Source organism: Phaethon aethereus (assembly GCF_964289735.1).
Source record: "Phaethon aethereus genome assembly, chromosome: 1".
Taxonomy (NCBI): domain Eukaryota; kingdom Metazoa; phylum Chordata; class Aves; order Phaethontiformes; family Phaethontidae; genus Phaethon; species Phaethon aethereus.
In genome coordinates, this window is record NC_138575.1 from 198,027,626 (window position 1) to 198,133,702 (window position 106,077).

General features: G+C 39.5%; 1 protein-coding gene across 1 annotated transcript; it reads right to left on the reverse strand.

Annotated features, from left to right (window-relative positions):
• Positions 1–13,538: 13,538 nt before the first annotated feature.
• B3GLCT (beta 3-glucosyltransferase) lies at positions 13,539–84,810 on the reverse strand (the record flags this gene model as incomplete). The annotated part of the gene is made up of 15 exons (XM_081998150.1): positions 13,539–13,706; positions 17,041–17,185; positions 19,494–19,613; positions 20,591–20,690; positions 22,660–22,773; positions 27,435–27,504; positions 29,064–29,195; positions 34,037–34,100; positions 35,463–35,599; positions 42,084–42,195; positions 45,544–45,620; positions 64,366–64,475; positions 73,505–73,544; positions 76,258–76,319; positions 84,723–84,810. 15 exons carry the CDS (start codon positions 84,808–84,810, stop codon positions 13,539–13,541), a joined length of 1,539 nt encoding a protein of 512 aa, XP_081854276.1.
• Positions 84,811–106,077: the final 21,267 nt, after the last annotated feature.

Below are 106,077 nucleotides of genomic sequence, written 5' to 3' on the forward strand. Positions count from 1 at the left end.
CTGCCTCATCTGTGGGAGCAAAATGTAGTAAAATATGCCGCTATCTGAGGGCATAGAAAAGAACGGCAAAAATGGCAAGCAGGAGGAGCAGGAGAATAAATCTGAGGTGCTCGGGGGCATTTTCTACTTCACAGGTAGCCTTGGTTTAAACAAGGTGGCTGTGCTGAACTCAAGGGTACACAAGCCTAGTTGGGATGAGGGGGATGACTGAATTCCCCTCAGCCTCCCTTCTAAATCTCTGTTTGGATGGTTGTAGGCTCATTAGGCAAAAAAAGCCCCAAGCTGTAGGGGGGAAGAAAAGCACTGAGAAAGAAAGGAAGAAATAGAGAAGACTATTTTGGCAGGGAAGTCAAATTTAAGACTGCATGAAAAAGAATTTCTAAGAGTCTTATATGCCATGGGATTTGTTAAGCAATACTGGTTCTGGGAGCCAAGTGATGTGAAAGTTTGAAGTGTTTTAGGAGGATCCAACAGACTGGCAATTATCCTGCAGGACTGATGAAATGTCTAGAGCTTTGCAGCACGCCTGTGAAGAAATCCCACCAGGTTAATCCACCTCTGTTGTTTTTACAGAGCATTTCCCCATGCCTGTCTGACAGGGCTGATCTACAACCCCTGACAAATAATTAGAGAAATAAAAAATTATTATGTTCTTCAGCCTGTGAGTAAATGTCCTTTTTATCTCCCTTATTGATAAAGAAAATGATTGAGATACTAGCCCAGCAAAGATTATAATATTCGTTATTCAATAGATTATTGTTTAAAATTCCTGCTTCCCACTGCTAGGAGAAACAAACTGCCATAATCTTCTATTCAATAACCTCTTCTAGTAAGAAAAAACCCTGGTTTTGTCTGAAATCAGTCCAGGGTTTTAGAGCAGCCGTGGACTAGCGCTGCCCAGGAAGGATGCTGCTGCTCGGAAATGGAGGCTTGGTCGTGCAATGCTTGGTCTAGAAAGGGGTGCTGCGGGCAGGGCGCACCGGGGAGTCAAGGTGTCTTGCTATGAGCATCAGTGATCTCGGGGGCAATTCTGCTCCCAGAGAAGCCAACAAAGTGAGCTCTCACTGGTTTCTGTGAGGGCAGCGATATAGCGTTGACTAACAAAGGGTCCAGGGATTATGGTATGATTTTGTCTGGGGGCTCTACATGCCTGTGAGCACGTAGTGTGTAGCAGTATGCTGAGTTATGCATGGATGTTTTATACTGGCTTTGACCCTATCTTGAAAATAATTAGAAGTTCATAAAGATACTTTAAACTATTTGTCTCCTCCTTAATACATTTTTAAAGGTATTTGATAATTTCAGTAGTAAGAGAGCTCTTATGCAACACTTGGATGTGTACTTCTTGAATAATTAATTGTACCCTGAAGGGGGTGACTCAGGCAACTCAAACGTGCTTTGTATTTGTCTAACACGCACTATTTCTGTTTGTGCAATGGTTATTCCATGAGACATATTACAAAGACTGCATTTAAAAATGAATTCTAAAAAGACAGAGTTGAGATAGTCTTGCAGCATTACTCACAGTGCCTGAGATGTAAAAGCCCAATATCCACTAACAAGCACCACATTTATTTCTTTACTTCTCTTTTCTTTACTGTAAGAGGGGATGTAAATGATCCTCTGCTGCAGAGAGATGCTTTATGTCCACAGCGATACAGCCAGAACTTTTCTAAACGTTTCTCAGTAGGAAAGCTGGGTAACTGCAGCCTTGTCACCTGCGTGTGCACCTCATGCCTGCCTTTGCCTCAACAGATCCAGCAGCTCTTCAGCCAGTAGAGAGGCAGACCTGGGATCTATATACAGCTCCTCTGGGTGTATAAATGTTCTACAAAAAATAGAACGTCTTCAACAGCAACCTGTCCACCACTGCTGCTCCATCTAGTCCAGTGGCTCCAGGCAGCACAGAGGGTGTCTGCTTAAAGCTTAGAGGTGGGTGTTCAGGCTCCTTCTCAAAGGACTACCCATCTTGTAGTCACCATGCTGTCACCACCATGTGCTTGGGTAATCTCAAGCTTTGTGTTCTGGATGGCATAAACATATCTTACCACCACCAGTTGGTGCAGAAGCATCATGTCTTTAACACCGGGGAGGGCCAAAAGTCTTAACACTGCTGCGCCATCATGACCAAGTATGTTCCGTCTGTTCTTACTAATGGGTACTTAATGGCATCTGAAGAGTTTAGACAAAAATAGTTGCAGTTGTGGAGTGTAAAGGCTTGAACTTTAATGCTTGGTTCCCTTTGGGGTATTTCAGCCCAGGTGAAGAGGGTACTTCAGAAAGGGATTTGGCCAACAAAGGCATTAGGAATATCTGAAAAAATTACACAGGACAGTATAAATCATTAACTGTATGCCCCCCTAAACTGTATCATTATTTCCCAGTCCAATGATAGTGAGATGTAAACACAGGATCTTAATTGTGGTGATTATGTAAAGTCAATTCCTCAGAGCTACTGAACACTGAGGTTTGACAGAACTACGGGTCTTTGAAATAGGTGTTACAAATGTACATATGTAAAGTAGAAGTACATAGATCTATAAATTCTCTTTGGGTACATGCTCCACAGAGATTGCTACTGAAATTTGGGGGTTTATCTATTTGCGGATGGGAGAGGTTGTTATATTGTGATTACTAATTTTTCACTATTCAGGCGTGCTCTAGTGGAGGACACTTTTTTGAGGGTCAGGGATACCACAGAAAACATTATTCATATCTCGCAAATTTAACCAGCTTAAGACTGTCTTCTCTAAGCTGTCACCCATAGGTCAGGTCCCTGAGAGCTGACTAAAAACCATAGTTACATTGCCTCTTTAAATTATCCCAGTGAAAAACTGCTCTGCTCAGCCCAGCCTGCAAATGCCTCCGCCTTGCGCCCTTGCAGCAATTCCTCAGCAATTCCTCTGCAGGCTGACACAGAGCCACGCGGAGCCAATGCCAACGGCGGCTCCGTGCAAGAGGGCAGCAACCCCCAGCCCGCCGGTCCTGGTGCGCTCCGCGCTTAGCGGTGGGGCTGCCGTCCAGATACTCGCCTGCTCCTGGAGAGCTCTGAAGATATAAACTGGTTCTGCAGTCCTGTTGGGGCAATCACTGCAGAAAGAGATTTATTTTTTTTTACTATGGAAGCAATTTCTTGTGAACATGAAGAACTATCATGAACCAACACGACAACTATGTGAACTATCTGCCTGCACCAACCCCTTAGGTGCTTTGAACCCTCTGCTCAGCCTCAGCAGCAAACACTTTTCTTCCGTTCTTTGCGGAGGAAGAGACGCCCCAAGGCGGAGAAGCCTGGGTCCGACCCACAAAACAACCAACACAACGAAGGACGCGCTGCTACGAGCGGATCGCCTGTGTGCTGGCGGGAGGAGGGCGCTTCCACACCGCGGTGTCAGGGAAGCCACAGAGCAAGCGGGGAGATGGAGGAAATCACCGACCCCTTCCCAGGCACCTCCAGCGCGACTGCGCCCGCCGTCCGAGCAATGCAACCTCTGGCTGAGGTAAACCCTCATGCCGGGTACCAGTAATGAGCCCTGCACGGGGGCAAAGTGTTAATTGGAAACAGACTCTCCTTCACAAGCGAAGGATTTAAAACCTGCAGATCACGGCGGTACGTGGCCAATTAATGTCCAGCAGGATGAGGACAGCAGGAGGAACGCGCCGCATGGCTCCTGGCCGGTACGGGGGGACTGATGTGCAGATCTGGAGAGCTAGGTATGGTGACAGGGTGGCTGGGGGTGAAACCAAGCGGGGAAGTGAGGTAATAGGAGAGGCTGGCTGAGCAGTGACGCGAGGTAAGTGATGCAGACAGCCTGAGCAAGTTCCTACCGGGGCGTGAGCTGCGGATAACCCTTCCAGCAGCAAGGTGCCACGTGCGGGATGCCGGGGCACCGAGGGGCTCCCGGGGCTCTCCAGCTCCCAGCGCTGCCGGCACCGGCCTCGCAGGGAAGAGAAATGGAGCTCGGGCTGGGAGACTTGCTCTGCGCAGCTGTGTAGGTGGGGTGGATCCTGGGGGCTGGGGACCCGCAGAGGTTTTGAGCTGCCGCTGACAGAACTTTTAAAAAGCAGTAGCATTTTGTGTAAGTGTTACATTTGAATCTCTTTGACATTTTCCCCTTGGTGCTAATTATTCCCAGCAGCTTCTCACCGTGCAGCAAATGCCTGGCACTGTGACAGCTGTTAAAAAGCTGTAAACAGGCTCTGGAGGAAAGTGCCTGGAGTCACCTTGCCAGGTTAAAGAGAACCTGACAAATAAGTAAAAATAAATTGGATTTGAACCCCTGTTAGGCAGCTTCATAGACTCCTCAGAGGCAGAGGCTCAGGGAGGATCTTATCAATAAGCATCTGATGGGAGGGTGTAGATGAGACAAAGCCAAAGTCTTCTCAGTGGAGTGGAGCCCAGTGACAGGAGAGGAGGCAATGGGCACAAACTGAATCACAGGGAAGTCCAGTTAAACATAAGAAAACCCTTTTACACTGCGAGGATGGTCAAACACTGGCACAGGTTGCCCAGGGAGGCGGTGGGGTCTCCATCCTTGTAGGTATTCAAAAGCCGCCTGGACATAGTCCTGGGCAGCCTGCTGCAGGGAGTCCTGCTTGACCAGGGGTTGGACCCAAGCTTGAGCCTGAGGTTGGACCAGGTGACCTCCAGAGGCACCTGGGCTAGTCTGTGATTGTGAGTTTCTGTGCCAATGTGCTGCTCTCTTGAGAAACAGCTCTGGTTTTATTTTTATATATATACACACGCACACACACACACATATATATATATATATGTTATAGACAAGACCAAGAAATGACCCTGCTTGGAGCTTCAGCTTTCAAGCAGCAAGTCCCCGAGAGCAGGGTTTGGATGATGGTGGCACTGAACTGGTTCAAGGCCGTGTTTCCACACAGCTACTTCCCTCATCTCTCTGTCGGTTTGCTGTGGTTTTAGTAATAAATTACTAATTTTAGGGCCAAGTTGCAGCAGGAATTGCAATGTATCAGAGGACACCACAAACCCCAGGGGGAAGATATCAATTCTGAATTACTGGAGGTGTCTGAATGATAATTTATGTATAAGTTCAGGTCTTATGGGTCTGTGTGCTGTCTAGACCAGGAGCTGGTGCAAGTATTGCTCCATGGGTTATCTGTAGTATGTGCACAGGTCCCCCAAACACTGTATATTCTAGACCTGTGCTGAGGTTGCTGTTTTCATAAAGGTGTTTAAGAACATTTGGTCTCAGTGTAGTCTCAAGTGTGCCCTGTGCTCATTCCTTTTAACCTGCCAAGTCAGAAAATCATGGTGTAGCAAAGCACAGGGAAGACAGATAGCCTAGCAGGGCTATCAAACTGACTGCTGGAGTATGACCAAGAGGTTTGGCCCTGTGGATCAAAAAGGACAGAGCTTTCTTGGGATCCAGGGCACCCAGGATCTCAGTCTTGATGGTGCGATGTAAAGGGAAACAAAACAGGTCATCTGAAGGACAGTGTCATAAGCACAGGAAAAGCTTCAGATAGCTGAAGGGGCATTCTATTGATGAAGAAGTTTGCTAAGGGTGATCTGCCATAATTTGTAATATATGCCCAGCAGAAGCAGTGGCTACCGGGAGGTCACCCTCACGAATAGCTGCGGCAGTAAGACATCCAGAAATTCAAACCAGTCTGCTGTGACAGATGTCAGCACTGCTGAGGTGCAGCATCCTTCTGGAAAAACCTTAACTAAGGCCCACAAAAACCCATGAGAACTGCGTGATGTAAAAATCTTTAAACAGGCTTTACTGGAAGGTGATCTGTGGAAGTTATCCACAAAGAACTAAGTTCCTCACCTCTAGCAGACAGCACAAAATAATGGAGGTGAAAGTCCCATAAAGGAGACCTGGACTTGCTGAGCAGTGGAAAGAGGAGACAGTCTGTTAGGCAGCCATGGGTGGCCACCAGGACACTGACAGCTGCTTGATGAAGAGAAACATATTTCACTCAGCACCTCAGCTCTGCAGGAGGACAGGTTTGGATAGCAGGTTCTCCCTCAGTGCTCTGTCAGCAACTTTGGCGGGAGGGAAGGGGCTTTGGGTATTTCCCTGCACCATTAGAAGGTTGGGAACAGAACTGTTTTGTCCAGGTTGGAGGCATGATGAGTTATGGTGATCAGTCTGAGTCCTGAAAGTCAGCCAAACAAGGGAGAGGTATAAATTACTGCTCTGAAACACAAGATTTGGAAAGAACCCAGATTGGGCCTTGCCTTCCACAGAATAACTGGCATTTCTAGTTAGACTTTGGAGTAGATTGACCTCAAATCACTTTGTCCTCAAATACGATCCCTATGAGACAAAACCCTAACTCCCATTTGTAATGCAGGGCTAGGAAATGTCTGAGACCACCTCCCAAAGTGATCAGCCCTCCTGGTAAGGAGGCTACTGACATATGGGTCTGATGGTGTTGACACATCAGCACCAAAGCTTGTTCACTTCCCAATAAGAAAAGTAGCTCAGTTTCTCTGGGATCCTAAAACCATTTTCAGCAAAGACAGCTTGGCTGGCTGCCCTGCAGAGTCCAAGCTTTGAGGTCTTGGTCTTTGGCATGTTTTTCGGACCACAAGTTGTGGTGAACCAACACTTAAATTTGAATGTATGTGTGACCCATTGCACAAGCCTTGACAACCACTTTCTTGTCTGGGGTCCTCAGACATTGTCACGGTAGAGGAAAGCAGAGGTTTAACAGATCCTCTGTTTTGATCCACTAGCTCTGAGGTTGCTCTGGACTTGTACAACCACAAGATGCTCTGATACTCTATAGGCACAGGAACTGAAGCACTAGCCCATAACCATGATTGGTAGAGACCAAACACCCCAAGCCTTCCCTTTGAACTGAACTTCACGCACACCAGTATTACACAGGAAGAGCTGTACTGAGTCAGGGCTCAGTGTACCTGCCCAGTGTCAGGTCGTAGTAATTCAGAGACTTAGCTTGAAGATGTTTCTTAAAAACCATTGTGTTTTTTAGCCATTTATGGACCTTTCTGCTGTGATTTTGTACAATTCCTTTTTAAGTCCTTTTGTACTTTCCAGCCTCTGCACCGGCTGTGCCGTCAGGTTCTGCAGTTCAGCCGTGTGCTGCAGAAACACGCTTGCCTGGTATTCAAACTACCCTGCCAAGTTTGGTGTGTACCTCTCAGAACCTCGGTTACGAGAGGGTGAAAAATCACTCCCTGTTCACCTTTTCCGTACCATTCATGATTAGATGAACTTCTGTCCCACTCGTGGCTTTTCAAATGGGTACTTCTAGCCTATTTAGTCTTTCACCAAACAAAAACTGCTCCCTGTTTTTACAGATCCTTGTCACCCTTCTCATTGCTCCTCACTATCTTTAGAAATAAAATGGAGCAAGCTCTGGAATATGTTGGGTTTTAATCTGAAAGGAAGATACTTCCTGCTTAAATGGGTGCTGACAAGGAAACAACCCAAGGGGCTGTAAGAATCTGACTCACCTCACTGCGTTTAATGTTTCTGTTCAATGTCTTTTCACATGTGATACAGGCAATGACAATGCAATGAGCCAGGCCACGTTATCGCTTCTTGGGATCTATTCAGTCCCACAGCTGGATTCTTCTGCAGTACAGTCTTGCCTTTTTCAGTGTGTGGAGAGTTGTTGTGCTTGAACAGAGCTTTCCAAGAAGAGCAGATCTTTTATTATGTTTACCCATGGAGCCATAAGCCGCCTTTGCTGTGTTGTTTAAACTGGCTATAATTTATTTCACCTATTTGGGGATCTTGCCTGTGGGCAGCAGGTGGATGTAAAGGTGGGAGTTAACCCACTCAGAACCTGATTTCTGCAGAGGCTGGAGAACAACATCAAATTTACGGAATGAGGAACCAAAGCAATGACTTACAGCATGAGCTTGTCCATCGCTAATGTAATTCCACAATCCTTTGTCCTAGCAGTGGCAAGTATGACAAAAACTTCTCAGAAAGGTTTGCTAAGACTGACTCCAATGTGGAGATCAGTATCTAAATCTATGAGCATATGGCTGCACACACTAATGTGAGGGACCTAAAAGCTGCATAGACTTCGGTACATTTTTACAGTTTCACTTCAGTATTTCTTTCCTTTCCTGTCTGCATTTCTACAAACTCTACCCTCTTCACTATAACCTGCCCAACCGTCCAGGACATTTATTCAAGAAACCAGAAAGATTTTAAGAATGAAGTGGCTGAATTGTTAACAAAGGTCATGAAAACACGCGTTATAAGCTGCACTTATGAGGATGCTGGAAGCGCAGCAAATATTTTGTCAGTTTTTGAAAGACTGGCAGGACAATTACGGCTTCTAAAGCAAGCATTTGTTGAAGTGTTAATTATACTACTTAGGTGAACAAGTGGCAAGCCATGATAGAGGTACACCAGCTCTTGTAAAACAAAATCATGTCTTAGTCTGATACGACTTTTAATCTTCTTCAGACATTCAAACTGCGCTTGTCAGAGCTCCTCACAAGAAGATAATAACTTAGTAATTAGAGGATGATTATCTCCATTAAAGTTAAAACTTTCACTGTTTATTAAGTGTAAAGTCATTCCGGAACTAGCATTTGTAAGATCAGAAGCATTTTTGTTAACATACAATCCATCAACAGGAAAGTTCCAGTGTGAACAAACCGTACTGGAAAGAGAAAGAACTAATAATTAACTTGGTGTGTTGGGACAAGAGAGAGACTGAGAGCTTCTCAGCAGAGCTTCATGAATGGGAAGAATGAGGCCAAGGGACTGCAGTGTAGTCTGAATCAAAGCTCCATGCCTGGAGCAGAGCTCCTGATCTACTCTGTGTGAAGGGATCCCTCAAAGAAATATCCCTGATGAACACAGCCATGCTCGTTTTCATATGGAATTAAAGGGAGTTTGCAAACAGAACATTAGTGAGATGAGTAGTCTTAAGAAGTCTTTGGAAAGAATGCCTGGTGAATTGGCCAACATCGCCCATCAGCACCTGTGACTGACTGTACTCAATAAGCACAGAGCTACTAATGCCTCCTGAGCTATAACTGAGCTTGCCCTGGCACGGGCTGTTATTTCCCGTGTCCACCCAGTGTTGCATTCTGTATCACTTCTGCTAGCTTGCCAGCTAGGGAACAGTTAACTAACTTGAAGCAGGACTAGTGAGAGCTCTCCTAAAGACAATCAAGAACATTACCAGGTCATCAGTCATAAAATGTCTCCCTTCTTCCTGAGGGATTTATGCTGTGTTTCTTGCCATTCTCTGGGCTTTTGGGGACCTGGTACCAGCCAGTATCACTCAGCACCCTTGTGAAGATGGGCTGGGGTGCAGTGCTTGCCTGGGCTGTAGAACTAGGGCTAACACATGAGTTTCTGCTATGAGGATCTTGATGGGCTTCAATACGAACAGACTGGTAGGCCTTCATCTGGAGGCTGTCTCAGATAGAATCCAATGAAACATCCAAATGCACTGTCCAAAGCTCACATGGCCCATCCCCTTAGTCTTTGACCATGGTCCACAACTGCCACACTTCAAAAGGAATTGTCAAATGGGAAGGATGGCTGAGAACTTGAGTTGTAACATTGGCTTTGTTTGGTGTTGGTTTCTTATTTCTGCATCTTTTCTTCCATTATTGTAGTGCTTTTGAGTTGGATTTGAGGACACAGCGTACATACCAGCCCACTTCATTACTGCTTTCACATGGAGAGAAGGCACCTTAACAGTTTGTCCCATGGCATCAGTGAGCAACAGATGTTCCCACAAAGTCACAGCTGTTTGAAATACATACAAGAGAAGTGAGCACAAATTAATTGATGATGCACAATAATTTTGCAGGCAGAAAATTTTCTTTATTGGCTTTTTGTTATGTCAATTACCAAACTGCTTACACTGCAGATACTTCTTTTGTAAGTCTGTAAACTATTAACAACCTACCGCTTTTTACTTTTTTGGAGTTGTTCTGTGTAAGACCTAGGCTCTTAAGCCTTCAGGGTTCTAAAAACATTGCTTTAAAAATTTATTTCTCACAGAAATAGCTTAGATTTATTTTTTTTAGCTTACAAAAGCAGCATGCCTACAGATTTTTCCATGAAGAATGTTTCATGACATTGATGTAATTTCCTATCACTCCTCTTCACGGCCTGCTTTCCAAAACAGTTTTTCCCTTTGTGAAATGTTTGGTCTCTGTATGCATTTGTATAACGTCTACTTACCTTTCCATCTCTAAGCACATTATTTCTCTTGTGTCTTTTCCCCTAGTGTTCAGAACTAACCAGTCTACAGACACCCCACCAAAGCCGTTTCATTCTTCCCATCCAAATGCAGGTCCTAGTTAATCTCATGAAATGTCTTCTGCTGATTTGGATGGAGGCACTGCTGCTTCCTGAGTAATATGGACACAAATAAACACGTATGAGTCAAGGGACTCGGCAAAAGCAGGTAGATGCAAATAGACAGTTCACCTCTCTCGGCTTCCTCTACTCCCATGGGCCCACAGGTCTCTTCCTGTAAACCACAGGTTGAGATTTGAAAAGCGTAAGGAATTTTCTTCTCAGGACACCAATTTAAATCATGAAGTAGTTAGTTACATGATGGCTACCACTGTAAGACTGTGCGTTAACAAAGCTAGTCTTTATACGTGCACATAACATGAAACAAATTGAAATAGAAAAATTAACTACCTACAAATCAATATTGCATCTATTTTTTGCTGAATGAAATGAGTACTTAAGGATATCAACCTCAGTGTGACTGGGGAGATGAATTTGTCCTGTCCTGACAAGGTAGGTGTGTGCTCCTGGGTAATGGGGAGGGTAAAGCAACCATGCTGCTGTGACCTAGGACCTGAGAGCTAGAGCTGCATCAGGCAGCGTTAATGGCTCTTAGTCTCCTCAGTAAACGTACGATGAGGTGGCATCATCAGGGAGCATTTTGCTCATTGTTCTAATCCTCTCCTGTAGTTTCATATCAATAATAAGCAGAAGCAATTCCATTAAAGCAAACTCAAATATATTTATTATCATGGAGGTCAATGAACTCAGTTTTATGGTGGTGTTAGAAGCAAACCTCTTGCTACTTTTCCATGTTTTTTGGTATGAAGTGGCATTACTGGCTTTGGAGGCAATTCACGGTAGCCTGTTATGGTAGTCCTTACCCGGTGTTGATCTCACTTTCTGCAGTTCTAACGGAATAGTGTCTTGGGCCTCTGGCTGAGACATATTCTAGTTCCAGCCTGATAACAGAAGTCCTAAACCAGGTTTCAGATAGCAACAGCCTTGCTGAGTCTTCTAAAATGAAAGTTAATATAGAAGGCTTCACATCTTGTTTTCAGAAACTGTCTGGGATCCTCTGCTTGAAAAAAACCTTAAATTTCTTAGGTCATGGAATAACAGGTCACTTTTGTCATGCTGCTGATAGGGTTGCGTATCATTAGTTATGTCTCAAAAGTCAGAGTTTTGGGGGCAGAATACTTGAGTAAATTACTGCTTCATTGCTTTCAAAACTACGATGACAGGAATCAGAAGTCTAATGCTTACTATACCTCCAGAATCCTTGCAGTAAAACCCAGAGCTAACATCAAAAGAAAAGATGGACGTTAAGACAGCCACTATTACATTTGTCAGACCAGAAGTAGAAGTCCACGTAAGCAAGCAATGAGTGAGCCGATGGCTCCCAATCTCTAAATAAAACAGAAGCCTAGAAGTGCAACACAGCATGGACCCAAAGCTAATTGTCTTTGCCTGACCTATTCTGCCTCTACAAGGCACAAGGAGATGTGAAATATCACCAGTTTGAAGTTGGAAGTGATGGGACTACATTGCAAGATCTCTGGAGAATTTGATAATGACATAGATTTTGTGATAGCATCAAGATTCCCAGTCACATGAGGTGTCCATTGCAAAAGCATTTTTCATCTGCACAAAACTAAAGACTTGAAAATTAACCTAATCTGGGGAAGCATGTCAGGACAGAATATGGAAAAAAAAAAAAAAGTTTAAGCTGTCTTTTAGTACAACTGACCATAGAGTACTATTTGGGTGATAAAATTATGACATGGGTGCTTAAATACTCCTGTACTTGGTTTGCAATGAGGAAGAAGGCACAAAAAGTTAAAGAAGAATGCTTTTATTCAGCTTTCAGCTCTCACAGTTCTAAACAGTAAACATAATTAACAATTCACCCATGGTACTGGAGAACATAGTCCTGGTATCAGCAAAATGTCTACTGTTTAAGGCACTGATAGTGGGAAGAAAAAAAAGAAAAAAAGACATAACATTGATTGCTCCTATTTAATCAGAATTTGAACCTTTTATGAATATGTGCTTGCTATTCAAATGTTTAAAAACCCACAAGCTACATTCACAAACAAATGTTTATACAACTTCAGTAATTACTGAAACAGGAATCAGTGGCTCCCCTACTTCGACTTAAGAGCAAGTATTGCATTACTTTGGAGTGGAATCAACCTTTAACCTACTAAAAGAAAACAAAACACAAACTACTTCAGCAGTATGGCTTTAAGACCCTGTATTTGGTCACAATATAGCAAGCAAAGTTAAGTAACAGCATACAAGTGCTATATACTGTCATCTTAAAAGGAGTAGTTTTACAGTATAAAAATTAGTTTAGAACATACTAAAGCCAGTTTTTGTACAAATATTTTTACAAAACTGAATTAGTCAAAGAAAAAAAATCAAGAACTTTTTAAATATGAATTACTCTTTACATGCTGTATACAGAAAATTACTTATCTTGATGATAAATTAGGAATACCACAAACTTTTTAAAGCTGGCATCCATATACTATTGAAATGCACACATCAGAAATACTGAAGTGTTAGTTCTGCAAAAATCCTTGAGAGTCACATTTATACTTGCCAAATAGATACACAGTGACTTAGGTTTCTAAAGGAGCCACAGTGACCTCCGGTGGCCACTTAAAAAAATCCCTGCCTTTAACCTTTTTTATTTTAAACGTTACATCTCCTCACAAATGCTAATAAACTTAAGCTCATGCTTGGTTCATCTATCCCAGGAAACTACAATATTACTATCTGAAATGAGAATAAAGGAACGTAGCCTTCACATAATCTAGCTCCTGGTCACTGAAACAAAGTCACCTCTCTGATTTATCAAGAACTTGTTCCAGAACAGTTTAGAGAACTGTCTTCTGTAGGTCGATGAGAGATGATGTTCAATATATGTTCAATACATGTTCAATATTAGGCTCCCAAATACATATCTTCAGCTTTTGAGAGAACAAAGGGAGGAAATGTAAATTGATGCTGTCTGACTTGAAGTCCAAAGCAGAACACAAAGTTGTAGGAGACATTCTAAATGTGTGTCAAGTTCATTGGTTTACAAAGCCCAAAAACATTTTAAAAAGAAACCAAGTGTAACAAAAGAATCCAAAAGTCAATTAGGTGCCTTCATCCATCACTCTGAAGGAATGTAACAAACAGGAACAAAACATTGCCTTCTATGTCAGATGAACGACATGTAGTGACAGTCTATGTAGTGACTGTCTCTCATCTGCAATACATTAATCAACACTTACATTCTTCTACCGCTTATAAATCCTCTCTGTAATACCCAACTTTTTTTCCGTTAAGTAACTCTTCTGTGTTTGGTGCCAGCCACGTAAAATACACCTTCACTGGATCAATATTCCAATGCTTGTGAAATGATACTGGAATTTGGTGAGAAAGGTAGCCTTTTGGGTAGTCCATTGGCCTTGCCTAAGATGGAAGAATAAACCAAAACCAGTAGCACTCAGTGACAAAGAATAATTTCAGAACAAGAAATTCAATGTTCAATGGCCTCGGTATCATAACAAAGCAATGTGGCATTGATAAAATACACAAGATGGTAACAGAGGGGTTTTTACATCATTCTATTAAATCAATTGATAGGCATTAGTTTAGATCTTCAACTTGTGCTGCAGTCATCATGCTATGAAGTACACTGATATTAAATATGCCCTCTTTCTGAGGATGAAATGGTCACCATCTATGAAAGCAAGTGATAAACAGTATAGTTTGTTGTATTGTATCTTTTTTAAATACACAGGTTTGGCTCGATAATGACAAAATGATATTAAGTAATAATTCTCTTGCTTGTCCTCTTACTAAGAGTTGCCAGGCCTGCCAGTGTGATTATAGGATCCTAGTAAGGCCATAAGCAACCGAAATATATGAAATTTTATGATGGGGAAGGGTTACCAAGCACAGAAAATACTGTGGTGCCAGAAAAATGCATTGTTATTCGTTATCAGGTTATATCAAAAGAGACAGAATTACAACACAGCTACATGATGCAGCTGACTTCTTAATGCACCAAGCATGTTTCATTTCCTCTGACAGTTTAATGGCATCTAAGTGCATCATTATATAAAAAAGCCCCACCTGTACTGGTCCGTGGTAAAATAACGAGATTTTGCCATTGTAAATACTTTTTGTATGAAAGGCACACATTTGTTTTCTAATAGGTGCAAAACACATGAAGAAAATCAAGTGATTTGGATATTGAATCACTGATTTGATGCCTAAGCTAGTAACTGATTTAATACCGCACACTTCACCTACTTATGGCAGTATTAATGAATTCTACATGCTGCATTCTTCAGGCAGTTCCATATACACTCCAGTCACAAAATTAGGCAACAGGATTTGACATTAAGAAATCTAAGTACATGGTGGTGGTGTTTTTTTTATTTTGAGATTTAAACCACAGACTGCCTATTTTAAAAAATTCCACTGCAGAAATCAAGAGGGAGCCTATGTCCCTCAAGACTTTTATGAACATTTAGGTTTCAAAAACCTGAAGAATTTACTTTGGATAGAGACAGTTTTTGGATAACTGAGACCAAAGATTTTTGCTGTTTGAAAATCAATCTGCTTTTTATTGAGCTATAGTTTTGATAATTCTAAAAGAATGAGATCTGCTCTAGTAACTACAATTTTTATTACAGTGCTCTCTAAGAATCATACTGCTGTATAGGTGGTTGACCTTAAGATATAAACTCCCTAAATTTCTTCTTCCTTCCATTTTGTGGAATAAGTTATTGCAATCTTTTCTTTTTTTTTTGTGCTAGTATTTGCATTTGGTATTCTACAAAAGCCAAATACGTTGCTCTTGCACAGATTTTGTATTTTAAGACCGCAATCCTGGCTGCTACTAGAAGGTTCCTGCTCTCTTTAAGAGTCTCCTCATGTCAAAAGCCTCTGGAACAGGTTACAGAATACATATCTATAGCATGTAGCAAACAGGAAACCAGTAAGAGCGAGCAAACACTGTTAAATCATAGATGCTCTAAGTATGAAGATACCTTTGCTTCTGTTTCATAATATATACACGGTACAATTTTGTATTCATGTACTTCAAGGAACACTGTACGTTATAATATTCCAGTCAAGTCTTTAAAAAATAATTTTCTGGTTGACAGAAAATCCAATTTTGGTTTTCTCATTTTTAAAATATTTGTTGCATAATAGTGGAATTCATAGAATAAGTACACTCAATTTTTATTCAGTAGTTTTCCCCCCAGGGTTAATTTCTGTTCAAGGTATGTTAAATTAGAATTTGCTATAAGCAACAGTAAAGATCAATTTTGCAATTCAAGTGTAATTGTGTGGAAAATCAAACTGCTAGGATTTCACTTTCCAAGTGATACAGTATCAAACGCACGCCATTAAGGATTGCAAGGAAGTACTTTGCTTTGTTGTATAAGGGCCGTTCCTACAAATCTGTAAAATGAGTTCTGTTCTTTCTGAGTCTCCTTTAATTAGGTGTTGGGGTTTTTTTTAAACACCTGTGCATGACAAACTATACAATAACGCTGCTGATTTTATAAGATGCATTACTTGCTTTCTTTCATACTTATACTGAAAGGAGTAAGCAATGATAAACAAAACAGGAAAGTAAATAAATTGGATTTTTTTTATATGGACAGGGAATTAAAAGATTGAATAGTGTGTTCTCAGTCTTCCCATTTCTCTAAATGGTAAATGTAATCAGAAAGAAAATCCTCAGGTAGGAGAAACTAATAATATAAATAGCAAGCCCCCCCAAACAGCTGCTTTGAATTACATGGCAATTTACTAATTTTCAAGTAGCCTATTATCTTAATCTCAGTTCACATTCAGATTCACAGGTCTTTTCAGTTTTTAAACTAGATTAACACCTGAAAAACATCAAACACTATGCTGATATAAATGCTGATTTTTTTAAAAAAATGCACTGTTTGGGAAAAATCGTAAGTGCTGCTTCTCTTTAATGTCATGGGAGGAAGGTAAAGTGTTTATTTGGTTTACAAGGCAGCAAATCTCGCTGGGACTCAACGCATCATGTTTTCCACTGTGACACTACAGTTAGATTGTTAAATATTCTGGAAGACAGAAACAGTATTCAAATCTATTCCAACTCACTTCTCCCAAACTGCACAACACACTCACAAAAAAATTATGTTTTGTGACCTCTTTTTCCCTTGTGCTAGCATAAAGCAATTTATCATATTTATACCGTTCTTCATAATCCACCACAAAAGCAACAGTTGTAGGAATACTTTTACATTTTATATCTTCACTAATGAGATATTTCAGAATCGTAAACACTGAATCAATAGAAAAATCAGGTAAGTAGAGAAGACAAATTTACTGAAAAATTTCACAGTCAGTGCTCTACTACCTGAAGAAAAAAGTATTGCAGGTGGGCTTTTTCATTTCTTAGAGGACACATCACACATATTCAAAGCATGTGGCTCCTAATTTGATTTGTTTTTCAAAGTTCCCACCTCTGACTGCATTTTTTATAAAATGCGGTCATAGGGTAACTGAGATATCTTACAAACTACTAAAGCATTATAGTAATCCATGCTTTGAGAATATTCCTATTTGCTTGATCAAACTTGTTCTGGAAAGAAATAAGGTATAGCAGCAGTATCTTGGTTTTAGTTATTACACATTGATAGAGCCTGCAACACTTACGAATTTGGAATATTTATGAGTCCTGTTTTACATGTATACTTAAAAGAATAAAACATATTTTAAATACAAGTAAAAATAACTCTCTAACCTGATGGAAAAGTGGACTATGTGTTATAGGGATTCCTAAGCCACTGAAACACATCCCAAGGACCATATCATCAGGCGCGTCCATGCTATAACACCGGCATTTACTGGCAAGTAGTTTCCGCACAGCTATTCTGCTGAAAACCATCCTGAATAAAAAAAAGCAAATGAAACGTATAAGACAATAACTACTTGAGAACCCAAATGACTGTAGTTAATAAATATTGCTAAACGATATAAAACTGCAAGACAAAATGTAGCCCTCTGGTACAAAATATCTGAAATTTCAGAAACTTGTAAAGTCAGTACTGACAAGTAGTGCAAGAGGCATGTTCTGAAAGATAATTACTTTATATAATGAAAACTAATTTTACTAATTATGCCAATTGTTGTTATTCCAACAATTACTTAGCTAGCCACCATTTTTGCTGCAGCTGATAATTCCTCCTAAATTTGTCTGGGACTCTAAAAGGATATTCCCCCCTATCTTTCTCAAATGTATTGTCCACTTAGTTATCATGCAGCGATTAAATGAAAAGAACTCTAAACCTGAACTGTCATTCCTTGAATCCTCTGTTATACAGAGTTGTCTCCATAAGTTAAAAAAACGTTCCTTGAAGCCATTGCAAGGCTCAAAGTTCATCCTAACTTTCTTGCTCATCTAAATACCAGTCAGAGCATGGAGCTGTTAGATCATTATCACTAAAATAAGTCTTCAATGGACCAGAAACACAATGATGTCTTAAATTCAACAGCTGAGGGAATATACTCTTGCCTAGTAGTCCATAGCTGCCTTTTCTGAAGTTGCATCATTCACCCAATCTGATCAGAATACAGGGTACTCTAGCTACTACAAGTTATACTAATAAGAGTCACACTCTGAAATTGCTACATGGTTTCACGAGTTCATTCACTATATGACAATCCTTCGCTTGTCACTGCGACATTGAAAAACTTTTACAGATACTGAATGCTAAGGCAAAAAGACTGACCTAGGAATACTGTCAGATTAAAGTTGTAAAATACTCCATCACTATCATTGCAACTTTGAAGATTGTGTGTATCATAAAAAGAAAAAAAGGAGAGCACAATAGGAAGTCGTATCCCAGTACTCAGATCAAATAGAGAAGAAATAATAAGCTAGAGCCTTGAAAAAAATGAAAAAAAAAAAAACAAAAAAAGAGTTGGGACTTGTGAGCAGCATGTGTTGCTACACAGAAGGTGTGACGTAAATTGCACACATTTGGGGAATATACTTGCTAGCTGATGATGTGGACAGTGTTCTTTCAGTTATATAGAATTCTTCACTTACAACGAATCTTCTCAATATTAGGATATGGAACAAGGTGGTTATCTGCTTAAACCTGAGAATGAAACTAACCCCCAAACTTCCACATCTAGATGACAGGACAGAAACGAAAAGATAAACACTAAAAAGATATAGAAGTATAGGACTGGTAACCAGCAAAAATACCAGCACCAATAAAAGGTTTGTTTCTTAGCTCAAGCATAAAACCTACTTAAGGGAAATTTTATGCAACTATGCAAAACAATGAGAAAGCCAGTCAATTGATTTTTACTTATTCATGGATTACTTTTCACAGAGAAAGACACTAAGGACATTCAGACGTCCATACTACTTGCTTTAGACACATAAGATGGACAGATCAGAGTCTTAAGGTCATTCTTACTGCAGTATAAGCCAACCTGAAAGTTCATATACATATTAATTTAAACCAAATTTTGCATACAATCATGGGAACCCTGGTGCCTCATGCATGAGATCAACCCAGAATGATCTCTTTCTATGAGAAACTCTTTTCCAGGACATAAACATCAAACCCCTTCCTCAGCCACCTCTCCATAAAACATTGCATGAAGTTGAAAAACAGAAGGAGAAACATGATCATTTTTCTCCACGCTTGAACAAAGAGTGAGAATGGGAAGGAATATTTTCATTGCAGCAATTTGTATCACTAGGTGTGCTGCTTTAGATTCTTCTGCAAACTCCACAACAGTTCAGATCACAAGTGTATTTTTTTAAGCAACTATCCCAAGTGTCTCTAGTTACTCACTTTGAATCACATTGTAAGACTGTCTCTGAGTATGCAGAATGAATTCTATCAGATGAAACAAGGATGTATGATATGCACCAGGAGAACGTGTGGTGCAGGTAATTGGTAATAGGCACTCAGTTCACAGGACCAGTCAAGCCAAAATGACGCCCCTGAAATATGCATGATCCTTAGCACCAACTGCTTTGCTCTACAAATCTGTTCCCAATGGGCCACACAACTCCTTACTAGTTTGGACATTTGGGTCTTTGAGCATTATTACATTTTAATCATACTACAAAACATCACTGTTTCTGTTGAAATTCATTTGTGTTGTAATTCTAAACACTTGCATTCAAAGCAGGGACTGATGTAGATCTCAGTAGGAGTTTAAATAAATTACCCTCCTCCACCAGTGATATAACTATATCCTCCTGTTCCCAAGCCGTAGCCGTAACGCTCTCCAAGAAATACTGGTTCATTTGGGTCATAGCAGCTGAGCAATTTTCGGAGTCTGAAGATACTGTAATGTGAAAATCCATTTAAAAAAAAAAATTATGTAGACATTCATTTTGAAACAGACATCGCTAGCCTAAATGGCATTCTAGTAAGTAGCACAAAAATGATAGAAATTCAGAAATTCTACAAAAAACAGAGATACAAACTTTTAAACAGAAATTTATGATGGGTTATTTACTATGTGATATGATGGCTGAATTTGGTCAAATGATGAATCAATAGCTTAAAACATTTTTCTGAAGAAGCAGGCAAAGTTTCTCAGCAAAACTGAGTCTCATCTCAGAGAAAACACATAATTATTTTTGCCAAACAATGCTTAAGATCTTTGCAAATGATCTTTTCTCCCCAGGAACTGAAAACAGAAAGGTAGATTCAGTTATACGAGTATTGCGTTATCTACAATTACAACCTCTTCCAAAGTCGCCTTCTGTCACATGACTGAATGTAAAGGATTGTCTTGAACCACTTATTCTCATGTTCATGACCATGTGATCCCGCTGGCTGATCACTGTGCCGTATTTCACTTATACTGCAGTGTCACTTTTCATGGGAATGGGATCTAATTTTCTAACAAAGGCAAACCCCTGGACTCAGCTCTGTGTGGCTCTGACAAACTGACCCTAGCTTACAGAACCTTTCTTCTGGCACATTTATGTGAGGAATGCACCTTAGAAAGTGTATTAGCAAATGACTAAAACCAATCAGCTCAGACAGCAAAGAATCACAACGTGTAATCATATTCAGACTATATGATTACATAATAACACTAATACGTGTAGTTTTTATCAAGTTAAAAGATTTAATTGTTTTTAATATCAGTCAAGGAATGCTGAAGGGAAAGTAACGATTTTTTTCCTTAAAGGAATATAAAGCTACATAACTAATACAACAGCTGTATCTCTTAAAGACAGAAAAGATGAGTATTGCTAAAACTCCTATCAATATGAACAGTGGTAACTCCTGAAGTATTGCAATGTATACCTTATCAGCGTGTCATCATCCACTATGACTAACCAAGGAGTTCTGGGATAACTATTATTCAAAAACCTTTCCAAAATGGCAAAAGTTTTCCCACAGTGACCTAAAGGAAGAGAAATAACAGAATATATACATTTAAATAAAATGAGATTTTGTAATAAACAGTTATTCATGAATTAAATAAATATTTTTCCGCACTACACAAAACATGTTGGAAATGACTGGCAAAATATTTGAGATGCAAGTTTAAATTAGATCCTTCATTGTGCTGAATGGTATTTGTACAAATTGTTCCAACACGATTATTTCTTTCTATGCAAGGAACATATTTTTGAAGGATGCTGAAGTATGGAAACTCTTTGAATCACGGAAACCTGAAAAATAAGCTATATTCCAGCTATACTGTTAAGCTGTTGGATAATACCACGCAAACTGCTACTTTTAATTTCCAAAACCATAAAATGAGGAGACTATGATAGAAACATGTTCTGCAAACCACACCAAGATACTTTCATAGTATTTCATGATGCACCAGGCAGGTTCATTGCTTTTATATAAATATTTCATTCTACAGTAATCTACTGTACTCATCACCAGCAACTCAGGTCCTGATAGTTCCCTCTGAGGAAAGGTCTTAACATTTATCACAAGACTATAATGAAGTTGAGATGTAAAACACCCTTGTTCAGAATGAGCAGGACAAGAGAAAAAAGAATAGAAAGAATTTTCAGACTTCTACTGAATCTTTTTTAGATCTCGGAAAAAACTAATTGCAAACAGTCTTTACCCATCTAGATCAGAGTCAACTCATTATCAGTATTACAATTACTAAAAAAGCATTAAAAAAATAAGGATAGGATACTATATTTGAAGCTACTTCCAGTTAAAATATTTTTTTGAGAAAACGCAGTAACTCTCTGCTTAAGAAATGGAGTCCTGGCTTTGCAGATTTTGTGAAAACCATGAACTTAATGCAGACTAATATACGAACACGCACAAAATTCAAACCAAGATTTCTGTATTATATTCCATCATGAAAGACGGACAAAAATAGTATTAGAGCAAACTCAGCACAATTTATTTAGTTTAGAACGCCAGGAGCCCACAGGTCCCACTGATCCCCACAGCAACGCTGTGGTCGAACGTGGAAGATCCCTTCCTCCTGGCGTGACTAGAACTACTAGGCACGGCTTCTACAGACGGTCCACGCATGCCCAGCAGGTCTGCTGCCTCCTGAAAACTCAGGTCGCACATGCACACTGCACCTCTGCAAATGGAAATCCCTGCCTATTTCTCTCTGCCTCTAATAAACCCTCTGGAGGACAAAAAAAAAAAAAGGGCAGCTGGAAATAATCCAGAGATCAGAACAACGGACCTAGTGAGCCAGATAGAGCTAATAGGCCACAGCTTGGACACCTCTAATTCAGAAGGTAATAGCCTGTAGCAGAGACTATACACCCAGGAACAATAGATCAAATAGAAAAAAAGCCCTAAAATTAATAAACTCAGGGAAGCCATCATATCCATAGCCTTTTTTCTATTCAAACACAAAGTAAATTACAGTAAAACCACATTATTTGTCATAAAAAGATCCTCCAATCACAACATTTAGGTTTTGCGCTTAAATCAAGGAATACTAGGTACAATCACATAATATTTGAATACCATATGGTAGGCAGTTTATGCTTAGTAACCAGTTGGCACTGTCTGAGGTCTTTCGACATAAATCTATGACTTCTGCTACTTACTCAAGATTGTCAGTAACTCAAGAGTTCTTCCTCCTACCCACAGTAATAACACCAATTTTTGTCTCTTGGAGTGTACCATGCTTTCATACTCACAGTATTTAGGTTTCTACTTACAAGAACATTCCACCTACATAGGTGAACTGTACTCTCCATCCATTTCCTGGACGGCAAAAGCATTCTTTTAGTTTAGGCTGCACAAGCGTGCTACAGAAATACAGAACTCCTGAATTATATACTATACATGAATTATACATACCACCCATAAAACTTACCATCTTTAGATGGTTATTTGCACAAAACTGACAACAACAGTGAATAGCTCACCTCTGTCAGTATTAGGTATGCCTAAATCTATAGTAGGAATGGAGATATCTGCGTAATCACTGTAGTATTCAATAAGGGCAGCTTCTCGTTCCCAAGTCTGCTTTACAACTGGTACTGCAAAACAATTGTTGACATTGAAATATAAGTAACTTGATTAAAATAAGTACCCAGTCAAAACATTGATGCACCTTGCTGACTGACATATCCCTTAGCATGGTAATGAAAATGCTGTTTCAAGCACAGCATCATTGTTTTAAATGTTCATTTTTTTCCTACAATATTTAGAGAGAAACAATTTTACGTTTTTATGAAAGCCACTCAGGGCAGTTTTATTTATATAGTAATAAATTTCCTTTTAAAATATGACTATAGTTTCATTCATATTACATTGAAAACTGTGATGTTTACATTTATGCTAAGCAAAGTATGGAATTCATTACTTTTACACTTGCTGGGGTAGACTTTATAGCACACATCAGCACGAACACTATCAGGGATCAATCATTCTTCAAGTATTGAAACTGTCACATTTTAAAACCAGCACATCCAACTGTACAGCATGTAAAATATTCTGAATCAGAAACAGACCAAATACACCTTTTGAAATACTACACTTGTGTTATATACATCATATCTGACAGCAACGTCATGTTAATGCTCAAAAGCACCTGTCTCTGGAGATACACTCAGAAGGACATTTATAAATATCATACAACCAATTTTTATCCCATGGAGTTTCTTCTCAAAGGAGGACTGCTTAATGCTTCTCTGCAAGAGCAATCCTTTTCTTATCAGTTTGTCATTTGATGTAAACATTTAAAATTTATAGCATCATTATTAGAATTTTGTATGATCAATGTTTAAATTATATGCAGACGTGAGTAAATTATGGGTAACACAAAAAAAGCTGAACACCTGCAGGGTGTTTGGAAGAGAATGATCAGATTATAATGAATGATTTTTTTCCATTTTAAAAATTAAATGGTCAGGACTTAGATGAACAACTACTCTGAAACATTGTGCATTCTGCTATCATTGTTTGTCTGCTTTATGTTCTTTGACACCATCCAGTTGGTATCATTAGTAGTAGCTAGCTCTTTAAATGGAGGAATTATTTACATAACTTCCCATTACAGAATCACAGAATCATTAAGGTTGGAAAAGACCTTTAAGATCATCAAGTCCAACCATCAACCCTACACCACCATGCCCACCCACTAAACCATGTCCTCAAGTGCCGCATCCACACGTTTTTTGAACACTTCCAGTGATGGTGACTCCACCACCTCCCTGGGCAGCCTGTTCTAATGTTTGACCACTCTCTCAGTGAAGAAATTTTTCCTAACGTCCAATCTAAACCTCCCCTGGCGCAACTTGAGGCCATTTCCTCTCATCCTATCACTAGTTACTTGGGACAAAAGATGAACACCCATGTCACCACACTCCCGTTTCAGGTAGTTGTAGAGAGCGATAAGGTCTCCCCTCAGCCTCCTCTTCTCCAGACTAAACAACCCCAGTTCCCTCAGCCGCTCCTCATAAGACTTGTGCTCCAGACCCCTCACCAGCTTCGTTGCCCTTCTCTGGACACGCTCCAGCACCTCAATGTCCTTCTTGTAGTGAGGGGCCCAAAACTGAACCAACCAACCATTGTTGCTAAATAACTCTGATGCTTGTGAACAACTCATTTTAGCCTCTTTCTGGAATCATCCATCACCTAACTTGATGTTTGTTGCCTACCTACTTGCATGCTTTCCTCTACTCTGATCACAGAGATTTGTAGGATTTATTACTCTTGATTGACCAATAGTCAGTTTCATAAGACTAAAATGAATTGAAAGATGACTGTTAGGATAGAGTAATAAGAACTCATTGCACTAATGGAAAGGCTTTAATACTTGGAAAAAATGTAATTCCACTTCTGTAGCATTGTGCAATGGACAATACTGCTTTTTAGAAGTTTTAGATACCTAAAACTTCTCTCAAATTTTTGCATTAAAAAATCCAAAGGGAATTATGTACAAAAAATATGCTCATACAACATGATAGGGGAATTTTGAAATGCAAAGCCAGGAATTTCACAATACGTTAACTCTACCTCCTATGTACTAATAAGTCACATTACATCATATAACAACTGCATGATCATGCATTAATTGACAGAGAATGAGATGTAAACTTTTTTTTTCCCCAAATAGAATAAAAAACCCAAGTAGGCAGGAAATTATTTTCTTATTTTGTAGAAATGTTCTATTTCAAAAGTGTTTCTCAGAAGAACAAAATCAGAAAGCTTTCAGAAAGGCCCCAATACAGAAATGTCATAGATACACAAAACGCTTCCAACTTTCACCTGGCAGAAGAGACCCTGCTGTAAAGGCTGTTTTACCTTTCTCCAACCAAGGACCTCAACCTAAGCAGGGTGCTTTAACACACAGAACTATTTGCTATTACAGACTGAGCCTCTCAATTTCTTCAGTGGAGTCCCTCTTTTTTGTATAAATGAAAAAAGTTCACTGAAGCCAGGACCTGAGTCTCACCTCAGTTAAGTGGTCTAACAAGGGGGCTACTGGCTAAAGCATCTTTTTCTTTTCCTTGCTTGTTTTGACAGAAGTGTCACCATCCAGACTAATGTCTATCGTAAATTGAATCCTAGAGTACTTTGTAATTTCTAACAACTTGTACGTTCCAAAGAAAGAACAACTGTTGGAAATTTTTGATTAGCTGTTGATGCAAATATTTATCAATATGTATTAATACTTGTGATCACACAGAATTTTTAATACTGCACTACAGAGATACTTATAGAAGGTCAGCTCTAAGCTCTTAATTGTATTTTATTTGTGCTATTTCTATAACCTTGATGCATGTTTGCAGTCTTGAAATGTTCTTATAGAACCATATACGGTATGTGTAAGGAGAGTTGTATCTGAAGTAAATTCTGAAGTAAAATTTAGCTGCTTTTGCACATCGAATTCCAATCCTTAATGTTGCACTTATGTAGTTTTTGGCATACAACAAAAAATGACTTACCAGGTAAAAGGAGCTCTCTGAAGCTGGCATCCATTAATCTTTCAAAATCTTGAGTAAGATTATCCTCAGTTATTGCATAACACTGGAAGCTGTGAGGAAAGTTCAAGAATTTTCCTCAGTCTTCAACAGGTGTTTCTTGAAGGATGTTTACACTACCTTTTTGAAGCCTTATGTTTTTTTCTGACTTTGTAGGTTTGGGGTTTTTTTGTTTTAATTTTGGTGTAAGAAAATGAACATGGATCCAGAAAGGAGAACTCTTCAGTGAACTCCAATTACAGGACAGTCAACTTTGTTTTGTCAAAGGCTACTTTAAAGACAGCTTAATGATTAGGTGATTAAAATACTAGAAATGTGCCTTCATTAAGTGCAGTAACATTAAGAAAAAAATTGCATAAATCTTATTTTGAAGAAAAAACCCAGCAACTGGCAAATAGTCTAAATTTAGAAGTGACAGAACCTACAGTTTTAGATGCCTTAGCAAAGGGGGACTTAGTTAAGGAAAGAGCTTTTATGTTCATCCTGTCCTCTGATGATAGGTGCAGCAACCCGCCCCCCTCCCAAAGTTGGTACAACTACTAGCCGTTATTTCATTTTGAAATTTTTTTTTTCGAATAATAATCACTTTAAATTAAGCTTATGAACAAACTAAGCCTAATGGTGACAATATTATGTACCTGGTGTATTCAAGGACACACAAAATTCAAGTAAATTCCTGGAAATAAATCCATTCCTGAATTTCCTTATTAACAAAATGTCTAGAAGTAAACTGGAACGGACTGGTAGGTGGCATCAAGTAGGTAGTGTCTTCTGTTAAATCAGTGGATTTGGGATTTTTCCTTCCAAGTTTTGTAGACACTGGATCTACGTACCTCAACATAGCTGAGGCTTACTGTGTATTAGCTGAAGCTGAGTGTCCCTCTGTATCTTTATTTTCTGTGCCTGTGAGAAGGAAGTTAATACTCACTGGACGTATCTTGTTGGGCTGTGCTAGGTTTTTTTTTTAGGTGTTGTTTTTACTATAGATATCATGGTCATATTTTCATGGTGACTATCATTACTTGTATAACACTACAATTGCGAGATGAAACACGCTATAGTGTTATACACTTGGGAGGCTCTTGATCTGGGCCATGGCTTGTACAAAGTACTACAGATGACCAGGTTTGTACAAGAGCCAAAATTTCCCATTCCAAGTGTTATAAAACATCTTTGCACATCCAATTGCATAGGGTGACAATAGAAGCAATATGACAGGAGGGGAGGGAGCTTTCAGTTTGTTCGAATTTCTGAATCAGCCACAGCTGCACAGTTGTCACTGCTAGTACAAGGAACAGAACCGAACCAATTATCTGGTGGAAACACACTGAAGGATATTAATAGCGGCTACATTAATTAATACTGCAACAGCTCAAATTTACAACAATATAAGCTAACTTCATGCATATTTTTAATTTAGGTATTCAATTTCAAGGTTTTTGCCAGCCAATCACTAATAATGAAACATCAAATGACCACAACTTTTTGTCTCAAACATTTCACAGACTCCTGAAGAACTTGGAAAAACAAAGAAAATTTCTATCTAAAGAATATGCTGTTTACAGTTCTGAAGCTTTCATGTTTCCCAGTGGATTTTGCAAGCATTTAGTCCCAAAGAGCTACAGAGACAGCATGTATCAGCTTGTTTTTTAAATATTAATTTCATAAACTATATTGCATAGAACTACTACCTTGACTAACCAACAACTTACTTCTGTCTGCATGAAATTTCTGACATGTTTTTACAGCAACAAAGATATCTTCCTTTTTCACCGGCTCTCCCTGTATGAACAGAACAAACAAGAATTTTGTAATTGTGGGTTCAGCCTGTAACATTTTATAGGATATGTATGTCCATGCATATAATAAAACAGAAATACCTTTTCAGTGTTGTGCTGGTTTTGGCTGGGACAGAGTTAATTTTCTTCACAGTAGCTAGTATGGGGCTATGTTTTGGATTTGTGCTGAAAATAGCGTTGATAACACAGGGATGTTTTCATTATTGCTGAGCAGTGCCTACACAGAGCCAAGGCCTTTTCTGCTTCTCACACCCCACCCCACCAGCGAGCAGGCTGGGGGTGTGCAAGAAGTTGGGAGGGGACACAGCTGGGACAGCTGACCACAACTGACAAAAGGGATATTCCATACCATATGACGTCATGCTCAGCATATAAAGCTGGGGGAAGAAGGAGGAAAGGGGGAACATTCAGAATTATGGTGTTTTGTCTTCCCAAGTAACCGTTACACATGATGAAGCCCTGCTTTCCTGGAGATGGCTGAACACCTGCTGCTGACGGGAAGTAGTGAATTCATTCCTTGTTTTCCTTTGCTTGCATGCGCAGCTTCTGCTTTATGTATTAAGCTGTCTTTATCTCAAAGCATGAGTTTTCTCACTTTTACTCTTCTGACTCTCTCCCCCATCCCACTGGTGGGGAGTGAGCGAGCAGCTTAAGTGTGCTGCTTAGTTGCTGGCTGCAGTTAAACCACAACAATTGTATAGAATATCAAGTAGAATAGTGTACCAATAATACAGTAGAAAGTCCATTTTTGCCCCTTGAAAAGTGGTTTAAAATTCATGACATATCATTATTGAAATACTTCTTCCATTGATGTAGTATTCTAACATGAACTAAAACACATATCATTACAGAAGGAGAATGAGTAGTAGAACTTGTTGAACTAAGAATGACTAATCTGAAAAAGAATTTTTTTTTAATTTCTTTGAAATTAATCACTGTGAGAACATGTTGAACTGTATCATACTTGGTAAAAGAAGTTTCAGTGCTACACAGTAGAAATCTGAATTTTCTCAGCTGTAATACAGTCATTTAACCTTTTTTATTTGTTCTTCTTTTTGGCAACTAGAATTTTGCTCTCTTGGAAGCATGGAACACTTTTTGGCCTCTAGCAACAGTTAGCCCATAATATCGCAAATGTATTCTCCTGGAGGTGGAAGAGATGGATTGTACTTTAATGCACCAAATACTATATTGCATTTTATCTTTAACCTCAATGAGTTTTAGGTTTCCATTTGCGAGAAAAGTTTATCTATACTTCAGTACCTCACAGAAATGTATGGAGAAATACTTTATAGATCATGGGCTGCTCAAACATTGTGGTAGAAAGACCCATTAAACCATATGCAATATTTGTTTGCCAGGAAACATCCTGTGCTATGGAAGGCTGAAAGCATATCTAAAAATAGATAAATGCAAATATATTTTTTTTAACTTAGTGAAAAAAATTTTCTTAAGGTGTGAGATTTTCAAAGCCAAGTATTATGCATTTTAGTAAGAGTTGGACCTTTACTGAGCAAGTGGTATTTAAAATACAGTACTTACACAAAGTGGCAGAAAATTACTGAATGTTGTTGCACAATGATCAACCTTATAAGAGTTCACATCATCTGTGCAGAACTCAGGCACTGGAGTAAGAGGTGGTCCTTCCCCTTTCTGCCAAATATACAGGGCAATCTATTAAAATAGAAAACATCTATATCAGTAATGAAACTGGATAAAAATTCTCAGGGCATGCAAAGAAATATTACTACAGGACAAACTTAACAGGAAAACTGAAGAATATGGGATGTTGTAGAGGATTTGTCCCTAGTTGATTAACTAGCTACATACCTTACTTCTTGCTCATTATTCTAGAGCCAGTACATAACTTTTTTGCTATAAAAGAAATTCTAAAGAGAGACAAGTTTTAAAATTTGTTTCGCTGAATTACAATTATTTTCATATACTTAAGCATGTCAAAACAATTCACCTTTAACTGTTATAAGAAATGGTAGAGTGAATATTTACACCTCCTTTTAAAGTAAACAAAAATCCTTATTGTGCTGCTTTTTTAGAATTATTTTGATAATTTGAAATAGCTAGGCCTGTTTCATCCTATGTGACAATTTTCAGCTTTTCAAAACAGATCCATTCTCTGGTAACAATTTAAAATGCTTGAAATCTGTAATGAAACTCTGAGAAGCTGTAAAATACAATGAAGGATAATGTAATAGATATACTACCCTATAACAGACTCTTGTCCATTTAAAATGCAACAACAAAAACAAAGCCAGCCAAAATTTACAGAGGAAAAGGAAGAAGCAAACCAGTGATGTCTGAAGAAGATAAAAACCCCACCTCTTTTTATTTACCTTCAATTCATAATAAAAAAATATTTCAATCTGTACTTCATGACACATCAAGAACACATAGACTTGCCCCAAATTTCTATTGCAGTACTTCTACACTGCTTATAACTTTCCCAGACTAAGTATTCAGGCAGGAAAGTTCTACACTGGGTGCCTACCTCAGACCAATTGAAAGATGCACTTCATTTCATAAAAAACTGTTCTGAAACTTGTAAGAACAAAATTAAGTTCTTAAAAGTCTAAGAGGCAGAAAATAATATCTCAGTATGTGGATCCAGAGCTTCCCAGCTGCACTGCCATACACTCCCGACTCTGAATGCTTAGTGTCTCTTGAGGACAGGCCAAAGATGTGAACGCACCTTTGGACAAGAGCTATTTGAGCATATACTCAAGATGTAGGAGATCCGGGTTCTAGATTTACTTCTGCTTAACTCAGACAGAAGTTACAACTTCCAGTTTTCAAACGGGTGCCTACACCAACAAACCATAGATATTCTGAGATAGATTCTGCTATCTCCTGAAACTGAGTTACTGTGCAAAAAGTAAGATTCATGGAACCAACAAGACAGTATAGAAAAGGGGAGCCTGACTGTACTGCACAGGGGGAATGGGGCTTCTCCAAGGGAGGAAATCAGTCCTGGCTTTTAGTTCCCATTTCCCATGTTATTCATACGTATTCCCAAGGACTCTTGCATGGAAAACAAGTTAAATGCTTCACTGGAACATGGGACAGACCCAGCATGCACCAAAGGCAATGAAAATGAGTCTCCTTTTCGCTGTTTTATGCCTACTTAGGAACTGTTAGCTTTAACACCCCCACCCCAAGCCAGAATTCAGCTCTTCTTTTAGCAAATAATGTGATCATTAAGCTATTATTAAGAGGGCATAATATTTCCTTCTCCCCAGCGTTCAGGAAGAACTCATCGGAAACCAAGAGCATTAAGTATGGTCTGGACAAGCCCAAGTCACCAAACCAGTTACAGGCTTCTAAGTTATAGAGGATTATTTTCCTACCCATCTCACTTAGGCCTCAACATCCTCAGAAAATTCCAACCACCTGCACACAGCCTTTTCTGGAACTTGGAGGGGAGAAAATAGAAAGTGCCAGCTTGTTACAGGCCCTGTTAGGACTGGGCACAGGCTTGAGAGTACAATCATATTTTTGAAACTTAAGCTTCCAGATTTGAAATGTTTTTCGATAGGGTACAGTCACATACTAGAACACAATTAACTGATGATGTTTTAGCAAGTTGCTGATTGTAACTGGGCTGTCATAACTACACATGTGCTCTTAGACCACCTCAACTGCAAAGTAAAAGCATTTAGTTTGCACTGAAAAGAGTTTAAATTACTGGATCTTGCCTTGTGATTGAGCAGATGTAGATGACTGGGAGCTGTGAGTGCAAACACGGTCACTACTACTGCTCAGCTGATAATGACTTGCTAGACCACTGTAACTCAGCTGCAGATTCTTTCAATACAACGAGTTTTGCAGTTTGCAAGTTCTAATTTCTCTTAGCCTCACCATTATGAAGTGGTTTGTGTATTTGCTTGTATTTGTGTGTATTTTGTACACACTTGTGTATTTGTGTATTCGCTTTAGAAATGCTTCTGAAAACACGGACGATCTTAGCATTACAGATGAGTTCAACAAAGTACTAAAGGGAAAGGTCACTCTATAGGGAAGAAAATGCATAAGCATGAGTGGCGGTTAAGACAAATACTGTTGATAGTGCTTGGAGTAGAGGAGGAGTATGGAAATGACACACACTCGTGGTAAGGAGCAGCCAATAAACACACACACATCTCCAAGCTTATCTTTTTGCCTTGTCACTGCATTCACATGATGGGATGTAAATGGTTCTTGACCCTGCCTTGCAGCTGGAAGACTACATAACAGCAAGGGATGGGATTTCTAAAGAGCTTCCAGTACATTTTAAGATTGTATTAGTTCAGAATTCAGCTATTCAGAATTCATGTCTATCACATGAACCAACAAAGAAGCCATGCTTCTGCAGCACAAAGAATTTTTAACAATAGTAACTTAACATGAATTATTTATGAAAGTTCATCATGCACTAAGATTTCCCACTGAATAATGAAATCTTCAACAGAAAGCCTTAGCATGGTGTGAAGCTATCATATTTCAGAAGTGAGGTTAGAGTGCCATTTTGGGTTATAGAACAGGATGACAGACTGTTCCTAAAACAGTGGAAATGGATTTACAATAAAAAGACAAAAAATAGTCTTTGTCCTAGTTCAAATCTAATGTTACATATACAAAAATCCCATTATTCACTTCCAGTTTTGAATAAGCATCAGCGAATATGCTATATATTGTGCAGTTACAAAAAGTCTAAAAAACAATCTACAAATGAGCAGCAGCAGCATGCCAAAAACCCTTTACCATATTTGCAAGGTATGCCTTCCAGATGGAAAGTGATGTAAATGTTATGGATATAAGAAATAGGGACTTGGAAAGTAGTAGGGTCAAAAAAACCTGATACAGAGTCCAATAAAATAGCAAAGACTAGAGGCACATATTATTAGGACTCTATCAAACTAAAACATTTCTTAAAACATTTATCATCCTTCATAAATTTAAATATTATGCACAATCATTTAAGATTACAGATTATATCCTTTGATTTGTTGTCAATCTTGATTCACACAAGAAGGCCATAGAGATAAAAATTATTTAAGAAGGAGAAGATGGTGATTTATAAAATAAATGAGGGGGAATGGAACTGTCTCTAGGGAGACACGACACTGTGCAGAAAGAATAACTACAGGGCTGAAGTAGGTTATCAGTGGCAATAAATTTGAAATGAAACATATGCAAAGAACTCCTAACAGAATAAAAAGTGGATGGAGGTAATTTTTCCCGTCAAGTGATTAATTGTTTTTCATTAAGCAATCTGTTGCACATAAATGAAATGTCTGTTAATGATTTTTTTTTTTAATGACACTATGTTTAGAGGCTTTGTCAGTGCTGAGGTAGACTGGAATGTTGGGAATATACAAATGACTTCGAGGCAACTTACAAAAAAAAGATTAACAGTGTGAAGCCCACGGTCTTGCATTTAGAAAAATTAACAAGAGGAAAGAAACAGTTTGTTGGCTTGTTTCACGTAGCAAAACGAACACTGAGAGGGGTCCAATTGCTTTTGAGAAATATATCAGTCAAGGAGGGGAAACTATGTGAAAGAATAGTGTTGGCACAAAACCAAATTAATTTAAATATGCTACCAATTTATATTCTATAAATACACTGTAGATTTATGTTGGAAATTAGGAGGTTTATAACCATTACAGAATAAAGATCTGGAACAGCACCAGTAGTTTTAAGTAAGGTGGTTTATTTCTGGGCAGGAACCACAATTTATAACTGACTTTCAGGAGTTTTAAAAAATTAAAACTACTTCAGTATCACTCAATTTCAAGCCAAAACCAGCAAGCTTATTCCAGACTCATCCTCCCCTTCCACCCTGGTTCAGGAGTTCACTTTGGTGACAGTACAAAACTTGTGCTGCACAAACATTTTGAAGGCAGAAAAAATAAAAAAGTTTCAGAAAAAGCAGCACTGACATTCTTTCAGATCCCCACACACTTTTCTTCTCACGTTCCTTTCGGTCAACTCACTTATTCTCTGAAAGACCTAGTGGCTACCTTTTAAAATCATTGCAAACCAGAGGCCAAAAAAAATTTCCTGACTTCCATGTTGCAAGTTGCAGAGTTGACTGTTCACACAACAGTTAGGTTCCTCAGACTATTTAATCCAAACTCCACCATATTTAGCTCTTAAGAGTCTGATTTAGAAAGGGAGTGAGGCTGGCTAGTATCTGTGATACTATTCATGTCAGTTTGTGCTTCATGAATTGGAAATCTCTCTCCTTCTTTATGGAGCAAGCCTTAGAAGATATCTTACTGTATACAACCATGTATGTATTCATATATAAATGCAATTTTATTCATGAATTCTTCTATGCTTGAAATACAGTTTTAAAGTATTACAATATTCTAAAGGAAGGGAAAGAAATTAAACATGCTATCGCAGTCAAACTTTTTAGCAACATCTAAGACAAATCTGTTATTTCCATTATCATTTATTACCATTCAAATATACAGATTTTAGACATTTTTTTCTTTCATCACATCACTGCTTACCTCATGCTTTAAATCTATTGTAAAGTCCGACTTGAGTGGTTCACTTTTCAATTTCTTTGCAAGCCTATACAATTAAAGATGATGACATTTACTCAAAAAAACATTTAAAAAAAAATCAATCACTAATGTATGCAGCAAAGTGTGGCTGGTATTACTGACCATCTTATAAGAGGGGGGAAAAAAAAAAATCACAATTCTATATTTATTGCCCCAAGAAACAATTTGTATTTCTTTTTCACATAATTTTTTTTTTCATCTGAGCACAGTGTGATGATGTTAATATTAGTTTTCAGCACACGCATTTTCATACATTCTTCCTGCCCAAGAAGAAAGTTCTAATCTGGAGTAGATGGAGAGACTGGTATAACATTCTCAACAGATTAAAAGCAGCGATGCATTTGAAGTTCAATATTTATCAGCATCTCAGACTTCAGACAATATTCTCTATTTGTGTATTCCAAAGCACAGTATTTAGGCACCTTCAATTTATGAAAGCATCAATTCTTACAATGCAACTAGATGCATTCAACTTCTGAAATCTATAAACTTTTCAAACCTCCTTTAAAAGCTAAGCATCTAATCTGAAATAAACATCTAGGTTATCTCTACAGCATGAGAAAAACTTCCAGAGGGCAATGCAGTCACTCTAGCATCCAGGAATAAAACTGCTGCCCGGGTGAGAATACATTTTTAAAATGACAGGAGATGGTATTGAACTAGTTGAACAACTAGTACTGGACAACTATTAACCAGCTGACGTTAACTTTTAGACAGGCAGAGCGAAGCAAAATAAATCATATGCACAGCAATAATACAGAAATCTATTTCTGTACCCTCGCCTACTAATGAATTCTCAAGTATTCATTTATAATAACTATGCTTGGAATGTGTAGAATAAGGAAGAAATGAAATTTTATCAAAGGAGTATTTTCTGGGTAAGCTTACAGTGGGAGCACAAGTCTCTGTAGCCATACCCAGAGCTAGTTGTACATTACCATGCTGGGTTGAATATCTTGCTACACACCTTAGATCCTCAAACTAAAGTAGACTTATGTGTATAGGCATGGATGCTGATAACACAGGTGGCAGCAGCAAAAGCTCAGTGTAGGCGTGAAAGTCAAACCCACGAGAGGCCAGCCTGCACTGGTTGAGTACATCCCGAGCTGTCTGCCACAGCCAAGCTGCAATCAGCAGCTTCAATTCCAAGACAACTCAATATTAAGATTTGGCTTTGCCTGTCTACATGATCTGCAGTAAGACCATCAATTGTACTTCAGGAACATCTTCATCTTTTATAGAAAACATTAATCCATACGAAATCATAACTCATTAAAATAATATTGATTAGCATCTAGAAAAATTGTATAAATTAAACATTCTTAACTACTATCAATAAACAAGAAATTATTAAAAATTAAATTCTTACTTGTTAACAAGTGGAATGCTAAGCGCCCAACCAGCAGCAAAATCTGGAAATTTAAAGACTGTAGGATTTTCAGCAAAGGCATAATGGTGAATTATTGTAGATTCTTCATCATATAATGCTTTACCTAAAAACCACTCCTGTAAAGGAATATAGGAAACAATTTTGTTCATCTACAGCATCCTTTTAGTGAAGATGATGATTGCATTCATGCTGAATAAAGCAAACCTGAAAACAAAAACAAGGGAAGAGTATTGTTCACAACAATCCAGACAAAAATTGCATTTGGTAAGAAATTAAACTAAAGGCAGTTCTCTGAATTTAAATACACACTGTATTTTCAAACTCCAGCATGTGCCCTGGATTCCACCTTTTCAAAGAACACTGAATCCCAGAATCATAGAAGGGGTGAGGTTGGAAGGGGCCTCTTGAGATCATCTAGTCCAATCCCCCTGCTCAAGCAGGGTCAGCCAGAGCAGGTTGCCCAGGACTTTGTCCAGCCATGTCTTGAATACAGACCACAACCTCTCTGGGCAACCTGTTTCAGTGTTTGACTACCCAAACTGACTACTGACTAGACAAGACACTCAAAAGCATTGCATTCAGGAACTTTATATACATCCATTTTGGATTTGCATCTGTCTAGCCTCTTTTACACTAGGGAACTTAAAAAGCAAATACATTTTGAATACCTTAATCTTCAAAACAGTTAAACGAATAAGGTCCCAAGTGTGCATTTGTAAAGTAAAAAATTTAGTAGTCTTACTATTAGAGTTTTTAACAGTAGTGTTTAAAAGAATTCACTACAGACTCTGCTGCATCTGAAAATAATTTACTTAAATACCACTTCTTTAACATTATTGCCAGGTGTCTTAATCTTTCTGTTTAGAATGGATATATAACAAGTATACCCCCAAATTTTTGCAAAATAAGGACTGTAATGAAGGGAAACAATAATATATTCGTATATACAAAAAAAAATAGAAATGGCTTTTCAGGACTACAAGTACAAACGATGAATCAGAATTCTAAATCACCTTAATGGTTATATTAAATCTTTCAAGTGTGAAGTTCTTTGCATTATGGCAGTAACTCAGGCTTTTCTTTCTCCTGACAATTTACAAGTTGACCACTTAAATAGATTCAAAGTTAGGGCAACTGATTTTTCACAAAAGGTTCTCTTTCTCCATATTCCCTGCTATACTGGGTTTTTCCCCTCCTTTAAAGGGCCAGCTACCAGAAAGAACAAAAAATTCCTTCAAGGCATCAGCACAGTTCACAAACTTCACACAAGATAAATAAATAATTTACACAAAATTCAAGACAAAAGGTAAAATATTCAAGCAAAAGTACTATAGAAACATCCAGCCAAAAAAAACCCAACAGTCTAACCCCAAGAGGATTTCGCTTTGCAGTAGCCACCTTTCTAACTCCAAGTAAAAGTTGCTATATAGACTGAGCTAAATTTTTTAGCTCCCCAGAGCCGATGAGGAGGAATGAGTGAGATTTGGACAGGGCGTGGCTGTCTGCAAACAGCAGAAGAGAAGTCTGCATGTACCAGGAGACACCTCCAGCCAAAACCAACGGGCTGAGCCTGGCAGGAGTATGCAAGCATGGCTGGCCCAGAGGACATTCAGCCTGGCAAGCCCCCGGCTTCCAGCCAGGACCCAACCTGGCTGCCCAGAAGGCAACGGAAGTGCAGTCCCCTGGAGCTACCAGGGACGCTTGTCTTGCCGCACACCCAGAGTCGAAGCTACGGGGTGGTGCCTGCTTCAAGAACCTCTGCAAGGATGGCCAGAACCCATATAAGCAACCTGGAGTCAAAAATATAGGATGCCACCCCCGCCAGGAACCCTGACTGTCCGAGGGACTGGTGGAAGTGTAATAATGTTGGATACGTGTTCACGTACGCGTGTGTGAGGAACCAAGTGCATTTCCCATGAATTCTGCACACTTCTCCCCTCTACTTAGATTCAATTTAGTCTTATTGAGAGCAGCTGATCAATCTTGCACTTGACTACAGCCTTCTTCAGGTAACAAAAATGTTGAAAACTTGTTTGGTCCCACAATCCCCATATACCTGAGGCTGAGAGGTAGGTGTTCAGGAAGCTGTTGATGAAACAGCCAAAATTAAACAGATGCTACCCAATAGATGGAGAAGGTAAGGGTAGAGATTTTTTTTCCACCATTTTTTAACCACCTTCATAGGAGTTGCTACTTGGTACCTACTTACTCAGCCATTGATTTATACCTTCAATCACAACAGACCCTATTTTGTCCTTCGTTTATTGGAAAGATTCGATTGTGTTCACTGGAAGGACTAAAAATCAAACAAAATATTGGGAGGTAAAAGAAAATGGGCAAACATAGTAATTTTTATGCACAAAGATGATTACCTTGAAAGAATAATTCTTTAGAAGCATTTGTACACACCATTTTTTAAACCTTTTTAGGGCCTCCAAGGCTTAAAAATGTTCATAATACAAGCACACTATTCTGTTTCAGAAATAGTTAATATATAGTAACATTTTAATATGACAGTACCATCTGCAGACAATTTTTTTCTGTACCTCCACTTTGTTATGCTACAGAGTGAAAAAAAAATCTGTACTTATCCTAATTTTGCATGCTAATTTTTACACCAAAACAATCTATAGTTTAAAAAAACCCAACCTTACTTTCCTTTCTCTATAAAACATAGAAAATTAAACCCATACATATACCCTCCTCAGGCTTTCACATATTATTGTTTCTGGCAATATTAAGCCACAAATCACAGTGAAGGCATTCCAGGTTACAGCCAATACTCTCCAAGCTTATTTGATCATAAGGTTGTTTATTTACTACACTGATATGTAGGACAAGTCAATCTGTGCAGGCTGGCTTTCAAGGATAAATTAGTTATATGTGACAGAACTTATAAAGTAACTTAAGGAATGATGGTAACCAAACTGCAGAGGCAAAAATGTGGATGTAAAAAATGTGATTTATTGCATTATGGATAACTACCATCCACAGGATCAGTTAATATATTGTGCTTCAAAAATAGCAAAAATCACCTACCTTTAGTTAGAGCACTCCAAAGTCTTTAGAACACTTCAGTAGTTGAAGGAATGTGATGCAACAAACCTCAATACCAGACCGCAGGGAGGGCAGAGGTGACTTCACCTAACTTGCTTATCAAGTTGATTCTACACATTCACTCTTGTATCCACTTACTCACAAATACCAAGACAAGTGCCCTGAATTCATCTCTTCAAGACTTGCGTCTGACACAGCAGACAGAAGATTTCAGCTGTAACACCCTCACTGTATCTTACAATGTCTTACGAGTTCTTATGATTCACAAAGACAAACTATTCCTAAGACAGATCTTTTATACCCTTTAGGCATCAACAGCTACTAAGCCACTCTCCATAATATTTGAAAAGTATGGGCAGTCAGGTGAAGCCCCTGGAGACTGGAAAAAGGGAAACACTGCACCCATTTTTAAAAAAGGTAGCAAGGAGGACTCTTGGAACTACCAACCTGTCAGCCTCACCCCTGTGCCTGGGAAGATCATGGAACAGATCCTCCTGGAAGCTACGCTAAGGCACATAGAGGACAGGGAGATGATTCAAGACAGCCAGCATGGCCTCACCAAGGGTAAGTCCTGCCTGACCAACCTCATGGCTTTTCTATGATGAAGTAACCACATCAGTGGACAAGGGAAAAGCTATGTTTGTCTATCTGGACTTCTGTAAGACCTTTGACATGGTTCCCCACAACATCCTTGTAAATTTGAAAGATACAGATTTGATGGGTGGACTGTCAGGTGGATGAGGAATTGGCTAGATGGTTGCATGCAGAGAGTAGTGGTCAACAGTTCAATGTCTAGACGGAGATAGATGATGAGTGGTGTCCCTCAGGGGTCTGTATTGAGACCAGTACCCTTTAACATCTTCATCAGTGACACAGACAGTGAGATTGAGTGCACCCTCAGCAAGTTTGCAGATGACACCAAGCTGAGTGGTACACTTGACACGCCTGAGGGATGGGATGCCATCCAGAGGCACCTGGAAGAGCTCCAGGAATGGTCCCATGTGAACCTCAGGAGGTTCAACAAGACCAAGGGCAGGGTCCTGCACCTCAGGCAGGGCCCTGCACCTCGGTCAGGGCAACCTCCAATATCCATACAGGCTGGGGGATGAAGGGATTGAGAGCAGCCCTGCTGAGAAGGACTTGGGGATACTGGTGGATGAAACGCTGGACAGGAGCCGGCAATATGCGCTCACAGCCCAGGCGGCCAACCATATCCTGGGTTGCATCCAAAGCAGCGTGGCCAGTACGTCAAGGGAGGTGATTCTGCCCCTCTCCTCCGCCCTGGTGAGACCCCACCTGGAATCCTGCATGCAGTTCTGGAGCCCTCAGCACAGGAAAGACATGGACCTGTTGGAGTGGGTCCAGAGGAGGCCACAAAAATGATCAGAGGGATGGAACACCTCTCCTGTGAGGACAGGCTGAGAGAGTTGGGGTTGTTCAGCCTGGAGACGAGAAGGCTCCAGGGGGGACCTTATTGCAGCCTGCCAGTACTTAAAGGGGGCTTAGAAGAAAGATGGAAACAGACATTTTAGCAGGGCCTGTTACAATAGCACAAGGGGTAAAGGTTTTAAACTAAAGAGGGTAGATTAGGAGAAGATGTAAGAAAGACATTTTTGACAATGAGGGTCGTGAACCACTGGCACAGGTTGGCCAGAGCAGTGGTAGATGCCCCATCCCTGGCACCATTCCAGGTCAGGTTGGACAGGGCTCTGAGCAACCTGATCTAGCTGGGGATGTTCCTGCTCATTGCAGGGGGGTTGGACTACATGACCTTTAAAGGTCCCTTCCAACCCAAACTATTCTATGATTCTAAGTCATTGCTGCCTATCAGCATGGTTTACATTCTGGATATCTTTGTGACTGTAGTCTATCATCCTGTTAGGATGACAGGAAGAGGAGTGGCACATATAATTTGGTTTAGCCTTGCTGCGGTCTTCCATTATGAATGTACAGGTTGAATCAATCTGCTGTTGAAACATAGAATCACAGAGGGGCTGAGGATGGAAGGGACCCCTGGAGATCATCTGGTCTAACTTCCCCTGCTCAAGCAGGGCCTCCTAAAGAGGTTGCCCAGGACCATGAACAGACAGTTTGAGAGTTATCTCCAAGGATGGAGACTCCACAACCTCTTTGGGCAACCTGTTCCAATGCTTGGTCACCCTCACAGTTAAAAAGTGTTTCCTGATGTTCAGACATAATTCACCATCTGAGTGCTTGCCTTGAGGTCTTTATGTAAATCAGATATTCCTCATTGGTTTTTTTAGTTTTACTGCACTCAATAATGTTCTTGGTTATCAATGCAGGTCATTCTCTTTACATTTCTCCACAGGCTCTTATAATACTTTCACACATCTGTTTTCACTCAATATTACATTCATAACAGCCTCAATAGTTCTATTAGTAATCTCTACACATCCAGATTGAAAAGCTGCAGATTCATCAACTATTCACATGCTCCTTGTAGACTTTTTATTGTGATTAATGTATACCAGCTTTTTATTATGCAGACTGCTGACACTGTAAAATGAATAATGAATGAGCTCATTCTAGTCTAACTCATCTTAAATTTTGTGATTGATGGACTACTACTATATACAAGGAATCAGTTATAGACTGTTGCACTAAGATGACAATTAACAGGTACAAAAGCAAACCATTTTATTTTCCTTCTAACACAGGTTGGAACATAATTTTTTATTGTAATAGAATTAACATGTAATGCAAAGGGGAGATTAAAACCGGCATAAGGGCAGCATCTAGAACAAAAAAATTTATGTTTCTATTCCAAGAACATCAATTAGGAGTAGGTGTTTCTGAAACAGAAATAAATGGATATTCCAAAGGCCTGGATATATTTAGTCAGCCATTTTGAAGACAGAGTGTTTAAAAATGTAAGATCTCTGAATTATTATTTTAGAAAAGAATTGTGTGAAAACATGACAAGGCCATGTGCCTGCAAAAGAAGTAAATATGCGAAGTGAGACCTGAAGCAGAGTTCAATACTCAGTCAAGGTAACAATAAAGAGGCAAAACATATTTTGCACAGGAGATTTTGGCTTCTTTTATTCCAGGAAAAGGATGGACATTAAGCTGAATTCTGTCTGATGATAATCAGAACCGGTGACAAGAAAATGGGGAAAGGGGGCCACACAGCAGACTATATTAATCTTTTTACTGATGCTACATCATTTCCAGTCTATCCAGAGAAGGAATCTTTTCTCCACTCAATTTTAACAGTTCCTCAACAGCTAGACAGGCACTCATACTGCTTCATGTTAAATACCTTGCTCACTCTCAGCCAGAGCAACAGAAATCTATCCCCCTATTTTAAGCTGTTTGGACACATCTTTTCCAATGTCTGGAGCTATAAGTCATCCAGGTAGTGTTATAAAATTAAATTCTGGCCCACAGAAACTGTTCTGTAACTAGGAGTTCTAAAATTCTGTAGTTATAATTTTGTACTTAAAATTATATTAAAATTTGTACTAAAAACCCATTCAAGCACATTCAAAAGAAAGTTAAATATCTAAATTTTTATTTCACCTTAGACCCGTCAAATCTTCCAAGTGTTTCTAGCAGCTTTACAACTTGTATTCTTGTATCTTCTTCACAGAAGAAAATCCATGAGGAGTTCCTACCATAGGTAACAGAGAAGCTAACAAAAGAAATTAACATTTTACTAACAAACTGGCTTATGAACAGAATGATAGATTCAACCCACGTTCCCCAAATATAAGTACTCTGCAATCAATTACGCATTTATACAGAAACAGAAACCTTTACTACTAACTTAGAATTACATATCAAAGGACTACAGTGAATGGATAAAGATATTACTTCTGCTGCTATCTATTTATATAGCACCCATTATTCCAGAAAGAAGGGAACAGAGATACATAAAGAACGTCCACTCAGAAATGTATAGGTACTACAGCTGTAACCACCTATGAATTGAGAAGTTTATAGATAGCAGTTTAAGTTACCTTCCCCTCTGTACCTTAACTTTCTTCCAAGGAGCCCCACTGTTGGAATCTAACACCATTGCAACAATCATGAAAATGCCTAATGACAGGTTTTCTCACAGCTATTAGACACTGATCATAATCATCACCCACAACTTAAAAACTTCATTAGCTTTTTCAGTACAGTGAAACTACACAGATTGAAGGGGCTCCCCTACCTTCCTCAAAGCGAACACTAATCTCAATGCAGGATTCCTGACTCCTTCAGAAAATTCTCATTCCGTATTTCTCTACTCCTCCCAGCTTAATTTTTCCATTACTTAACAAATCAAAGCCTTATTAATTCATGATGTTTCCTAATAGAAAAAAACCCAACCTTTACTTGTCCGGTTTTCCTTGCATAGCTTTTATGTTGATTTAATTAAAGAAATCATCTGAGGGATAAGAAAATTGGCACCTATAAACATCACAGACTTCTTCCTCTACAGCATTGTCTACTGACAAAATCAGCAATGAAAATAAACAGCAGAAATGTAAGTCATCAAAAATAAATAAAAAAGAGTGACAGGATCATTTATATTTTAGGGAATGGTATTTGCATTAAAAAAAACCCAAACCCAAAAAACTAAGCCCACTATCTGAGAAATACTTATGCCAGAACATGTGATACCTGCATCTGCAGGTCTTTAAATTACATGCTAAAAGCACCAGACGGTTGCCAGGTGCTAAACTAGTTCAGTCTTCTTGCACCTGGGACAAGCTATTTTCCTATAAACCTACCTTGCCTCTTTGTCTTGCAATGGTATTTGATTATTTGCTGCTTTCTGCTTGTGATACTTAATGTGGTAAACTGTAATTTCATTCATCTTTTTAGTTCATGAAGCATATACTTGTTGCTGACACAACACTGAAATCTGGGCTTCATTCAGGCAAGCAAACAGGATACAATCACCTGGGAAAGACACTTCCTAGTTGTTCCTTCTAAAGCTTGCCAAACAAGTACAGAAAGAATATCAGATACCCTCATGTTTTTAAAAATGGACAGTATTCAATGCCCTGTGAAGACTGAAGGCTTTTCTCTCACACTTCAGTGCTCAGCTAGAACTTTAGGAGAGCAATACCTGGATTTACACAAAAGCAGGTGGGTGAGGGGCAAGGAGAAAAACACTAGAATGATCCCCACAAAAAGAATTATCTGTTCATCTAGCTATTGCTGGACAAACAGAATGATTTTGAAGACTAAGTATTTCAAGGCTTGCAGAGAATCTTATGTAGACCTCATTGCACAGAAATTTGGAGTTCAGACTGCAAGGAGCCATTGGAGATACTCAGGTAAGATCCAGTTTCAGGGTAATAATTTAAAAAAGGGATTTCTTGTCTGCTTAATAAATGTGGTTACTGAGAAGAAATGCAGTGGGCATTCTGGAGACAGTGAGGGTACTGTGTCATAATACATCCATTGATGTCTTATGATTACATACTCCGAAATTAAGTATTTTGTCCAAGTTAACCTGTGCCCAAGAACTAAAAATTAAGAATTATCATAACTGTTTAGAGGCCTACTTAAAAATGCTGACAACCACAGAGCTGAGGGAACCCATTCTTCTGAAAGCAGTTTTCAGATAAGAATGCATCTTGTATCACAATTCCTAGCATCATCAGCTGCTGTAGAATGGGCTGATCCCTTAACCTCTCTTCATGGTAAGTGGTAAGTGAAACGGTAGACACAAGGAACTTCATATTCCAGAATTCTCTTCAAGATGGAAACCCTCTGCTTAAGACTCCTCTTCTGGTTTCTGAGGAATTTTCTTCTGCTTTATCACACAAACTAGCATTTGTATTTTTGCTTCAAAGTTTTGCTATCTTGTAAGAGCTGTATTCGTAAACCCTGTCACCGAGAAACAAATAATTCAGAAGAGGAATGACTAGGTCATTAAAAAAGGAGCTAAAAAGGCAAAAAAAGATGACTGATAGTTGGAACATCATCTTCCAGTTTTTCAATTTACTTCAATTCTCCTTTTGCTTCTTTTCACAGTTTACATATACCTCGAAAATAGCTGCTATACAAGCACTCTTTTCATGTTTCTACACACACAGAAAGCAATGGAAAGCAGAAGAGAGAAAAGTAACCTGTCCTGTAACCAGTCTGATGCAAAAACCTCAAACCAAAACAAAAACATCCTTTTGAGTAACTCTAATAAACTATATGAACTAAATTAAATCTCAAGAGGCTGCAGAGCCTCTGGAATCAATTTCAAATGAAAGTTTTGGGCAAAAGGACAACCTTCAGTACTATGGAGCTTTAGGACTTTCTGAAACAGGAACCATTGCTTCCTAACAGTTTGCAACATACTACTGTGAAAATGCAGCAGTATTCCTTGGAGCCATCTGCATAAGGTAAGAAGAAAAGATATTTGAGATTACCTGTCTTCTCTGACCATACTAAGATGAAAACTAGCCATACAAGCTCTTAAAAAAATGTCAAAACATACATTTTTTCACTAGAGAGGCACACCACCTCTTAAAAACACTGTCAGCAATAAAAGGTAGAAACTCCAATACCAAACAGGTGTTACTACCTATTTTTAAAAAAATTATTTATCCACTTCATTTCTATCATATTTTTATCATTGGATCATATTTATCCACTTCAGACAAATAATCTGAACAGTCAAAAGTTCTGAAATACCTCACACCTTACACTGTGAGAAATAGGGACCAAATAGGAAAATACACATTTAAAATTGTATTTCTTTTGACTAGTTCACTTCCTTAATAATTTTAAAACAATGATTTGAAGAAGGTAATTGCTCAGTTACATTATATTATCATTCTTTTATTTAAAATAGCTTTCTTTGATTCAATTAAATTTAATAGAAAATTGCTTCGGAAAACTGAAAAACAAGAGAAAGAAAGTGAAAAGATAAGGTTGTAACTCTCATTCAAAAACTTCTGCTTCTGAAAAAAGAGTTTTAAATAATTAATATTTATATGCTTGGTTGCAAAAAATTCTGAAAGTAACTTGCATTCATTACACTTACTCTCTCATTAACGGTAATATTGTCCATGCACCTTCACGCCCATCCATCTGATGAATAAGCAGAACCGTAGGTAATTCCTTGAAGAAAAATAAAAATATTCCCATTAAACTTGAATAATACGCATTTTTTTTTTCCTAAATGATATCTAATCTTATGACTACTTAGCTCTTCATTGTTTTTTACTGGCAAGTAGCCCTATAAAATAGATGACTTGGGATGGTACAAAACAAGGTGACCCGCAATTTAGGAAAAATACTTCTTCCAACTCATCATTTCTTCATTCTCTATTAGATATAAAGCTAATACACTTCAAGTGAAATGTTTTGTACGGGTCCCATGTAATCAATTAAGCAATATATCGCACTCATTTTTTCGCCGTATCACAAAATCCCATACTGTAAAGAAAGACTTACAAATAACATAGGGTATTCTACAAAGGCTTCCATTGACAATCATGTTACACAGGGCTTATGTGAGAGTTCTAACACCTTGTTTTGCTGAGTTCAGCTTTGACCTGTCACACTAACATCATGACAAAAACCAAAATGAGGAGTTAGCACCTTATCTTACTGAAAAATCAAAGCAGCTTTCTACACAGCAAAATCTTTCTACAAATTTCTGTTCTCCTTTACTACTTGAAATCTCTCTGGTGTGGCAGATTCAGATGTTTAGCAGACAAGCTATCATTCTGCAGAAGTCCCCAAGAAAACACCCTTTAAACATGGCCCTCTACTAAACCAAACTGCATAATTTATTCACTATTTCATACATGTAAAAAGTGAGAGAGATGCATATATCCCATAATATATAGGCAGTACCTTACTCCATTGATTAACTAGCTATTAATTTACAAGTACGATTCTCTATTGCAGCATCATTAGGGTCTCAACCGCCTCACAAATATCTAAATCCTTTGGGTTAGGTAATGGCACTAGTACTGAAGCAAAAATCTTCCTGCCAGAAAAGCCTAACCTCCCAAACAGTTTACTTCTCCACCATCTAAGTATAGCCCATTACAACAATTGACCTCATAAAGCACCGGTAATGTTAATGCATTTCAATACAAATTACTTACTACTAGCAGGCAAATGATCCCACCTTTTCATTATACAAACTGTTAGGTTAGGTGGTTAAAGGCTCACCTCCATAAACACAAAGAAGCACAGAGGAACAACAACAGGGGAGGAACCCTGTCATTGGAGAAAAATGAACACCCTGACCCAGCTCCTCCCAGCCTGGAAGCTCCCCATCAGCCTGTCCAGGTGTGACACCCACAGCCGAAGAGAAAGGAGAGGCTCCCTGCTCACCTTACAGTCCAACAGGGCATTATGTCTACAGGGGTATGGGACTGTGGTAGACCGACGCGCGGACTTTGTCTTAAACATTTTCTTGGTGCGGAGGCCTGCTAGACCGGTTTCAGAGCACAAAGGTGAGATGCAGGGAGTTGTGAATCGACTCAGCTTCATCTCACCTTGGCAGATCCTTATCTATGCAGAGATGACTTGGAGGGAGCTGCAAAAAACAGCTCAGCCCGGGGTTGCCTGAATGATGCACCATGATAAGAACCGAAACCTGAACAGGCACTTGACAAGGGCACCCGACAACCAGTGACACCCCTGCCCCCCCAAGCATGCGAGACACAACGTCGCATGGGCGCGGGCAACTGGAGCGAAAAAGGAGGGACTGAAAAGTGTAAAAGGCGGTGTTCACAGTGACTGGGGGGGACCCCCACCACCAAGGAACAAGAAGACTCAAGAGGACCAACAGGATGCCGCTGGATCCACAGGTGGTGATACCTTCTTTGTTTCTGTCTCTCTCTTCTCTTTGTCAAATTGTGAAAGATGTGTTGCACAGGACTTGTTGGTCTAGCTGGATCGTTTAGTTAGAGTAGTTGCCATTAAGCTATTCCATGGAACCTCATGCCTTGCATTTTTGTACTCTTAAATTGTTAAACTGGTTGGCTGGTGTCATTTCACCTTAATTCAGTCCAGGGGGATCATGAACCTAGTTGTTGGTCCCAAGGGGAGGGTGGTCATCCTAAACGGCTCCTTTTGGGCCGTGACAGGAAGGTATTACGGGATTCAAGGGAAAAGCATTTTGAGATGACACAAAACTTACTATAAGATGCTTAGGGGAAGATGAAAGGCCAGGAAAAGAGGATCAGTGTGGTTTGAGGAGTAGCAACAATTGATAAATACATGGGAAAAAAGGGGTTGGTCGCTTGAAACAGATTGCTGGCAGGATGCTTGTCTGGTCATGCCCTGCCCCGATCACTGCAGTCTGTCCTGTCTCCTCTGTAAATTCCATTTCTAACTCCCAGGCAGGAGGATCTGTGTGTCTGTGTATTTGGAGGTCCGAGTGCCTGCCATTGGAGAGGGGACCATGAGTCACAGGGGTGCACACATCTGTGCTGCCAGAATCTGGGAAGAGTGGGGTGCATACATGTTGTATGTGGGGATGTCAATGTGTGTAACTGCTCACAAGCATCAAGCTGGCCCCAGAGTAGAAAAAGCTTGAGAGCGCAGTATCAGAGCAGCCACAAGCCTGGGGTAGACACTGGAGAGACCAAGGGGCCTTGACAGTTGGTTACTAGAGGAGCCAGGAGGTCACCGCCCCAGGACAACCTCTGGGTTGCAAGGGTCAGTTAATGGGAGGGTATGAGTCTGCACCAGCTACCAGAAAGACCCATTTGCACGTGCGTGCCTGGGCATGAGGCAACAGGGAGGCCGGGGTCAACTACTGGATACACTGAGTGTCTGTGGATACTGGGAGGATCCATAATGCTCAGCCTCGCTACTGGCCGGACCTGGGGCCACGGAGCTGCAGCAGCCTTGCCTCTGTCAGACGAGGGGCTTCGGCAGCTCCTACAACAAACCGTCTTGATCTCTCAAGGGTCTAATTCCTTTCCACTTACACCATGCATATGCCAAACATTTTTGTTTGATGAATGTTCCTCATTAATATAAGCCAATTCGATTAACATAAAATTCACATTTAAACACAGGAATAATTTATTCTCTAAGAAAGGCTGTAAGATAAAATTCACACTGCTTGCTGACTCTGTCAAGTTTTCTTTAAATTCTTTTTAAGGGCAGTTAGGCATAGCACCTAGAAATACATAAAACCTGCAAATTTCATACACTAAAGAAAACATCTCTATCACTCTGAAGAATAACTGTTTTCTCAGGAGTGCATTAACTACCAAAAATTGATGATCTACTGCTTTTAAAAATATTTATGCTGTTATGAATGACTCAAATTGAAAAGAAAGAGTGCCAAAACTCTAATTTGGAACAGGATATTCACCTGCATTTAAAATATCAGCTGTTTTGAATTATGGTTCTAGTTCAAGACAATCTATCAAATATGTTCCTTGCTAGTTTCAATTTTTTGCAAAACCAAAGAAGTCCAGAGGTTTTTCATGGAAGTGGCAAATCTTAGCAACAGTATGCTCAACATCTGGTATTTCAGTAAAATGTAACCACTTCATGGTAAAACTGTAAAAATATGTTTGCTTATGGGATTTGCAGACAGGAAGATAAAAGGACAAACCTCTGTCTTTACAAGAACATTTGTTTTTACAAGCATACAAACCCTGCAGTTACGCTAGTATTTGTGTGTGGCCATATATTTCAGGTACAATAGGAGCTAGACAGATGTATAAGGAGTTAATAATAATATATTCACTGCCTGTATCACACTAAAGGCTGAAGTTGTATTCATTTTAGATAAAAACAAAATTTTTCCATGCAAAATGTACAAAGTAAATTACATAATAGACGTAGCTGTACCATATACTCAGGTATCTCCTCTAACAAAAAGAACTCCCAACTCTTTCCTTTGTTTGAATCAAAGGAGTGATGATAAAGAAAAAGCACTTTTTTTTCAGCTAATCTGATGCTTTTGCAAGTTATCTTTTCTTTTTGACATTCTCATAAGCCTGCTCTCTTTCCTCTATGCAACTTCCTCTAAAACATGAAAATACATATCTTGCATATACCCTTCCTTCCATTCATCTCTAGCAATGCATCAATTCTGGTTTAATAAAGGAGACGCTTAAAAAAAAAAAACCTGTGCAGGTAGAATAGCCTCTTCCAAAAACACAGGAGGATCTCTGTTGCTTTTCCTTTCTCATTTTATGTATTTTCACTCTGAACCTAGTGGAACTGGGCTGACCTGTTCATTTTATTTATTCTACCTTCAGTACAAAGTTATCTTATCTTGAAACTATTGTTTCCACAGTTACAGAACCCATATGGTTTTGCACAGATTAACACTTTACATGTGGCTCAAATCAAATTTAATCTAAATAAAATAATTTAATGACTTTTGAAGACCAAGAAACTACCCTCCCCCTTTCACAACTGAGATGACTGTAAAAGGGCAAATCAAAAAAAATAGAATCACTCGTGGTCTCTGTGGAGTAATCGATGAGGGGCAATTTGGAAATTTACACTCTAAGAACAGCATTGAAACAGGGTGGAACGTAGCTAGTGTACAATGAGTCTGTACCATGGCAATTCCCTAAGCAACCCTAGATGTTGGCAACGTCAGGGGAACTTGGTTTGTTGACCCTGGGAGAAATTGCATGGAGGGTGGAGCGGAGTGGAGGCGTCGCAGCCACGCTCTGTGAACAGGGGAATCTAAAGGTACACAGTGTGTACATTAATAAGCTGCACATTCAATGCCCTGGGTCAGTGACCTGTCAACTTTGATGAAATGCTGTACTTGGAGTGAACTTTGCTTATTATAATATCATTATAATACTAAAACACACACCCCTCTCAAAAGTTACCTACCTCCCAAGGTGCAACCACTCCTCAATGAGCTTGCGCACTGAATTTTCCCTAGTCTGTACCTTTAAACGCGAAGCGAGAGAATTTTGAACCAATCCTGATAAAGGTATGTATGACTAGAGTCACTCAAGCTCCACCTGCCAAGTAAAACACTATAAAATAGTGTGAAAAGAGCTGGATGTCAGGGAAGATACCATCACTCCTGACTTTTAGGATCCGCCGACGGGCTGACCCTCTCTTCCCCCCCATTGGGACACCTTTGGGTAAGATTTGAACACTCAGCTATCCCAAGTGGATCCGCAGGAGTTTTAGGAATCTCTAGAGTTTTTTCATCACCCCATGCGTGTGTAACCCGACCATAATTAATTTAGTGCACTTGCATCGCAGACAGTGAATTTACCACCGGCAATCCAAAGAACTTGCGCATCTGTTGCTTCAATAAATCGCACTATTGATTGACTCAGCCGTGTGTGTGTTGTCCCTGAACACAACCGTACCTCTGAGTGCGGCCGTGTGAGTTCAGGAGGTGTCCGGCTGAGCAGGTAGTGTGATGTTAGTAGCGCATCTGGACCCGTGAGAGTCCAACGAAAGGGGTTGGGCGTGACCGGACTACTAACGCTGACTTTGGGCATCTGCCTCTTCATCCAACAGTCTCAAATATAGTATAAGACATTTTTGCCCCAAATACCACCTGCTGTATCAGCGCAGTGAGAGCATTCATACCTGCCACAGATTATGACTGCAAATTATACACAAACAAAAAACCTAAGTGTGAATGAAGGTGTTAGATCCACATCTTCAATTCAAAAGACATTGACACAGCCTCATATGTACCTTTAAAATAATTTGGTATTATTTATGCAAGTTGAACTAGAAAGATGCTAGTGACATGCTCCATTTCACAGCAAATCATCAACAGAACTGAAATAAAACTCTAAAAATTAAAAGTCCTCTTCATTAACACATGAAAAACCTTGAAGGAATAGCATATCCAGTGAGGAAAAGATCTTTCAGAATAAAATAATTTTTAAGAAATAATTAAGAGAACTGCTAACCTGAAACAAATACCTGACATAACTCTGTACTACATGCAATTTCATACTAATCTTCTAAAGCCTATAAGAGAAATGCATAATTTATAGAGAACAAAACAGTATGGTGTAAAAACAATGAAAAGGGCCAAGATTTCATAGACTACAAGGTCAAAAGGGACGTCTGTAAGGACCCAGGATGGCAGAAATCATCCCCAGCTAAAATGAGAATTCCAGAGCCACAGCTAGGTCACATCCTCCAAGACCCCCTTAGCAGACCTGCACTTACTTTAGTTTCCTGTAGAACAGAGTCCACTGAATTTCATCTAAACATAACTAAACCTTGCCCTAAATGTATGGTTTAGTGAGAACCTACTTTTTAGAACATGATTCAAACTGGATGTTGTTCACCAGTATTTATTATATGCCCTATATGACATAATATTGCAAGTACTACATCTAAACAGATATGGAGCTGCAGTGAAATGCAAAACATGACATGGTTGTTTTACTGAGTAACCTGATCAGAGCAATTAGCAAACATGTAACACCTTGAGAAAAATATAAGTGTATAGGAATCTTCTCTTAACGAATCCAGTATACAAGTACCTGCAGGTGTCTTGCATATATCCTTTTGTTTTGTAAGTTTATTAAACTGCCTCATGAAACCCAAAACCGGGGAGCAGGTGGGGGGGATCCTAAACCCTAGGCACTGTTACTGAATCGCACAGTTCCAGAGTTAGAAATGTTTGCCTAGTTTGCGCTCCACAAGCACTGAACAACATTTTCCCTACTCTCCTGTCTTCTTTTCAGGAATTAATCCCCAAAACACATTCAGAGCTATCATATATGTCCTCCTCTCAGCCCCTCCCATTGGGAGGTTAAATAAGCCAAGCTCTTCCAGTCATTCATTATGCCAACTTTAACAAAGGGAGAGTTGTGGAATACACACTGAAGTCCCTCTACACGTTTATTTTCAAAATAAAATCCTTCTGTAGACACCCTGAAGGATTTCTAAAATGACAGAAAGTAAGAGCAAATCTCCTACCACTAAGCCCAGCAGGTCAATCAATTTGCTAGGAATTGTCACCATCAAATACTACACTGTACACTCAATTTCCTCCATATACTAATGATTCTCTAAAATTCAATACACATTTCAAATATCCAAATATTCAAATTTTTTTTATGTTTTAAAGACATAAGTATCAATGTTTATCAGAGCGTAAGTCCAAGAATCCAGGGTAAAACATTATTTCAATATACCCCTTCAAATAAAATCCTTAAATTATTTAAAGTATTATTTTACAATACAGCTGTAACAAAAGTACTTTGCTTCTGTTTAACAAGTTAGTTATTTGGGAGCTTCTCCAAGATGGTCATGATCTTTTTAATCTTTGCTCTATTTCTCCCTTTAAGCTGTTTTAAAAAAAACACATTGCAAATGAAGCATACTATCCAAAAAATAGACTTTTTGTAGTCTTTTGCTCCTCAGGAAGCCTAAAGTAATAATCTACTGTTTTCCACTAGAGAGAATCTCTACTTCTGTTCTACTCTCAGGTGGCTGGTTATAATTTTAAAAAAGAACCGAGTTTTCTTAATATATTATGTACAGTTTCAAAGGGTTCAGGGAAAGGCCACAGCAGTACCCTGCTTTCATAAATCAAGAGCAAGATGCTGTGTGTAAGTCCGTTGTCAACCAATCTTACATTAAAGAAAAGATGGAAGCATGTGCCCAATTACATGGAGGTAATAACTGCAACTTAAGAAAGTGATTTGAAGTGTTCCTGACTATAACTTCAGATAAAGGGGGGGGGGGGGGAAGAAAACAAAAGAAGAGTTTTAATGAAGAGGAAGTAATTTTATTCCTTTTTCCTACTGAACATTATATTGACATCCTCAGAACACAACTTAGCTGCCAGAAAATATACTTGAACACATAACCAAAGCGCCAGCCCAAGTGCTTGCACATTAGATCCAACAGCTCATTGTCTGGGAAAAAAGCTACAATAAGTACTTGTATCTGAAGGGACTTTTTAGGCAGTTAGTTTATTACATAAGGATTAATATCCCAGCTATTTCATCATCAAAAAGAAAGCTTTCTACTACAATATATTTCTGTCTGAAAAACCTATAATTATCACTGATGTAACTTTTTCATGTAGGAAAGATACTGGTAGCCACTGATTTTTTTTATTTTACTGGGCTGTTCTTCAACAACAGTGGGAGTAAATTTCAGCATGCATATTACAGTGATGCTGTGCTAACATGATGCCTAGAGTTCCCACAATCAGAAAATCAGTAAAATATCCAGTAAGGTTTTTGTGGTGCAGAAATAATTCACCTATGGTCAGCAGTATCAGTGTTAATTTGGTTGGCATTATGTTGATGTGACACCACAAGATTTTCCTCAACTACTGGTACAAACAAGTGTCTTGCAGCAAACTGAAAAACAGTCATACAAAGAATTTATAAATGTGCCTATGTTTTCATCTTTTTATGTTTATCAGGAGCAGAAAATGTGTCAACATCAACACAATTGCCTCCAATCTTGTACGTGAAAACCTGAATAGATCATAATTCAGATGACCAGAACATGAGAAAACTCAAGAAACCACTAAATTGAAGGAAAAAAAAAAAAAGAAAATTTTTCAAAATATATGTTCAGCAACAAATGAATAATACATTCCCCCCCTCCCCCCTCCCAGTAAAAAACATAAAATACTTCTAATTTCATCTGTTTTAATCTAGACTGGGCTACATGTTTCAAAGATCAAAATGAAGTCTGGAGTCTTCGATTAGTGCTTGCTGATAGAGTTGCCTACTTCTGACTTTTCAAACTAAACAATATAAAAAACTAACTTCATTCTTTTAATAACGAAGATGTGAACAACATTCAGAGGTACTGACCGATTTCAAAATTATCATCGGGAATCTTAATACCTAGAAAAAAAAGACTGATCTACTAAATAGAATTCACACATAATTGCAAGACTGAGACCTAGACCAAAAGCAGCTCCAACTGCTCCTAACACCGCCTCATACATTCAGTTTAGTTTAGTCCATTTTTGTGCATTTTTTCCTACTCACCGCACTATTTTGCATCATGGAGTGCACAAACTGTATTCCTTTGGAATAAAACTAAACCAAAGGATGTGCTGCAACTGCTAATGAACCTCCAGCTCATACAACTGAATCAGAACTAGTCCAAAGTAAAACCCTTTGAAACCTCATGTAACACCAGTGCTAGCTACTCGGCAACAACTGCATTGCTCTGCATGTTTGCTCCTATTGCACCACACTACTTGCTAATGTGGAAATGGTCCAAATAAGCAGTATGGCATGACTGTTATACTTTCAGTTAACCAGGATTTAATAAAATAATTACATGGATTTTAAGTCAGTCTAGCATTTAGTTTGAGCAGCAGCCTAAATTTTGAGAACTAAGACTTTGAACTTGCTAATTAAAAAGTGTAGCTTTGGAATAAGAAACTTAATCAATATAAGAGTTCTCACCAATTTATTCTGCATTTAGTTTTCATTTTCCTCCCCTAAAATCCCCTATCTTCCCTGTTCTGTTCTTCTGAGAGTTAGTGATCACCAACATCCCAAAGTCAGTCTTATTTTGTAACAAAACAAAAGAGATGTGGAAAAATCTGGAAAAGTTTGTAATGCTTATTGTAACAAATGCTACCAGAGATGCATATAATGAGACAGTAGCCTAGAATGACAACAATATATTGCAGTGAAGTGCCATTTGTTTGCTTATCACTTGTGTGGATAAAAAAGCAGTGAGGAATACTGTCTCCACGGCTCACAGTTTACAAGAATTCTAAATAAAAGCAATCATACAGCAGACAGACATGTGGTATACAGTACACAGCTATTATTCATGAAAGTAAGTATTAATGGTGAACCACAATAATTATGTTGCCAACTGATCCGAATAAGATTCTTTATTTAGACTGTGTTTAAGATAGGATTTTAGTATGGTGGCTGATTAATACTAGTGTGTAAGGTGAGTTTTTACTTAAAAGCAAAATCTTTCTCAATCTGAACTAACACATAAAAACATTTCAAACAACAAAATTAAGCTATTTATGGGGTTCTGTTGACGCTTTTATTATTATCAAATTGTCCTTTCAAAATCTATAAAGTCTATTCTAACATTGGATGGTTTGCAAATTCCATGTGTTATACACACAAATGGACAATGGTTTACTTTTGTTTTCTGCTCTCCTCTCCCTTTAGTCTATGGAAACAATACAAGCTCATTAACCTTCAGCTTTTTATTGCAGTATCTACTGAAATTCTTAGCCTCACAGAATGTTTTAGTTTCCATTTCTGAGTAGATTTTTATATTCACAGACAAATAAGTCTGGAGCATCTTTCACTGACAGCAAGTTTGAGGCAGTCATCTCCCTAGCTAACTTAATGGGGTACACGGGGCAGCAGGTCCCTTCCCCCCTACAGTCTCTTACCAAGTAAACCTAAAATATGTTTCTAACCAAGGAAGAAGAAAGGAAGAAGAGAAGGAACAGGAACAGCAAAGCAGAAAGAAGCTTCCACAAGGCAAGATATTTGGTAAATGTATTTCAAGTACTCGTATAGATGCTCAGGAGAACTTAGAAGAAGAAAACTGTCAACAGGTACTGATTTCAAGAGTTTAAGTCTGATGATTCAGTAATTCTAGTCTCCTGTATACTTGAAAGCAGTGAATATGGCACTCTATTCTAAGGTGACCGAGCAATTTTAACATAGCAGACAGCAGCCATAGTGGAAGAGGAAATTTTAGATCAATCTCTTATTCTTTACTAATAGCGATATACCTTAATGAAATGGTTTTGTTCAAATCCTATTATGTATGCAGAGATTGCTGCAGAAGAGGCTGAGAGGCACCTTTGCCTAAAGCACTTCAAAATTGCCAATTTCATGTATATATTTTGCCCTGACATGAGAAGTCATTTCTGTGAGATGACAGGTCCTATTTTCTGCATTAAAAAGCCAATGCAGTTACCACATATTTGACTTGGAAAAGCAGCTATATAAAAACAGTGTATGATGTGTAAGGCAGGGATCAGAGGAGCCCGTGTGTCACCACTAAAACATTTAAAAGATCTCATTAGTGCAGAATTACTCAACTTCTACAAGTTCTTTCAGATCTACTGAATAGCTATTATGGGAAGATGATCATATTCACCTTCTAGCATTATGGTGTAGGTAACTCTTACAGTTTCAATAGTTAACGGGCTAGACATTGATTTTGCTGATAATAAAGCCTAGTAATTATCAAAAGGATTCTGGTACCTTTGCAGAATGAGAAGCAAGGGCATATCAGAAAGTCAGAGATCAAACAATTAAAACAAAAAGCCAAGAGAAAACAGTTGGGGGAAAGCAAACATAAAACACAAGTCAGTCAAATCTGTAAAGTCCTGCAAGATGACCTTGAAGAAAAGAGATTCAAGACAACTCTGGAATACATTTTCAAAACAAAATACTGTACACTTTTCCTGAAACACTTTCAAAAGGTTTGATTTTTCAGGACTTAGCGGCACCTCAGCCTTCAACAGATGACAGTTTAGAAGCATTTCAGAAGTTGAGTACCCAAATATTGAGGCCCCAAAATGAGCAGCTGCATTTTAAAATGCAAATCCTAAAAGAAATTAAGCATTATGAAGACAAACTATGGACTCAACAGGAAAGAAAATGACCAAGAACATGCTGATATCAGACAATGTATGTAAGCAGAATAAGTAATACATCAGAAAACAAACAAATGCAGATGTTAATATTGATAAGGAACAGGGAATCTGAACTTCATCCACTAACCGCTTAAATGCACTCACTTATTAGAGACAAGGTTTTTATACTGCAAGCTTTACCCACATTAATAGAAGTAAAGTTTTATAGACAGATTAGGAAGATAAGTATAAACATGAAAGTTTTGGATTATGTTACAAATAGAAGTCAGGAAAAACAAAAGCAAAAAGAGAGAAAAGAAAGGTTGGATAAAATAAAAGTCCAACTAAACTTTATAGAGGAATCTGAAAGTGAGGGCAATTAATCCATTAATTTGTTTTCTGTCTTTTAAACAAGAAATCCAAATTACGCAAGGTACTAGTATGCAAGTTCAGGAGAAAATTCAACTAGTATGCCAATATTTAGGTGTTTGTTCTCTAAATGCAAAATATTGTCTGAAGTGGGGTGCAGGGGGAAGAAAAGGACAAAGAAATCCTGTTTCCAGAATTTTCTATTCATAAATTAGCGATGATCCAGGGTTTTTAGTAGTCACTGTTACTACCACCTGACTCAAGCAATACAGACAGAAAAAAGCATCACAACAGCAACATGTACCGTGTACTCCGATACTCAAAACTTTTGGACGAGGATTTGTGTGGTTTCAGGAGGCCACCGACAATGGCTGGAACTTCTTCCTCTCTTTCACTGCAGTACCATGTTCCCTAATTACTCTAGTTATTTGAGTCCATGAAGAACCCCCTGCAAGGACTTTGCTTCTTTGAGAAAGTAAGAATGCCAGATGCTCCCGGTACCCCATCAGCATCTCTGCCCTCACCACAGAGAAGTGCAGGACTTGTTATCTCAGCAAGACACCTTCACACAGTCTGTTGCCAGTCATGTGCCAGATTCATCATTTTGCTGTGGAAAGAGTCTTGCTGATCAAAGACTAGCAAGACCTGGGCCAAGTCGAGTGGCGTACAAGATTAATATCACAGACAACGTAATAGTATTTTCCCCAACAGCTCTGCTATAGACTGGCATCTGATCTTTGTTCTACAGAGGGAAATCAATGGAAAGGTAATGGAGAAGGTATGCCAAAGAGCCTTGTTTTTCATAAATAAAGTCAACAAAAACTGTCTACTGCCTGGCAAGATAAACTCTTTCATCTTAAGAAATAAGCATTTTAAGAACAAAGGTGACAAGCACATTTCATGAGCCTGCAGGATTTGACATGAATAAATCACTGCACAAGAGAAAGAAAGCTGTTGCTAGGAAGAAAACAGATTGCACACTAACATTTTACAAAGAAAAGGACACTAGATCTAGTAACACTGGGAAAAATAATAAAGTTATGTATAAAACATACCTGTTCTTATTAAAAAATTGGGTTGATATTATGGAAAACCTAGCTATAAGATGAACTGTTGTAGACATGGAGATGCAAGGGCAGGACAGAATCTAGCCCAACACTTAAATACAATCAGTTAAACTTTGTTAAAACTGCAAGATCCAAAAATGAATCATCTGATCAGTCTCAGCTGAAAGCAGCTTCTGTGGTGCTGGAAGCAGTTTCTGTGGCATGGGAAGCCATTAGAGAAGGGAAAGGAGGAAACAAGGTTTTTTAACTAGAATCTAGAATTTGAACAAGAAATCTGTAAGTTGAAGCAGCAGCTATATTATGGATTGCTTTCATTTATGGTATTCATTTTGAAAAGTCTCCAGCAAACTAAGTCTATTAATAGCTTTTCTAAATATACAGATCAGTTTAAACAACTCTGCTGCAGTGAATGAGAAAATCCTTCCACTAGATTTTATAACCACAGAATTATTAACATGCATGTGAGCTTTACAGTAAGGGTAAAATGCAGAACAGTTCAGACCTACTCCAAGACTCACAACCGCTGGGAAATTTTAGCTATACAGCTAGTTGTAGATCTGGAAGATGAATGTATACCTGTTCATTTGTGGAAGACATCTAACAAGGAAAAAAATAAGACAACTAGTGCTACAGACCAAGAAAAATCTAGCCAAATTTTCAGAGTTGTTTCCATCATAGCCTGATAGTATTTCAGGATCTCTTTCAGGTGAGATATAGAAGTTAGGATTCATTGTGGGAACAGTACAAACAATAACAGAGGAATATTTAAGGAGGCTTTTGGACAACAGAACTTCAGCTGACTTCACTGCAGCATCTGAAATCAGATGTGGAAGTAGAGCTAGGAAGAACTTCAGAGAACATTAATTCACATAGAAAAGGAATTTATGACCTACTGGCAAATTACACACACACAAAAAAAAATTATACAGAAGAAACAGCCTACAAATTCCCTGAAAGTAGTCTCTCACAGATGGCCAAAACATGAGCAGGAACAATTTGGAGACAGCTGAATTTCAGACAGGAATACAGTGATGGCTTAAGATATATACATTAAAATTCAAGCAAGTTAATTATACTTTTTTTCCCCCTCTCCAACACTTTAACAAAGAAATCTTCCATATTACTGAAATAGTGCAGCGCTGCCACCAGTACAGCCTAGGCAATTAAAAATAACAGATTTTTAAAGCACACATGGCACACTCAACAACAACTGGCACTTCGGCAACACATATTGTGGCCATGACCGAATTTCTGAGGCACAGACCAGAGGCACAGACCAGCTGGGTTTCTGATCATTTTTGCTTCTGCTGCGCTGCAGGAAACAGGATTTTGCAAAATTGTTTTAAACAAAAAAGAACACAACTATAGAATGCTCCTAATATTTGTCACCCATTTTCACGTTAGCCAAACTGGAAATTGGGAGACTGACACAGAAACAATATTATGAAAATTTAATGAAGACGTTAAGTAAATTTTTACTCAAGCAACATAATATGGAGGTTTTCTATGTACAGTTCCATACTTCTGACTGTACTTATTTATCTTAAATTGGTATTAATAGTCACTACAGTAATAGTGCTCAAACTAAAAACCAAGCAATATACCCCTTTATATACAGGGATAGTTTAAATCTGTCAAACTTAATTTCTATGAGATGGTACAAAAGACGGGATTTTGCTCAAAGCAAAGTAAGCCTAATAGTAAAAATTCTGCAAATTATAATTGCAGTGCTTTGTATCAGGTTTGAGTGGCAAGGTTTTGATAGCGGGGGGCTGCAGAGGTGGCTTCTGTGAGAAGCTGCTAGAAGCTTCCCCTGGGTCCAACAGAGGCAATGCCAGCCGGCTACAAGACTGACCTGCCAATGGCCAAGGCTGAGCCCATCAGCAACGGTGGTAGCACCTCTGGGGGAACAGAAGGGGAAAAAAACCTGCACAACTGCAGCCAGAGAGAGGAGTGAGAACATGTCAGAGAAACAACCCTGCAGACCCCCAGGCCAGAGCAGCAGGAGGGGCAGGAGGGGCTCCAGGCACCGGAGCAGAGGTTCCCCAGCAGCCCCTGGGGAAGCCCCTGGTGAGGCTGGCTGTGCCCCTGCAGCCATGGAGCTCCATGGGGGAGCAGATCTCCACCTACAGCCCAGGGAGGGACCCACGCCGGAGCAGGGGGATGCCCGAAGGAGGCCGTGACCCCATGGGAAGCCCACACTGGAGCAGGCTCCTGGCAGGACCTGTGGTCCTATGGAGAGAGGAGCCCAGGCTGGAGCAGGTTTGCTGGCAGGACTTGTGACCCTGAGGGGACCCAGGCTGGAGCAGCCTGTTCCTGAAGGACGGCACCCATGGCTGGGACCCAGGCTGGAGCAGTTCGTGAAGAACTGCAGCCTGTGGGAAGAACTCACATTGAAGAAGCTCATGGAGAACTGCCTCCCATGGGAGGGCCCCCACGCTGGATCAGGGGAAGAGTGTGAGGAGTCCTCCCCCTGAGGAGGAAGAAGCAGCAGAGAAAACATGTGATGAACTGACGGCAACCCCCATTCCCTGTCACTCTGCGCCACTTGTGGGGAGGAGGTAGAGAAGATCAGGAGAAGTTGAGCCTGGGAAGAAGGGAGGGGTGTTTTAAGATTTGGTTTTAGTTCTTATCATTAAGAATCAAATCAGAGTAGAGATAAATTCAATTTTTTTTTTTTTTCAAAGTCAAGTCTCTTTTGCCTGTGACAGTAATTGGTGAGTGACCTCTCCCTGTCCTTATGTCAACCTACAAGCTTTTCATTGTACTTTCTATCCCCTGTCCAGCTGAGGAGGGGAGTGATAGAGTGGCTTTGGTGGGCATCTGGTGTCCAGACAGGGTCAACCCACCACATTCTTCTATAAAACAGAGGTCATACTTCACATCATCTATTATTCATATGGAAGTATGTGACGCATTTTCATTTTCCAGTACTCCATGGTATCAGTCTTTCAAATCTCATTCTTAGATTCTTCACTGGAAGGGTTGTCAAGCATTGGAACAGGCTGCCCAGGGAGGCGGTTGAGTTACTCTCCCTGGTGCCTACATGTCTTCTAAATACTAGGAGACATGTAGACTTGCTTAGGTACATGGTTTAGTGGTGGACTTGGCAGTGTTATTATTACAATTGGACTTGATGATCTTAAGGGTCTTTTCCAGCCTAAATTGTTCCATGATTCTATGACTGGTTTGTGTTGTGGGTTTTTTTAAATTCCATAATGAATACTATTAATTTGATATATTTATTCCGGTTAATATACATAGGATACCATTTAATCTCTAAGCTTTTCAGGAAAAATAAGTTTTTTGGACATAATGAATAGGCTGAGGGTGTTCAATATATGAACCCTCAGGGCAGGGCCAGGGGAAGGTTCTACTAGACTAGTTTTCATAAAGAAATACACAGATCTTTGTCTTCAAAACAATGTCACAATCCCAGGCAATTAAATAGCATTAACTGCACCTAAACCAGTATTTCAGACAAAATCTATCATTTTTCAAAAACCATATTTTACCTGTTTTCTAGTCTAAAACATAAAAAATTGAAAACTTTTTTGGCTATTAAGAAGCTAGAAAGAGAACAGTCTCAAATATAAATTTCACACTCTGACAGTTTCCTTATTCTTACCTGGCATTTCTTAGGAAGGCCTAGTTTACAGAGCTTCTTAAATGCAGAAATCTTAGAAAATTAAGAAAATTGGTAAAGATCTTAAGGAATTTCCTTCACTGCTATGTTCTAGCCATTGTTTAATATACTTAAGAGTTTTGGTTAAGACTCAATAAATCACTATGGAATATGCTTTTAAGTATGAAGTCAAAAATGACATCTACTAGTGACCAGAATTAGATTAGTTTCACATGAAAAAAATATTTTCACAGTGAAAGAAAATAAATGGACAAATTACTTGTAAAGATGAATATAAAGTAAATATGAATGTGAGTGATTTAATTCATTTTAAAGCAATGCAGGTATTCTAGTTTCATTAAATAATATAAATCTAGTAGCTGGCTTCCACTTCTCTTTTTAAAACAGAAAATAACAACTAATGAATCCTTATGGACTAAATATCTATCATTTGGTCCTGTGACAACAGGCAAGTAAACCTCATGATTCAGTTGATCCAGTCCTTTGTTTCTATACAGCAGTTTTCCTTTAAAATGCAAGGATTTAACTTCCTTTGCCTGAAAGTAAAGTCATGTGCATTCTTTTTAATGAAAAATGTGAACTTCAAATGTTGATGAGCAGAATCTTGTTGACTAAAGCAATCAAGACATGCCAAGTACATGTTGACTATGCTCATTTTTTTTCCTGTAGATTGATGGCTTTCCTCTTTTCCCACATTTCAGGTATGAGATTTTTGGTGTGATGTATTTCCATCACTGCTTCTCTAAGATGCCATGAATGCTGTTTAACAGGTACCTCAATACTGGAAATATTAAGGAATAGGAAAAGGAATATCTCTTAATGGAAAAGCATTACCATTTCAGCATTCCTGTAAAGGAATCTCCTATAATTAGACAAAGAAGTTTTTTAAAAGCCAGTTCAGTTTGCTCAAGGCAGAAGTACTCACAGGTACAACTCTGATTACAAAAACGATTTTACCTCTCTCCCATAAAACATTCCTATATTCCTGCCTCACTGAAATTATTTATACTTCTTCTTATTGATCTTTTCATCATTCATATTCTGCAACATCAATTACAGAACTAAATTATAAGTCCTTGTTTTTAACAACGGAAGCCATAATCCTCTCCACACATTGCACCTGAACACTTGCACCAATCCCAAAGAGGACTCTGAAAGAGCAGAACTCTGCAGAACAAAGGCTGTTCAGATGACTGATTTCATTAAGAGATTAAAAATTGCATTTATAATGGATTTAATTACAACAGGTTTGATAAGCTTGGATAAATGAAAACTAAAATGTCCGGGAACCTGATGCAAGCACTACAAGGCCAAGATTCATAAGACAATTTAAATCAGACTTTTTTTTCCTATACAACAAAGAACCTGGAATTGAAAAATAGGTCAAATAACCTCACAGCAAGCTATTTCATATATAGGGGATGTATGCTGCTTAATTTGTTCTTATCTTCATTAAAGACAGAGAAAATAAAGCATTGTTTATGTACACTTAACTTTCAGCGTAAGTCTCCTTAAAAATCTCTCCTCTCTAGGCTAAAGCTTTACGAGTAAAATTTCGTATTAGATTATTAAGTCAAAACCAGACTTGTACAACCTGCAGCTCCCAGGCCAGCATGGCTCACCAGCAGGTGAGAGGCTGAGTGCTCAGTCCCCAGTGGGGTGCAGAGGAACAAGGAGTCGTTAATAAACCAGGGAGGGAGCTAATACCAATGTGGGCAAGAGAGTTGTGGAAGACTATTGCTGTAGGAAGTAGGGAATCCTGTGCTAGGATTTTAATGTCAATGTATACTGCTGCTCTACAGCCATAATGCTACAGTTGCGCAACAAAATTCAGACAAAATCTACATTACAGCGTCTTCATTGGCTCTAACAAAATACTCGCCTAAAAATTATTCTAAGTAGTGCTTTAAATGACTATGGTTTTCACTTCATACAGAAAGCATCTGACTTTTTCTTAAACACACACTACAAATCTTTCTTGCTATCACTTTTACATCAAATGCCATCCAAACAAAAACAATTACACAAAAAGGTAGATAGTTGAAATTAAAATTATTTGGTGATACGTCACGGCATACAATCAGTAAACACCCACTGAAATAGTTCTCTCATAAGCACACAGAAGACAATTAATAAAATGGATCCAGAAAAGGCACAACAGAAAACTATATTTTTAGCAAAATGCAGTAAACCCATATATAACAAGGTGCAATCTATATTATCTAAACATACCTTTCCAAGATCTGCAGCCTGTTTTAAAATATCTCTTTTTAGATCTTCTGCTCTCTTGGAATGAAAAGAATTACTTTGACTCTGGATGATAAATACAATTTCTTTTAATTCTGTGAACCAGAAAATAAGAAGGTTTAAAGACAAAAGAAGTTATTTTCAGTTTTGCTCCAAAGCTACTGAGAATCAGGGGGGAAGGGGGGACAGGGGAATCTATTGCATAGCAAGCTATTTCTTTAGTTATATAAACATTTCATGAAATAATAAAAAGGCATAATTTAACAGACAAAAAAAAAAAATCCAAGCCAGTCTTTTTAAGGATTAACACATAAAAAGTATGACATGACTAGGAGATCTGCAGCAACAAAGAAACTTATGCCCGCAGTTAACAGTAAGCACATTCATGAAGTTCTTCCTTCTCCAATATATCAGCACTCGTTATTACCAGAGTTAAAAGGTGTTACTCATAAACCAGAATCTCCCCTTCACTAGGCAATGGATGAAAACGAAATGGAAAAGATGCTTTCTCATTAAAGAGCTTAAAACCCTACCCAGAAACAAACATCACATGGAGAGAAATGCACGCGAGAACAATGAGGTAATACTTTTATCTGATAGGACAGCATCAACACCTCAAATGTGTGTTCACAGTGTTTAAAGGCACCACAGTTAAGAACTTACAACGGAAGATGAGACTCCCAGAAATTTAAAAGAAAGTAGCTTTGCAAACATTTATGGATAGGAAAAATAACACTTATTAAAAAATACAAATAGGCTGATATAGGCTTCATACAAATGAAGGCTGATACCATGGAGAAGCTGAAGATAGCCAAATTTTCTTGGTGATAGTAGACAGAATAATCTCTCAGCACTTTGAAAGCTAAGAAAAATAGGCAGATTTGATCCCATTCAGAAGCAGAACGCAACAGAGGATGAGAAGGTGAAAGGAGGAGGAAAGGACAGATGCGCCTTCCAAAATTCTCAACAAGTTTGACCTATGCTGTATAACCCACCCAAGACCATAACTAAGTAGCAATGTGTAAGATGAGACACTATATTGCAGCTTCTGTTTAGTTTGCCAGAAAAGGCTGCACTTCATAAATATGCAGAAAGTGTGCAGATGCGGAAATTCAGGGTATAAAAACTTAAGAGGTACAAGTAAGTGACTGACCGATTACTGCCTAAGGAACAAAAAAGACAGTAGTGATGTTCAGTGTTCAAGGAGATAAGTAGACCTTAATAAGTAGGATGGGCAGGGATTGAGAATTGCATTTAAATTCTGTCACTGGAGGTGACAGGCAGACCAGGCATAAGAGGTAATAGATTCTAGTAAATTCAAGGAGGAAACAGCACAGAAAAGGCTGCTGAGTTAATGTTTACAGATGACATCACTCCATGACAAGAAGGTAACAAAAGGAAAGAAATCAAAGATGAAGTCACATGGGATCTCTACAGAATGTCAAAAAATGTGGAGAAGGAACAAAGTGCACACCAAAACAAAAAAGTTCCAAGAGTCAAATTTCAGAAAAGCAGAACTTCAAGACCACCTTCATTAGCAACATTATGGAAGCTGACAGAGAACTTAAACATATAAAACCTCTAAAAAAGCTTTCTAAGAACAGTTACTAGTTTTCCACTGAAACCAAACTTTCAATGACATGTAGGAGATGTCAAATTGAAAACAGTCCAGGATGAAAGTTCAGCAGAGAAAATCCAGACAGTCATGGCTGACTGAAAGCTGACAGGTTTTACTACAAGCAACATCTCTCTGAAAACAAACGTCCCAAGGACAGAGCACCTTAGAGGAAACATGTGAAGCCTCTTGTCAGCGGAGTATTTCAAACACTTTTAATCTGCAGTTTCATTGCCATATAAATTCACATTTTACATCATGCCATATTTATTTTTAAAATGTATATTCTTGCATTGTAGATCAAGTAAACCTAAAAGATCCTAGTTTCACATCAAGATCTTGACCTCTAGGTTAAAAACGCTAACTTGGCAAATAGAGTAGAATGAGTGAAACAGTGGACCAAAGATGGAGACTCCATGTCCCAAAAAGGAAAGTAGTATTGTCAAGGAAAAAAGAGTAAAACTGAGCACATGAAGAAGGATCACAAGAAAAACAGTGGCAACAAAAAGAGCATTAACCCCAAATATTTTTGCTAAGATTATCAGAAGATTGCCATGTCCAAGACCTGATCATCAATTACATTTCTTTGCTCCTCTGAACAGTTACTTGTTCATTTTGACCTAGGACAGCTCAGAGCTAGTTAAATGTTTTTCTACTTTTCCCCGATACTCTTTTTCCTCCATTTATTAGCTTATTCACCAAGACAAACTCTGAAACTGTCAAATTCTGTGAGGTTTCTGGTGATAAAGTTGCAGAGATAGCATAAGCACTGACATAGATATCAGTTCTGATTTCACATTTTTTCCCACGCAACGTTCCTTCGTGCTCTGACCCACCCAAACTGCTTAAAAATCCATGCACAATAAAAATGTCTGAACAGCAGCTATTTGCTATCTAGCAAGAAATTTGCTAGATCTCCTGTGCAAAAATTAAAATTAGTGAAAAAATTAAACTTACACTTCAATGATGCTAGTGAGAGTCAGAGGGCTAAAACTATATGCACCACACTGAAAATATCCCCAGAGATAAAAAGCAAAAACTATATTGCATTCTATAATTACTGGTTTAGTATCAGTACATTTACAGATATGCAAGCATCTGAATTGCACTCAGTTTCACTTACAGTACATTTAAAAACAGCTGTAATATCCCACAATAGAATACTTTCTAGAAGTAATCTAATAACTACTTTGGTGTTACTGCTTTAATCCAATGGCAATAGTTTCCTCTGCTATAGATACTTCAAAATAGTTCATTACAAGAAATATTCAGTATATTAAAATGTCAACAGAAAGTATGTATAATTTTAAACATCTAAATTGTTTCTCAAGCTGAGAAACAAAGTAAGACAAAGAATGGAGTTTTTTGGAAGTTTAATATCCAAAAGAGCTACTGATATACTTTATTTCTCCTGTTGTCTTCTATTCTCTTTTATTTCCCTAAGACATTCCCATAACTGGAAAACATCTTCAACAGTCTCAAATGCTCACTGATTGGAAAAATACTGCAAGTTCACAGAAAAAAATACATTGGGAAACAGAAATGCTGAAACTTCCCGAGTCTTACCATAACCACATCTCCTTGCAAAACAGAACAGAGCCTTAATAAACTTTTAACAAGCCATTAACCGTAACGTGTGTTTTAGCAAGTATACAGTGACCCTATGCAAAATAGGCCTCCTTAGGAATTATCACTAAATCATTTCAAAAGATGGCAATGGGGAAATACTGCTATTTGGAAGACAAGCATTGCAGTATAACGACCAACATTAATAAACTACCTGTATGATTTTTTTTTTTTTTTTTGGGCAAAGTTTACTCACCACAAAGGGCTGTTTTAGTCAACTCAAAGCTACTGAAAAAATTGAAACAAGCATTTCAAGACAAAAAAAAAAGAAAAAAGAGGAAAAAAACTCCTAGAAGAACATAAGATGATGATGTTGCCTGCCAGCCTTCCTCTGCTAGCCAGAGGATAAAGCATTCACCCAGGATGCAAGAAACCCAAGTTCTCATCTGTGAGGTAGTTTGGACCTGAATGTAGGTCTTTGGCATTCCAAGTCAGTGTCTTAATTTCCAGGCTCCAAGTACATTCTGAGGTGTGTCTTCCCCCTTCTCTCCTATTGTTCCAGAAATGGAGAAGAGTGAAAATGGCTCCTGAGCTTCCTAATTACCCAACTCTCCTGAAACAGTGGGCATCTAGAACCATGTCTCTGACTCACTGATTGTTTAAAAACATAATTAAAAAGTAGAACAGGCATCAACAGAAAAGACAGGATTCCATGATGACTTACGTACTTCCTGGAGTATGTGTGACATGATCCAAACCATTTTCCCAAAAATAACAATGATGACTTTAAAACAACTAGGATGCAGTCTAACCACTGGCCCCTAATAGGTAAAAGAATGACACTGACATCCTTGCAGCTCTGTTAATGGTGCTTAAATCTAGCTCCTCTTTATTTTGGGTTTTTCCTTCCTAAGAAATTATGGAAATAAAATTTATTTCTTTAAAGCTAAGTGGAATATTTGTACAATGAAAACAGGGTTTTCACTCCAGTGAGAAAGTACAGAATGTCTCATTATTTAGTCAGACAAAAACTAAACCAGTGCTTTAACTCACAAACCAGAGACTCTATTGTGTAGGTCAGAAAACTCACCTTCCAATTCGAGTTTAAAAAAATTAGGCCACTTGTATATTCTGTAGGCCTTCCCCTGCTTTTATGCAACTCTAAAAATCAACCTGAAACGCCAGATGAGCATCTTTAGTTCTTATATTTTGAGCGGATTATTGTAGCCTAGTATAAAACTTCCACACTTAAAGGCAGAGACAAGTCTTTTCTCACGCTAAGAATAGTAATTTGTAAATGTGTTTATATAAAGTTATTGGAATATTTCAGGATTAAAGGCAGTGTATGCATATATATATATACACACACACACACAGATAGATACAGACACACAACCTCATGTCTGTGTGCATGCTTATTTATCATATATGCAATAAGCATCTTAATGACCGATTATCAGTTTATGGCCTGCGGCATGAGAACTGAAAGCCATCCAAACTTCAAACACTCTCTGTCAACACAGTTTGAATATTACCAATATTTCTATTTCCTGAATTTTACTAAACTATTTCCCTTAGTAACATCAAAAAAACCCCTTTAAAATCAATTCCAAACCCACCACGTTTTTAGTATACTTGTTTACTTCTTGAAATTAGATAGAATCACAGAATAGATTGGGTTGGAAGGGACCTTTAAAGGTCAACTAGTCCAACCCCCGTGCAATGAGTAGGGACATCCCCAGCTAGATCAGGTTGCTCAGAGCCCCGTCCAACCTGACCTTGAATGTTGCCAGGGATGGAGCATCTACCACCTCTCTGGGAGCAGCCCGGCGGAAAGGGACCTGGGGGTGCTGGTTGACAGCCGGCTGAACATGAGCCGGCAGTGTGCCCAGGTGGCCAAGAAGGCCAACAGCGTCCTGGCCTGTATCAGAAATAGTGAGGCCAGCAGGAGTAGGGAAGTGATCGTGCCCCTGTACTCGGCACTGGTGAGGCCGCACCCTGAATACTGTGTTCAGTTTTGGGCCCCTCACTACAAGAAGGATGTTGAGGTGCTGGAGCATGTCCAGAGAAGGGCAATGAAGCTGGTGAGTGGTCTGGAGCACAAGTCTTATGAGGAGCGGCTGAGGGAACTGGGGTTGTTTAGTCTGGAGAAGAGAAGGCTGAGGGGAGACCTTATCGCTCTCTACAGCTACCTGAAAGGGGGTTGTGGCAACGTGGGTGTTGGTCTCTTCTCCCAAGTAACTAGCGATAGAATGAGAGGAAATGGCCTCAAGTTGCGCCAGGGGAGGTTTAGATTGGATATTAGGAAAAATTTCTTCACTGAGAGAGTGGTCGGGCATTGGAACAGGCTGCCCAGGGAGGTGGTGGAGTCGCCATCTCTGGAAGTGTTCAAAAAACGTGTGGATGTGGCACTTCAGGACATGGTTTAGGGGACATGGTGGCGCTGGATTAATGGTTGTACTTGATGATCTTGAAGGTCCTTTCCAACCTAGTGATTCTGTGATTCTGTGAAACCTGTGCCAGTGGTTCAGCACCCTCATTGTCAAAAATTTCTTCCTTGGATCTAGTCTAAATTGACCCTCTTTTAGTTTAAAACATTGCCCCTTGTCCTATCACTACAGGCCCTGCTAAAAAGTCTGTCCCCATCTTTCGTATAAGCTGCCTTTAAGTACTGGCAGGCTGCAATAAGGTCTGCCCAGAGCCTTCTCTTCTCCAGGCTCAACAACCCCAGCTCTCTCAGCCTGTCCTCACAGGAGAGGTGTTCCATCCCTCTGAGCATTTTTGTGGCCTCCTCTGGACCCGCTCCAACAGGTCCATGTCTTTCCTGTGCTGAAGGCTCCAGAGCTGGATGCAGTACTCTAGGTGGGGCGTATCCTGTTATTCCTCAAATCGTACACTTTTTCATAGTTTTGTAATACACAAAGTATGTTGCTTACCACTTCAGAACTCATAATGTGTCTTAACACTTACCCAAAAAAAAAAAAAAAAAAAGGGAAGGTTCATCACCTACACATTTGCACTGATACTAAAGAAAAAAAATTATTTAAACTTTGCATGTTGTTCTCACCTTTCCACCCAAACAAATTCCTAGAGAGCCTAGATAAAATGGAGAACTAGGCCAGGCAGGATATTAAAAGGATGTAACTGCAAAAAATACTTTTGATCCTTTCAGAATATTGCAGGTATTTGCAGATCAGAGGAGGTATAACATCACCATATTTGCAAGAATCAGATCCAAGAAAAAAGCCTCAAGACTACTTCGTTCTTCTTCTCTCATTTAACACACATGTTAACAAAAAAAAAAAAGAAAGAAAAAGAAAAAACCCAAACCATATACCCCACGCTCCACAGCCAAAAAGTAGTTAGTAGATACTCTTGTGGCGAGAGGAATATTCTCTCCAGAGAAAATGACTCAACCCGCCTTGGATCTCGGTCACCCTCTGGAAATGCCCCTGTCTCTCCACAGGCTGCAGAAGGAATCTAGAGAACTTATGCTCTCAAATTCAATGTTTCCCTGAGTTTCCAAAGGTGGTGAAATCATTGTACATTAGCCTGAAATAGCCAGTGCCTAACTTCAAGAAGAGATTTGCTTTTGTTATTCAAATATTCTAAAAGCTGAAAATACTATTGGTCAGCAATACAGCCTACCATTTGGGGACAAATACACCCACCAGTAGAGTACCTATACATCCACCTGAAGGGCAAGACTTTTTGCCATGGCATGGCAATGATGACCCAACATTGGTAAGTCACATCACTGATCTTTTGGCTGGTGGCTGGACTATAACATATCCATGCATGAAACTCTTTGCACACCAGCCAATCCAGAAAGCTACATCATACTCTGAGTAGACAAAGCAACCATGAGAACATGAAGTTCAGTCTTCTCTGTATTACATTTGTCTTCCCAGTGACTAGGATATTGAGATCTTGATACTTGTCTTCAAAGGCTTGGCTAAGGACACTTAAAAAGATCTCTTAAAACTCTGAAAGGAAAACTACAGAAGATAACTTTGCTTCTTTGGGACAAAGGTACAGCTTATTTATAAAGGAGAAAGAATTTTCTTGTATAACAGTTTGAAAAAGAAGAGTGAAAAAATCATGGGAACTAAGAACCATCAAGAACTTCATTCTCTGTTTCAAGTCTTTCCTCAATTTTACCCACAGAAATGGGTTAAAAGAGACTTTAAAAATAAATATTCTTTCTTAAGGAGAGGCAGAATCCTGTTAAAAAAAAACCAAACCCAATTGAGAACACAAAAAATGACGTATTACCTTTAAAGGTCCCTTCCAACCCAAACTGCTCGATAATTCTATGATCAGACCAGTGGTCCACCTACTATATTTTCTTTAACAGTAGCAGCAGAAAACACTATTTAGGGACACCACATGACCTTCACTTTCTCCAGTGCTCCTCATGCTCTAATAGCATCCACAGCTATTCTATTAGGAAATGTCAGAAGATACATTGCTGCCTATTTATCTTACCATACATTTATGGACTTGTCCCCTCTTGAAACTGCTGGTATGGTCACAACCTCCTGTGGCAGCAAGTTTCTAAATTTTTCTACCTGATGCATAAAATACTTTTGTTTGCCTGCTTTAAAGTGTTCTCCTACTGAAACAAACAATAGATAACAGATGGTAGTTACATCACTACCATTGTAACGTTCCTAAATATAATTTTCCAAAGTAATGATATTATTTTAAAGTTTATGAAAACTGAGCACTGTCAAAAGCCAAAAAAAAAGTCTGTCAATGCTTCCTTGGGTGTTTTATGAAGTGAGACACAGTAGGTCTGCTGAGAGTGATAAAAGCAGCAACCAGCACCTGGCTGTGCTATGAGATTACACAGAAAGAGATGAAAGAACCCAAAGAGGAAATGGACTTTGTTTGACACCAGATAAAGATGGGTGAACAAGGAAACAGAGTAATAAAGCTTCTATAGACATGTCCTAACCTTTCAATGTAAAATGGGAGATAAATGGGACAAGTGACTGAATTATTTTCCACAGAAGTGGTTATCTGTGTTAGCTACAGAGCTTGCAACTAAGTCCAAGAAAGCCAACAAACAAAATCCAGATCTTCTCAGCACCATTCAGAGTTCTGTTAGCTAAGTAACCCAGGTGTTCAGCTTTGACTTCAGAACGAACTCACAACTACTCAGAAACTGCTGCAACAGAAACATGGTCAAGCTGGCTCTTTTTAGAACTAGCAGACTCAAGTGCTCAGGGTTTAGAAAAGTGAGTCCAAGTTGCTTTAAGAATTGAACTGCTATAGTACCACAGAGGCAGCACTAGGTGACAGTGCAGAGATCGCAAGTCCTTATCTCACATCTGTAAATTTTTTGCTGGGAGGACATCAGACTTGCTTTCAGAAAATGCAGAAGCTTGCAGAATTTTTATTCTCATAATTTATCTCACATGTCCAGTAAAAATGTATTTTACCACTCAGTATCCTATTAATGTTTATCATGTTTCTTAAATAATTGCTGCCAGATATTACAAAGTTATTACAAGTTGTTACAAGTAATTTATAGTAACTCTAGTTATTACAAGTACCATGAGAGCCTAGCAGAATGGTAAAAATTCAGTTTCATATTAAATTTTTTACAAGAACTACTACTAAGTGTCATGAAATTTTATTTTAAAATACTGCACACTACAAAAAGCAGTACATCAGTTTCATAGTGCAAGTGCACATTTTCAGAAAAACACAACTACAAGAATTGCAAATACAAGCAAAGATCAAGAAGCTTCTGCTTCATGAGACTACATGAGCAAAGATAAAAAATACAAAGTATTTTGGAATCGGCAATTAACTACCAATGCTGTTGAGCATTTAGGCAGTGTTCACACAGTCACTTCTCAAAGCATAAGCATATTTTATTTATACTGAAGAGGCATCACAAGTGAAAGCAAATACAGGCTATACAGTACTTACCTCTGCTTATTTTACTAATTGTTCCACTTTTCTCAGACTCCTAGAAGAAAGGAGAAAAAGCAAAATAAGGACACATGCAAAAACTCAAATATTTCTACAGACACACAGGGAGACAAAGCATTCATCAGATTGTAAATACATACACAGATGTCTAAACTCAAGAGCTAATAAAAAAAACGAAAAAGTTTTCACTATCAAGAACTGAAATAAATATTCTACATGTTTGTATACTACTACTTAGACAACACAGTAAAAGAATAAAAAGGAAAAAAAAAGAGAAAATGCTTCCCCATGACTCCATACCAGAGCTCTTTAAGTCAATACTAACAATGTTTTTGTTTTTTTCTAATATATACCTCCTCAGCACAAAGTTTGGAATATGGAACTCTACAATACAAACACAACTGTTTAGCGTCTAAAAAAAAAACCTGCCACCCGACACTCTCTTACTCATTTGATCCACCATCAAGCATCTATTGAAACACAATTCTTAAAGGAAGACTCAAAAGCAATTTATATCAAGACAAATCAATATGAAAAGGTTGTTGTACATAACACGACTTCACTGTATTACATACATTCATGATGGAATGTTAACAGAGTGCTGAGGAACAGACAACAGTGACATTTCATTTGCATCATTAACCTAGAAACTAAGATACACACATAAAAATATCTTAGGAGTGCAATTGCTTCTAAATAACAGAGGCTGGGTGGAAAAGTGTTGTTTAAGAACTGCTGACTGGTAGAGAGAGAGGACTGGAGAAATAGCTTTGCACTTCCCACAAAAATTCCAGGAAGTAAACCAGAGCCTTCATTTATTGCACAATTTCTCCCTAGTAGTTCACCTCAGTGCTTTGGTTTCTCCACATGTAAAATCAAGATAATCTGTATTAATTGCATAAGGATGTTGTAGGATTTATCTCGGTTCAAGCATTTTAAGACCTTCAGATAGAAATGCCATACAAGGCACTTGTCAGTAATAAGCTTGCATATACGCATAGTTTTCCTACCTTTGTGACTTAATTCCTATTTATAAACACTTTTTTTTCCTCACCTTTTTTTTTTTTTTTTAAATATCATATCCCTGTGATCATTTTAGTCCTACTTGCATCAGATGACCTCTCCCTCTGTCCAGGTCTGACTTTCACATCGAAATGCATTAGCTCCAACTTCCTTGGTAGCCATCTGTAACCTTTTTCAAGAATGACTGCATTGCATCTGAGCCTATGACTCTTTTTTGCTGACTGGGTCAATAAAGTCTAAAAAAATTCTTATAAGACTAACTTATTTTGATGACTATACACAGTACTGCCATCTTACAGCATAATATACACCACATTTTAAGTTAACCTATATCATAAACAATATGGGGAGATTAATTTTCTAGACAAAAAAAGTATGTGTTTTGTGGTACACAGTGTGATCAACAAGCCATATCTTACCGTTACCTTTATTAAAACACACACAAAAAAAATTATTGCCTGTTACAGTCCTGTTAACGCAAAAAAAAAAAGGGGGGGAAAAAAGCTTTTTAGCCTGAAGAGTTCTAGGAGGCACCTCTGACTTCATCTGAAGGAAAGTTTTGAGACTGTAAAATAGTAGGAAAGCCTTGATAAGTTATATCTTATATAAGAACTATAACATTAAACAGCTGGATTGAGCCAGTAATGGAATTTGACAAACAGCAATTTATAAGTAATGAAAACAGAATGACATTACCTAGTCTCTCAGATACACTGCAGCAGATCAGCAGTTTGCCATAGGGATCTTTCTCATTTATGACAATTACTGTTGACATAGCAATCATCACCAAAACAAAAAATTATTTAGAAACACATATCTCTGACCATACTTCTATTGTATTTGACGTGAGATCACTAGATCTACATAGCAGTTATAGATTCTAACTCTTGATTCATCCCAGTACTTTTATTTGATTTTCTTCCCTTAAATATCTTTTATACATATACAAATGTGTTACAAATATATACATATAAAAAAAGTAGTGGTAGACAGAAATCTGATAAAAGACATACACCTAACACCCTTTATGCTGTTTAACAGTAGGGCTAGCTCTGACCATTAATTCTTCTAATCTGTTAGTTTGAAATTTCATACACAAGCTTTACTTGAGCCGTGACTTGGGTAGCAATATGTAATAATGTTAATTTAGCAGAGAGGAAGCCATTTCCTCTCAAGTTATTATATATTTAACAAAACCAAGAAGAAAGAAAAATAAAAGTTACATACTCAAAAACTATTCTCAACAGCAATAACACTATCAACTTGTAGAAGCTATAGTAAAAAAAACTTGGTGCTTTTGCATAAGTTTCTAATGACTCTTCAGCTGATCCTGCAAAAAAAGAAAATAAATTGTTTTCCAAATTGTAATTTTGTTCCACAACAAAACCCAGAAAGCCTAATTCTCTTAATACAAATGTCAACATAAGTCAGAATATCCAGCGTTAGAAAGAAAAAGTGCAAAGTTAATTTATCCCATGGATTCTTGGAATTACTGGAATAAAGACTTGAGTAATACTAGAAGAGCAGTGCTACATGCAGCCTGTGTCCCATTAAACACCTCTTATATGCCACAAAGAACAGAAAGACATCATATGACATTTAGTACCACTGAAGTCAATGATCAAAATAGTCAATGTCACAGATGTTAGGCTTTCTGCTCCAGTCTCTTCTAGATGATTTTATAACGTCTGTAAAATGTTCCTGCTCTGGCAATTAAAATTTATTACCTGCAGCACTGGTACTTCAGTCTTATCTTCTGCACCTTCAGGAGCTACACTTACAGCAAAAGCTGAAAGAAAAAGCAGACTTTCTCATATTATAGGAACTCATTTTCACACTTGACAAAGTTCTGCAGCAAAAGAAAAAAAAAAACATTTAGGTAGATATTCTCATTAAATGATACTATACTGGTAATAATCTTTATGAACATAAGACAGTCTGTTCTTACAGAATTTATACATTTGCTGCCTGACAGTTTTATTCCCGTACACGGCTGAAGAGATCGGTCTTTGATGTGAAGCCAGTTTATCTTGGCTTCAAGGCAAATAAATCCCATTTAAAAAAAAAATAAAATATGTTCAGTCCAGTAGTTCACTTGACAACAGCATAATGTGCTATCATATGGGAGACCTGCATCTACTCTATCTTTCGGTTAAAGTTTGGATTACCAAAGCTTCACTTGGAGGCACAGAAACTGACAGCAGCTGACGGAAATTTCTATCAAGCCTGAAGATGGCCGTCACATGCTTTGAATGCCATCTTTGAACAAGTCAAACTTGAGAACCAAAGAGAACCAAATAAAAGTTTACAAAAAGAACAGAGACCCCAAATAGCCAATTTGCGCAGACTGAGCATTATCTTAAACCTTTTATACTGACGTCACCTTATGCATACACTTCTGGTTTGTATTAGAAAAATAATGAGTTCTGTTTTTTTTGTTGGGGCTTTTTTTGTTGTGGATGTAGTTGTCTTAATTTGTCTCAGCTTGCTCATTTGTAAAAGTAGTTCCATTTAACATAAGAAAGCTTTGCTAAGATTCTTCATAAGGAGTCTTTTTCTTAAAGGTACTAAAGAGGTGCAAATGAAAGTAAATTGCTATAATTTGAAAGGAGTTCATCATGGTCAAATAGATGGTTTTCTCAGAAACTGAGGTGGGGAAAAAAATATCAATAGATTCAAGTGGAGTATCTCACTGCAAGTTTAAATTATTTATTGCTTGAAATTGATTTCCAAGTGAATTACTAGCAACTGTCAATTCCTTTGACACACTAGAAGTGGAATGTAAGAAAGCAAGAAGACAAGACTGTCCAAAGCCTGTAGTATTCTGTCTCTGATTGCCTGTATCCCTACCCTTCTTCAAATGAAGACCAAATTTCATCAAGTGTCTAGGAGTTGAGTTTCACAATGACACCTCAGGTCCTGACTAAGTTGAATCTCAAATCACATCACTAGATGCAGACATCCCAAAATCATTCTAACACAGCAAACTCATGTTGACTATAGTCACATTTCAATAAGGCATTTAGCCAGGAAGAAGAAAACAGAATACAAGTAGGAGTGTGTCCCCCAATGTTGTCCTCAGGTAAATGTTTTGCACTTCTAGTGCACAGAGAGTACCTCAATCTGCCTGTTGTATCCCTTGCTGACAGCATGTTGTGATCATTTTCTTCCTTCTCTTCCAAGAAAACAGTAGTTAGAGCTCCAGATACGGAATATCTTCCCCTACACAAACCCAATCCACATCTTCTGCTTGACACAATCCTAATTACAAGATCAACACAAAACACCCTTTTTCCAGGAAATGTATTACATAGTATTAACCTGAAGAAGCATCACCTCATAAATTCGGCTTATCTGCAAAACTGAATGCAAACAGAATTTTCATGACTTTCAGTTTTTAACATGCAGCTGAGGAACAGCACACATGAAACCCAACAACTGTGATTGACAAGACATGCTGCCTCTCTCACCAAACCATTCAATAACCCATGACACACTGCTTCTAAGATTTATAACCTATTAATGCACATAATCCCTGAAACAAATCAAACAATACTCAGATAACCTGGGAAAAAAAGACCTATTTCAAACTATGTCTTTGAGAGTACAAATAAAGATTTTTGGGGAATTATTTTAACAGCCTACTTCATCTTCGTATTACAGAACTGCAGAATTGTTGAGGTTGGAAAGGACCCCTGAAGATCATCTAGCCCAACCCCCCACAAAGCAGGATGCTCAGGACCTTGTTTAGTCAGGTTTTGAGTGTTTCCTAGGACAGAGACTCCACAAACTCTCCGAGCAACCTCTTCCAGTGTTCAATCACTCAGAGTTCTGTTTTGTTTTGTTTTTTTAATCTAAAGTATTTCTTAGGTTTAAATAGAATTACCTGTATTTCAGTTTGTGCCAACTACCTTATGCCTTGTTAGGCACCAGAGAATCTGGCTCTGTCATCTTTACTGCCCCCCATCAGGTATGTACACGTGCTGGTAAGATCCTCCCTAAACCTTCTCTTCTCCAGACTGAACAGCCCCAGCTCCTTCAGCCTCTCCCCATATGTCAGGCGCTCCAATCTATTAATAATCTTCCTTTGCTGGGCTCTCTCCAGTATGTTCGTGTCTCTCTTGTGCTGGGGAGCACAGACCTGGACACAGCACCCCAGGTATGTCTCACCAGTGCTGAGCAGAGAGGAAGGATCACCTCCCTTGACCTGCTGGAAACACTCTTCCTCATGCAGCCCAGGAGGCTGCTGGCCACCTTTGCCACAATGTCACACTGCTGGTTCACGGTCAGTTTGTTGCCCACCAGGACCGTCAGGTCCTTCTCTGCAAAGCTGCTTTCCAGACAGTGTGCCCCCAGGGTGCACCAGTGCATGGGGCAACTCCTTACCAGGGGCAGGAGTTGGAAAATCAAGTTCATCGAAGGCAAATGCCAAGTTTCCCATTTGCCCATTTCTTCCACTTCTCGCTGAGGTCCCTCTGAATGGCAGCACAAGTAGCTGGTACATCAATCCCTCCTGCCCATTTTGTATCCTCTGCAAACTTGCTGGGGGTGCACGTTGTCCAGGTCACTAATGAAGAGGCTAAACACTGCTAGAGTCATTATCAACCCCTGGAGTGCACCATGCCACTGATCAGAATCTGACAGTCAGGTCAGACAGTTTTCTATCCACCTCACTGTTCACATACCTAGCCCATACTTCATCAGTTTGTGTATGACATTATAGGCAACAGTACTGAACTCCTTGCTAAACTTGAGATAAACATCATCTGCTTTCCCCACATTCCTGAAGGCAGTCACCTCATCACAGAAGTCTTTTGGGTTGGTCAAGCATGACTGCCCCTTCATAAAAACATGTTGACTTTTCCCAATCACCTGCTTGTCCTTCGTAAGTTTGTCTTGTCCTTCTTTGTTTGGCAATGGCATCCAGGATTATTTCCTCCACCACCTTCCCAGGGACTGAGATGACACTGGCCAACCTGTAGTTTTCCCAGATTCTCTTCCTTGCCTTCCTTGAAGACAGGGGTGACATTTGCTCTCTTCTAGTCTTCAGGAATCTCCTCCAGTCACCATGACCTTTCAAAGATTATCAAGAGTGGCCCTGCACTGACATTGTTAAGCTCCGTCAGCACTTGTGGGTGCCTCCTATCAAGTCCTTTGGACTTCTGTATTTCCAGTCCGTTTAAATGTTCCCTAAACTGGTTCTCCTCCAGTGACAGTAACTCTTCCTTGCTCCAGACTTCCCCATGAATTTTAGGGGCCTGGGATTGCTGAAGGTGGGTCTTACCAGTACAGACCAAGACAAAGACAGCTTTGAGTTCCTCACCCTCCTCCATGTCCTTCTCTTAAGCAGGTCCCTCCCTCCATTCAGAAGCAGGCCCACATTTTCCCTAGTCTCCCTTTTGCTGCTGATAGACCTGTAGAAGTCTTTTCTTGCCCTTCACCAGTTGAATCCCTTGCCAGATTCAACTCCAGGTGGGCTCTGGCTTTCCTAACGGCATACCTGCACTCCCAGTGTCCCCGTATTACTCTTGGGGTGATCTGACCCTGTTTCCATCTCTTGTGTGCACCCTTTTTATGTCTGAGTTTTGTCAAGAACTCCTTGTCCATGCATGTGGGCCTCCTGCCATCTTTGCTTGTCTTCCTGCATGTGGGGATGGACCATTCTTGAGCTTTTAGGAGGTGAACCTTGACAATCAACCAGCTCTCCTGGACTGGACTCCCCTTATCAATCTTCCTGCATCATTGAGGACAGCGGTGTACCAAATAGGCCTGCCTAAAAATTACTTTTGTTACAGCTGCCCTGATGTACAGTGGAACTTCAACACTCACACATACCATTTATTAAACAAACCGATATCTGTGATGAATGTTAAAGTCTCTCCATATACCATTATTCTTATTGCCAGTGATTTCGGACATGCAGCCTCCCCTTCTTTTCCAACAAATAAACATATTAAAATGACTCAGTATCTTTTACATTAAGTATTCCAGAAAGACTTCTTCCAGCTAATACATTTTAATGATAAGACAAGAACTGTTCAGGTTGTTTTTATACTACTGAAGAATCACTCACTAAACAGACTAGCAGACCCCAAAGACACCACGAAGCACCTCAAGAGTCTTCACCCAACAGTAACCAAGCTTTTCACTCAGGCAGACTGTACATATTTATTTTAGCAACAAATATGCCATGGCCCCTCTACTACCTTATTAGCAAATCCGTTATGCACACATAACTTGATACGAGTAAAGCAGTCTTCAGAAGTAAACTGGGATGCACTTGTGGGGTAAATTCAAGTCCTACTAACATATGGCCAAAACTGTTCCAGCTAAGCAACCTGACCTCTCAGCCTGGAAGTAAGTATCCTCTTCGAATGATTTACTAGGAAAAGGGTAGTATGAGAAGAACGTGGTAAATTTAGCTGGCATATGACTTACCAACAAAAGGACCACAGGGCAGGTAGGAAATACAGCGCCTGGGTGCAAGTGGACATCTCAAAGATCAATTCATCCACCCATAGTTCACTCCCAAGAGGTTTCTGAAAAAGGTGTGCGCAGGAGTGGAGCACAGACAGGAAAATTCTAACTACACATGCAGCTCATGATCAGATCAGCTGTACATCACAGGTAGAAACTGTAAACTCTCTGTGGGAAGGACATCTTTGTTGTGTGTAAAGTACACAAGCACAAAGAAGGATGACCTGTTTGGGATCTATCAGATGCTACTCTAACAAAACAGTAGTTTTGTGTGTCCAAACATCATTATTAATTCAGACAACTGGAATGGATTTATTTCAGTACTGAACTCCCTAAGACACACCTCAGTCTCTGGAGCTAGAGGTACCTTTGCTATATCCAGAATTTCCTCTAGTCCCTTTGAGTTTTTTGATGCAATGCAGGCATACCTCAAGTGGACCACTGACTTACCATAGAGCACAGAGAAAATGTGTTCCAAGAAAAAAATGATTAGATGGTAAAAGTTTGAACTGTGTAGGCATCACAGTAACCAAAAAGCCTAGAGTGATTAACTGTCTCACAAAGCTATCTGATGCAGAAAAAAATAGCAAGGTACTGTCTTAAATGCAACTTGTAATTCCATATTTGTCACTTCATTATTTAATGCATTGCATACTTTGAAGGTCGTTAACACACGTAGCTATTCACATCATTTGGCACAAGTAGACAGAAGCTGAATGTGTCAGTTGCCAGTCATCCCGTCCTTTTGCTAAATGCTCAAGAAGTGAGGATAAGTAAGAAAAGGAAAGAAATTTTAGAAAGACTTTAAAGCTCTTTATTTTCATCAATCTTATTTCTTTTGAAGGCAGGACTAAAATCCACTGAAAAAGCTAGGCAACGTTTTTGGACCCGTTCAAAACCTGGAAATTTAATCAGAGAATGCAATATAGGCAGCTTCAATTCCTATTTATTTTTCTCAAGTGTTCCATTATTTCCATTAAAAATTTGGTGAGTAAATAGACTTGCTTATAATACTAGAAAGTAAAAATAATTTATTTTCATCATCCAGCAGCTGAACTGCAGGAGTATGTGCCAACAAACTATTAGGAAAATGGATGTAAATACTGTAGTATTAAAATACAATATACTGTATAAATATATATATAATGATATAATGCCACATTATAAATGTAGAAGAAATCCTTTCTTCAGTACTACCCTTTCAAGTGTAAACAACTTCCCAGTATTTACAATTATATGTCCTTTAAGTGCAAAAGATGTTAAAAACTGAGGAGTTAATTATTTTGCTCTCACAGACAAAACCCATTTGAGGCAGAAAGGCAACACTTCTGTTATCTTACTCTTTTACAGTCTAATTCAAGGCTGACTGACCCCAGAGTCATTCCGATCACCTCACTGGCCTGTGGGTCAGTTTAAATGAGCTACTAAAAAGTTATATGATTTATATATGTCAAAACCATGACTAATAATAACCACTTCAAGTAACAAAAGCCACTGATGGTTGTACACAGTAGACAAAACATTTCAAATAGAATTTCTTTATACTTCTAATTATAACTTAATGAAAGGCCTGGTTTTGGTTTTGTTGGAGGATTGTTGGGTTTCCTTCCCCTCCTAAGTTTTCAAAGGACATAAAATTCTATGGATTGACGTGATTCCAGAGAAAAACTGCACTGACACTGTCAAAGAGACAGGATCTTCCATACTGAGACAGTCTGTGAGCACTAGCAAGCAAAATAAATTAGTTTCACATATTTATATGCAAGTTTTCATAGTATTTCTTCATTGTTGCTACCCTATCAGCATCAAAGACCCTGGTCTAGCCAGGTAAGAATGAAGACTTACAGATTTATCAATCCAAAATGGGGAGAGAGCAGGGGAGAGGAGGAGGAAGAGGAGGAACAGGAGGGGATGATGCGAGCAGATTTCCAGCATTTGAAGCTTTTTAGAAAAAAAAAGCAACTGATTTTATTTCTTTACTAAATTTATTTAAGCTAATGGCACAGATGGGAAGAACATAGCTGAAATCACCACTGTGAAACACTGAAATGTCTAAATGAGTGCTGTGTACACCAGTATATTTATAAAAGGTGAGCAATGAAAAATAGTAGAAGAAAAAGCATCATCATTATCCCTCCTGATTGTCTAGAAGTTAGACCAAACAAAATCATCTGAATATGTTTTCCCATTCTGCAAGCTGACACCTGCAAGCTGGAATTTATGAAATGACTTCACTACCAACAGACAAGCTGTTTTCTTCTGTGAAATGCAATCCAAATTATTTCTGTTTTCCAAGAGCAAAGCTGATTGTTTTGCAAACTTACCATCCTGGTCATCTCAAAAGCATGGGGTATTTGCAAAAGAAAGGACTTTAATATAAGAGGATATTTTAGAAACTACAAGAAGGCCATAACACTGCAATGAGCTTCAGGCGAACAAATTCTATACGAGCTTTAATCGAGACCTGCTAAACAAGAGCTAACTGCACAAGAAAGAACCCAAGTTTTTCCATTTCTGCCTTCTACCTGCCCGAATGTATGCATGTATGTAAAATACATATACATACACACATGGGGAAAACCGAAGCTGCTATTCTCTGACTGTGGTTACAAATCCGTCTGAGGTTACAAGTGCTGTATCGTAGTACCTTGCTGAAGCACTGGAGTAAAACTACTCATCCCAAACAAAATGAAATACAGCTTTAGGAAGAGCAGTAGAGCATTAGGACTCCTCCAAAAATGCAAGCTGCACAGATGAAAGGAAAAGTGTTTTACAAGAGAAAAATCAAAATATCACAGTTTTACTTTGCTGAAAACAGGATTTATTTGTACCAGGTTTCCCCTGCAGGATTTTGATCCGCAAGCCGTACTAGTGGAAGAAAATCAAATCCAAAAGCTCAGAACAAACAAACTGACAAGCCTATGCTGACAGAGATGGAAACATTCAGGAACAGGAATAATGAGAAACAGAACAGACGTAAACATTTATTTCTGCCTCTTACACTCACGGCAACAGCTCCTAACTCGAAGAGCCTGTAGTGATCCGACTGCTGACACACTACTAACTCTTCTCTTTTAATCTTCTCCCACCTGCCTAGACACATTACACCCGACCCTAAGATACAATAAGAAATAAGGCATTTTCTTCTCTATGCTGACATTTTACCCAGGCGGTTTTACCTTTCCACCTCCCCTCAGCAACACCCAGTCAGTAAGGCGCTACTTCAAGCACGAGCACGAGTGGCTTCGTGGCGGGTTTTAGCTAGCTGTTTAACGCAAATGTGCTTGACCCGAGCGGCTGGCCCCGTGAGGGCCGGCTTCCGCGCACCGGCCCGGGGCAGCGGGCCGCCCCCTCGTCCCCACACGCTGCCGCGGGGCCCGGAGGGCGGGAAACGGTCCCGGGGCTGCCCGGCACCGGCACCTCAGAGCCGAGGCCGCCGAGAGGAGCCCGCGCTGCCCCGCCCCGCCTGCCTCCAGCCCGGCTCCCTAACAAACTTCGGGGGAAGGGTCAGCTCCGCTCTCCCCGCCCGCCTCCCCTCACGGGCCGGGACAGAGCCGTGAGGAAGCGGCGGCGGCTCCAGCGTCCCCCCGCCCCGAGCTCTCCCGCTCTGTCCCGTGCCCTCCTCCCCCTCATCACCTCCGCGGAGGGGCCGAGCGTCCCGAGTCTCCTCCCTGCACCTCGCCATGGCGTCCCGGCCCGGCCCCCGGCCACTTACCCCGGGTGCGGAGCGGCGGGAGAAGGAAGAAGAGATGGGCGCAGGCGGCGAAAAGCAGCCAGCGGGTGCAGCCGGGCTCCCGAGACATCTTGGCAAGGGCCGCCGAGGCGCACGGCGGGGGGGGAGAGGAGAGGGGCACGGCGCGCCCGGCTGCCCGCCTCTGCCGCAGGAGCGCGGGCGAGCGGCCTCCGGCGGGTGGCCGTGCCGCCGCCAGCCCGCCCTCCGCCCCCTCCCTCCCCGGCAGGACCGGGCGCCAGCGCCGGCAGGAGGCGGAGCGGGGCCCGCGGCGCCCTCTGGCGGGCGGCAGCGGGAGAGGCGGCGCCCTGCGGCCCCGCGCCTCCCCGCCGGCTCCCGCCTCTAGCGGCCGCCGCGCGGCGGGCCCCAGCCCTCGGCGGGGGCGGACACACACCCGGAGCTCCTATCTGTGGTTAAGGGCTACGCATCCAACCCCAAATAACCCTAGTAGCATGGCTCTCCGTAGCCATTATTGATCAGCCAGCAGCTGTCACCCAACACTACTAGTAATGTCTTTAATTCTTAATGCTAAATGATTAACTCCACAGAAGGTCCTCCAACGAGGTTTCTAGGTTGTCCAATGTAGACAAAAGAGGGTGGTTTTTTTGGTTATTAGGTTTATCCTCCTCCTCTCACGAACAAATTTAAATACTGTCGGTTAAACAACGTCCAGTGCTTTGACAGGAACCTGGTCACAACAAGAAGCAGCCTGGTGCATCTCTAAAACAACCCTTGCAAACCGTTACCCCAAAAGAGCGTGTTAAACTTCCAGGAAGCCATTTCGTAACTCCCTGGGTAACCAGGCATGGAGACATGGGGCACAGACCAGAGTGCGGGACACAAGCCAGGCACAGCCTTGGCCCTGGAGACTCCACAGCTACCAACAACTAACCTGTAGTCGGTTACAGAAATGAAGACCAGGAGCCGCACAAAACTGGTTTTAGGGGTAACAGAGAACAAAGTAGTATCTAACATGCCTAAATGTCACGATATAGATGGTAAATTTGGGTTTAACAGACCTGCAGACCAATGAAGAAAGTTCAAGAGTGTAAAATCTTGTTAGCAAACAAAAAATGACCCCACACAGATGCTGGAGCAACAAAGAAGAAACCATCCACATGAATGTCAGATTTGACCCAGTGAAGGACTCCGCATGCTGACACCCCGCTGCGACACCCCAGAATGAAATTGCCAGCCTTCGGACCCAGGGGAGCCACGGGAGGATGAGCAGGAAAAGGAGTAGAAACCCAGCAGTGTGTATAAAATTTTCACTGCACTGTCATTCTTCCTCTTTCTGTAGCAATTAGATCTGTATTAATAATCATTAGATTCTTCATGTTTCAACTATAAAACCAAGAAATTCTTGGCTTTACTTACATACAAGGCGTGCTTTCTCTTTCCCCTTAAACACCGTTTTAAGCATGACTTGATCTGGAGCCCCTAGGTAACGATTTCTTACACACTGGGTATGTGTAGACATGAATTCCAACCAGGTCTCTGAACATGTTTTCCCTTCAAATCCTTTCCACACAGCCTCCTCCTACCAACCCAACCATCCAGTATGCATCGACCTCACTGGAGACAAACGGTGCAATGTCCGGGTCAGCTGTAAACTTCTCATATTTTTAATCCAAGAAGGTCACTTGGACCTTTCCTTAAAACTTTGCAGCTTTTAGATCTACTGCATTCTTCTCCTGATGGATCTAGCGGTTACAATAGGGTACCTTAAGTACGCCAGAGAGGTGATTTTGAAGATGAATGGAAATCTTTTCACAGTGATAAACGCTCGCTCCCTCTGCAAGTTCAGGAAAGCACATCTATATCACTGTAACTCGGTAGTAGACTTCACACGTTCCTTTAAAGCTAACTCAATAGAAATATATTATCCAGACTTCCTTGGGGTATTAGACTTGCTTTATGTATTTGCTACCCCCCTTATGTTGCAGGGGGTTGAAGAGAGCGGAAAAATGGGACACAAGTGTGAATAGCCACAGCTTGTGATTTGCCTTACAGAACAACTGCTTGTTGCTGACATCCTCATTCACTAAATAAGTTACTGGCCTCAAGAATAATAATTCTGATGCAAATTAAATAGAAACTTTCATCCTACATGTCTCTCATTCTATGTGCATGCCCAGGAAAAAAAACACTGTTAAGTTCTGCTTCCATTTCTACCCCTATAACAATACAAAAGGCATGAATCCTTCTGCTCAACACATACATCTGCCTTTGCCTGTTGTTCCTTATAAGTTTCAGCAGTGTTTCCTGTCCTTTCTCCCATTTCTCTGTCCTCTGCTTGTTTCTGTAAATATTCATGTCGCAAAGATCATGCCCACAACAGCTGGGATAAACATAAGACTTTTCACTTTCAAAATGGTTGAGATATACCCATGTTCAAATGTTTCCCCATGCAGCACGTCAGTAAGGAAAAAAACCCAACACAAACCCAACCTCTTGCTGAGATGTAATCGATATTTTGGTTTCTCACAAATATAGGAGAAATTTCATTGAAACAATTTCCTTAGAAATACTGAACTCTACCATGAAACCTAATGTTCTCCAACAGTTATGAAAAATAGCACTTAAGTGTTTTAAATCTTATATTCAGGGCTGGGAAGAGGAAGGAGGAAATAAATATTTTTCTTAAGTTCTACTCCACATACAAACTCAGATTGTGTCTCTGTTGTTCTAACTACCCCACTGAGAATTTCCACCTCGGGAAGGATGAAAACAATGAATTTCTGGTAAGGAACACAGAGGTTCAGAACACCAACCAAACTTCCTTTCCTTATAGTACTCCATATATTATAGTATTATATGATGATAAGACAAAGGGCAATGTTTTTAAACTAAAAGTGAGTAGATTTAGACTAGATATAAGGAAGAAATCTTTCACAATGAGGGTGGTGAACCACTGGCACAGGTTGCCCAGAGAGGTGGTAGATGCCCCATCCCTGGAAACATTCCAGGTCAGGTTGGATGGGGCTCTGGGCAACCTGATCAAGTGGAAGATGTCCCTGCTCACTGCAGGGGGGTTGGACTGGATGACCTTTGAAGGCCCCTTCCAACTCAAACTATTCTGTGACTCTATGATATATCTTACATTTATAAATAATACAAATGTAGCACAGTTGCTGTCCCATCTCTCAGATTAACAAGCGGGGCTGCAAATACAGAGAAATCCTGTCAGATATATATACATGAGGTTATACATATCAAATTTATTTTGTCCTGGTAGGATATCTCTTACAGATATTAAATACAATTAAACTTTTTAAATTAATTATTCATCACAGGTGATATTTTTAGAAGAAAAAAAAAAACAAAAACCCTGCATTTTTTCCAGAATTAAAAGTAAACCTGGACTTTCTGGAAAAATAATTAAAATAATAAGATAAATTAATATGTCCTTTGAAATATTTATACTAGCATGTACATTACAGCAATTTTGCATGCAAGTTACTATATTTTAGATAATAAAATTTAGTAGTGAATCATAAATTGTGGGATTATGAGGCCTGTAGAATTTCTGAGGTTGCTTTTTCGCACAGGTTTTTGGAAGCTTTGCTGATTTACTTCAGCTTGATAAGTTGATGTCAGAGAAAAAGCGACGTTTCATCAACTGAAAATTATCAGTGATTGGAATGGGAATGACTTTTCACTTTGAACCTGAAAACACTTTATGTGCATAAGCAGTTAAGAGATCAACAGGACCATTCACACTGTAAAATTAAGTTCTTACACCTTTTCATAGACCCAATGTCACTATTTTAACCTTTTTCATGACTCAAGTGGCTACAAGAAATCAAAGAATCTGGAGTCCCAGTGGAGATATAGCCTTGAAGTTATGGCAAGTGTTTATGTTTTACCAAGCATAAACTTCCACCATATATACAAACCCTACTGGTATTCCAAGTGTGCCATTTGAGCTAACATGTTATTCACCCATCCCTTTACATAAACTAAGGGACAACCAACCTTTCTAGCTCAGAACAAAATACTCAGATTGCCATGTCAGAGAAAAAAGGAACAGTGGGAGAAGTTCAGAGGCAGACGACAAACAGCGTCCATTTGAGACTGGCCAGGCTGGCATGTGGTTCAAGGGTGGTTTGCCCCTGTGAGTAGGCAGCCCAGCAGCGATGCAGCATAGTCTGATGGCTCTGTCATCTGTTCCTATAGAGGGACTATAATATGGGAAGAGAAAAGAAAAATTATGAACCAGATATAATGGCAATTACTGAGTTAGAGAACTTGACTGGAATTACTTTGTTAAATTAGCCATTTGAAAAATGTTTAGCTAATCCAGGAATGACAGTGTACTCATATGGTTTCTTGCAATGGATGAAGCGGAAAAGCCTTTTCAGCAGAGACAGGTTTGTAGATCACGAGTTAGGTTCTGTTCCAGTTCTTCCTCAAGCTGCTGCAGTTTGACCTCTCTGTCCTACTCAGCAACTTAGATAAGCAGGGGCATAACTTTAAGCTATGACTAATCCTGCAGAAATCAGCAAAACCAATCCAAATGAGTTCAGAATCACACAATTACTTTTTGAATCACAACATGCATCTGGAAACAGAGTTTCTCAGCTTTCATCTACTCAAGACAGTAATTCAATGATAGTTCCATTCCAATAACATCACAATGTCTAGCTAATACCCTAGGAGTAGATCTACATTTGTCAAAATGCTGGGCAGTGAGCTTGAGCATGCGAGCTCCGATAGTCTGCATTGCTCAGCTCTTAACTACACTCCCTTGACCCATTCGGACCACTCTAAATAGCTCTCCCCAGGAGAAATCTGCAGTAGTGAGGAAAGCCCTGACCACTGTAGACATGACTCAGTCAGTGACACTTGGCCTGGGACTTGCCCCATCTTGTTCAGAAGAATTGATAAAGTTGCAGTATCAAAGCACAGGCATGCTGCAAGCCTGACAACAAAACAACTGAGGGAGATCAGCACTCCAGTCAACCCTTGTGGTAGTCCACAGTGTAGTCTGAGCTTAGTCTCTCTCCTTCCTGGGTTAATCTGGGAAGTGCTTGCTCTTAATTAAAATTCGAGGAGTCCACCTTGAGGTAAGTCTTAGGGCATTGGATCAAAGCTTTATCGAGAGGTGGTCTGGGGCTGTAGCAGAGAGTCCCAGAGACAGAGTTCAACCAAGCAATTTCTCACAATAGAGACTGCTGTTACTAGACTACACAGGCTTTAGAAAGAACCTGAAAAAACACTGGGCATGAAGTGATCAGTCTCAGATTCTTACGTGATTGTAAAGATGGATCAAAGACAATTCCTTTTCTATGGGGCAAATAATGCCTGCTTAACAGCTCCTCTCTGTCATCTGGCACAGAAACACTGAAAGTACCTTATGTATTGTATTATCTGGGGCCCATGATAGGATTGTCCAAGAGGCAGAGTATACACACTCAGGTAACGGGGGAGGATGCAGGTATTTCATCATCTTTGAACCACTACAGACTAAGCCACGGATGAGAAACAGGAGATCTATTAAACCATGGGACTTTACAAAGATCCCTTGAGTGCCTTAAAACAGCCACTTAGATGTCAGTGCTTCAATCTCCCATATAGACCACACCTTGACATTTCTGATAGGATCATTCTTGTAGGCATCACTGAAGATCTGTTCCAGGTGTGTCTTATCTTCTGAAATACATAATCTGAAAGAAACTGCATAAAGGAAACCTAAAATGGTTCAGTTTATTGCTCAGGTAGCATAAGGAATATAACCTATAGCTGCAGATTTGCCAAGTTCATATTTCTTAAATTTGTGGTTTAAAACACATAGTGGCAGTAAATCAACAGGTCTGTGGGAGAGGTGCAAGCCTGGAATCTGGAGTCCTTTGGCAGGGCAACCTAGAAACTAAATTCCTTCCCTCCCCACTACCCTGCTTGAAACCTTTCCCACTTCTTTTCCTCCACTTGAGTCAATAACTCAGCTATCCCTCCTTCCCACAGAATCGTAGTTTAGCTGTGCAATCTGATTCTTCTTCTTTCTTGCCATACTGATTCAGACATTAAATTTCACTGACTAGATCTTAGAACATCCTCAGATGTTCTCTACAACTCTTTATTCTGCCCCCCAGATTCACCACGTTGGCTTTAGTCATTCTGCCCTCCTAAACTTCCACCTCCTCTTTGGCTTTGTTCTAACTACAGTATACCTAATCTGTCAAAAAACAACCTACTACAAGATTATCCAGTCTACCTGAAAATTACTATACCGACCTATCATACCATAGAAGGAATTCAGACTGTCAGAGTCCCTTGGAAAGGACCTTATTATCCCGAAGTTAGTATTAGTATTTTGTAACATTCAGCTAAGTGCAATTGTAAAGTTTTCCTTCCCTCCTTTTGGAAGGTCAGTGTTGTCTCCAGTTTTACTTTATGAGATTACTTTTAAATTAAATAATTTATTAGAAATGTATCTGAACTGACTGAAATTATTTACTCCCATATGATATTGACAGGAAGATTCAGTGATGAAATATTTTTAGTACAACATTCCTGAAAAGGTATAGGATAAACTCTTTTCAGAACCAGTATCTGCAGACAAACAGCTGCCAGGTTAAAACTAGGGGGAAAACGCATTATTTTGATTTCTTGCAACTGTTGGGTGATGGGAGGAAGATTATTTACACTTCTGTCTTTGTATTGCACACAGTCAAGGAGAAACAAGGGTAATACTTCTACAAGCAGATGTAGAGGACTGAAGCTTTTCAGTCTCTATTATAAGCCAAGGGCATATTGCCCAATCCATTGGTCAAATGAACAGCTTGCCTAAAAGAACTGTCAGACTTGATACTCTTTCCTGTTTTGTCTCCTGCTGCTTCCATCTGACACAGAACTGCCTCTACCAAGCGTATCTGAGCTCCTTATATTTTCCCTGCTGAAGTGCAGCTATTGGAAAACACAGAACATTCATCCTAAACTACCTGATAATGTCTTTTTATCAATATATGAAACTATTACCTTGACAACTGAGAGTCAAAGTATAGATGAACATCAAGGGGTTTAATTGAGCAAACCCTTGTAGGAACAGAATGCTTCCACATACTTTAAAGAGCTTAGTGGCCATATTTACTACCTTCCCCTGCTTCTAATCCTACAAGAAAAGAAATAGCGGTGTAGAGAATCACCTACCCTTCTGCACTGTATACTAAGTCATAGTGGCAAGGAAAAAACCCAAGGTGAACTGCTCAAGGAACACTGGAATGGTTGATCAATTAATGTCCTCTGAATTTGTCTTTAACTTTTCTGCTGTTTTCATAGGCTGTAAATAACGTGATCACTCAAGCATTGACTAACCTAACATGCGCCAGCAGTGTGCCCAGGTGGCCAAGAAGGCCAACCGCATCCTGGCCTGTATCAGAAATAGTGTGGCCAGCAGGAGTGGGGAAGTGATTGTGCCCCTGTACTCGGCACTGGTGAGGCCGCACCTCGAATACTGCGTTCAGTTTTGGGCCCCTCACTACACGAAGGACATTGAGTTGCTGGAGCGTGTCCAGAGGACAGCAATGAAGCTGGTGAAGGGTCTGGAGAAGCAGGAGGAGCGGCTGAGGGAAGTGGGGTTGTTCAGTCTGGAGGAGGCTCAGGGGAGACCTTATCACTCTCTACAACTACCTGAAAGTGGGTTGTGGTGAGGTGGGTGTTGGTCTCTTCTCCCAAGTAACCAGCAATAGGATGAGAGGGAATGGCCTCAAGTTGCACCAGGGGAGGTTTAGACCAGATATTAGGAAAAATGTCTTTACTGAGAGAGTGATCAAACATTGGAACAGGCTGCCCAGGTGGTGGTGGAGTCACCATCACTGGAAGTGTTCAAAAAATGTGTGGACGTGGCACTTGAGGACATGGTTTAGTGGGCATGGTGGTGTTGGTTGATGGCTGGACTTGATCATCTTAACGGTCTTTTCCAACCTAAATGATTCTGGGATTCTGTAATCTGCATCAGCTGTTGGGATTACTGCCTCAGGTAATGTCCCACATGTCCCACAACTCACAAATGACTTCCACATATTTTGTTTTATGACCTTATGACAGCTGAACTGTAAACTATGACAGTTCGGGAACCAACTCAAAAGTTGTTATCCCAATTTGGCAGCAAAAAAATAACTAAAAAGAAAAATAGCAGTAATAATAGTAATATAATAATAAATCCTTGGGAATACAAGAGACGAGTAGTCACAGTAACATCCAGAGAGGTTCAAACAGCTTGCAACATCTGAACTAGAATTTAGATCCTGGAAAAATCCATCCTGTAAGATGGTGACACCAAGACTTTGCGGTATGTCTGTCTTAAAGCTTTCAATGCCAGTAATCCCAAGAAACGCAGTACTTAGAGAAGAACACTCTAAGCAATGGCAGGAAGATAAGAGCTAGTTACTTTAGCTGAAGTAACTCTCTTGTGAACCAATGTAGGTGTGCACAATAATCATGCCCTTGAACAAGTAGGGTTGGAAAATCCCCACTAGCTGGTAAGTCTCTGCATTTTATTTTAATATTAAGATTGGGCATATTTTCTCATTTTGTCATCTGTATCTCCATAAACCTTTGTAGCTATGTTACGTATCATAAATATTTTGTTCTTATCTTAATGACACTTGAGCGAAATCTCATCTCTAGTTGAGATATTAGAAATGCTGATGCCATTGCTATAGCAGTATCTTTCAAACACAGATACTCTCGCAGCATCCCAGCACAGAGGGTGTCAAAAAGCCAGTAAGCTGCATGGACTCATCAACAGAAGGGCCAGTATGTTGATGAATCATCTTCTCATGGTCATCATCAGCCAGGAATGTAGGAAAACAGGAGGGAGTCCAAACCTCACAGATCCCAAAAAAGCTTCTGACAATGATGTCAGCGTTACATTCTGCCCTGATAGCTGAAGCTACCTGATACAGAGTGATAAAATACAGCAGATGCCTTCACAACAACTCTGGACTATACAGGCAGCTGCTGGCATTTTTTATCACTCTCCAAAACAATTCCTGGGGGGCACAGCTTCAGCATGTTTGAAGATGACACCAAGCTATTGGGGGCAGTCAAAACCCTAGAGGGAAGGGTTGCCCTTCAAAAGGCCCCCAATATGGTTTAAAGATGGGCTGATAGAAACCTTACGTTGATCAACAAAACCAAATGTAAAATTCTGCACCTGGGTCAAAATAACCTCATATAATGCCAAGGGGCTGGGGACTGACTGGCGAGGAAGCAGCGGTGCTGGAAGAGGCCTGGGAGTCCTGGTGGTCACGCTGAGCTGAGAAAGCAGTACCCTTTTGTGATAATGAAGGCCAACTGCACAACAGGCTGCATTAGTAATAAGACAGTCAGCAGGACAAGAGGTGATTAATACCCTCTACTTGTTATTTGGAGGCAGTACCTGGAGTATTCTGTACAATTTTGGGCCCACCAGCACAAGAAAGACTGTCAAACCAGAGCAAATCCACAGGACAGCCACTAAGCTGGTTAACAGCTTGGAACACATGGCATACCGGGCAGGTCTGAGGTAACCGAGATTGTTCAAGATAGATGGAGGAAAAAAAAAACTAAAGGGGAACCTAACTGCTGCCAGCAATTACCTAGAGCAGGAAAGCTAGAGATTCTTCTCAGTAAGTGCACAGCAAGAGAGTAAGTGTCCACAAGTTGTAGTAAGGGAAACTCTAAACAAATATAGCAAAAAAGTCACAGAGATTAGACACTGAGACAATTTGACCCAGAGAGGCTGAAGAATCTCCACCTTTGGAGACATTCAGAACTTACTGGACAGGAGCCTGAGCAACTTCAGAGGTAGCCCTGCTTTGAGCTGGGCATTGGACCAGATGACCTCAAGAGGTCCTCCCAGCCTCAATTATTCTCTTTATTCTGAGATGGTAGGGAGAATAATAGAAAAATGACATGACACCTATCTGTCACATACGTACAGACAAAATATAATTTTGGGTCTGTAAACTCTTTCCAAGAATAGAATGTGGTACTTGCTACCTGTTGAGGCCACTGACTTTGGCAAAACAGTGGTTTAAAATAATTATCTGGCAGAAAGGTCAGTCATTATTAAAGGTAAAATGATTGAATTCTGAACTTGCTAACCATCCTTGCTCATAAATAAAGTCACCTAACGACCATCCCTTGACATGAACAAAAGCACAAAACTATCCTCTGTGTAACAAAAAGAGTTTTAATTATGTCTGAAAAGGACTTGCATCCTGATCTTCTTCACTCAAAGGTGGGATCTGCCTTGTCCTGCTGACTCGGGTAAGGAGAATCACAGACTGGAATAGTGAATCAGATGAGGAGCTTATTGAGCAAAACTGACAGTAGGAACCAGAGCACTCCTCATTCCAGCAATTTTCAGTTATGAAATGGCCCTTAGGAGCCATTACAGCCTGATGTCACTTCAGAGCAGCTGCACTCATCACAGCCTGTATTAGCCTCAAAGCAGTTTTAGATTATGTCAACCAGCAGTTGCTCCCTTAGGACTATTTCATTCCGTTTTTGATACAGAAAGTCAAACGGAACTGGATCACAAGACCCACAGAATGTCACAAGTGGTACAGAACCATTCAAATACAGCAACATCACGTGAACATGACACAGAGGAAACAGAGAAGGCAAAAGACGTTTAGTAGATTGATGTCAAAATCATAAAGAAAAATATTGCCCAAAACCCCAAAATATACAGTTCTAAACCAAAACCACTCAGTTAAGACTCTGGAAAAACTGCTTTGTGGACATGCCCAGTATGCTATGCTGCTGAACAGCAATAACAAATCTTTACATAGCTCTACAGAAACCACCACCAACCCTGAGAAAATGCCCATGAGATATTCAATAACTGAAGCTTTGTATAGATGGTGTGGAAAACAACAAATTTGTTGAATTTTACCTAAAAAGCTGTAAAGACTCAGTGTATTGAGTCTGTCCAGGATGAAGTTAACTTTCTTCAAAGCAGCCCAGATGGTGCTATCCTTCCCCCAATTTGAGCAAGAAGTTGGGAGGCAACACACCTAGGACACAAATTGGCCAAAGGCACAATCCATATCATAAAGTTATGCTCAGCAATAAAAGCTGGGTTAGAAGAAGGTGGGGGGTTTGACTTCCAAGGTGGCTGTCACCTGGAAACCGGCTGGACATTGCTCTGCTTTGAGAGCTGGTGAGCAATTGCCTTGGCATCACTTAGGTCTTTCCCCCTCTCTTTCCTTCACTTATTAAATTGTCTTTATCCCAACGCACAAGTTTTCTTGCTTTTGCTCTTCCTGTGTCCTGCTGAGGGAGGGAGCAAGCAGGCAGCTTCATTGTGAGCTCAGCTGTTGGCCAAGGTCAACACACAACAGTTGGTAATGATCTTCTCTAAATCAGTAACAATTTTGTCTTTTCATGACTATTAATTGGCAGTGAATTTACCATAACAGATTAGAGTCTTGGTCTGAAGTTTGAAAGACAAATTATTGTTTCCAGCAGATTTATCTACTACAGAATGTACAATATTAAAATCATGGGATGGGATCAGGCAGCGCTTAGAAGAAACCTCAAGAGGTCACTTCATTCATATATGCTCACAGCAGGACCTGTGCTCCCTCTCAACGCATGGCAACACCAGAAATCAAAAGCATCTTTCAGTTGTGCAAAGCACTGACTCCCAGTTCCTGGCTGACACCAAGCTCCAAACCTTGCGGGAGCCAAAAGGTACAGTATCAGCCGAGTAGTCCCCACGGAAAGAAAAGTACAATCCAGCACACTGCTGCTTCAACCACAGTCCCTCATCCTCCTCTAACACCTCCCTCCCAGTTCCAGCCAGAAGGCACAATGAACTGGGTCTAAACCATTTTGACGGTTGTTTGAAATCCCCGTCATTAGAAGCAGCTATATGCAAAAGTCTGCCTCGCTATTTACTTCTCATGATTAGAATGCTTCTTTCTGAAGTGACTGGCTTGAATCTTCCTTGTTTTAATTTTAGGACATTACTTCTCATCATATCCTGTATGGGCCCAGAGAGAGTCCTTACCTAGGTTTTCAGTACTTGAGAAATAGTATTCTTTTCCCACTAAAAAGAATAAAAAAGCAGGATTCTTCTAATGTTAAATCACTGATCCTCACTGGTGCTCATAGCATATATTTAAAGCTTCTGTCCCATTTTTCAGCTGTAAAACTGGATTATCTGTTACTACAAGTTTACTTATGAGGCCCTAAATGTTTGAAAAATGAAAAGATCTTGAACTCACAGAGCTGCACTGTGATCAGCTCTAGAGCAGTATAAACAGATAGAGCTGGTCAGATTATGCATTACAAAGAGGTAATCCAAGAAATTTATTTTAATGATCTGTTCTTGAATTTTGTAGTTGGTTCGGATTCTAGCAAACGCATTCCTGACAAGGCTTAACAGTGCAAACTTCTGCAGGTAGCAAGTTCATAAGAGGTTTGTAGCAGATACTACCGATACATGATTTGTTATTGTTTTTGATAACTCAACTGGATGGCAACATTTTCAAAGAATAGGAAATACTTTTATTCAGATTTCTATTCATACTAAAATTGTGGTATCTTTCGGTTGAACAGCAACATACACGCAAACAGGGTTTTGTTTTTTTAATTAAAAAAAAAAAAACAACACTGTTATTCTTTCAGCTTTCATCAGAATGTTTTCCCTCATGTAAGTCAGTCCTAACACTGATCTCGTAATGCCGGCATTGCTCTACGCGACTTTCTGAAACAACTGCGAAACTTAGTTCCCCACTTTAGCCTCAAATACAGCCATAAACTGAAAATTAACCCAAACGCTGTATTCATTTTTACTGGCTCATGCAGTTCCACAGTAGTAAATACGGTGTAATTGGTCAGCCAATTTTCAAAACACAATCTCTGACAGTTTAATTAATCTAATGGCAAAATGCTATTAGTTATCTACTATTACCTACTATTTGAGTATTTTGCTCTGTACAATAAATTTAATGAGCCCAGAAAAAAAAATTATACCAGTAGCTAAAAGAGGTATTTGTCATATGCTTTTATACCAGTAATACATTAAATTTCAAAATGGCATACATACAAATGTCTTCTTATCTGAGACAAATTTTGTACCTGCCAGCAGGGAGATCAAGATCCAATTTAAAAGACTTAAATACATCTTAAAAGTAAACTCAGAAGAGATTTTACACTTACAGAAACATATAATGGTATCTGATATGTCAGCCATGTCACCGACACAAATCAGCTTTTAATTAAAAAAATCATTTTACACTGAAGTTTTATTATAGCCAATAAAACATGCAGGTGCTATTCCTGCTTTTTACATTAGTGCAGAGCTTCACTGCAGGCTGGCTGGGGCACACGGAAGCAGACTGGCTGTAAAGACAATCTTTCTATTTCAGTCAAGAGCTTCACAGAAGATCTGTATATCAGCACTTGAACTCAAACACCAGTTCGTTAAACTAAGCAACATCAGCTCTTGGTCAAAAATCCATTACCATTTAAAGCAAGATGATTACTTAAAATCAAGCTAAAAAAAGAAAAGAAAGAATGCTACTAGTTCTGCTTTTTGACTTGCCTTATATAGTTACGCTGAAGGAAAAAAGGGAGCAGAGCCAACATTGTAAAACTTAAGCTAGAAGGCATCTATATGGTGGCTTACGTGAAGCAATGGTGCCACCCACTGTCCAGAAATTATACATAAGCTTTTTTATTCATCCAAGAGGAAGCAAAAAACCAAAAAAAAAAAAAACAAATCAACCCAACAAGAAACTGTATGTAATGCTTATTAGTAATCATACCTGTATGCCAAGGCTTGGCTCAGACATAAGATTAACAGATGTGGTAAATTTCAAAACAGGCAAATATTTCATATTTCTTTTGTCTCAGCTTAAATGCTCTGTAAAATGGATATTGGCATAGCTCAGCTTAATACAGACAAGCTGTCAGAACACATTTACCAGCATTTTCCTAAAGTCCTCATTATTTTAGTTTCTCACTTTTTGGGCCAACCCAGCTGGGGCCTCTCATAGGGATCAGTCTTCAGCATGTAACACTACTAAAATCAAATCTCGTGCACAACAATCCAGTTTTCATCCATGGAGCCCTGAATCTAGTCCATGTTCAAAGCACAGTAACTTTTTAGAAAGGCAACCATCCATAACTATAAAGAATTCAAGCACGTTTTTCGTATTGGAAAAGTTTAGCAGGAGATCATTAATGACAGTCACTGTGTACATCTCGGTTTTGTTTTGAATTTTGCTCTCATCCTTCTACTAGGAGAACATTACATGATTATGTCTAAAATTAAAAAATGCTCTGATAAGCATATACCTCTTTCTTGTGTAAGTAATTCTAAGTCTATAAGTAAATCTAAACAATGGATTATTTATACCACTTTGAAGAACATGCTTTCTACACTATAAAGCATGCTGCCAGCTCTTTGAGCTATCTTCAACTCTTCCAAATCATCCGTAAACACAAGAATCTACACACAACAAGTCACACTTAGTTTACACAAGCATTCACATCATGAAACGTAGTCTTGCGTTAAGATCTATATCCCTGTAGTCGAAGGTTCTGGTAGTTTTTCAAATATAACTTCTTTTTTCCCTCTTGCTAGTCCTTTATACAATTATGGGTTTGTGCTGCCTTATTTTCACTGTATTCATAACTGAGTCTTATGGTCACCTAAAAAATAAACAAGCTCCCTTCACAGGCCCTTAATTTCTAGAACACACATAGTATTTCTTAGTCAAGCATATTCAATTTTTTTTTTCTTAAAAAAATAATTTTCATAGTTTTGTATGTGCCACCTTTGAGACATTTCTTGAGGAGAAGAGAGCAATTTGGCCTGTTAGAGTATTTAGTCTGTTGATTTTTAACTTTCAATATTTCATATTTTATCCAACAGATTTTTGTAGCTTTCATATGAACAGTTTGAAGTTTTAAATTCTCAAAATACATTCTATTAACAGATTTCTGTGGCAGCATGTTTAGGATAGTCATGTATTTATAATAGCTAATTTATTCTAAGTATAGCTGTAGACATGCTATAACTACTCAAAGAAAACTTTGGGGCAATTGTTGACTTTGTGACAATGCAAGCACAGAAATAACGATATATAATAAATACCTCTACATTTCTTTTTAGAAAAAAAATACACTTGTTGGATTTGTGTATGCATAGGCACAGTACCATGCACACACACTTTTAAAAGACATTTTATTACACTCTTTTTCAAAGCATGTTTACCATAAGCTGTAGTGTATATCTATCTATCTAGTTAGGTATCTTTTCATACTGTTCAGGCCTAACTGCTTAGTCAGTATATTTTCAGTAAGTTAGTGAAAAAGAGAAATAAATTAATTACTTAGTGTCTGTACAGAAGATACTGGTATTATGTAAAAAAAATCCCAAACCAAACCCAGTATAAATCAAAATTTGAACAGTCTTTCAAGTGCTTGGGATATTTTCTAGTGAAAATATGGCTTGGATTACTGTCAGAAATTCATAACAAGTACATGTCATACTAATATTGCAAGTGTTATTTTTAAAACATTCTACCAATGTTGAAAGTACAAGGAGTCTGCATAATCCCTGCACATCTAATTAGCACTGAGTCATATAAATGATACATAATGATTTAGCAGCATATTGCCAGATGGTTTGCTATCAGATCAAGTAGTAATAACTTAGCTTTTTTTCCTCCATTCCCCCTTCCCCAGTTTTAATTTATATCATTGTCATTTCTCTACTTAAAAACATTCAATTACTTAGAATTTATATACACAAACCAGTCAAAACCCACTGATTTATTTTTTTTAAATGCAGACTGCTTCCTTGCTTTGCAATCTTTTTGCTTTTACAAGTGCATTTATTTCATTAATTGTACCTAGGCATCAGAGAGTTTGTGCAATCTAATTCCATATTTACTTTAAAAGTGTCCAACTCTTCACTACTTCCAACTAGTGATGTGCAGCTGGTCACCTACATTAAATTTGTTTTGCGCCATAATCCTATTGTTTGATTTTCTTATTTAAAACCCTTCTTGTGTCTAAGCAACAGCAAAAAAAAAAAAAAAGGTTACGAGGGAATTATAAACACATAATCACTCAAACTATTTGAGATTCCCAAACACTCAAGGTTTAGTATTATTTGAATGTTCCTGAACTCCATAATTTTGTATCGTAAAGCATTTATTGGACACTTACCTTGCTCTACTAAGTTTATTAAACACAAAGTAAATAAAGTGTAAGTGTTCTTTTTCCTAAAATCGTCACATTTTCCAGTAGGACAATCCAGTTGTTTAAGTGAAAGGATGAAAACATCTGTACATCTAAGTGAATAGAACTAAGAAGTTTACAATAAACTTGGCACTATAACTTTTAACTTACCTCCTCCGCCTTTGCATTATTTAGTTTCAGTCTTAGTTTTGTGTTTTTCTAAATCCAAAGAATGCTTAATCAACGTCAGTCAGTGATGGTAGTTTCCCAGCAATCAAAGCAAACATTCACAATTACTGTTTTTGAGAAATTCACATTAACCTCAAAAGCAAAGCCTGCTCCATTTTAATTCATGTTTTATAAGCAGAGAGATCTATTATTAGGTGTGAAAATTAAAAAAAAAAGCAAAACCATAGAAACAGGACATCCTTGTATTTGGATTTAAAAGTTACTTTTGGGTTAAAAGTCTTATTCAGAGTGTCAGGAAGATAAAGCATCACCTCCTTGGTTGCTCTGGGATTTGGATCCATGCTGTGCTATGTGTTAAAGTACGCTGATACCTGGGCAGAGCTGTGAAGAGTCATGTCAGTATTTGTCAGGTGCTCAGGCTTTTACCAGGAAGCATGCAAAAATCTATCAAGTGAAGTTTATCTGCCTTACCAGAGAGGCTGTGCATTTTGTTTAAAGGGACTATTCCCACAGCGGGGATGCTTTGAACAATACAGCTCAGATGTCAAACTTTAGAAAGCAGTGCCCATTGGTTGCTATGCTTCAGATTGCTCACACTACTGTGTTGGTGACATACCCTCTTCATTCTTTCTTTCTCCAGGATAAGTATGCGGATCAAGGTATTAACAAAGATAATACTGCAGAACATTATAATTAACACTTCCTATACAGGAGAGACCAAAAAAAGGCCAAATGAAAATACTTCACTAATTTACAAGCATGATGTGTTACCTATTGTTTCTTACAGTTGTATAAACATTTGGCATTTTGTATTATTTTCCTTATTACTATCATCTTTTCACTCGATTTACAAAATGTTTGTATACATGAAAATAAATATCATACAGTGGCAACACAGTTGTATGAAAATAAGTGTAAAAAGGAGCTGCAGTCTGGCATTGTAGCCAGGGTGAGACTACTGGAGCTATCTAGTGAATTAATTCATATTTCCAGAGAACCATAATTTGATAGGAACATCAGTCTTTCTTTGGAATAAGCAATGATCTCAAATGCCCTTTATGCTTTAAAACTTAGCCTGGAACCCAAGAACAAATGAACCCTAATCTCATCAGCTTTACATTAAAGACCTTCTCAAATGATGAGGGACAGAAATGGTGCAGAAGCTTAAACTGACCAGCATGTCCATCATGTGCCTATCATAAGAGCCAACTGCTCATTGTCACAGAATGCCAGCTGCTGCAAAGCTGGCATAGGCAATCTCCAAATAGATTAGAATGACAGCATGGTCTGGAATGCAGCTCAACCCACAAATGGAAAGTGAGAATATAAAGTCCCCAGAGAAAGAACAGAGGGACCTATTTACTTGCAATGCAACGTTTAGATGTTGCCTGCCTATGCTGGGATGGGCTTCCCTATTTTAAATAAATCATGAAATTATGCACAAAGAATGCTGCCTCTATTCTCCCAGCAGAGCTCCTGTACATCTCTGTTTGGGGCCCTGGAAACATAGCAGAAATCCTAAGTACTCAATAGATTCCTATGTTATGTTCTGATGCCTGGCCTTCCACAAGGACGTTAGTGAGTCCTCTTTAGTTCACTTAAGTCATATTTTATAACGGTAATATTGCCTGTATTGTTACTAATGTCATTCTACCTCCACATCCATGACAGTTTACCAACATTAGGATTGGTTTAATAGATAACTCCTGTTCCCATGTCAAATTCAGTTTCTTAACATCCTTATTGATGCTCTGGTAGAGGCCACAACATTGAACATCCAGTACCAAATATGAAAATAATTCTTTAAAGGCCTGAGCAGCTACCATTTTAAAGCATTGCCTGCATTGATGAAGGCCAGATTGCTCTTTTCTCCAAGTCAGAATGTGGACATGTTTAATGAAGCCCTTAATTCACAGACAGTAAGAGCACCTACATAGCTGAACTCCCTGCGCATGCTGAGGAATAAAGGAAAATCCACAACAGATACTTTTTTGTCACCTAGCCATCTCCTTACGGTCAGTCTACACCTAAGTAGACAGAATATTTGGGTAGACTGAGCAACACTCCTCCTAACTGTGCAAGGCAACCTTAAAAAGTTGAAAAAGATTGGTCAATCATTATATTCAGGTAATGAGCTGCAGTAGTTGGTGCATTGCAAAAATACAAAGGTTGAAATAGAGCATCCGTGTGTAAGAATTCCCCTGCAGCATTAAGATCCCAGGCTACACGACAGGTACCAAGGAGAATATTAACAGAAATCTCGCATCAGGCCAGCACGTCTATCCACACGGCCATTCAGTAAAGGCTGATGTGACAATCAAGGAGAAGGGCAGCACACCGGTTGTTCTCCATTTCTAAACTCACCAGCTTTCCAACACAAGTAAAGCCCAGCAGAAGTTAGTTACGTGTTTCTCCACCCTCCATATGCTACAGTTAATTGTCCCTATGTAACACATACTATCTCTAGCTCAGGAAGGAGCAATACCGAGAGTCCCCAAATCATTGGAAGAAAGAACCAAGAGTTTTAAGGGGTTTTTTTCTAGACTTTTAAAAAGAAAGTTTATCATCTCATCTCTACAGCCTTTGGTGAATCACAGTTTTAATGATTCTAATCTTGATGGCTCTATCCAGAGCATCAGCTAGCCAGGTAGATGCGCATCTTCTCACTGTCAGGCCTAACCGGTGTGTTAACCTTAGCCAATCAATGTCCTATTATTCCTTGATGGCTCTTTGATCTTGTTGGCTTTCATCAGTGATGAAAATCAGAGTGTTGTTATTCATGGCGTAACAGTCAAACTTGTTCCTCCACAGTGCACTGCAAGGTGGTACATGTGCTGCATCCACAGCCACGGGGTTTCCAGCTACAGAATGCTGGGAACCCAGTTCACTGAAGCCATAGCTCAACCACTGCACCACACAACACTGTACTGCACCATCAGAGTAACTTCCAAATTCACTGCTGAGCTTAATGTTTTTCTCCCTTTACAGACCAGCTGCAAATCTGGGCAAACAGTCAAGTTTTTCTTATTTCTATTCAAGGATAAACAACTTACAGTAAAGGAGAAAAAGCAAAACGAATGTTTGATATCTAGTTTTATAATCTATGGTGACACTTAAACTAGTGGGTATGTTCTGTGTTTATCATTTGCCACATTAGGATTTTCTAAACAATCACTGAAAATACTAGGCACTCAGCTTCTCGTCAGATAGACCAAAGGCTAATGTACAGAGGAACTGGTAATAAAGGGACTGGATTTTCACCTTCAGGCTCTAGAGAAGTATTATCCAGGATGCAAGGACTTTAGACACTCATGAAGGTGGCTGAAGTGCTTTGAGCATTTCTGTATCACCCAAGAAAAAGCAGGATATTTAAGCACCTAAATACTTTAAAGATGTCTACCTCCTCATTTAAAATTGGAAGTGCATTATCAGGAATATTTACCGTGTTAAGCAGGGACAGGAAACCTCATCAACCTACACATACATCTTAGTGTCTGGCCAACCTGTCAGCTTATTCTGAAGTTGTAAATCACATTCTCAGCTACAGTCACACAACGGTCTCAAAGGATTTTTCAGCTATGTGGCTCCTTTCAAACAGGCAAGCATTATTTTAGGGGACTAATTCCTCCCCATATATACTCAACAGGAGTCAAGATCCAACACAGAGATTAATGTTACTCAACTCTGAAGCGAAGCTTTAGCAGAGATAGATTGCTACAGGCCAGTATCTAGAAAGGGAGTAGAGGCAGAATACTGACATTTTGCCTTTTCCACAGAGGGACACTCAGGACTCTAAATGCAGCCATCTCTCCCTGCCCTTCAAAACAGCCACTGATAAGCAAAATCACAATCTGTGTACCCGCCGTGCCTCCATAGGGAATTCAGGATGTTAAGGTCTGCCTTCAGCAGAGGATGGGGTCCTGAACAGCTAGAGCTAGACAGGTAGGAAGCAGCAGGACATTTGTATTATAGCGGATTGTGGCACTGGACACAGAGATAAAAGTCCTCTTAAGGAAGGCAAGTGATGTGTAGCATTAATATATTTAATTTGTTCTGTTACTTTTTGCTAGCCCTGTGAGCACCCCAATAGCACGCGGGGAGATACCTGTAACAACACGATAGTCAACTCTACAGAGAGGTTTCCCAGTGTATTAGAGGATATTGTCACAGGTAACTGCTTATCTTCCATTCTGCCACACGTAGAGGCTCAGCAAAATACAAATTCCTTGAGCAGCAGAGCACCGCTGCAATTCACCTGTGTCCCAGCAGTTTCCTCACACAGCCCCTGCCACCGTGCTCCCTCCGTGCTTGGCAGGCCCTGCGGCTTCCGGGCCGCTCCGCCCCGGCCGCCATGGCTGGAGCCCTTCCCCCAACCACCCCCGGCTAGACCCAGCCTGCTTCCGCTCCCCGGCAAAGCAGGCGCGCATCGCCATTTACAGCACTTCAAAGAGTACTCAGCGCTCACAGAGCCATACCCCGCCCCCCCCCCCCCCTTTTTGTCAGAGGGCACCAGCAGAGCTCTCCGCATGGCCCCCACGTCCCGGCAGCCCGCGCCGCGACCGCTCCCGGGCAACCCCGAGGCCGAGGGAACACCCCGCCGCCACCTCAGGAGCACCAAACCGAAGAGCAACGGGGAGGCGACGAACAGAAGGGCTAGGAGAGAAAGGCGAGGGGACCAGGGAAGTGCGCTGAGGCGGCAGCTCCAGGGTTAACTGCCCGCCGCGCGGAAAAGCTGTTTAATGGCCACCACCGGACGGACGCGAGATACCGCCTTCCCGTGCTTCCCGCCCCCACCGCCTTCCCCGCTCGGCCCCGCCCCCTCCCGTCTGGCCCCGCCCCTGCCCCGCGGGCTCTGGCACCGGCTGGCGCATCCCCGTCCCGCCTCCTCTCCTCGCGGAGCCGGCGGCGTCCGCGGTCGCCATGAAAACGGGTGGCGTCATTGGACCCCGGCGCCGCT